General features: G+C 36.2%; 2 pseudogenes; both read left to right on the top strand.

Moving 5' to 3' along the window:
- The first annotated feature begins 13,932 nt into the window (after window positions 1-13,932).
- On the top strand, window positions 13,933-14,405 carry LOC150008243 (developmental pluripotency-associated protein 3-like; annotated as a pseudogene).
- A 52,546-nt stretch (window positions 14,406-66,951) lies between these two features.
- LOC150008242 (pre-mRNA-splicing factor SPF27 pseudogene) lies at window positions 66,952-135,638 on the top strand (annotated as a pseudogene).
- The last annotated feature ends 8,541 nt before the right edge of the window (window positions 135,639-144,179 follow it).

Raw genomic sequence — 144,179 nt, 5'->3', positions numbered from 1 at the left:
CTTGATTACCATCTAACATGAACTAGAGAGGTATAAAAGAATAAATTATTTCTTGTGAATTGCTTCAACTATATACAAAAAATTACAGAACATCGTCCTTTTCTGGGAACGTAAAACAACTTTTGAAAATGAGCTAAAATAAAGCTAGAACTAAAATGACATTTAAAACAAAGACATTCTAATTTTATGAATTTTGGGTCTCGACTCTCTCTTTCTCCCCCAACTCCCATACATATACTTCATTAATGGGCTAAATGATGAAAGTATTAACAATGTTCTCCTAACAGTAAGAGATGTACTTAAAGCTGCTTGGTGTTTTTTATTTTGCTCAACTAGTTAAATCAAAGTAATTTTAAGGATATGCAATCTTTGCAAATGTAACAACAACTCAGCTTCTTAAAGCACTTTATCAGACCTATGGATTTAGAGATATGAATGTATGAATAGAATCTAAGTTCACTCAATGCTAATCCCAGGCCTGTTGGTGATTAATGATGCGGAACTGGGCAAACTGCCTAACATCTCAGTCCTCTCATCTGCTAAAAGGAAACAACAAAAGCACTTCTCTTGAAGGAATTGGGTGTGGTTCAACTAATTACATATGTTTAAGTCTTGGGAAAATATATTTCCATAAATCATGTTCATGCAAGGGAACCTCCTCTCGTTCAGATTCAGAAATATTCAAGTAAGATCTTTTAAAGCTTGCCTTTAATAAATCAACATTTTTGTTTATTCTGGGTGTATTAAAAATGTACACTTAGAAAAACCAAAAGAAAAAGAAAAAAAAATGTACACTTAGTAAAGCCTTAAAACTTAAGCTGCTAAACCCACATATTTATGAAGTGGTTGTTGATAAGAGGGAGTGGCAAGAATACACAAAGAGGACAGTAGATATCCACATACAAAAGAATAAAATTGGACCTTTATCTTACACCATAGACAAAAATCAACCCAAAGTAGATTGAAGACTTAAATATATGGTCTTAAACTGAAAAACTCCTAGAAGAAAACATAAGGGGAAGGATTGTTGACATTGGTTTTGGCAATGATTTCCTGGATATGACACAAAGCACAGGCAACAAAAGCAAAAGTAGGCAGATGGGACTACATCAAATTAAAATGCTTCTACGCAGCAAAGGATACAATCAACAGAGTGAAAAAGGCTTAATATCTAAAGTGCATAAGAAACTGGTAGAACTGAATAGTAAAAAAGTGAATAATTCAATTTTAAAATGGGCAAAAGGACCTGAATAGACATTTCTTAAAAGACATAAAAATGGTCAACAATATATGAAAAGGTGTTCCATATTACTAGGCATCAGGGAAATGCAAATCAAAACCACAATAAAATATCACCTCACTCTCATTAGGATAGCTATTATAAAAAAACCCAAGAGATAAGTGCTGTTGAGGATGTGGAGAAAAGGAACACTTGTACAGTGTTGGTGGGAATTTAAATTGATTCAGCCACTATGGAACACTAGCAGAGAGAAGAGGTTTGAAGCTTCTCAAAATATTAAAAATAGAAATACCAAATAATCCAGCAATCTTATTTCTAGTATTTATAAGAAAGAATTGAAATAAGATCTCAAAAAGACATTAACAAACCCATGTTTATTGCAGCACTATTCACAATAGCCAAAATGTGGGGGGAAAAATTAATGTCTGTTGACAGGTGAATGTATAAAGAAAATATTTCATATACATAAGACAGAATATTATTCAGCTTTAAGAAAGAAGGGAAGTATGCTATTTGCTATAACTTGGTTGAACTTGGAGAACACTGTGCTCAGTGAAGTAAGACAAACAAAAAAACAAATATCGATGACCTCAGAGGAGGAAGGATCAGGAAATATTAATAAAAGTTAACACAGCTTTAGTTATGCATGTTAAGAAAGTCCCAGAGATCTACTGCACAGCATAGTGTATGTAGTTAACAATACTGTATACTTACTACACCTACAACTTTGTCAAGGGTATATCTTATGTTAAATGTTTTTGTCATAAAAAGAGAAAGAGGAGATGGTCAAGTTTATAGCATTGTTCATGGTGATGTTCTCATAAATGTATACTTATCTTCAAACTCATCAAGATTGATATATTAAATATGTACCACTTTTCTGTATGTCAATCATGCCCCAATAAAGAAAAGACATGAGCTGCACTCTTGTCCCCTGTAAGTCCATGTAAATGTATCCACAGACATATCTATGCTTGTTTATTGAATGCTGAGCTGAGAGCTGTTATTGACCCTGGAGGATTAAACTTCAGTGCAGGATGCCAAGTAATTAGATAAGTGACATTAGACTATCATTTATACTCCTGTGCAGTCATGAATGACAATGTCAGCTGAAACAAGGACAAATAAATGAAAGCCAGCAGTCCACAGAAGCCCCTGCAAAAGTTAACATAAATACCAGCCCAGCACAGGATTCCAACAGAATTTTGAAATAATTATCGCTTGCTTTTTCGAATAGCATTCAGTACTAATAAGACAATTCCTGAGCCAAGTCAATAAACTCACAGTAAATGTTATTTTCCCATATGTGCCCTTTCAAAGGAGAAAATTACAGTAATAGCTATTCTTACCGGAACAAAATAAACATGTCCTATTACAGAGAATATGCTATCATTTAGCAGTGGTTCAAACTGTTCAAGGTTATTTCATTCTAGGAACAAGCATAATTTTCTTAATCATTGTTGAGGGTAAATGATTTTCTCCTATTTTTATTTTCAACAAATGTTTTAAAGAAGTACATATGCTTATAAATTTAAAAAATAAATATTTTTAAAAAATATATTTTATTAGTTATGCTATTAAAGTTGTCCTGACTTTTCCCCCTTTGCTCCCCTTCCACACAACACCCCTCACTCCCTCAGGCAATCCCCCCACCATTGTTCATGTCCATGGGTCATGTGTCTAAGTTCTTTGGCTCCTCCATTTCCCACACTGTGATTTACATCCCCATGGCTATCCTGTAAGGGGCGAAGGTGGGGGTGTATCTTAAAACACTCTGCAATCTGGAAAAAAAATTTTTTTACTTGCCTTTCCTTCATATTTAAGTTAGAAATGTCTATATACTTATGATACATTAAATTAGCTTTCTTCAAATTTTTTAAAACATATTTCAAAAATTCTTCTCTTTAAAAATAATTTTATAATAATACTGTTTCACGCCCTGGCTGGTGTTGTTCAGTGAGTTGAGTGCCAGTCTATACATCAAAAGGTTGTCAGTTTAATTTCTCATCAGGCACATGCCTGGGTGATGGGCCAGGTCTCTAGTTAGGGGCACACAACAGGCAACCAATTGATGTTTCTCTCACACAGCAATGTTTTTCTTCCTCTCTATCCCTCCCTTTCTCTCTAAATAAATAAATAAGTAAATAAATACAGAAAATCTTTTTAAAATTAATGTTTCAAATTCAAAATTAATTTAGCAAAAAATGCCTATAAATACATGCAGAATAAATTTTAATGAGTGTTTTTGTTGAGTATGGTTTACATCAAAAGGTCAGTTAAATTAGGACTTAGATTAACTGAAATTTTATTATATATCAACTTAACTTATTTAGAAAATGCAATACAATTTATTAGAAAATGAGTGACAGCATTATTATATAAAATAATATTGGCCAAACATATGTGCTTTTTTAATATAAATAATGTTACTTAAGACTCACAATGGTACATGAAGTATTAAAAATGTATTATTTATAAAATACAGTTCATCACTCCAAAACATAGCAGCTTAAAATGAGAAGACTCATTATTGCCCATGAAACTACAGGTCCGCTGGGTGGTTTTGCTCAACTGCTCTGGGTGAGGCCGGCCTGGCTCATGCTTCAGCAATCAACCGCAGGTCAGATGCGGGCTGGCTGATGCAGCTTGGCCTACATGGGTGATTCGATGGTTCTGTTTCATGTGGTCTTTCTTTCTCCAGTGGACTTGGCCAGACTAGTTTTCACATAGAAGCAGGAGTCCAACAGAATGAGTAAAAGCACTATATCTTAAAGCCTAATCTCACACTTGGTACCCATCTCTTCTGCAATATTCTATTGGCCAAAATAAGTCACAGGTTAGTTCAGATTCAGAGTGGGAAAATAAACTCCACTCCTTGATGGAAGTATCTGTAAGTCAATTTGCAAAGACAATATATATATTGTAAGCAGAAGAATTGTGGCCACTTTTACCATTGATTGATTACAGTACCTGACTTTCAAGTAGAGGGAAAGTTAGAAATATGGAAAATGTCAATAGGAAAAACTCTAACTACAGCCCAAATATTTTGATTTAAAATCTAAATGTATTTTTGCATCTGTAAATCCACTAGTTGCTGAATACGTCCTCAATAAAACAACAAAACCATTAAACCTCACATCTGTTAGAATGGCTATTATCAACAAGGCAATTAGTAACAAGTATTGAAGAGGTTGTGGCAAAAAAGAAACCCTAATTCGCTGCTGGTGGGAATGTAGACTAGTACGACCACTATGGAAGACAGTGTGGAGTTTCCTCAAGAAGTTAAGAATATAGTCACCATGTGACCCAGCAACTCTTCTTCTGGGTACCTGCTCCCCCAAATTGAAAACATTATTCACAAAGATACATGCACACCATGTTTATTGTAGCACTATTCATGGTGGCCAAGACATGAAGGTGACCGAATTGTCCTTTGATAGACAATTGGATAAAGACAATGTGGTACATAGATAGAATGGAATACTGCTCAACCGTAAGAAAAGGTGAAATACTACCACTTCCAACATAGAGGAACCTTGAGAATATCATTCTAAGTGAAATGTCAGACAAAGTTAACAACCATGGGATTTAACTCATATGTGGGATATTAAACTGAAAGAAATAAATGAAGAAACAAGAAAAACCAACCTTTTAGACATAGACCACAGCATGGTGGTTACCAGAGAGAAGAAGATGGGGGTAGTAAAGGATAAAGAGGGTCAAATATGTCATGGTGGAAGGAATTATGATTTTTGGTAGTGGGTACACAAGGCAATATATAGATCATATATTATAGAAATGTATACTTCAAAGATATAACCTTATTAACCAATGTCATCCCAATAATTTTTAAAGCCTTTACAAAATTGCAGTATCAATTGCCAAAATATAATAAAATTGAATTGTGTATTAAATTATTATTAGCATTACTCTGTGAAATGACATATTTAAAAAAATTAAAAACTCAGACCAGGTTGCCAGGAAAGGGTGGAAAATTTATACAAAACAATGATTTTCATACAAACAACCTCAGCATTAGCAGTGTCCTGCTGCTAGAATACAATTATAATAAATTTTACTTCATTAACCTGAAAATCTAATTATTTTCACAAAATATCCCAGCAGTCTTAGCCTACATCTTGCAAATATTTACATCATAAAATAATAGATAGGATTTTTTCTTTGCAACTTCATTACTTCTATAAAGCATACATTAATTGAAAAATGTAGAATAAATTGAATAAAGCCTAATTGGCCTTAATCAAGTAAAAAACAAATTGTATCTTTAAGTAAATCTAGCTTTTAATACAGTCAAAATCCTCAGGGCCAAGGCATATTTCTAGTTAATTAGAAATTAAACATCCTATAGGAAACTCATGTGTATTTCAACTGGAAGTGGCAGGGAGTGATCCTGTAGAGCAAGGTAAACAAAAAGATATAGAACTTCATTTTGCAGAGTGTTGGCATTAACACATGTTTTCCAGAAGCAGTAAAGTCAAAGGTTGTCACAGAGTATATTGGTCAGCTATTGCTACATAACAAAGTGCTCAAGTATTTAGTTATTTAAAACAACTACATATTTAGCTCACATCCTGTGATTTGGGAATTTAAGCTAAGCTCAGCAGTGATGTTCTTCTGCTCAAGACTGGGATCCCTCCCTCATGCTTTTGTGATTAGTTGTGAGTTGCCTGTGAGTTGACTTTTGCTCTCTAGGCTGGTGTCTCTCAGGGATATATGGAACCTCACTTGGGACATTTGGGTAATTCATCTCTCATCCATGTCATCTGTTTTCCTGTCATCCTCTGACTTGGGCTCATTCAGATGAGAGGTAGGAGTGCAAAAGACTCAAGAGGAAATGTGCATGGCTTCACAAAGCCTGGTCTTGGAACTGGGACCCATAACTTCCAGCTCATTGTGTTGGCCAAAGAAAGTCACTAAACCAAGCCAGATTAAAGAGTTAGAAAAATAGAGTCCACATTAAAGGAGTTGAAAAGTCACATTACAAATGCATTGATACATATAGAGAAATGTTTGTGCCACTTTTCCAAAAAATTGTCTACACAATTATAGTTCACCTTCTATTGGTTGTAATAGTGGAGGATAAGAATGGGGGTGTAATGGCATCAAGTGGATAGAAACCAGGGTTGTTTCTAAACACCTTAAATACACAAGATGGTCCCCTCACAACAAAGAATTATCTAGTCCAAAATACCAGTAGTGCAGAGATTGAGAAACCCTGATTTGGGGATCATGACTCTAAATTATTCTATTCTGGATAGATGGTAGATTTTATAATACAGCTTAGGAGTGCATTACTTTCATTAATTTAATTAGGTATTCATAGACTTGAATAGCAGATAGTTAATAAATTAACTCCATTGCCTTTGATTTAGTTGTACTGCCACTCTATCATAGATCTATTTTTATTTCTTCCATATTCCTTGCTAGATTTTTCTCATAGGAACACATATTTTGATAAATTAACTTTATATTGTATTTGTCTTTTTTTGCTTAAAATTATATCAAGAAAAAGTTTCTAGGTGCTATGTAATTTTCGAAATTTAAATAGTTCCTAATAAAATTCATGTTTCATCAATTGGCCATTGTCCAATTTATTTAAATTGATTGTGAACATTTAAACTTTTTTTGTCATCCTAAATAATGTTATACATAAGTCAATTTGTACAGATACATAACTATGGTAAAGTTTATTTTGCATAGGATAAATTATTGCATGTGGCATTGTAAGTTAAAGCATAATAATCTTTTAGGATGCTTAAGAAACATTAAGCAGGTCAGCAGGGGCTGGGTGAAAGGTTGTAAAAGGGGGAAAATGCGAGACATCTGTGATAGTGTTAACAATAAAAATAAAAATAAACATTATCTTGATTTCTGTTCATATAAATACCTCACCTCCACCAATGTGTGGAATATATTTTATTCCAAGATTCACATCATTGACTATTAATATATTTTTACTTTTTTCAAACCAAATGAAAAACCTATTATGCCGTTGTTTAATTTGCAAGTGTTTAACCAGTAGTGAATTTGATATATTGCCTTATATCTCTTTATTGCTAAGGGACTGTGGCAAATTACTTCACCTTGATGAGCCCATCAAATACAGATAAAAGTAATATATACTTCAGAGTAAGTCAGAAAATATGATTATAGTGCTTAGCCCAGTACTTGAAAAAAATAGTTTCCAACAAATGTTTACGATTACTTTATAAATTAATAAAATTGTTAAATAATTTTCTCCTGTGTTATTTTCTTAATTTTTGTCCATGTTTCTACAGAGGATATGATGTTCTTTTATCAATCTGTTTAAATATTTCAATACATTTAAAATATTAACCCATTTTTTTCATAATAACTCTAAAAGGTTACAGGTCTTTTTATATTCTTTATTATACATAAAATCTTCTTGAAAGAATTATCATTTTTTATCAATGAATGCCAAACTTATGTAAAGCAAGTGTCATAGGGTCAAGTACAACACCATGATGAAATGGTCATTTTAAAATACTTATATTTTATAACAGAGTCTCCAGAATTTTACCTTAGTGCCTGGTCTTGTTCATTATTTCTGTCAATGCCATATGACACAATGCTTTGTGTTTCATGTGAAACTATGAAGTTAGAAATAATTTAGATGTCATGTCTTGAACACAAAATGATCTTGACAAGCTGAAATGCTATGCCAAACAAAATTCAATTCAACAAAGATTTAGTAAATGTTAGTAATGTGCAAGATATTATGTTCTGTATGGGATGCTATTTATATTGCACTCTAAATAAACCAGTAACACATTAGGAAACAAGAATGTTATTCATGTCTGCATGAGTACCAAAAATAATAATTAACTAAAGCCACACACTGTCATACTATATTATAAAAAAATATATTTACCCAGGACAAAATAATTTTGAGTCTCATTCTCTGTATCAGGGTTTCTCAAATTCAGCACTATTAACATTTGGGCTAGATAAGTCTTTGAGTGCGTTCACTGTGCATTGTAGAATTTTGGCTGCATACCTGTTGAGTAGACGCCAATAAACCCCCTGCTGGCATCTCCAAATGTCCCCTGATGAGCTAAGTGATTGAGAACTTGCTGGTCTGTGTTTGCAAGCCCACCTTCACACCACTCTTAAAAACAGACATTAACAGATGAGGAAAAAACAAAAATGACAGACAACCTCAAGCACGCATCGAAAGAGGAATGTTCCATTGTTGATGCTTTCTTAATAAGCTTGCCTACAGAAGAAGATCTCTGAGGCCACATACTGACAGCTTAAAATTTTGAAACACTTTATAAAAAAGCACTAACACAAAGTAGTTCATCTACAACCATCTTCTCTGTTCCTACTAAATATCAAGCACTGGGAGTACAAGGCCATACATAGCAGCCTCGATGAGAGATATTAATGGAGAAAATGTTTATTAAACAATAATTTTAAATAAATACAGTATTCCCTCACTTGTCGTGGGTATTACATTCTAGACCCCTCCGCAAAGTAGGAACCTTACATTTATTCTACACTTTTAAGCCTACATAACTAACAACATACATATACAGTACCACAAAATCCCATGATATAGCAAAAAGTCCACGATAAATAATTAAATATAATATTTTTAAAAATCCTGCAATACAGTGAGGCCACGATAAGTGAACCACGATATAGAGAGGGTCTACTGTATATTATTAACTTCAAGTAGTCAGAGTATTCTTTGGGAGTTCTATGAGAATGTGTAACAGAAGACTAGTCTAAAATGTGGGTTTAGGAGATTTCTTAGGAGAAAACAATGTTCAAACTGAGATATGAAAGATACAACTTCATGTCTGAAAGACGCAATTTTACGTCTGTCAGAACTGGAATCATGTTCCTGCCCATGACATGTACCTCATTTCCTTCTGGGTTTTGTTCAAGTGGTCGTCTTGGTACAGGCTCCCTGCTAACCCTGCTATAAGTTACAATGTGCACTAAAACTGGACATGGTAGTACAGTAGAGCGAGGAGCACTCCAAGCAGAGGGAACCACACATGTGACAGCCCCAAGATGGTCATGAGTATGTGGGACTTGAGGGCCTCACAAGAACCCAATTGGCTCAAAGAAAAATGAGTCACTTAATAAGTAGGGCAAGATGAACCAGAGGTTGTGCTAGAAATTTTGAGAGCATGTTGAGATTTGAGATGACAAAAAACAATTAAAAATTATGAAAAATATATTTTTAAGGAGAAAAGATCCATGAGCACATTTTCTTCTTCAGTCAGTGACTCATACAGTTAGGTTTTTAAAGTCCTGGAGGCTAAGAACTATAGTGGAAGAATGAAAAGTAACAAATTTCCAACTCTCTTCTAAGTCCCACTTCTTCTGCAACCCTGTGTTCGCTTGAGTGATCAATATACTGGAACCAAAATGCCCATGGACAGCAGTTATTGATTATGTAAGTGATTTTGAAAATGGTCTGTTTTAAGAAGTTTTTGTGTCCTCAGCAAAATTGTTCTGATTCTACACATTGACCCATGTTAAGTATTGCAATTGGTCATTCAGCACCACAAAGACATCTGACATCACTGTCTTAAAATGTCTTTGTTTTCTTAAATTATTCTTAGGCACAGGTCCAAAGGGACTTTGGTTTTGAGTCTATGGAATTTCATTTCTGTATACATGGCATTTGACTATGCTTTCGACAATACAAACTTGAGAGCAAATAAGTAACCACTCAACAATATTAGTGAATTTCCTTGCAATTTTCATCTTACTAATATGAATTTAAATAGAAAACTTGCACATACAAATTTATACATGTTTCTGTGTGTACATATATACATATCTGTTGCATGTATAGTACATATAGTAATTTTCACATATTGCATATAAAATATATCTTACACATTTCTGTATAGTATTTTTATGTAAAATTAACTTTAATAAATAAACCTTTTTCAAATAGTTATGTGCTGACATCTTTCATTTAAAAATGTTTCTACTTTTTAAGCTTCAGAATATAAAACCAAATGCAACCCGCTACAAAAATAATTACTATGACAGACATCACTGGTAGAGTTCACTCAACTTTAAATCTAATCATATTTTACCCTTGCATTTGGCAGTATCAAAGTTGCTGAGGTTACTCTCAATCATAAATATTTCTAATTAAAATACTGATAATTTGCCTAAAACTGAAAGTTTCAAGAACTATTATATTCTATTATTCACCCAAAAATACAGATATCCTATCTAAGTGGAGTCATATATACAAGCAGTGGACTATTCATTTCCTTTTGAACTTTAGTCTTCTTGTGGAGAGATCTAGGGTTTTGGCATGAAGAACAAAAATGATTAAATCCCTCAATCTCACCACCTATAAACCATAGAACAATGGGCAAATGGCCCTTAATTTATCACCTTTAAAACAACATTGTCTTGTTGTATAGAGCCCTCACGAGAAAAGCAATGTTAGCAAAGTGCATTTACTAGGCAATGAACATTCATTTTGTTCCTCATATAAAGGGAATTTTTATTTGTAGCAATAATTAACAGTTGGCTAGCCAACTATACCTTGTCATTTACAGAATAAAATGTAAGAAGATAAAAACATTTCATCATGGAGACTAATCAAAAGGTACCAATGTACCAACAATTATTTTATTATCCAACTTACTTTCATTTTTAGGTTTTCTTCAACTCATCAATAAAATACCATAGTAACATTAGAGATACTTAGAGGCAGACTCTACTGATACTGGGAAGCAATATACAGTAGTTATGAGGTCATATCCCATTCTGAGATTGGTGCATCAATCCAACCAGGTAATGCTCCAACCTCCAACTCCAGTCAATCCTGTTTGTTTTCTCATACATATCCTTCTATCACTGTTTTCTGTTCTGTCTCACATCTACAATGACAATGCCCACACCTCTGAGGTTGCTTTCAATCTCTTGACTGCTTCTTCCAATTGACATTCCACACTGCAGCCAGAGAAATATTTCATAAGGTAAGCCTAATGATGTCATTTATTTTGTTCAAAATTATTCATAGGCCCCAAACCAGGCACCCAAGTCCTTTCATGATCTAACCCTTGCCTTTTTTTAGCCTGACCTTTCATTTCATAATGTTTGAGTTGTGTGCTTTTGTGATGCTTAAGGGAGATAGGGCATCCCCCACATGGATCACAGCACTGTACCTATTGTTCCCAAATCCAGAGTGTCCTAAATTGTCTGCCTTATCGATCCTCAGGATGCTATTCATGTGCCAGCATCTCTCTAAAAGTTCCTTTGATCTGCACTCTCCTAGATTAATTCCCTAACTCCAAATTCTTCCTTTCCCTTAAACATAATGCATTTTTGTATTAGTTTGTTTACATGTCTAAAATCTAGTCTCTTGAAGAAAGAAACATTATTTTATTCAAAGCAGTACATTTGGACACAGCTGTATTTTATGTGGGAGTCACATGGATGGAGCCATTTTGCATCAGTCAGGCATTGAAATGTCTCTGCGAAAGTGCAATAAGTCCCTTATATGGGATTTTTATTTTCTATTTAATAAAATATAACATTCCCATACTATTTTAAAAATAAAATAATACTGTAAAGCACTAAACATATAAAGATGTAATTTCATGTCTGTCAGAACTGAGATCATATTCCTGCCCATGACATGCCCCTCATTTTCTTTCAGGTTTTGTTCAAGTGATTGTCTTGCTACAGGCTCCCTGCTAACCCTGTTATAAGTTGCAATGCACACTACAATTGCGCTTCCTCTTTTCTTCCACTGTCTTGATATTTTCTGTAGTACTTACAATGTTTGATATAACTCTGTATATATTATTATTCATTTATTTTTGCCCTCTCCCCATCAGAAAGTAAACACAATTAGGAAGAAATTTTCTTCTATTTTATTCATATAATAGATTATCCATCAATATTTTTGACATAATAAATAGATTGTTTACCCCAATATATAATCAGAAATGCAGACTCAAATACAAGAAGTTTATCTTGAGAGCCAATCTCAGGAAACATGGGTAGCATAAAGGGTAAGAGAGTAAAGATAATAATCAAAGGATGTATTTAATTGGGAATAGCAGCACTGAATTAACCTGAGCATACCACATGGACACATTATTGAACTGCTCACTTAACTGATCTAAAAAACTGAGTAAATATTCATTTCTGGTATCAGAGGTTGCAACTAAATTGTCCTGTGGGTGAACTAAAGGAAAGACTTTGTTAGCAAATGCGTTGGCCCTTTACAATGAGGAGCTGATTCTGTCAGATCATATCAAGAACCAAGACTTCAGGTCTATCAAATGATGCATCAAATTACAGCAATAACAAAAAACAATGCCTTCCCCCAAATTCTTAACTACTTTGCTTTTAAAATTTAAGTTTCAAATCATAATCTTGAATTTTATGAAGATTTCAAGGAAACCTCAGAAAATACAAAACAAAGAACTGTTAAGATGCCCAAATAAAAATTAGACTTTGTTCACCTACTTGTATATTTGGCAGACAATCCTAATGCAAATTTTAGCAAATTCTAATCAGTTTATAACCTTCTTACCAAAAATATTATATTTCCTTCTAAATATCATACTAATATTGTACAAAACACTGCTGAAATAATCATGGTTTTCCTTCATGTAACATTAAAGCTTTCATAACTTGTTGGTGATTTTCAGTTTCCTCAAAACACACATAAGCACTTTATGAGACTCTGACTTTACAGGAATTGAATAAGAAAGTCTCCATAAACACATACCAGTAAGGTGGCTATCATTGTTACCAGAAATATTTTGTAAGTTAAAATGTTCACCTGTTGTACTATTATATTATATTTTCAAAATGTGGAACAAGAAGAATGCCCTTCTCTAATTTGGAAATACATTGTGCAGAAGAATCATTAAAATGATCATAGTAAAGCAAAAACTTACAACTTGTTCTTCCAAAATTCTTTGGCATTATTTGAAGAGGCCATAGTAAGCTCAAAAAATGATGAAGTGACTGCATCGTAATTATTCAATGTTTTGTGAGGTTATGAAAAAAACTATATAGCAAAAAAAAAAACCCTCAATTTTTGAAAATAAGATTACTTCAGAACTGAAAAAAAAAGCTCACCAAAAACGATGCAGCTAATTAAAAAAGAACTGACTCAATTTTTTACTGAAAGCATAACTTTTTTGAAATCTATGTTCAGCTTTACAAGTTAAAATTACCTTTGTGTTCTAAACCTTTTTTTTTTTTAGAAAGAGATTTACCTTGTTTAGTTCTGAGTGTAGAAATGGGTAGCCTATATGATACATTTATGAGTGTGAAACACTTGATTAAAAAGTAGCTGTCTTCCAGAGGAAGTTTGTAGATGCACAGAGGTTAAATATATTTTTTAATTTAATCTTTATTGTATTGTTTCATTAAATTTAATTTGCTTATACTCTCCTCCCCACAGCAATCACCACACTGTTGTCCACACTCATGAGTCCTTTTTCCTTTAAACAGTTTTGAAGAGCTGAAAGCTAACGCCTACTAGTCTAAAAACCTGCAGTCACTAGTAAGTAAAATTCTATCTTCTGGGCTATAGGGTTCTTTCTGAGCTACTTTGTAGCAATTTGAGAATTTTGAATATCGCCTTCTACTGAACCCTTTGGAGAATCTAGGAGTTTCAGGCTGTGGCTAGACATCCAATGGACTCCCCAAAGAAGCTTAACCCAATCTGGACCCCCGAGTCTCTTCAGATTCCCGGTGAAGAATATTCGGCTGACAAGCTGTCTAAGAACTACTAGCAAAGAACCTTGGTAACTTGACACTCAACCCTAGTACCAAACTCCCTTCCCTTCTACCAGAATGTTCACCCCAACAGCAGGGCGGAGAAAAACCCTTACAGGGGCTGGGCCTGGGTCTGAGTCAAGGCATGCTCTACCAGAGGAGACGCGGAGCGAGGACATTGGCGACTGCTCAGAAAGAAAGGATGCGAAGGATGCTGCAAGTTATTAGGTACCGCACGCTGTCTCTGCTTCAAAAAGACCCACAAGAGAGGAAACCTGAGATTGAATCAAGATCCAAAAAATTTAGATGTGGCTGCCGTTATTGCCTATATCATGGAGATCCTTCTGATACTATTGACATGGAGAATAATTATGACTTGGAGTCAATTTAGCCATAAAACTTACCCTTGTACTTTTTGTTTCTTGCTGGTAATGTTAAGGCCATTATGCAGCATCTTGGGAAAGTGACTATTCTAGGATAGACTGTAGACCAATATTTTGATTACCTATGACAGAAGTTCTGTGATGTCTTTTTTTTTTTTTTTTTTTTGCATCTTTTTCTTGTCTACATTGATGCTAGTGACTTATAGGAAATCTATGTAGCCTGCATTTGAATGACTTCATTTCCTTCTTTATTTGACCCAAAGAAGTCCTAATAGGTCTTGAGTGTTATCATTGTATTATAGAAGCCTGGTTGGTAAGATGAAACTGAACATCAAGAATTAGAACCAACTAACTTGTGCAGAAAGAATGTAAAAAAAAACATTGGATGGTTTGGTGAGCATGATTAGTCCTGGGTGTATTAACTAGATTCTCTGGTTTTCAAAAATTTGAATTATAACAATTTTTTTCATGTGCTATTTCAATTTTCAGTATCTTATTAAAATTTGAGAGCTTTTAAAAATAAATAAAATAAAATAAAATTCTAAAACCCCTAGCTCACACCACACACAAAAAATTAAAACAAGATCTATCAAAGGCTTAAATATAAGAGGTAAAACTATAAAACTGTCTGAAGAAAACATAGTAGTATATGTTCATGATCTTGTATTGAGCAGTGGATGCAGCTATGACACCAAACATACAAGAAACAAATAAAAATAGATAAATTTGGCTTCATAAAATTAAAACTTGTATGCATTAAAAGACATTATCAAGAGATTAAGATGGTTTACAAGAATGAAAGAAAATATTTGCAAATCATATATCTAATAAACTCTACTTTCCAGAATATGTTAATAAGTATTATAACTTAACAACAAAAAGACAAACAATTCAATTCAGAAATGAGCAAAGAATTAAAATAAACATTTTTACAGAAGATTACAAATGGCCAATAAACATATGAAAAGATGTGCATATCATTAGTTATGGGAACATACAGATCAAAACCACAATGAGATACCACTTTACACCCACTAGCATGGTAACAAAATAATACTACTAATAATAATAATAGTAATAACTGAACATAACAAGTGGTGGCAAGGAAATGAAGGTACTAGACCCATTGTTCATTCTTGGTAGAAATGTAAGGTGATTCATCTACTGTGGAAACAGTTTATTAGTTCTTCAAAAAGTTAAACATGGAATTACCATATGATCTAGCAATTCTACTCTTAGGTACACATGCAAAAAAAAATTTTAAATAGATATCTAAACCAAAACATATGCACAACTCTGTATAGCAGCACTATTCACAATAGATAAAAACTGGAAACAAATCACATGTCCTCAAGTGGATGATTGAATAAACAAAATATGGTGCATCTATATAATAGAATATAATTTGGTCATAAAAAATTGGATGAAATATTAATACCTACTACAATATAGATGAACCCTGAAACATGTTTATACCATGAATGAGTATGTTAAGTGAGAGAAATAAAAGACAAAAATCACATATTACATAATTCCATTCATCTAATATATCCAGAATAAGTAAATCTATAGGGACAAAGAGCAGATTAGTGTTGCTAGGGCCTGGGAGTAGGTGAACGGAATGGTGAGGGACTACATAATGGCTACAGGGTCGACTTGGAGGGTGTAAGAAATGTTTTGGAACCAGATAAACATGATGTTGTATTACATCGTAAGTGAAAACTTTAAAATGATTAATTTTATTGGAATTTTACCTCAATAAAAATTGTTTTTGAAACACTTAACATCTTTTAAAAAATTCTAAGTATTCTATTGTCAATGTTTTTGTTAAAAGTATATTTAATTTGATGTCATCACACTGGACTGACAAGGGAACGAGTGGAATGTGGGCGTGGCAAAGCGGAGCTGCCAGTCAAATTGAATGACGTGCTTGATGGCACTCATGTTTACCACTACAGAGAAGAAAAAAGATATGTTCGCAAGGCTGTGGAAGTCCAAAGGTCTAAAATTAGAAAGGGAAACAGAAAGAGTAAAAATATCCCACTGTATTATGTGAAGGAAAAAGTGTGTCTTATTACTTTTTTAAAGTATAGATAATATCTATTTAATTAGCCTTATTGTTTTACATTCTCTTTTTAGAAAGATTTACATTTACATTTCTTAAGAATTCACAATAATATTGCCTACAAAAATGTAAATATAAAATACTTTTTAAGTTTAAGTAAATTTCTATAGCAGAAGAAATGTAAAATATTGTTATTTTTATTCATATTATTTTTTTAATTAGTAATATTAATTTTGACTTATTGCCACTGTTGACTAGTTCTTTAAACCTAGTGTTTATGTAATGGAAAAGTAAATACAGTAAATAGTAGCACCTATGCAACAAAAAAATATATAATTTTTCTTAAATCTCTTTTCTTATAGTTATGTTAAAATAAAAACGTGTGTGTGTATACTTATTAATTATATATATTAAAATTTTGAGCTTGTGTGGTTGTGTGTTGGGTTGGCCTTCTAAAATGTTGTTTTCCCTATTCAGAGAGTGGAATGGAGGTAATAAAAAACAAATCGTTGTTAAGGGGAAATTCACACTTGAAAATTTATGAATAAAGAAGTATTGTATCTACAGCTTGCTTTCAAGTAGCTGAGAGACAAAACATGATGGGTATAGATAGTTAAAGACATAGATGTAGATGATATAGGTAAATAGAGATATAAATACAAATCCATCCAACTGAACATTTTATTGGATATATATTATACCACAACTAAAAATCAATTGGAAAAAAAATGACCCTTAAGTCACTTTATTCATTAAACATTATATACTATCAAGATTATTTTAATTTTACAGCCTTTGTGTTCTTACACAAACAAACATATCTGAAGCTCTTTGAATTTTTATCCTTAAAAATAAATGACACTGTGCCCCTCAAAAACATTTGGTTAGAAAAATGCATCATTAGCTACTCTAGGGCAAAACAGGGTCACATCATATTTGGATTCAGCATCCCCACAGAGCCTGGTGCAGGGCCAATATGGTGAAGGCAGAGGGCCAAGATGCCGCTCTTGGACTGAAAAGAGTGGAGGGTTTGAGATGCAGAGGGGCAACTGTGAGTGCCGGAGCTGAGCTGCTTACCTGCTGTGTGCCATGCGTTACTTAAGGCACTGAATATTTCTGAGCCCCCATTTCTTGTCTTTAAACCAGGAAAATGAGAATCTCTGAATCCATCCCATTTTAAATAGTAATTTCTTTAATTCTGTAAACAACTAACACAAACACTATTATGTGACTCCATGAGGATGGTGCTGAAGTGAAACATAAGTAAAAGGGCGATATTTTCTTTATGATTTATATTGCCATATTCTCACAAAACAACAAAAGGACCGAGAATGTGAAGGAGAAACTACAGATGTTTGGATGTTCACATTGGCTCATAATCAAGATGCTGAGCCTGACTGCTTTGAAGTGAAAAGCAAAAACGGAAAACCTCTGGAGGATGAAGCTTCCTCTGAGATTTCGCGGATGTGTTTGGCTGGGGAAGGGCCACTCAGCCTTCCTGAGCATCCTTTTAGAGCCAAAATGATTGCTTACGTTTTGAGTAAAATTCTGAATCATTTTCTGTTCTGCTCATTTAAACAGCTCTACATTTTTAATGTAAATACTTTTTCATAAAACCAGCATCATGTCTTTAATTTTTGCTGAAAATTGTACTGATAAAAAGACAGCTTTAGATATAAATCTGCGTAGATACATAGTTTCTTAAAAAATAATATATATTTAGTTCTAAAGAATTTTGTACTCTTTAATTATTCACGAAGTATATATAACTTTGAAAAGATGCAATTTGGACAACTAAGACATATTTCAGCTTAGAGTTTATTTTAATTAGAACATAATTCAATCACCAATCAAACCTATTCTTAGTACCAACTTGATTTTTGTAAAACCGATTTAATTGATTCATAGTGCTATTCCACTTAAATTTGTTCACAAGAATGGGAAAAAAATGGAAAACTACTTTTATATTAGTACTAGAGATTTTATTTTAAATTGATATATATTTTCCTGTTAGTATTATTTAAATGTGGTTCGTGACTCAATAAGATGACCCAAGAAATAGCAAAATCTTCTCCAGTTTTAGGAGTATCAGGAGGCAGAAGAATTGTAGAAAAAATTTTTCTCAAGGGGCTATGAAGTTTGTAGGTTTGTATTTTAACAATTATGTCCCATAAAAGAATAACTAATTCTATAAAATATTAAAATGCATTCAAAACATAAAATAATGTTATGGTCAGATTTGGTAATACAGCCTCCTAGATTCTCTTCCTAAAGATTCACAATATTCACCTATATCTTAAAGCTTTGAGAAGTCTCTAAGTGAAATAAATCATAACAATAAAAATGACATGACTCAGCTTTTTAAGCTTGTCTGACTTCATCCTGCCTGCCCAGATCTGGACCAGTCTCTCTTGAACATCTCAGGGGGTTGTGGCTTACAGAGACTTTTCTGAAGACCCTCGTAGACTATGAACTCTAGGCTATGGGGCGCTTTCTTAAAGTAAGTATAAAAATTATTTAATTATTAAAACATTATCATTGATGTCTTATCCATTGATGGACTATAAAATAATTGTTAGTCTATTTTCGTACTCAGCCTTCCTCTATGGAAAGACGGACTAGTGGGTCTATCTTAAATGTCCCTGAATCTGATACCAAAAAATCACCAGTTGAAGGAAGGGAATATGCTTAAAATCTGAAAATTCTTCTTGAGTTTCAAGGCATTGTATCATTTGTATCAGGTTCAGTCTGATTAATGCCAGTAATGCCTTAAATTGAATTTAACGTCCCCGCCCCCATTTTTTTTTTTTTTTTCATATAAAACTGAAGTAAAGTCATGGAAGTGCTTCAAGCCGGGAAAGCCATAGACTCAGGAGGAAGTCTAGTGATGTCTCATTTGCATTTCTCCACATGCCTAGTAACAAGAAGTTACCTTCTATGACTTTAATAACACATCATATCATTTTTGTTTTCATTGTTGTTTTTGGTATGGTGTACATTTTGGGGAATAAAGTAAGTATTTAAAAAGATAACCTGTGATGCTTCAAGGATAGAGTGTAACAGTAGAAATGGCACCTGATATGTGTTTTCTCACTTAACACTCAGCAATCCTATGAGGTCGGTATTATAATCTCCATGTTGAAGATGAGGATTTAAGGTCAAGTAGATTTTCTTTTCCAAAAAAAGAAAGTCAGCAATTATGTTTTCTGAATTTCCCCACAATATCAATAAGCTACATTATGGTTTGATAAAACATAATATTTGGATATTAAATAAATTATACTAATAAAATCATCATTTATTTAGAGATAGCTCATTTGGTTAGTTTTTTAATATGATTCTGATTCTTCCTTTTGTCCTCCTGATATTACATTTACATGAGATTTCAAATCTTAAGTAACAATTGGTTATATCATCGCAATCATGATTTCTGTAACATTTACTTACTCAGGACTGATTAGCAATTTTGATAATCACTCCCTGAATTATCTGAGAGGACAACCTAATCATTTCCTCTAATTGTTCTATTCATATACATAGAGTGCATATATCATTCAAAACAGAGAAGCAAAATAATCCCAGGCCTCCATGCTCTGCTCACTGTGATGAATGCTCTAGCACTGAGCAGTGCTAGGTATGAGGCATTCCAGTAGGTTCACGCCAGTCACCCACGTGACTTGGTCGATATCTTTCAGTATGATATAATACAATTCCAAGTGAAAACACACAGCAAATAAATGGTTGTTGAAATCAAAGCCTGCCAAGTTCTTGCCAACCAGTTAATTGTATTTAAATGCTCAACGCTTAAACACTCACACAGATTTACAGGCTTACAGAATTAAATGTAAGCTCTCTAGTTCTAAATTCATTGATCAGGCAAGACACTGAAAAAAGTAAATTACCACTGACACCATCAATAAAGTCAAGTTCCAGACACCTTGTGCTATATGTCAAAGTGATGTCAAAATTAATAGTAATGATAACAACAAATATTTGCTGTGGTCTTTAACGGATTGTTTCAATAAAGCTCTAAGTCTTTTAATGTATTAGAATTTGTGCATTTCTTTGCTAAAATTTTAGTAATCTACTCTTCCATTTATCAAAATAACTAATTTAAAACTAATTATAGGCTGCATTTTGAGCAAAAGAAGTAAACAAAAATTTTCCACTTGTCTGAAATGTTTTCATTTTAAAAAGAACAATGAATGGGTTGTATCAGTTCTCCATATAGACTACAGATATGATAAACCCCCTTTCTGAAAAATGAAGATGGCAAACAATACAAACTGGCTTTACAAAGGAATTAAATGTGTTCCAATACCTCATAAATTTCTGATTTCTTCAGCACACACAACCAGATCGTATGCCAGATCTGAACCCTATTTAGATTTATGAAATACATCAATAGCATCTACTAATTATGGAGAGGTGATTATGTGACTGATACTGATAAATGCTTTACATATATTAAAAAAAGAAAACTTTAAACAATATAAAATGATGTCTGTGAGGGCACTCTTGCTAACCCCATTTTACAGATTTTGGAAATTAGATTCTAAATGTTTAGTAATTGCCCAAAACACTATTAAAAAATGACTGGCCCAAAGATAACCCGATATAACCACTGAGTGCTACTGCCTTTCTGATTCTCCTAAATAAGAAGCATAAATTATCAGCAAAACTGGTAGCACTTGTCTGCACACTGCTGCATCTGGAGACTCGGTGTCCAAAAGAAACCGTGTGAGTACTGCAGTATGTGGAGCAGGATGCTTCAGAAACACCCAGCCACCTGGAAAACCATAACAAATACGACTTGGTAATCACCTCTTTCCTAGAGCTGTGATGTCTCACATGTCAAAAGTGAGCACTTCCCTGAGTTCTGACAATATTACAGCTCAATGAAATTGCTTCCTCATCAGGGAAACGCCAGAACAATGAATTACACTGGTACGGCATTTACAAACCACAATCTTGAATGCATAGTAATTTTTTTCCCCCTCTCTAAACAACCATCAATGAACAAATCCATAGGCTTGCCTAAGGGGAGCAATGTGAATGCAATCCTTGCAGCAAATATTATGCTTGTGATAGTAATTACAGACAAAAATCTTCCTGATACGACTCAAGAAATCAGACAACAGACTAGCCTAAATCCTCAGGTGGAAACGGTGGCGCAGGTTTACGTGTGTGTGCAGAAATGACTTTCCTTCAGTTCCCCTTTGAGCTCAGCTATTGTTCTGTAGAGACTTCAGGGAGTGGAGAAATCACTTCCAAGCCCCCGGTCTGTCACGTCTTTGCATAGCTCTTGGACACACACCAAAGGATTGCGGATGTCAGCTGTGCCCAAGGCCACAAGATCAGCAGTCCTTTCCTCTCACTAAAGAATAAACCTGAATTGAGCAGATACTCAAGGAGGGAAGAAGGGAACTGTCACCACACCCTTGGGCTCTTAGCTGTGGTCATAAGCTTCAATAGCAAGAACATGAAAAAATAAAGCTGAATTATTGCAAAATCTATGTCGTTTTCACCTTGCACTTAACATAGTTAACTGGCTCAGCAAATGATAACACATCTTTCAACACAGTTGTCTGTCACTGCATGGCACATGAACTATGGTTAAATTAATTAGATTTGATCATGTAATTTCTTTTCTTAGAATATGTTCCTATATGTTGAAGTCCAGCTTATTCAGCAAGTCATTCTAGACCTTTTCTTTCCCAAATATTGTCACCGTCCTAACACTGTGTTTTATTCAGTTTCTCTGCATTGAATGTCCTCCCACACTATCTTCTCTGCCTTTCACTCCACAGAGATCAGTTTCTGTTGTCCTTTAAAACTTTTCTTACACATCCGCCTCCTCTACTCCCTCTCCATTTAAAAATGAATGGCTCTCTTAGCCCTGTTTATGTTCCCTAATACTGTGTTCCTATCTTTAACACAGCATCTAACTTTTTTGTTATTATTGGTTCCATTTGTCCTATGAGGACAGTAGCAGGACCCTGGTCAACTTTGTCAAGGTAAACAGCAAGTAAATAACACTTTTATGATGTCTATCTATTATATTCCATAATACATGAAACACAGTAAGGGTCCAATAAATATTTTTGTAATAAATTACTATTACTAACCATACACTTTATAATTTAAAGTAATACCTTTTTATGCCATAATTATTAGAATGTAACTGAAAATAAATACATATATTTGGTTTATGATCAGTCTTTTTGCTCAGACCTCCCTGATTCCTAAGAATACCACTAATATCAACCTGCTTTCTTCTTCCTGGGATTATAGAGGCACCAGATTAGAGATGGTGTGAGACCTCTCTTCCTCATTAAAATGACACACTCCACAGCAATGAGAAATAAATATTCGAATATAAACACTGAAGAAAAAAGGATATTGGCTATAATTAACTGTGAAATTACTGGGAAAGAAAAAATTTTGAGAACAAATAACTTTTTAACAAGTCAAAAATTTTATGAGACGTGTATATGAAAGCATATATTATTAATTCCTTTTGTAAAAAAAAAAAATACTTCACTAAATTTAGCCTAGTGATCTGATCAAAATGTCTAGATATTTTTTTCCTCTAAAGAAGTGTGAAGAAAGTTGGAGGGGACAGATTATTTACAACTGACAAAGTGTCAATAATTTTGTAATTCATAAGGGCCTATTGTACAATTTCTTACGTATACTAAGGGAGTCTTACAGAGAAACATAAACTCAGAATAGCTTATTCTCCCTCCAGGTAAATATGTTTCTTACCTTTCCTCTGATTTTTTACTACTTTTTACCTCTCATTCTTTATGTTTGTTTTATTTTAAAAATTCATATTGAACTTCTAGAAAGTATTAAATTGTGTTCAATTATGTTATTTGAAATAATATTAGAATACTAGTAGATTATAAATAACATTAATTTTAGTATACAAACAGAAAAAATGTTTCATTATAATGATGTTTGGGTTCACCTAAAGGTATTTCTTAATTATTTAGGGAAAAGGAGGAAACATTTGGTGTGATTTACACAAAACTACAGAAATTTGGCAGAATATAAAAGTTATAGAATAATTCAAGGCATTTATTAAAATGTATTCACAACACTATGTTGGTTACATTTGGAAATGGATAATTTAACTCTAGTATGAAATATGCAGTTGAGTATAAAACAGCAACGTTTCTAAAACAGAAACACAACTGGGACATAAAAGCGATCACTTTCATTGTTCCCTATCAGTTAAAAAAATACACTTAGACTAAGATAGATTTTAAAATAATTCACTCACCTATGTGATTTCAGAAAACAGCCTTAAACTAAAAGATACCTGATGGATAGGAACAAGATAAATATAATTTAAATTATCATTCAAAAAAAAGAAGAGATAATTAGTCATGAGTGAATAAAAATTCTGATGAGCTCTAGAATTACAAAACTCTTTTCCTGGAGTCGAAATGGTTCCTTATACAGACACTGCCTCAGCATTCTGGGAGCAACACATTTCTTGTACCTTCTGTTGCCCTCTTGGAGGTGATTTCTTTTTCTACATCTCTCCTGGCATGTATAAAATGGATGTTAGAGAGCAGATTCTCCCTAGGGGCTTCCCAACATTTCCTGCTTGCTCATTATTAGAAACGTGTGGACTTCATTGGGGATTGAAACAACTCGGGTTTTTCCATCCAGAATTGTGATTTCTTCAGCAGCACAATTGTCTCAAAATATATTAGGCATCTGGTCTGTTTGCTTGCTGTTGAGTCTGTGCACCAATAACTGAACCCAAACTTCTTTTTTGGACTTAACAATTAACTATATTTTAGTTACTAGCTTCCTTGCTTGGCCTTAACACCTGATTCTTAGGGCACAGAGGCAAGCATAAAATTTCCAATCCTGTGAAGCCCCAAATTTCTAGATCTTTCCAGATCTTTCTACCTCTGTCAATACACCTGAATATTCTTGCCTGTGACAAACCATCTGTTTTACATAATGTTTTGTTAAAAACAGCCAGAAGCAGGTAAGGTATACTAACATTATTGCTGTGGATAACCACTTCCCCCAAAGCTAGAGGCACTGTGAGCATTTTCCTCACAGATTACTATAGATGACAATTTTAGCAAATCTTTGGCCAGTGCCTCACAAGGCCCTGACCTGTAGCATCAGATTCTCCATACTTGTACCTGACCACTACTCCAAAGCCACATATTTTAAGGACCCGTTATGTTGCACTTATTCCTGGGATCAAACACTGGGTCAGGCAGGGGTCAGTGGAGGAACCACGAACTATTGCAATATTTTTAAACATCAAGAAGAAAACAACAGAATATCCTCTTACAAAATCCTATAAGAAATAAAGAAGCATTTTCTAGCCGGAGCCTCTTTAAAAAGTCTTCAAGAACAGAGAATTGGCTCACATGGGAAACCACCCTATCTGAGACCACCTCTGGGACTGGGACTGTTTCATTAAAGTCTACAGCTTCCACCACTGCCATAGCCACCTGGATAAGATGAGGCTGAAGACTAGGCAGCTGAAGCCATAATTCAGGGACTAGGGAGTAAAATCAAGAAGACAATACAACCCCCATTGTGTCTTGGCATCTATGAAGCTGGAAATAGGTACTGGATCCTGGGTCAGGAAAATTAGCTGGTGTGAAGGAGCTATAGAGGGCATGACCTTCATCTATCCTGTAATTTTCAAATCTCATTAATGATTTCCATTTCACAGTTTAAGTTACAGCAAGAATACTGACTCCAATGTGATGTGAAACACCAATTCAGAAAGGTACAAATGTGGTGAAAGCAAGGTAATAGGCTAACTGTGTGGTAGGCATAAGGCTAAAGATGTTATTTCATCAAATACCAACATAGGTACTTCTGAGAAGAAATTCTGCAGGTGTGATTAAGTTTATGGCCCTTAAAATAAAGAGATTATCTTGGATTATACAGGTGAGAAAATCTTAATCACATGAACCCTTGTCACAAGCATATGTTCACATTATATAGTATTTCTTATAAGTCATCCTGGCAGCTGCTCAGCTAGCTGGCTGCTCAGCAGCCCAGCACCAAGGAATAGACAAGAGTCACACACAATATGCTATTCACTCAGCTTCTATTGAATGCAGGCTCACTCAAAGTAGAACATCAACGTGCATTCATATCCCACTCACATTCTAACAATCTAAGAGAATTAAAACACACACACACACACACACACACACACACACACACACACACACACACAGCAATCAGTGGGGAATAATGAACCTGAGTCCCAGAGTCTCAGTATGCAGGTCTGGAAGACATCATGGTAGGCAAGGGAGTCATCATTATCTTGCAAGGGTAGATCTCCAGAGCCAGGTGGGCAGCAGGGAAGATGAAGTCCTCAGTCCAGCAGGGCAGAGCCTCCAGTGGCCAATGCCAAGGGAGATCAGTGTGGTGTGAGCTCAGCTGTCTCAGTAGTGGTCTGGACCCTGCCTCAGTTATACCTTGAAAGTGGTGTACTCCACTATTCTGGGTCTCTTGATAAGTGTCTTGATACCCTTGATGGCAAGTGTGGCACTTCCCCAGGAGCATCTATGGGTGGTCCTGCTTGGCAAACATGGTTCTTCTGATCACACGTGCAGATATATTGGGTGTGTCTCCTTGCTAGATGTGTCTGCTCTGATCATGTGGGTAAATATCTTAAGTGTGTTTCCTTGCCAGACATGTCTATTGTGACTTAGGTCATTTCCTTCTTGAACCAAAGTGTCATGGTTGACTGACAGCCATCTTGGTTGACATGAGTGACTCCATTTTGTTGTATATGCTTAATGCTATTTTGACTAGACCAATACCATTTATTGGTCCTGCTCTTCACAACCCTTAAAAGCAGAGAAAATTCTCTGTTTGGAGGAAGAACAGATACTGCTGCAAGAGGGGGGGTCAGAGAGATTCAGAGAATGAAGAGCCCCTACCTTATGGCGTAGCTTTGAAGATGGAGAAAGAAGACCACCTGCCAAGTAATTTAGAGTCCTCCAGAAACCGAGAAGGACCTCAGGCCAACAACCAGCAAGGAAACGAAAACCTTAATCCTATACCACCACACTGATCTGAACTACACGAACAACTTCAATGAACTTGGAAGCAAATGCAACTCCAGAGCCTCCAGCAAGGAATGTAGCCTTGCTGATACCTTAATATTGGCCTTGGGAGACTCTAAGTAGAGAACCAGAAGAGCAAGTCTGGGCTTGAACTTCTTCTATTTTTAAACCACTTTACTGAAATATGATTGACATGTAAGAAGCTGAATATATTGAATATATACAGCTTCATGATTTGGGGATAAGTGTATTCCTGAAAAACCACCATCACTATTATGTGCCTGAACTTCTGACCTACAGAATCAAGAGTTAACAAATTTGCATTTTGTAAGCTGCTAAATATATGGTAAGTTATTATGACAACAACAGAGAAATAATATACCAGCATGTCATCAAAACACCACACACACACACACACACACACACACACACACACACACACACACAAAAGGGAGAAGGGGATTGGAGAACAGATAAATCAATTCTGCCCAAAGTTCTTAAAAAAAAAAAAATTCCATGAAGGATATGCAATACTATCTGCATTTGTTTAGAGGGGTAGACAAAGGAGGGAATTTTATAGGTTAAGAAAATGGCCTGAGTAAGTTAGAGGTGATTCAAGAGACTGTGAATCAGATTTGTTATTATGATAAAAGATTGGCAGAGTAAATGTTGAAGGACAAAGTTGAAAGGAAAAACTAAGACCTGCATGTTGAAAGACTAACCTAAGAGCCCACACATATTTAGGAAATAGATTCACATCACAAAACAAATCACAAATGAGAAATGTGAGACATGTGAGTATATTTCTGTAAAATAAAGCACCACAAGAGTTTTTATCAAGATGTTTCTGCCTGTACAGCTGATCCCTCCAACTTGCCCCAGTGTCTCGCAATTTCCACCAAGTTGTTGAAACCCACATCCCAGACAACAAGCCTCTTAACTTTCCATACACAGATTTGCTGCCGATGTATACTCATCTATGTCTTATACTTGCCTAGTCTTATTTATGGCCAGGTCCACACAATAACAATAATGAACCAAAAGGAGTGAGCACTTCAAATGAGAAACTCACTATGTCTCTGTACGCCTGCCAGAGATGGGGAGAGGAAGACTACATTGTCCCTCATTTGCTTATTAACATTTTTAACATCTGAACACTCTCTTTCCATAAAAAATTGCTTGTTTATTACATAATCGGCTATTATATACCTGATTAATCTTTATTGTTTTAAAATCACGAGATTCCCCCACTTCACTTTCATCAACAGATAGTTTTTAATTTTCCAATAAAGTATGTCAATATGACTGGAACACTCGCACATTTAAAATACATTCATTTTCGCTTGCCAGTGTAGAAAACTGGTTCTGGATAAGCATCTGTAAACTGAGAAACACAATCATAACAATAAACAAACACATGCAGAGCCTTTTAACAGGTGGGTGGGTGCCAGTGGAGCTGCATCCTTAGATGATGCATCCAGCTCATTTTATGCCTCCAGTTGGAACAGCATTAAACAAAAATGCAAGGCAATTGGGTTCCAATTTTGGTACATGTTAGGAACGAAGTCTGTATGTTTTCTTCTTCCCTTCGCTGAAGGGCAGAATTTCATGCTAAAATAAGACATCAAATTTCTATTTGAAGTTAGGTCCTCAAACACCGTATCTCAACAGTTGACCTGTTATAACTTCAAATATATTTAAATTGATAGAGTCAGCTACATGCATGTGAATATGTACCCTTAGATTTTAAAGTAGATGTTTAGTAATTTTATTTTAATTTGGCTTGGATACCACAAATACCTCATATTTGGATTACTTGTAAAGTTCTTTTTATAAATTAAAACTTTTTGTAGGAGGAAATTTTCCATCACATTAAGTTTAATGCATCAAAGGTACACATAATAGATGTAACAGAAAAGCCAACAATAATGTTCATCCAAAGTTTCAAAAGTCACACATATTACTAGTTTTGGTAAACTTAGAGAGACATCATCAGATAATTCCTTTCTCCCCTAGAAAATGATCTAGTATTTGAGACTGTCACAGAGTGGGGAAGGTGAACAAAACAGCAGGTGTCATTACAAAACATCACCTCTTTTAAGATCTTGGATAAGAGAATTTGTATTTAATTTTCTAATCAGTCTCTCCTGCTCCTACTTGGAAACTCCCACCTCCTCTCACCAAAACCCCCAGCAATGTTTTGAACAAAGAGAAAAGAAAAAGAAAACAAAGTTTCATTTTGATTTGGCTTATGTTGTCATAGAGAAGTGATTAATTTTCTAGTAGTTACAGAAGAAGTTTATTTCCTAATCCAAGAAGAATAAGCTGATATTCAAAGTTATTGTGGATCCCTGGACGGATGACTTAAATCACGGGATGGCTAGTCATTATTTAGCAGCCCCTCCCACCCCCAAGTTACCTTCTTTACCATTATTTTGTGAGCATTTCTAAATACTGACCTATGTTTAAAACGTGTATGAAGGTAAAATTTACCTTTGTTTCCTTCTGTTACCTAGCAAAGTGGGGCTCATTCACATGGTGCCTTGGTATAAGACCCAGCAATTAGTGTTGAGGAACACAGGTCTTTATTTACAATATTCCAACCTGGGGAACGAGGGGGCTGGGAACACTCCTGTTCAGAGCCCTGTTCTCCCCCAAGACCCAGCACTTCCCTTGTTCCCAGAAAGGCTATAAGTCAACCCCAAATGCAACAGTTCCCCCCATTCCTTATCTGTCAGCTCTCTCCTTCAGAATCTGGGGTATGACATCATCAGCCTCCATATAATAGTCCGGGAAAGCATGCATCACACTACACAGGATCATGGTGAAGTCCAGGAAGGGCACAAGTCCCAAGAGAGTGTACTCTCCATATGTCCCGAGTTACAAGAGTCCAGATAGAGTCCAGGTCTACAAGGTGGAGTCCTCAGTGGTTTTGGAGTCAGCTAGAGCCAGAAGAATCAAAGCAGCAGCGTGCCTGCATTCTTACTAGCCCAGGCCACATGACTGGAACATCCCTACATACTGCACAGCTGCCTGCAGCTTCTTCCTTCTTTCTGCGGACCAGCCTCACTACAAGCTGCACGGCTGCTACATCATGGCTCTTTCTCATCCACCAGACTTCGTGGGGGTCCCTCTACATCCTTTCAAAAGACTCCCTTCCTCACATGGCTGCCGCCTTCATTTAAACCCTGACTGCAGCCTGTGACACAGTCAGTGTGGTGACCAGTCCTGCTCACTCGCAGACTCTCATGCAGACCCCAAGAGATTTTCATCACCATTCTATGGTCAAAGCCCCTCCCACCTCCTTGGTGCCGTGAAGGAGCCATAGTCATTTTTGTAACTAAGAAACTAGCTACCAGGGAGAGATATGCAAAGTACCCCAAAACCCACACTATCCCCTTCCCCTATCCCCAAAACCATGGGCTTGGGTGAATTTGGGGACCCTTGTTGCACTTCTAATATCTGAGAAATCAGTCAAATAGAATCTACAAACCAAATTAATACATCCATGGGGGGACTCACCAAAAAAAACTCAAAATAGCAAGAAGCAAATTTATGAAGTTGAAACCTGAAACAATTTGTCATATAACCAAAAGCTAGGGGCTTTCTCAAAAATTAGTGGATTTCTTCTGTTAGGTCCAACATAATCAAACCCTATAGAATTGCAGAAAGTATTAGCACAGTTGAAATTATAAATGAACTTTAGCTGAAAACTATTTCTTTATAATCTATGCAATTTAGCCCTGATGATTAAGTCATCTCAGGAATTTTTTATTATAATTGATTTAAAATATTTCTTCGTTCAAAAATTAAAAAGGAAACTTTTTCAAGAACTTACCTCACAATAGATATTATTTGTTTACTCACAATAGATACTACTTAAGGTTTGATGGTGGCAACATGTGCTCTAGTTTAGAAACTAAAAATTTTGGGGGATTTTCTGGGAAGTTTTTGTGTTCTCTATTCATTTATAATAACTTTATGCTAAATAGGTTATCAAAGTTAATTACCATGACATGGCTTCTGTTGTGAATTAGAAAGAGGATAAAATAGATAAGCTTTGGAGAACTTCAAATACTGAGAAGTATAATTTAAAAGAAATGGGGTCAATATGCATTAAGAAAGTAGATATGTTTAGAAACTGGGAATACTCAGGTGTATTGACTTAGAGAAGAATCTAGGTATGAAATCTACTTAATCACACAAGTCCCTGACCATTAATTACTGTTACATATACTTATTACAAAGAAGAGATTCTTACTTTTCCTAATACTTTTTAAATCTGCCAATAACAATATCTTTCTCCTGTAACGAGAAGACTTAGCATGTATTTTTTTTAAATCAAATCACAAAAAAAAAGGAAAACTAAAAATAGTTCTAATATAAGGAAAGATTACAAATGCTACTTCTTGGTGTGAAGATGGTTCTCTGAAATTTATAATTAAAGCCTATTAGAAGTCTTTCAGACACAGGTGAAGATTTTCCCAGTAAACATGAGGAGCAAGGTGCTCATTCCTTATCTCAGTCTTCATTATGCACAGAAATTTCTCAGTGGGCAGTTCAGACTCACAGGAAAGTCAAGACGTTATGGCAGAGAGGCTCAGCATGAGGTTCTCGGATGGTTATCTGAACTCCACTGCTCTGAGCCCCAGGTCTGAGAGGTGGGACATGTGCTCTTGCTTCTTTGAGCAGAATAGACCACCTGTCAGGTGGAAAATATATCCCAGTGGGAGGTCCACAATGACACCAAATATTATCATGAAACTCATCCTTTGTTCGCCTTCTTTCTATGTTCTATCAGCAGTGGGAATGTCGAAAGCTGATGAAAATGGAACTTACAAGTATTTTCTCTTTTTGAGCAAGGATTTTAGCATTTTGGAGTCCTAGATTCTTCTCAGAGACGTAACTATGGATTGTCAGGAACTAGCTTCAAGCACAGCAGAAAATGGAATAAACAGTGGAAGTAATATTTCTATATGCAACTATATATACTGAGAATAAAGGGAAGGTAATAGCAACTGAACACAGTTTAAAGTGGAACCTTTGAGTGTTTTCTTCTTCTGGAGGTGGTAACAATTTGTTACAGAAGAGGTACAAGCAAGCGTTGTTTTTATTCTGGTCTTATGAATTTGCGATAAGGTGCCAGTGTCTGAACATATGAAAAAGATGATAAATAGAAAGATTAATGTCCTGGGGAAAATGAAGTAGTAGGTGTTTAGGTGCCCATGAAAGCTTTTCAATAAATTTTTTGTATCTGAAACTTGTGATCTTTGATTGGATAAATAACAAAAGCAAGACACTGAATAACTTGATTAGACTTTGTAATATATTTACCTTATTAACAATAACCTACTGGAATTCAAAGCCTATCCAAAAGTTGAGACAGGAACAAAAAAGTGTTCAACTGGTGTTTATGGGATGGCAGTGGCTAAAGTTGGCTGAAAAAGCAGATGCCTGAAAGGAGGACACAGAGACTCTCTGTTTTCTATTTAAAATGCACTTCTTTGTCCTTCTAACATGACACTTCTGGTGCACTCATTCTCCCCTTACTCAACAAACTTGGAGGATCAAGGCTCCTTGCTCAGTATGACCTCTCAGCATCTCAATGGCTCTTTCGTCCTTCTTTGAAATCCCTGTTTCCTGTAGAATAAAACATTTGACTTTAGCTTAGGTGTGACTCCAGGAAGCAAACCCTGAGAACCAGACGTGTATGTAAGTGATCTATTAAGGACACACTTTTAGGAAAACTTAAGGGGTTGGGGAAGGACAGTAAAGGGAAAGAAGCCCAGTTAGAGCAATTTTTCAGAAAAAGAATCAACTTCAACATAAACAGACTTTCTCAACAGCAATACTTACTGCTAAAAAACAATAGAATAATGATCTCTGAGAGAAAATAATTTTGAAGAAAAAGTTCTTTGCTCAGTCAGTTATCAAGTTTAGTGGCCACTTCCATGCCCAGCAATAAATAACCTGAAAACACACCCAGTTAAAAGAAGAAATTACTGTGGTGAACACACCAGCTAACATTAGAACTGCTTTGTTTAGTTAAGGTCTTTTGTTGTAAAGGTCTCTGGTATAGACATCTGTAGTTGAAAAAATATATATATGTCTCTCCAGAAGGTATCCAGCCATAAAATATGAAAAATAGAGACTGTTTTTTGAAGAAGATACAAGATACAAAAAACATTGTGCATAGGACAATGATGCCTCAGACCCCTTCAAAGCAGGCACCTGAGGACCTCACACAGTTCTCCCCATTGCCATCAGCTGCCCCACTGTATTTTCCTGAATCTCATCGATGGACTGAAATCTCTTCCTTTTCAAAGGTGATTTTAGTTTTGGGAAAAGTGAGAAGTCGCAGGGTGCCAAATCTGGGCTGTAGGGGGGCTGAGTCACCTGGGTGATTTGATGTTTCTTAAAAACTCTGCTCAAGATGTGATGCATGAGCAGGCACTTGGGATGATGAAGCTGCCAATCACCAGTCGTCCATAACTGCGGTCTTCTTAGTCATCGGAATGGTTTCCACAGAGGGATGTTCAGGCCTAACACAAAATGTGATGCAGATTCATTGCTCTACTTAGTCATATTGAATGTGATGGCCACACATACACATGCTCACTCAATGGTGTCTACTGTCCCCAATGATGAGTACAGTGAAGTCATCATCATTCACGCATGTGCATCCCAGTCCACTCTCCTTGGCTGCCAGGTTACATCAATATCGTCCAAACCGTTCTTGTTGTATTAACAATGGTTGGACTTTTTCCAGACAGACCTCTGGATATGCCTCATGTAGCAATTTCCCAATATAGGTAAAGATGAATAATGCAAAGTTCACACATGATTTCTGTCACAATATGGTCCATATTTATTCTAGATTTATTTCGATTCTAGAGCACACCTACCCTCTATTTCCTACAACTGAAATCCTATGAGCCAACACAGAAAAATGTTGAGGAGTTTTTGAGGCCATATCTATTTAGCTCAGAAGTAAACACTATGTGAAAAATTCTCTCTCCAACTAAGAGTTCACATCTTGATTATAATGCCTGTTTTTAATTAAAAATTTCCCAGCATAATGAGATCTCTGGCTTTGGAAATAGCTACAGACATGATTGAGAATAAAGGAGAGAAAGAATATATATGAAACAAGTTTCTTAGTCTTCTAGAATTATCATAACAAAATGCCACAAACTGTGTGGCTTAAATAACAGAAATGTATTTTCCACAATACTGAAGGCTAGAGAGTCCAAGATCAAGGGCTTGGCCGGGATCAGCTTCTGGTGAGAACTCCTGGCTTACAGATGGCCTCTGTTCCCCACGTGGCTTTTGTTTGAGCATGCCCCAGTCCTACTGTACTAGGACCATACTCTTGTAACTTCATTTTACCTTCTAAAGTGCCTATTTCTAACCACAGTCACAACTGTGGTTAGGACTGCAACCAGCAGTAAGGAATGAGTAAGAAAGAAGAGTATTTATGGAAGACTCAGATTAGTGCTCTAGAATAAGTATGGGAATTTAGGAGAAGATGAGAAGCTGAGTCTAGAAGGTATACTCAAGAATGCAAAAAATGTTTGCAAACATAAATAATTCTCAATACAAGCATTATTTGAAAAGTAATATGCATAGTGAAAAGGTGCGAGAGACTAGCCCCAGTTTCTTGATATGCAGTAACACTGAAACAGGATACGGGGTAAATGGTCCCCAAAACAGACATATTCCCCCAAAGCCCATGGTTGGGGGATGGGAGAAGGGGAGGAGTTGACAATACTGCAATAAGGTATTTTGCATAACAAAAGGGCAAGCTGGTAGCTAGATAATAGATAATGTGCCACCCCCTTGGGGCAAAAGGTGTTCATGTGACTTTCAGGATGTATCCTGATCTGAGATATAGTCAGGGGAGGTGGAGGCCCTGGTATCAATGAGTCATTCTTGCCCTGAGTAAAAATGGCAGCAAAAAGAAACTGACAAATGTAGCTCATTGTAAGAGGAGTCAGAGATGGGGTCACATAGGAAGTTCTAGGTCAGGATTTAAAGGAAGGGCGGGCAGCCATGAGGAGGAAAGGGCCAAAATGTAGCAGCCACGTGGAAAGCTGCAAGCAGTTACGCAGCTCATAAGGATGATTCGATCATGCGGCCTGGGCTAGTAAGAAAGCAGGCCTGTGGCTGTGCTAGCTGACTCAGAAGCCACCAGGGACTCTGATTGCAGACCTGAACTCTATCTGGACTCTTAGGACTCGAGACATATGGAGAGGTCACTCCCTTAAGACTTGTGCCTTTCCTGGATTTCACCATGATCCAGGAAAGCACAGCACATGCTTTCCTGGACTATAACACAGAGGTTGATGACATCATACCCCAGATCCTGAAGGGGAGAGCTGCTGTGAGAGGATGGCGACCTTGAAACCCATGAGCACACCTTCCAGAGGGACTGGAGGACTGTTTGCACAGCTGACTTAAGCACAGATAAGGAGATGGGGAACTATTGCTGGATCTCACAGGAGAACAGGGCTCCAAGCTGAAGTGCTCCCAGCCCCCACCCCCCAAGGTTGGAATATTGTAAATAAATACCTGTTTCTCTCAACACTAATTGTTGGGTCATACACCCAGGTGTCACATGAATGGGCATCAGTTTGCTCGGTTACAACACTGCCAACCAAATAACCTCTCACTTCCATTGTTTCTTATTGAATGAAATGGAAATAAAATATATAATGATGTCAATACAATAATTTTTCATTCAGTACATGTGCACTCATCAAGCTGTCATAGTAAGGGTCTAAAAAGGAAACAATAAACTTAAAGAAGTGTTAAAGTGGAAAATGTTATGAAAATATTAATAATAATAATAATAATAATAATAATAATAATAATAAAGCTGTGTTTTGCATCCTGGCTGGGTAACTCAGTTGATTGAAATATCATCTCATATACCAATAAGTTGTAGGTTCGATTCCCAGTCAGGGCATATTGCTAGGTTAAGGGTTTGGTCCCGTGTCTGGGCACATACAGGAGGCAACTGACTTCTCTCTCTCTGTCTCTCTCTCTCTCTCTCTTCCTTTCTCTCTAATATCAATAAATATATCCTCAGTTGAAGATTTTTAAAAACTGTCTTTTGCAATCATGGTCTACAAAATGGTATTTTTTGTGGCCTTACTCTTTCCCTTTACTTTTTTATACTTTTTAAAAAAGGTTTATTTATTTATTTTTAGAGAGAGCAGAAGGGAGGGAGAAAAAGAGGGAGAGAAACATCAAAGTGCAAGAGATACATTGATCAGTTGGTTGCCGATCTCACGCCCCCAAGCGGGGACCTGGCCAACAACCCAGACATGTGCCCTGACTGAGAATTGAACCGAAGACCTTTCAGTCTGCACGCTGGCACTCAGTCCACTGAGTGTGCCAGCCAGGGTACTTTTTCATATTTTCTTTGGCACCAAAACATAAAATGAACTTATCTATTTTCTCACCTGGTAATTAGTCATTGAAATATATAGAGCTAGTTGAAAATAAGTAGTTAGTGATTCAGAATCCTATCCTCAATCCTACATAATATTTCCTTTATTTGGACGACCACTCACTTCATAAAATTTAAGCCAAATTTCATATTCAGTTCTCAGATTTTTAACAAAAGAATTAAATAGTAAAAGTACTTACACAAGGAGCTTTTCTCTAGGTCACTTCACCGTACGATCATCGCATCGTTATCTACACAAGGGCCATTTCACGTAAGAAATAAAATCCCAACTCTCGCTCTCTAACTGTCCCCGGTGACTAGTCGCTCCTGTGATGTCCTTCACATGTACACCTTCGTACTCACAGTCTGGTCACTGCTTGGGAGTCCGTAATGCCCCCAGGAAAGAATAAAAAGCCTGGCGCTCTTCCAGTTTACATAATTGCACTCTTCTAACTTAACAATCCCTTATACTTTCAATTAAATATAACCCTTCAGTCTATCAAATACTTACGTGCCAGCACAGTTTGCTATGCTCAGGTTTGCTCTTCACCTTCATGACAGGCAAAGTTTGCAAAGTCTGTGGATTTACAGCCTTAAAAATCCTATGTAAATGCAAACCTTTATCAGTCCTATCACGGATCTGACTTTGACTATTGATGAAGACCTTTGGTGCTTCTCCCACAATGTTGGTAGTTCACCCGAAATAGCATTTGGGTGTTGTCCAAAACTTTGTTGTCAAGTGAACTTTTCTGTTTAATGGAAAAGATAAAAAATTTTATATCAAAGAAACAGAATCTTGATTGATTGGTGGTAACAGAGAGTGATGAAAGCACACCACATAATATCAGAAGAGGCCACAAAGCCCCATAAAACCTCCTGCTTTCTCATCATTATACCAGATAACAAAAGTCGGACTAGCTCATGGGTGAATTTATTCTTATATGTTTTCAATTCAAAGGAAATAACTGTGGATGGAACGTAAAAATCTCAGCAATAGGTTTCTGGTTTCATAAAATAACATAGCAGCATTGAATCATATGGCTACAATATATGAGCTATTTTACACTTCATTTTGAACATCCGCACTTCAAAATGCACAGCAACCCTTTTTGTTAAAACTAATTCTCCCGACAACCTTTTGTAAGAGCACGTGGGTCATCACAGGCTACAATGGCCAACAATGATTGTGCTCTCTTTGCGGTGTCTTTATAATTCCCTCTCTGTAATCAAGTAAGTGTAACTCAAATGTACCACTTAATTTTGTCCTTTATGTCATGTCTGAAGATCTTCTCTTTCTAGTTAAATCATAAAGTCCTTAAGCTTTATATCTATATTTTATTGTTTAATGAAATTTAAGGCACAGGGTACACATTACATGAAGCTTACAGATGAAAAATATCTGGCCTTGAGAGTTAACCGATTTGAGCCATCACAGCTAGGTAGTGGAAACACCCAATCAAATTGTAAGTTTTCAGACTCAGTGTACAGTCAGTTTTTCTACTTGTTGCACAAACGATCCCTAGAGAGGACCTTTGTCCTGAGCATCTTCAGCTGATCTTTGCCTCTCCTTTCAGAATAGAATATATCAGGAAACGGAGCATAATTTCACCCCAAAATAGCTTTACTGACCTGAGAATGAACCAGATTGTTTGTGCATGTGTGTGTGTGTGTGTGTGTGTGTGTGTAAATCTGAGGTTAGAGGCAAATCCTATTAATACATAAATCCACAGTACCGGTGAGGGTTTACTCTGACTGGTTAGAAAATGCACTCAAAGGCAGGCATGGAACAAAAGCACACTTAGGTATTAAACAAAATAGAACCAGTAACACTGCATCCACCAGCTACATCTCAGTGCTGACCACTTACAGTCCCGTAATCATTAAGCCAATTGCTAGATGGCAAGCAATGTCTCCCCTTCTTCACCTACAACAGTGCCTGGCAAAGAGTAGGTGGTGAATACATACTCAGTGATTTGAATTACATTGTTTTGTAGGATCATAAGCTTTCTAATATGTTTACATATTTATTCAAGAGGATGTAGTGTGAAAATAGTAGCAAGGATATGGGTGCTGAGTAGTATCCATTAGGAAGACTATAGGAATAATGCAATTTCAGAGAAAAATCTGATTTGGGTAGCAGCTTGGACCATGAAGAAGCTACTGAGAACAAAAGCTCAGGATGGGGAAAGTTAGTTTACAAAGGGCCTATATTCCTGAGAATGTATGAGAATGCAGCAGATCAGATAGGGAAGTAGTGTTGAGGTGTAGAACCAAGAACTTCAAATGCTTTCCTTGTGTGGGCTTTGAAGCAAGTCCATGAAGTAAGCATTGCTATCTCTTCTATAAAGCAAGAGGGTATATTTCAGGAAGAAAAAAAAAACATAATTCACAAACAGGTCTTGCTTACCTCAATATTCTTGACTTTCCCCTTCATCTGGCTGGTAATGAAATACTCTAGGGCAATATGGAACTAAATGTCCAGGAGAATGTTGTCAAATGAAGGTGCTTACTATGCAATTTCCAAGGGAGATAGCTGAGAGAATTGTATTCAAAATTAAGTATCTCCTCAGTAAGGGGAAAACTCTGAAACATTTGTCCAGGATTTCTATTAATGCAGGGGATTGCTTTGCCCTTTCTTAATACACCCCTCCCCGGTGGATGGAAGTGGGGAACAACTAACTTAATGAAGTCCAAAGGGGTAGTAGCTGTTGGGGTGCTGAGAAGCTTTGGTTTTCACGTGTTGTACTGCAAAAAGCCTGGAAAGACCCAACATGCCTCATCAATGACACAGAAAGAGCTTTGGCTGCAATTTCCAAGTCAATGGTTTTAACCTTGGATGTGTTTTAACCCTCGAATCACCTAGAAATGTAAAAATAAACGCTGCTCTCTGGATTTCAGTATTAAAGATTCCAGTTTTAACGTATCTACAATCTGCTACTACTTGCCTGAAACTCAATTTTTGTTTTTCTTTTTTTGTTTTTGTTCTCTGCAATTCCCCTGGCGATTAGCATCTGAAAGTAACTTTAAGAACAGCTGAGAGTCCCTCCCCTCACCATGAAAGGAGGAAATAAATTCATATCTTCAGAGAGAGAAAAAGAACATGAATACAGTCATAGAAGTATAGAATCTAACACTTAATTAAAGATTCATGCTATTACCACACAGAAGTGGGGTTCAGCTGCCGTCCGTCACCCATAGGCAAATTCCGGAAGCAGAGGTTAGGTGAGACAAAGAAAAAGGTCTTTTACTCAAAAGCTGCACAAGCTGGGAGGGTGGCACAGAGAGCACCAGAGGAGCACCCAGCCACCCTCTCCCAGACTAGCCCAAGGCTGCACCCAGAGTGTTTCTCCTACTTAAAATTGCCACCCTTCAGGAACCACAGGCAGCTGCTGCACATGCATGCAGGTGGCTTAACTTGGTCCTGGTTGCAGTCCAGCTTCAGGCTCCTTCTTAGAGTCTGCATGTGTAGTTGAGGCTACCATTTAACACAGGCTTCCAGGACAAAAAAAAGAACGTGCAGGCCCCAGGCCCCTTGACCCTGCATGGGTCCGCGAGGAAGAGAGCGTGTTTCTCCCTTCCCTCAGTTTCAATCTCCAGACCCAACATTAGGCCTTCTCTAAGAGGGTCCAGCCCTCCCCACCAATCTCATCCTTTCCAGGAGGGTCCATCCCTCCCCACCAATCCCATACTTTCCCAGGCTAGACTGACAGGACAGCACCATCTCCTCTTGCCACGTTGACCTTCTTGGTCACATGAGGCTGCCTCCTTTGGTCTCATGCTCACCCTGGGACCAGAAAGGAGTAGGAGAGATTTTTCTTAGCCAATCACCTCACTAGTTTTGTATATACTCAGCACAATGACTCCCTCTTGCAGGCCTTTGCCCGGTGTGGGGAAATCTGTCATCAGGCACTGCGCTATCTTGGCTAACCAAACAGAGGGCTTGGCACACACTGATGGCTGCCTTGTTAAGGCACTAGTTAGGTTACCTCGGTATCAGTATTACAATAAAAATCTAGAAAGCCAGCTTTACATTGCAAAGAAGTACATGAGAAGAAGTATCACACTTCTTAAAAGAAAAAAAAGATCTATATGGCATGTTTGAGATGAAAATTCTAATTTAGGTAAAAAGATAAGCAGTTTTCTTAAGCTGTAAAGTCTAGAAGAATTAGACAAAGGTAGAATTGAAGGTACATAACCAAAGGGGGGAAATCTGTTCTATTAAAATATCACTTTTCTTCTTTTTGATTGTGTGTGTTCTTTTGATTTGGAAACTGTTCATCTTTTTATTAAGTATTATAATAGAAACGGACTCAATAGCTAAAGGAGTGCTTCATGCTAAAAGACAGAGAGGGACTTAACAACTGGTTTGATATAAGAAACAATTTCAAAAACATAGACTTATTCTTACAAGGACTAGGTATATCAAACCATTTCCTTATTAATGACATCAAAGGCACATTGTAGCCATTCTATGTCTAAATGTTTTGGCAATGTTTGTATGCTTCTTTTAACTTCCTTGCAAGGCAGAAATTATTTGAGCTTACATTCTGCTAAGATTATCACAATTTACCTATTTAGTTTTTGATGATTCAATTTTGGGAACTCACCAGATCACAAGAAACATGGTAACTTTGGTAATAAGTACTTATGCTTGCCTTTCAGTACATGCCCAAAGACCAGTACGCTCTGCTTGATGAGAGAAAGCTCAACTAAGATATGAGCAGACACTGGTTTCATCTGCTGTGAGAAGCTCTACTAACCAAGCATTTGCCAGCTTTATTAATTCTCCCTGACTGTGGCTCTTGCTGTTGTTTATTTGTTTGTTACCATTAGCAGATTTCTTCTATAAATTCTCTCACTGCTGCCATATGTTGCTGCCTACCATCAGTCAGGAATGGACTCCAGCAGCCAGCAGAGGAAAGTGAATTATGGCAGAATTGAGGAAGAATGTAACTATTTCTTTCTAACTGAAACACAATTTGTTTTTTTCAGTGGGCAATATGGAATTAGGGAGAGCTGCTCAGTAAAATAATTGTGGTACTATCCAATGCACAGAGTTTCAGTGCTAACTTTTTATAGAAGTTAAAGAATAAAACATCTCATAGTTTATATGCCAACATGATACCAGTTTTGTTGGGTAAATTTCTTTATATTTTAATTCCACATGGTAAATAATCAAAGCATATTTCCTTATTGAGGATATTTTTGAGTAATACTTTAGATAGTTAGATTGTTTTGTTGTTGCTAATTGCTTTAGTAAGAAACTAGTACAATTAAACTTTTCCCCTAAAATCAGGAGAAATCTATTCAGAGCTCTTCAATAACATCAATGTTATAAAGGGGATTGTTTTTCTAAATAAGAAAATTATTCAAATAGTGTTTGAAAATGAGTATGTTGCAAGGTAGAATTAATCAGAATATCAAAAAATAAACCCCGCATCTGTCTGAATACATAAAATCATTTCTACTGTAAAGATACATTCACTGTTTGAATTTTAAGGTCTAGATGTCTAGATAAAAAACATTGTGGACAAAAAGATTAGGTTTTAGTCCTCATTCTGCCCTGAAGTTGGTGTATTTTATTAGCCAAGGTACATAATCCATCTACCTCAGTTTCTTCCTTCAATTAGTCAATGTTTACTGTGTGCACAATAAGGTCATCAGAGAGAATGTCAGGTGGTCTGAGGCGAGAATGTGTTGATAAATATCAAGGGGGTGAGTTGGATAGAGAGAAGCAGTCAGAGGAAGAGACAGGAGAGAAGAACAAATACACCAAACTGGGCTTTTAATTGGAAGAAGGTGAGAAGACAGTGGACCAGCACAACAATAGGATGACTTCATTTTTAAGGTGCATTTCTGGTAGAAAATAGTGGCACAGGGGAGATAAGGCAAAATAGGCATAAAAACTCATTAGATTATATTTCAATAGAACAAGAGAAATTATGGAAGCTTGGTCAAGAGTAGGACACAACAGAAGCAGAAGGAGATAGATTTAGGGTATATTTGGAGGGTAGAACCATCGGAATTTGCTAATGAATTGGATGGTTTATGAGAAATGCAAGAGTCGAGGATACTTCCCAGGCTTTTGGTGTAAGGACTTAAAGGCATCAAAAAATAATTTGTGAGATAATAAGGTGAGAGGAGGAGGTTTTAGGAGGAACATAAAGATTCTTGTTTTAAATATATTAATTAAGAACTGTTTATTAAACATCCAAATGAATCTTTTGGATAATAAGTTTTATATAAGCCTGGAACTCACAGAGTGGTTTGGCTCTGAGACACAGTTTTGAAATCCATTAGCATGTAGATACAGTTTACATCCATGACATAAGATGGTTACAATTTAGAGAGGGAGTGCAGATAGAGAAGTTCAAAAACTAAGCCCTAGAGCATTTTAAGGATGAAAGGTTAAAGAAGAGAGGCAGGACAAGCAAAGGGTATCCAGTAAAAACAGACAGTGAGATAAGGGAAGAGCCTTTGAATAGAATAATGCTTTAGGGGCCTAGTGAAGGAAGTATTTCAAGAAAAAGAGGCTGATCCATGGCTCCAAATTCAGACTATTGGATGACTACCATAGGGGCAGGGTTTAGACTCAACTAGCCTGGATTAGATTTAGTGTGGCAATTTTCAAATTATTGGTGACTTGACAAAAGCAGTTTCAATGAGATGGTAAAGACAAAAGTCTGACCGAACTAAATCCAAAGGAAAATGAGAGGAGAATAAATAGGGAAGGATTGTATAGATAAACCTTTCCAGAGAGAAGCAGAGAAATGGGAGCAACTGATGGAGAGGGTTGGAGGCTGATGAGGTGACTGAGTTACTCTTTTTTTTTTTTTTTTTTAGTAGAAATTACTACAAGATATTGGGGGGGAAAAGAAACCATTGAATCAAGAGAAAATGTTAGAATTATTAAAGCCAAGTTTTGAGTAGGTGGGAGTAGATGATTCCTACACTTGTGCAGGCATCAATCATCATGAATAGCATAGACCATTCACCTAAACTAAGCTCATAATGTGGAAGACAATGTGCATGTGTTCAGATGCCTGACTGTAGATAAGTATGCTGATAAAGCTTAACAAAGTTGTCTTCCCATTGTTTTAACTTTTCTCAGTAATGTAGAAAACAAAGTCATCAGCTGTCAATGAAAACAAGAAAATGATAGGAGGAATGAAGAGAAAGGAATAAGTTGGAATGGTCACCTAAGACCAAAATACTCAAAGTGTAGAATTTATAGGACTGGGCACTGGAAAAGAGAAACTGTCAGGGAAAAGCCTCCATTCATATGCATAAGGGCCATCTAAAACTTTTTACTAATATCAAGCTGCACATATGTAAAGCAAAATTCTATGATGCTGGATGAAGAATAATTTCCAAGGAAAGAGCAGTCATAGTGGAGTTGTAAGCTGAATAATCAGAAAAGCACACTAAAAGTCAAAGCATCTTCAAATCCTCACTAATCATCATGAAGAAATCTTGTTAAATGCAAGATGGCTGCTGTTGAAGGGCATGCCTTTTTTGTGAGGCTAAATTAGCCCAAGTGTAAAGGTTATAATAGATCACCTTTCAGTTACCTCAAAATGTTAAAAGAATCAAACTTACTTGCAAACAACTTAATTAAGTGCATGAACAAATCTCAAGACTCTTTCAAGGAAAACAACGAACTACACACTCGGCAATGTAAAGTACACAATAGGTATAGACCAATTAAAAAAACAGATATGTAAAAGCAAACAAAAGTGCATGACCTGTATTCATCAGTGGAAAAAAAATACAAAGATCCAAAAATTATAGAGATAATGAACGAAGGCAGAGGAAGGAAGATATAAATAATGGATGAGACAAATAGAGAGCAAAGACTAAGATGGTATATTTAAATCCCAAAATATGAAGAAATACATTAAAAGTGAACAATCTGAATACATTAATTAAAAGGTATATCTTGCCCTGGCCAGCTGTTTCAGTTGGTTGGAGCATCATCCCTTACTCTGAAAAGTTGTGAGTTTGATTCCTGGTCAGGGCACATACCGAGGTTGCAGGTTCCATCGCCAGTCAGGATGTGGGATATGCACAGGAGGCAGCTAATTGATGTTTCTCACACACACATCTCTCTCTCTCTCTCTCTCTCTCTCTCTCTCTCTCTCTCTCTCTCTCTCTCTCTCTCTCTCTCTCTCTCTCTCTCTCTCTCTTTCTTTCTCCTTCCCTCCCTCCCCTTTCCTCTCTCTAAAATCAATAAACATATCCTAGAGTGAGGAACAAAAAGAGAAAAAAAAAGCAGGTCTTGTCAGATTGGAAAAAAGCAAGACAGAACTATTTGCTAGGAAAAAATATGTCATGAACACACTAATAAAAAAAAAAAAATGAGTGGTGAGATAAACATAAGGTAATGGACTTCAGGACCAGGAATAATAATGGGAATATGGAATAAAGAGGGACAGTTCAATCCGTTTAGGATTACATTGTCTCAATCAATTCTGGCAGAAGACAATGCGATCCTAAATGTTTGTTCAAAATGCATGATGTAAAAACTGACAGAACTGACTGGAGAAGTAGACAAATCTTCAATTGTAGTGGAAGATGTTAACACTCCTCTCAGCAGCTAATACTGATAGAACAAAAAGACAGAATTAAACAAGGAGAGAGAAAACATGAGCTACATATTCAGGCAACAGGATACAGCTGACCTTTAATGAAGCACCCAACCACTATAGTATGGGGCACAGTGTCCTCCACCCCCCACCCCCAAAATTCATGTCTACCTGGAACTTCCAAATGTGAATTTGTTAAGAATAAGGGTCTTTGCAGATTAAGGTAAGAATCTTCAGCTGAGATTATCCTGGATCATGGTAGACCCTAAATTCAATGACACTGTCCTCATAAGACTGAAAAGAACAAACCATAGTGATGAAGATGATGTTAAGACAGAGGCACAGAGTTAAAAGATGCCCCCACAGACCGAAGAATGCCAAGGATTGTTGGCAACCACCAAGAACTAGGAGAGAAGCATGGAATGGATTCTCTCCCAGAGACTCCAGAAGGAACCGACCCGCTAACACTTGATTTCAGACTTCTGGCCTCCTGAATGGTGAGAGGATGAATTTCTGTCGCTTTAAGCCACCCAGTTTGTGAAGATTTGTTACAACGGCCCTAAGAAATGAATACACTCAACCAGTTGCACCCTTCACCAAAACTGAAAGGTCTTGATAATTCCGAAGGCTTTGAAATCATATAGACAATCTGCCCATATCTCAGCAAAGTTCACAGAAACCAGCTACAGAGAAATATTTTGAAATTTTACAAATATTTTGAAATTAAACAAAGAACTTCTAAATAAATCATAGGTCAAAGAAGATATCACAAAGCAAATTAGAAAACCCCTTGAACCGAGTGAAAATAAAACCACAACATAATGTCTGTGGAAGCAATTAGAACAGGAATTAGAGTTACCTGTGTTGTTTTAAATGCTTCTATCAGAAAATAAGATCTGAAATCAATTACATAAGAGTCCATTATAAGAAGCTAGGAGACTATGAGCAAATTAAATTTGAATAAGTAGAAAGGAGAAAAAAAACCCAAGAGAAAATGAAGTAGAAAACACAAAGAGAAAATATAGATAAAATATTAATTAAACCAAAATGTAATGCTATAAAAAGTATAAAAACATTTACAGGGTGGATAAAAGTAGGTGTACAGTTGTGAGTGTGCAAAACACAGAGTTTATTTTTGTTATTATTTATTAATTATTGTATTATTTATTTGTATTACAATTGCAAACTTTTATACCTCCAGTGAGAATCACCAAGGAAAAAAAAACAAAACAAAAAGACCTAAATTACTAGCATTAAGAATAGAAGGAGATATTTACAGACCTTCCAGACATTACCAGGATAACAAGGGGGTATAATAAACAATTAATGTCAATAAGGTCAACAATTCCTCATGAAATTGACAAACTACTTGCAAGATACAAATTACCAAAACTACTTCCAGTAACATAGAAAATCAGAATAGCTGTTTAATTTATCAACAAAATTGATTTTGTAATGAAATATTGTATGTAAAGAAAACTCGAGACATGTATGAGCTTTACAAAATATTGTTAGAAAGAAATAATATAAATTTTACACAAACTCTTACATCAACACATAAATAAACATAACATTGTACAATCATAATACTACTCAGCAATAAAAAAAGAAAATGCTACTAATCATGCAAAACTGAGGGCCCATCTAAAAGCATTATGCAAATGAAAGAAGTTGGACTCAAAGAGAATTTACCGCAAGATTTCATATAGGAAACTATAAAAATAAGACAGAAGTAGAACTTGATAATCAGCAATTAACCTTAAATTGTAAAATTCTATGAATTGATGGAAATTTTATTAATTCTTCATCTATTTATATTTTTATTTACTAGGCTCTATTTCTTTAGATTAAAATATTCCTGCTATTCTTGTAACGCCATTCCAGTCTCAATTAGCGATTGTCTTTCTCCTATATAAATTTCTAACTATAGGAACTGACCTATTTTTAACAAATTAAATCGTTTTGCATACATGGGTAAAAGTATTGGTATTTTGGTATAATTATAGTTATTTGGTAATACTGAAAATTTTGGATTAAAAAATAAATGTGTTATTTGGCTTAATTAAATATAAACTTAGATTTTAATTGTATATCTTTATACTGTGTACAGGGTGGGCAAAAATAGGTTTAAAGTTGTTCATATGGAAAATAATACAATAATAAATAATACAAGAATAAACTGTTTTGCATACTCACAACTGTAAACCTACTTTTGCCCCATCCCTGTATGTATATTTAAGCATGTGTAATAAGCATATAATTAGTTTATTTTTAAAGATTTAGCTAAAGCTTTTTTCCTACATATTATTATGTCCATTTGCATATATTCTCATGTGACATGTTTGTTTATATGATACTCACATTTGAGAAAATTACATATGATTTCTATATTATAATAACCTATTTTTCCCTTAAACTTTTTTTTTTCCTAATAGTACCTAAGTAAGAATAGATGGGGATATTGAAATTGTGTTTAAGTTTGTTTAATGGACAAATAAATTTTAAGTATATAATTATTTTTCACAATTCTCCAATTTGTGTTTGAAAGTAAATGTTGGCACTAAGTTTTGAGCTGTTTAGGTTTCTTATCAAATATAGAAGAAATTAGGAAAACCTTATTTAACCCAAACATGAGTTCAGGTATATTCATTCCTACATCTAGAGAGACTGAAATTCTTCGGCAATAGGTTTCCTACTCATTTTTCACATCGATTGTCTCCAGACCCTGACAGAATTAAAAGTTATGGAGTTTCACCTGTACACACATTTTTAAAACAATGTATCCAAGTTTTGCTGAGCTTTGGAAAGTATGCTGCAGGTTTATTTTGTGTTCAGGGCAAAGGTTGAGTTCTTTCTTATTACAAACTATTTTTCTACCTCAATCTTTTCACAAAACAAGAGACAGAAAATCCCTTCAGAAAATCATAGCCTTGCAGGAATACAGAATTACAAGCCAAACAGGTAGGCCTTAGGAAAAATAAAAGCTAATGACAAGTGACCTTATTTGCATGCACATGCTATCAAACAACCCTTGTCTGGGTTTGATGACTTAGTGAGAATATGACTTTTTCTTTAAATCCCAAGAGCATATTCTTGATATTCTTATGGATGGGGACAGAGAGACTGACCGAGTCAGGTGGCCTCCTCCCTGACCTCGGTTCTTGTCTTGCCTGCAAGAGGATAATTCAAGCGAGAGACAGACACATATAGTGGAAATGAGATAGCAAGTTTATTTATGAAACACATATAAGCACAGAGCTGCCTGCGGGCAAGTCTAAATGCCCCACATATAGAGGAAAGAAAGTTATTAGTAAGTTTGTGAGTCTGTTCTATTCATTTGAGCCGAGGCTACAAGTGGGTACTTGGCTAGTCTAAGTACTCCAACTATTGGGGTTCAGGTGTTATATAGCTTAGTCGGCTTTTAGGTTCCTTCCCCTTCTTCCCTTTCTACATCTTGGGAACTAAGGCTTTCTTGCTCAGTTAGTGAGGGCTCTATGTCTTAAGTGAAATTGTTACAGGGGCCCCCTTTCCCAGCATAGGCCCCTCCTCTTTCTATTGTGTAATTCCCACTTGTAATGTTGATTACACCCTGCGATCTTAGTAAGATTGTTACAGAAGCCCTGCAGTCTCCAGGACTCTCCTCTCCTTTGGGGCTATTTAGCTTGCACTGTTCAGGACACCTGGCACTCTTAGCTAACTGAGCTCTGGACTGTTGAGTTCGTTGTTGAGATGGGCCTTTCTTTTGCTTCCAGCTTCCCGTATTAAGTTCTTTGCTACATTGTAATGGTGAGGTCCCTGCCTTTACTAACTCTCTGGTCACTCATTTCTAGCTGCTACCTAACACTTCTTTCTTAACCTCAGCTATCAGAAGGATTCTGAGGGGTAACAGGGTGCAAAACATGGGCTTCCTGATAATAGGGGGACACCCTCACAGGCAGAATTGGGGGGGCAGGGAAGAGTGGAAGGTACAGTGTTTTAAGATACCTTGCATAACAAAGGCAAATTTAATAACCATGCCTTCCTGAAGGGAAGAAGGCTGCTGCTGCCCAGGGTGAATTGCGTACTGACTATGAGAACATGCAGTGACTCATGACACAGTCGGTGGGAGGGGAAAGGGGGTGGATGCCCTCCATGGATGCCTGTGCATCACTGGAAACTATTGTCCTGGCTCAAGTGGCAGCTTAAAGAGGGTTAAACACACTGGGGAGCTAACAAAAATGGCGAACACTAATGCACCATAAGGAAGGGCCAGATATGAGATCACATAAGAAGTTCTGAGCTGAGCCTTTAAGTTGGGGCAGGCCAAAGGTCAGTAAGGGAGCCACAAGGTCAGAGGAGATCTGCAGAGAGGTCTGCCTGGAGAAGACAGAGCTACAGGGACCCACCAGGCCAAGCACAGACATTTGAGAGATGCTTGGAGCTGAACTGTGACCAGGAGTAATGAGTTGAAGACTTCTGCTTCTCTGACTTTTGATTTGGGACTTTAGAGCTTGGTGTAAGCTCTAGCCCTCTGGGTTTTTGGTATTTGGACATTATAGGCTTCTGATCCTGCTCCCTGCATAGATAAGAGCACTGGTGGGACCAGGAAATGCAGGGCTCACTAGGGGCTTAGACCCCCAGAGGATGGGAGCCCACTCTTGGAGGCAAGATCCCACACTGGGACAGTGTAACATGGTACATAGTTTCCTGAACTGCTACATGGACCCTGAGAACAGCACACCCCAGATCCTGAAGGAGGGAGCTGCTGAGAGAGGATGGCAACTCTGAAACCCACAAGTGCACATGCCAAAGAGGATGGAGATCTGTTTGTATGAATGGCTGGTGGACAAAGAAAGATATGGGGAACTTCTGGGCATGGTTTTCACTTGTAGCCCTTGGGGAAGCAAGGGAAGTGCTGGGTCTTGTGGAATAATAGGGCTCTGAGCAGGAATGCTCTCAGCCCCTCCAAGGTTGGAACCCTGTTAATAAAAACCTGTTTCCTTCAACACAAATTGTTGAGTCATGCAGATTGAAGTCACCAGGTGGCCAAGCCCAGTTTGCATGGTTATATGAACAAACACAGTATTTATATTAAATGAAAGAAGTAGCTATGATTATTCTTACATGTGCAAATGTGATTAAAATCATAATAAAGGATGGCTTAAAATCTATCAAACTCTGATCTCTACATTAGATAATAGAGAGACAATAGTCCAGGATAACTATGACCATAACTCTTCAGAATTCATAAGAAGATGTGTGATCAGGATTAATTGTGGGGACTTCCAGCCAAGATGGAGGCGTAGACAGACACGCTGCATCTCCCTCCACAACTAAGGAATGCAACTACCTCAAAACTAGAAACAACCAGAAGTTTCAGAAAATCAAACTGCATAGAAGTCCAGCAAACAAAGATATAAAGAAGAAATACTCATCCAGACAGGTAGGAGGTGTGGAGCCAGAGTGGGGAGGACATGGTGTGGTGGTGGCAGCAGTGGTGGCAGCAGCAGGCCTGCAGAAAGCGCAGTCACACATTTTTAAAAGTCAGGAGGGACACCTGGGGAGCATTCCCAGCTCCTCACCGGACCTCGAAGCTCACGGTCCCAGCACTGGTGAAAATCAAGCCTCATTGCTTCTGACTGTACAGACCAGTGGGGATTGGGATGGAGGCAGAAACTGCCAGTCTCAGCAGAGTCCACTTGTTTACAAGGCCTCATGGCCCTAGAACATCCTCAGACCCACCCACTCTGGGAATGACGACCAAGGCAACAACTAAAGGGGTGCCAGTCTGGTGCAGAAGTGGGAGAAGTGCTTGGAAAAGGGGCGAATGCTGGACAGACAGCATTGTTCCCTCTAGGACTCCTCCCCCACATACAGCACCAAGACGTGGTGAAACAGGTCACCCTGTATTGATGAATCCCTAAGGTTCTGTCCCTTACAATGTAACAGGAGTGACAACTCTACCTGGGCTAAGGAGGCAAACAAACACAGGAACCTGTCAGAATAAGGAGACAGAGAAGTATGGCCCAAAAGAGGGAATGGATCAAGGTTCCAGTGGGAGAACTAAGTGACAAGGAGATGGGCAACCTAACAGATGAGGAGATAGATAACCTAACAGACACCACATTCAAAACACTGGTGATAAAGATGCTCACAGGCTTGACAGATATGCTTGAGTATGGCAAAGACATAAAAGAAGAAGTGAAGGCTATGTTAAGTGAAATGAAGGAAAATCCACACAAAACCAATGGTGAAGGGAAGGAAACCAGGGTTCAAATCAATTATTTGGAACATAAGAATTAAAAAAAAATAGTCAACCAGTGCAGAATGAGGAAGCAAGAATTGAAAAAAAAATAAGGAAAACTTCCAAAATTTTGCAAAGGAGATGGACATACAGGTCCAGGAAGCACAGAGGGTCCTGGGAGAGCTAGACCCAAAGAGGACCACACCAAGACCCATCATCATTAAAATGCCAAAAGTTCAAGGTAAAGAGAAAATTCTATAAGCAGCAAGAGAAAAGCAGAGAGTTACCTACAAAGGGGTGCCTATAAGACTACCAGCTGATTTCTCAAAAGAAACTTTGCAGGCAAGAAGGGACAGGCAAGAAGTATTCAATGTGATGAAAAGCAAGGACCTACAACCAAGATTACTCTATCCAGCAAAGATATCATTTAAAATGGAAGGACAGATGAAGTGCTTCCCAGACAAGGTAAAGCTAAAAGAGTTCATTATCACCACACCATTATTATACGAAATGTTGAAGGGACTTATTTAAGAAAAAGAAGATCAAAACTATGAACACTAAAATGACAACAAACTCACAACTATCAACAACTGACTCTAAAAATAAAAACAAAATCCAACTAAGCAAGCCAGAATAGGAACAGAATCATTGGTATGGGGATCATTTGGAGGGTTATCAGCTGGGAGGGGGAAGGGGGAGAAATGGGGAAATGGTGTAGGGACTAAGAAGCATAATTGGTTGGCACAAAATAGACAGGGGGAAGTTAAGAATAATACAGGAAAGGGCAAAACCAAAAAGTTTATATGCACGACCCATGGCCATGAACTAAGGGGGGTGGGATTGCTGGAAGGAAGGGGGATACTGGGCAGAGGACAGCAAAGGGAAAAAAATTGGAACTACTGTAACAACATAATCAATAAAATATACTTAAAAAAAAAAATTCTCACCTTGGCTGATGTGGCCCAGTGGGTTAAGTGCCAGCCTGTGAACCAAAAGGTTGCTGGTTAAATTCCCAGTCAGGGCACATGCCTGGGTTTCAGGCCGGGTCCCCAATTGAGGGTGTGTGAGAGGCAACCAATTTATGTTTCCCTCACACATCAATGTTTCTCTTCCTCTCTTTCTCCCTCCCTTATCCTCTCTCTAAAAGTAAATAAAATAAATAAAATATTTTTAAAATGCCAAAAAAAAAAAGATTAATTGTGAATAATATAAGCCTCTCCAAAAATGATAGGACAAAATAAAAGAAATAAGCATGCAAGTTATGCTTATTTCAGCATGGAAAATATTAGCTTAGCATATTATTATTAATCATTCAAAAATAAATATAAGAACCAAATATTTTGAGAATCTGTCCTATATTTAAGATTTCTTGTTTGGAATCATTGTTGATACGTTCATTTCTTTTTACCTTGAGTAAGAAATTATTACTAATGACTAATGTAGATAAACTTCAAACAGTATATTTACTTTGCATGAATGATAGTTGATTAAACTGTAAATGTTTTTATAGAAAGCTCAATTACCTTCTTTTGAACTGAAAAAATATTAGCAATGATGATTTTAATACATAGGAAAATAACATATAAGATTTAAACCCATACCTATTCATAACACATACTTAAGCACGAATAAATACATGTACTGTGTACATGTCCATTTTGAAGGAAAGAACTTCCAAAAAATGAACATTGTACACACGTTGGTCATCTCTCTTCTATTTGTTTCATCATTAATTTGATAAATAGATTTTTTAAAAGAATCCTAATATGATTTCAATTAATCATACCTTCTCTATACATTATGAAGTTTTGAGTGCCTGCTGAATGGCAAGTACCGACCTTGGAGGACCTAGTCTACTAGAGGTTGGGGATAGAATGATAATTAGGGACTCTATCTACATTCAAAATTTATAATATAATGAGTCTTACTAAATTTAATTATTAGAAAAAATGGAATTATGTAATTCCAATCTCTAAGAGATAAAGATCTCAAGACTTGTTATATATCTTTCCAAAGTCTTTTGAGAAATGATTCATATTTTAATCTATTTGCTAAAAGTTATTTTGTTCATTTATTATTCTTAGTATAATAATGTACACACATAAGCCAATGGCTTTCTTCTTCGCTTTTCACTGTCTGCTACTCTCCTTTAAGGAAGCTCTACTCTTTACATGTTTTCATTTTTATGGTAGCTATTTTCAAACTTCTAAGCATTACTTACCATGGAAATCTATAATTAATGAAGAACCTATCTCAGAAAATTATTGGTCTTTACTTATTTTATATATAATGATTCTGTGAAATCTTAGGAAATGAATGTCTAGGTGAAAAAAAATCTTGAAATAAAAAGTGGAAAATCTTTACAGTATGTTTGATCAATCATTTAGAAATTCCTATAAAAACAACTGCAAAAATAATTGGTTTACAGAGCTATTAAAAAGGAAGGGCATCATGGAGGTAATTTATTTTTTGTTGACATTTGTAAACCATTAAAACGCTTTCTTACAAATATAAAGTTTAGGTCCTGCTTAAACATCCGTTATACAAATCTGTACCTACAATAAGAACAAACTTTATGAGTTAGCCAAATATCTCTAATGTTTATTGGAATGTAGGCATTCATAAGATTCAAAAAAAACACTGTAAGGATAGTTTAATAATAGAATACTGATTTTTGTTAGTATTTTCAACTTGTAATTTAATATGATGGTGACCACTAAAAATATTTTATATTCAGTTTTGAAATTTAATCCTGGGCTATAAACCCAAAATTAGAAACTTTTAAATAAAGACTAGCCCTTTATGTCTAAGAAACACAGAGTTAATTCTAGATTTCTCTCCTTATTTCAATATGGTCTCTACAGAGATTATGACTTGACTGAGGCCTATCTTGCCTCTAATCTTCTGTAAGCCTTCCTCAGCTTGCACATATTGACAAAGTTCACTCTTCTGAACTCACATAATATCTGTAACTTTTGATCCAAAATTTTGCAGTTGATTATAATGCTTTCATGTTGTTTAATCATTTATTGGTCAGTGTGCATTTTGTTATCCTCTCTACTTAAACTGTGATTTCTTAAAAGCATACATCTCTGATCTTATTCAACACCTACTTAATGAAGGATCTGTTATAATCACCCAACACTGCTGTTGATTTATTTGAGTGTTCTATTATGTTGAAATATTAATCATATAAAATAAAACCTGAGTTGTAATTATGGAACTTTAAAGAATATAGAAATTGGTCAATAATCTTGACCTTTTATAAAAATATCCAGTACCCATGTGACAAAAGCTCACAATTTTATACCTAATCAACTACACAAACACATTTAAAACTTAATTGAACATACGCTTTGACTGCATTCACAGAACTTTGAAATGTAACCATGTAATGCCCACTTTATAACCATGGCTATTTTAATGAAGAAAAATAAATAAAAATATAAATTCTTTACAGTTTTTCATACAATAAATAGAACCATAAATACCTAAAGAATCAATATATAGAGAAATGTAATGTTGTCATAAGTAGAATATATTTTAATGCTTTGAGAATTTGCTTTCATTACCTCATTCATGAACATCATATGAATGCATATTGGTACTTTCAGCCCATATACAGTTGACATTATTCTATATAGTATCTTTTAGTACAATTATGTTTAGGCCATACTTGTTTGTGTTACTGAAAGTATCTCTCTAGATTAAGTGGGAAAACTAATAAAGATAATTTAAGTACAATGGGAATGCTACAAAGTTTAACCTGATATATCAACAGTTGCGGATTACATCATGAACTAGATACTGTGTAGGATTTAAATGTAAAAGTAATATCTTACACTTGTCCTCAAAGATAATTAGAATAAAATAAATAAAAAGTATTATTTTAAATTTACAAGTAGCCTTTAGTATAAAAATAATTGGAGACAGCCAAAGATAAAGATAATACCTTATAAGGAGATAATAATTAAACTGGATACCGAGCTTTGAAAATGAATAAAGAACATGCAGTATATTCCTCATAATTTTTTTCATTTATTCAACATATATAGAATGCATGCCTACAGTGAGTTAGAGACATTTTTAATAGTAGCAAATCTACCTTTTTTTCAATTACAGTTCACATTTAATATTATTCTGTATTAGTTTAAGGTGAACAGCATAGTGGTTAGACAATCCTATGCTTTACAAAGTGGTCCCCCTGATATTTCAAGTACCCACCTGGCCCTGTACATAGTTATTACATTATTATTGACTCTATTACATTTGCTATAATTTACATGTTTCTATTTTGTTTATTTTGTTCTTTAGATACTACATATAAGTGAAATCATATGATATTTATCTTTCTCTGACTTATGCACATCTTCAACATTTAAGACCAAACCTTATATCAATGAGTTTAGGTAATATTATGTTTAATCTAAAAGTACAGAGAATTTAAATTTAATAAAAATAGAGTTTAATCATAGCTTATAAAATAACTCCAAACAAAATCTTAAAATTTGTTACAATTTGTTTTGATTGATTACAACAATTTTTAGAAGATAAAGGTATTTTGGAGGACAACTTATTGGAAAAATATGTTCTTAAATGAAAAGTAATTATTTTTTCATAAATTATAGTCATACCAAAGATCTACAGGCTGAAACAATACAATGAAAATATCACAGATAATTTAGACAGGCCTTGTTTCTTTTTTCTGTTGATTATTACCAATATTCTGAACCTCATTCATTTAGTATGAGGTTTAAGTAGATCAGACCTATTAATAATTTGTGATCTGAAGATAAACTTGCTCAGCTTAGTAAGTATGAAATACATATATTGCCTGGAATTAATTAGCCTGATTACTGTTTAATAAAGTATATTCTTAAGAATTCTAATCCAAAGAAATGTTCCTAAAGTCAAAATAAATTTCAAGCGACAGGCCTGGATGTGCAAGGACTGCAATTTTTTATACTTTTAATAAGCATAATTGTAATTTGAGTCTCCATTCCAGCTGACTATAGAAATAGTGATTTCAATCACTGAAGAATCCTGAGGTGCAGGAGGCATCTTGTTTGGGTTATCATTGTCTGCCCAAGGTGACACCTTCTGAAGTGTCCTTTTTCTTTCTAACATTTGGTGATCAGGCTTAGGTAGGCCACCCCCACACTGCCTCATCCTGTTCTGGTCAAGGCTATGGCTCTCAGTGCTGGGTCCCTGCTGGTCTCAGTCCTGTGAGAAACATTCTTCTGCAGACTTGCATGGAGCTAGGACATGTTCTCTTGGCTTTTACTTCTCAGCTCTCTATATTTCCCCTTTGATACTTCCTCTTCTCTATCCAGTTCTAAAAAACCAAATGTCAGTGAGTTTCCAAAGAGTAAGCATTATCATAGCAGCTGTCTTAAAATTAAGAATCCAACCCCTTTTTAAGTTGGTGTTCACCAAACTTATTACAGGACAGTTAAAAAGAAACAAGCCCTGGCCAGGTGGCTCAGGTGGTTGGATAGTTGTCTAGTGCACTGAAAGGTCACTGGTTCTATTCCCAGAGCATATACCCAGGTTGTGGGTTCAGTCATTAAGTCCCAGCATGTGCAGGAAGTGACCAATCAATGTTTCTCTTTGACATCAATGTATGGATCTCTCTCTTTCTTCTCTACTCTTTCTATAATTATAATAAAAAATTTAAAAATGCAAAATAAGAAAGGAACCACTTATTATCAGTAATCAGAACCAATGTTTCCTGGAACACAGCATGGGCACCAACTGCATTCATTCATCACTGAAATAATTTGGTAGTAGTAGAAGCACTAATAAACTTTGTGCAACTGTTTAAAAGTAAGGGAGAAAACTATATTATGTTATAAACAAAGTTACCTAATTATTCTATCATACGATAATATCCATTTTAAAATTCTGTTCAATATTATTTCATAGATGTTTTGTTTTTGAATGAAATATTTCAAATTGGTGCTCAGTGAACAGAATAGGACATTTTATTATAAATCCAAATTATGCAATTTTGAAACAAGCATTCTTGTTTCAGGAAAATATCTACAGTCTTCATCATAAAACTGATACCTTTAATAGGTAATAAATGTCCTTTGCAATGATTTCTAGAGAAAGAGTAGTTTGCCTGCCAAGTAATGTCATGCTTCAGAGTTTCATTAGACTTATAGAAAGACTTACTAGTTAGATCTCAAAAACCTAAGACCTTTTCAGAACTTCCTCTTTTGGGATCTAGTCCACAGTTATACAATCATCTTAATGTATACCTTTTAGCTATTAATGAAGTTTTAAAATTTCAAACAGGAAATTAAATAGTAGATAAGTATATATTTATTATCATTAAAAAGTATTAGTATGCATTCTAAAATCAGCATCTTATTTAATTTTATGCCAAAATCAATGTCCTCTGGGAAATTGTATTTAATTTATAATCGATGATATCACAATTATATTATGAATTTCACTTTGCATTTATAAGCAAAATAAGTTATGTACATTATAATTCCATTTCATCTATAAATTTGCAATTTTTCTGATTTATTTAAGGCTTTTCTTTACCAAAAAATATGATAAAAAGATTTTCATATTGGTAACTGTGATGAGTAAATCATGATAATGAGGTAAGGATGTCTTTCTTTGTGTTCAGAAGTAAATGATATTTGAATATGTTAATACTGGATTCATCAGAATAGAGACTCTTTTCAACAACTAAAAAACCTTAAGAATAATGCAAGTAATGTGAGAAACATGTGAACACTGGGATAATGTGGATCAAGACAAATTCCTAGATGATATGGCAGAAGAAGTATTCCTCATGTCATTAAAATTGTATAAACTTTTAAATTTTCACTTTTACACAATTGATGATGGCTACTGAAATCTTTGGCCTGTTATTATTGAACTATATGTTTTTAAAGATAGGATTTCAACACGAAAGTATTATTGTAGCATATTTTATTAAATGAATTGATTTAAAATACAGGAGAAACAGACTCATAGGTACAGGGAACGAACTGAGAGGTGCTAGATGGGAGAGAGGTTGGGGGATGGGTGAAAAGGTGAAGCGATGAAGATGGACAAATGACAGTTACAACATAGTCACAGGGATGTACAGTCCAGCACAGGGAATACAGTCTATAAAACTGTAATAACTATGAGTGGTACCAGGTGGGAACTAGGTTCATCAGAAAGGATCACTTTATAAATTGTAGAAATGTCTTACCACTCTGCTGTACACCTGAAACCAATATAAAATAATACTTTAATTTAAAAATTAAAATATTAGAAAAGATAAACTTCAGGAAAATTAGAGTCTGCAATCCCAGTAATTTTTTTTTGTTCCCAGATATAAGGCTAGTAAAATGTGAAATTTTAAGACTCACAGTTTCAAAGTCACTCTCACTGGTGACTTAGGAGAGCAGGTCAGAAATCAAGCTCTACCTCTGATTGGTTATCTGCCATTTGGCAAGAGATTTAATTATGTGTCTCAAATTATTCCAATTATAATAAATGTCTGTCTTCTAAAGAAACCTTATTATTCTATCAATATAAAACTCTTGTAACATGTTGCATTTAAAGTCCTCCTAGAGTATCAATTGCTATGCATTCAGCTGAAATTTTGTTCTATTATTAAACTGGTAGCCTGCTATGTGCTAATAGTGGTTGGAGGTGCTAAAAATTGAGGTTTATCTATGTTTGACAGATCTCTGTCTTCTAATAACAGCATGTTTTAGATAATGGTCTTGGGCAGTATTTGGTTTGCCATTAGTGAGAACCACCCCTGGCTGGTTTGGCTCAGTGGATTGAGCGTCGGCCTGCGAGCTAAGTGTCGCTGGTTCGATCTTCCAGTCAGGGCACATCAGAGAAGGAAAACTCTGACTCCAAAAAACCTCTGCTGCCTTGCGGCATACCTCTTCAGGGGAAAGGCTAAGGGAGTAAACCCCGACAGAAAATCCGGAGCCGGAGTCCCTAAGGCGGTTTGACGTTGTAGTCAACACCGGCAACTCCTGCGGCGCACCTGAAGCCAAGCTGTATTGACTCCGTCTTTCCCTTGGACCCTTCAGCTGCGAAGAGAGGGGGCGTCTGCTGCATGGGCAACAGCAGACCCTCCATATCACCCTGCCCAGGCTCTGTAGCTTCAGCTCCACTGGAGAGGACACTCCAGCGTCATCTCAAGATGTCGATTCAACACGGGAGGAGACAGATACCGTGTCACTCCCGAGTCGGACTGCACAACCATTCTCGGCGGTGCAGATAGACTCTTAAGAAGCTACACCATCGTCTCTCGAGATGGACGACTGCCGACGACGAGTGAGAACCACTGAATGCTTTTAGAAATAACATACAAAAGGCAGAAATAAACATAAATGCTATTATTCTCAAATGACAAAGTCAATATTAATTTGAGTGATTATGCCAAAATCTTTTTTGGGCCCCTGTCCATCTCTACATTGATGACCAAACAACAACTCAGAGTGGTGTAGGATATAATTCTCATACCACAAGTGCTCTCAGAATGCAAATTGAGTGCCTTAAACTCAATCAATGCTGGTAACAAACCTGCATATGCAGGTGCAAAGACAGAGTCCCAATATGCCAATGAATTTCAAGTCTCCAATGTCTCCCAGTCAATTTCATAAAAATCTTATTGGTGCAGTGTGGATTTCTCTCCACCTATATATATATATTTGTGCTGAAGATCTATCAGCATGGTGACAAACTCTAATGGTGCAAAAGGTAAAGTAAAGTAAAAGATGGTCTTTATCACTAAGAAAAAACTTGAGGGCTTAAAAATGGGAAATTCTTGTTATATGTAAGATTTATCACTTATTCACTGTACTTACAGTTACTATTATAAAATAAAAATTATTAAAGATGACACCATTATTTCCAGATTTTTTAGTTTCATTTTTTGAGGTAGAGCCTGAGTATTATTTATATAAAAATGTGGACACTTTTAATTAGATTTACACCAAATAGGCTTTTTCATGGATCGATTTGGTTTGCATAGGAGGGATATCTTTTGTGTAGCAAGACCGGAACACAAAATCACTGCACTTTTAATACTTAACCCAATGATCATATAGTACCAGAGATCATTTAAATGGGCTTAAATGCATATCACAGATTTAAGTACCTACAAGGATCCTAATCACAGATTAAGTAATTACAAAGATTCTAATCTCTACAATCTGCCTTGAACAAATGACAGCCAAGGTATAAGAAGAGAATTCTGAGATGGGAACATACAGTGTTTAAGTTATTTTGATGCACACATATTGCCACAAAATTAGAAAACTGAAACAATAATTCCATATAAATGCAAATCAAAAACTCTCCCTTTACCTGGTCATGATGTGTTGCATCTTTTCCCAACATTTATTGTATATTTTTAAATATAATTACAAAGTAACCCATGTTCAAACATGGTACAATTGGAAAACATAAGTTTTTTTAAATTAGACTCATAGTCCTGCCACCAGCGATGACTACTTTAAATTCCCGAGGTTACTATTCACCAGACTCATCAGAGGTGAGTAGCCACAAAGAAATGGGGGCGTTGGACGCACGGATCAATCTCTTCCACCCCGGGAAAGTTGGGAACTGCGTGTTTTCACCTACTCACTCTGCTGTGCTAGGGGAAGTCCCTGCGGCAGCTACCAGCCCAAGCTGCCGTCTCCTTTCTCCTCTGGGTGGCTAAGCTGCCTTTCCCATCAGAGCTCCAAGGCTGGCAAGGCAGAAACCAGTCTTCTGGAGAGCCCTCTCAGAAAAGTTGGGGTGCTGGATGTACAAATCAATGCTTTCTGTTTTACTTATAGACCGGATACAACAGAAAGGGTCAAATTGCTCATATCTTTCTTATTCTTGCCTGCTCTTTAGAGACAATTCTTCCTTTCAGAAACAGCACGTGATCCACCTCCATCCTGGGAAAGATAAAGGCTGTCCCTGACCAGCCTCCTCTATTCCTTCAGAGACAGATGTAATTAAGACTATTGATCCGCTAATGATTTTTACTGCCTCTCATGTCCTTAAGTATTGTCTCACCAACTCCTACACCTTTCTAGTAACTGGAAAACTTTAACCTTAACCAAGCTAGCTCATGCCAAGTAAATGTCTAGCCTCTTCATAGCACTGATTGACTAGGTTATGAGTATAGCAAAATCTTTTATATCTACCATTCTATAAAATTTTGGGGATTGCTTCCTAGAACATACAAATACTAGCAACTCTACCCACAGATTGTGACTCAGAAGATCTTAATGTAGCTAAGGAGTCAGGATTTCAGCAAAGTACCCAAGAATGTTTTGATGGATATTTTCCATATACCATGCTGAGATAGGCAATACCAAGGAAAATAAATAACTATAGATATCTGGCTGTTTCAGTTGGAATGGTAAATGCCAATATAAAAGTTTCCCTGGGTTATTTTTTTTTCCTAAAAAGACTCTAGGCCTACAAAATTTGTAATTAACACATTTTCTTAAAAACTCATTGGAGATTTTTTTTAAAGATAAGAACCTTACATTGCCTATGTCCTTTTGACACAGGAATTCAAGCATGCATTCTAGAGCAGGTCTAAAGATGACTAGATAGATAGGTAAATAGATAAATAGCTATAGACCTATATAATACTATATATATACTATACATAGTTATATGTATATAATACTTATCTGCTGAAAGTGAGATTCAATTCACATATAACTAATATAAAAAAACATAGTGAAAAAACATGAGTCTATGTATGTTCATTTTTATTTCTTTAAAGAAAAAAAATGTGGGCTCTGCATGCCCCACTCTGAAGTTTTTATGGGGTACATACCCAATAAGATTTCACTGAATCACATCGCTCAAGCTCACTAATCATAATATACTTTATTCCATTTCTTAAGCTATAATAAATCATTTGGAATGATAAAACACTCAATGACAAAGTAAATCAAAATTTACATTTTTTAGTGTTTGTCCTTTTCTTCAGTAATTATACACTGATTAGAAAATACTATTACATTAGGCATAATTTCATTGTCATCACTGTATAATATAAATAAGCTATGCAACAAGATTTAACAATAGTATACGAAGGAAGATTGCAGATTGGGCTGGCTGAGAGCTCAAGTTTTCTACTGCACAGGGAAAAGGCAGTGATTCCTCAAGTCATAGGAACAAAGATAAAGTAAATATTTTTAAGTACTAGCTTAGGACTAAACTTTTATTCCCAGGTCACCTGTTTAGAGAATACTTCTTCTTACAGATTTTGGGGCATCAGAAAGCAATGACACAACTGGGAGGGATATGATTGTGGGAGAAGGGGTGGGCTGGGTGGAGGGGAGCCATGGGGGAAAAATGGGACAACTGTAATTGAAAAACCAAAAAATAAAAGAGAAAAAAAAAGAAAGCAATGACAGTTTGAGAGCTTAATCTTTGGCAGAATGTCACAGCCATCATCACCTTAAAAATTGATAGAAATGGCATACTATATCTAAAAAAGATAGTTTTTACATATATATCTACATTTTTTCTTTGTTTTTAAAGTATTGTGTTCTTAGGAAATATGTACACATATTCCTATTTGTTATGCTAAGGAAATAAGGAATTGAGCTCAAGAAGGCTACTAAATAATGGACAAATAATGGTTTTTCTCTCATATTTCAGCTTTAGAAAAGAAACCATCTTGGCTTGACATGGTACAACCTGATCTGTACCACTGATGTCATCCTGTGTGACAAACGAACACTGAATAACCCAGAGTTCAATACATGCTAATCAATAAAGGAAGTACACTTTTATTACACAATTTACAAAGATTATATGTAAGAAAACAGCCCTCTTCTACCCACATGTAGCTCCTGTAAGGAAGTGGAGCTATTTTAATCTGAGCTGTTGTAATCTTGTCTGAGACAACAGGCAAACCACATCCACATGGACTGAATGTGAGGGAATCTTTTAGAAGAAATGCACAATCTCAGTGTCAATTATCTGGAGAAAAATGAGCTATAGGAAAAAGAAATCAAGAAATTTGAGTCATTGGAAAGTGGCCCAAGACTGTGGAGAGAGAGAACTTCCTCACCCTCCCTGAGTCTTGTTATCTTTGATGTATACTCTGAAGATTCTAGTATTAAACAGTGCTGTCAGGAGGGGGAGAAAAAAATAAGTCTCTGGCATTGGAAGTTAGGGAGAAAATCTCCAATCTGGTGCATGGTAAAAAAAAAATTGATGGAATGGTAGGCATCATATAGAGGACACATTGAAGATGGACTTTCTCAAAGGTACCTCTACTTTCAAATAAGTCATTATTCAATATTATTTCATACTATTAGTATATCTGGTTATATAGGATGAACTGATTCAGTCATCACTGTGAGATATAAATTATCATCTAGATATAATTATTTTACTTAACTCTCCAGGTATTTAGTAGAGGGGGATTAATTATTCAAATTTTTTTGCAAAAATCTTAATCATGAATTTTTTGCTGGACAACAGATTAAGCATGTGTTCCAGGAAAACACACACACACACAGAGGAAAAAATTAACATTGACCATTACCTCACACCATACAAAAAATTAACTTGAAATGCGCCATAGACTTAAATGTAAAAACTAAATCTATAAACATTGAGAAATAAAAAACTTTTTGAATTTAAAGTAGTTAAAAAAAACGTTGTAGGCCACACACAAACAGCAGAAACCATACAGGAAAAAATTTATAAATTAGATTTCATCTAAAGTAAAGTCTGCTGGTCTATAGGAAACACCACGAGGAAACAAAAATAAGCCACAGATTGAAAGAAAGCACTCAATAAGGAGTGTTAACCAAGATAAATAAAGCGCTACTATAAATCCATATTAAAGACAAGCAACCAATTGTTTAATGGGAAAAAATTGAAACAACAACTTATAAAAATGATATACAGATGTGCAATAATCACATGAAAATGTCAACGTGACTAAAAATAAAAAGAGATAATAGCAAATGATCAAATGTAGGCAAGGATGTGAAGCAACTGGAGCTCTCAGGCATTGTTGGTGGAAGTATAAAATGGTACAACCCTACTGGAAAAAGTTACGCAATTTCTTGTAAAACTAAATGTAAACTTATCTATAATCCAGCAAAGTCACTCCTGGGACTTTACTCAAGAGAAATGATAATGTGTTTATAAAAAGCATTGGACAAGAATATTTAGAGCACCTTTATTCCTAACAGACTCAAACAAACAAACAAAAATATTCATCAGCAGGAGACTGGATAGATAAATGCTGAGTGGAACATTATTTAGTAATAAAAAGGAGTTGCTATAACTCTATAATTGAAAAACAATATTCTGGAGCCAAAAAAAATATTCATCAAAAAGATGATTACCTGTCAGAGAGTTGGATTCAGCATTGACTGGGAAAAGGCATGAAGTAATATTCTGGTCTGAAGACAACCTTATTTCTATCGATATGAGTGTGTTGTACAAGTATAATGTATTTTTTCTTGCAAAAATCCTACGAAAGCTGTGAGCATATTAAAACCTAGTGAATTAATTTCATATTAAATTTATTTGGGAGAAAATATGCTCCTATCTGCAATTTACTCTGAAGCAAAACATAATACTGATGGATAGATAGAAAGATGGATAAATGAATACCGTTTTTTAAATCTCACAGTAGAATGATATGTATCCAGTGGTGCATAAATACATATTGACTATAAAATTCTTTAAAGTTTTCTCTGTGTTTGAAAACATTTACAGTAAAAGTCTTAAAAAATAATTAAACTTTGCAAGAGAAGTTAAAAATAAGCATATGTTAAGATTTTTACCATCATTAGCCATCAGAAAAATGTTAATTGAAATGCAGTGAGGTATCACTACACAGCTACAAGAATGGCTAAAATTATAAAGACTGGTGATTAAAAGTGTTGGTGAGGATGTAGAGTAACAAGACTTTTTATACTTTTATGGTAAAAACGTAAAACTATACAACCACTTTGGATAACAATTTGGAAGTTTCTTATACCATACAAATTTCAAATTCTATTTCAAACTGTTTAATTAAGATAAATTAAAACATATTTCTACATAAAGACCTGCATATGAATCTTAATAGCAACTTTATTTATAATAGCCCCAAACTAAAAATAAGTCAAATGTCTAACAACCAGTAAATGAGTAAACATATTGTAATATAGCCCTAAAATTGAATACTTCTGATCAATAATATGGAGTGAATTACTGATAGATGCAATATTATTAATGAATCCAAAATCAATATGCTAAAAAAAAGAAGGCATACCAAAAGAGTATATTTATATAAAAGTCTAGAGTAGTAAACGAATGTATGATTTTAGAAAGTAGGACCAGGTTATAAAGAAGATGAGAGAAGTTTTTGAGGTCCTTTCTTTGTAGAAGAGTGTGTGTGTGTGTGTATATATATATAGAGAGAGAGAGAGGAGTATATTCGTCAAGACTCACAGAATTACGAAGTTAAAATGAGAGTACTTCATTGTAAGTAAATTATACTTCAATATAGTTGATTAAATATAAAAATATAAATTACTGTTATTAACTCTGCTGTGAAAAATTTAAAGGATCCCATGCCTAGGGACAGAGTGATAGAGCAAAGGGCAGTGTCTCCTATAGTGTGAGGGAGATCCGCCAGCTGCTACGGTCCTAGCTCACTCTTCTCTACCTCTCCCACGAGAGGCTTGGAGGTGTACTTGACATAGAATGGCCTCTATCTTCACTGAGGGAAGGCAGTAAGAAGAATTACAAAAGGAGATAGAAAAGCCAGTATCTAATGGCTTGACATGGGAGTTATTTTGAGTGACCTTATGTCATATGGCCCAGCTTGCCCAGGTTCATTTCCTGCTTATTATTGACATCCTGGTGTAATTGCTAATACTGTCTCCTTTCACTCTAGAAGGGAATCTCGGTTTAGTCCATAAATATTATAGTTACCCATGCTTTGCCACATATTTAAAACTGATGGCTAGAATCATGATTAATGTAGGAAATCAGCTAGCTACCCCTTCCTAAGTTTGACTATTTCTTAAATTTTTAACATCTGTGCTCCACCTTCTTCTCCAAAATTGGAAACACTTTCATATACCATTTCTAGAATTTTCTAGACTGCCTGTAATTTTTTAAAAACCTATGTGTCAAGTGTAAACCTCAGAACCATACACCGAAAGCAGCTTGAACCTGTGTCATTGGTTTTGAGTTCTGACCTAGTACGTGCCACTCAACCTCATATCACACCTTCTTTCCACGTATCCTCATTGTGAACACATTTCACAGCAGTGAATGCCATCTACAATTTATTATATCTAAAACTTTTGTCAGTGTTTAGCAAGGACCTTGATTATAATACTAGAATTAATTTGAAAACAGTCCTTAAGATACTGACATGAATTCATCCCAAAAATGAGCTCATCTGTCCTTTCTAGATCTTAATAGTGTTACTGAGCAAAAAGGGGGACTCATTCACATGGCACTTGGGTGTAAGACCCAACATTTAGTATTGAGAAAAACAGGTCTTTATTTACAATATTCAACCGAAGGGAAAGAGGCTGGTAGCACTCCTTCTCAGAGCCCTGTTCTTGTCCAAGACCTAGCAATTCCTTTACTCCCCAAAAGGCTATAAGCCAACCCCAAATCCAATAGTTCCCTATTCCTTATCTGCCCACTCTCTCCTTCAGGATCTGGGGTACAATATTATCAGCCTCCATATAATAATCAAGAAAAGTGTCATGTTATACCAGATCATGGTGAAGTCCAGGAAAGGCACAAGTACTAAAAGTGTCCTCTCGGCATGTGCCAATATCCAAGATCCCAGATAGAGTCCAGGTCTACAAGGCAGAGTCCCTGGTGGCTTCAGACCCAGCTGGAGCGGGCACGATCAAAGCAGCAGCGTGCCTGCTTTCTTACCAGCCCAGGCCGCGTGGCCGAGTCATCCCTGCGAACTGCACAGCTACTTCTCACGTGGCTGCCACGCCTGCGGCTCCATTAGGCTCCTCTAACGTGCTTCTTCCATTGTACTTCTTCTCATGGAGGACGGGAGCCCTTCTTCCCTTCAGACTTCATGATGGACTGGTGGGGTCCCTCTGCAGTCCTTCAAACTGTGTGGCCCAGCACACCAAACGGCTGCCGCTTTTTGTTTAAATCCTACCATGGCCTGTGACGCAGCGGGTAGGGTGCCCAATCGTGAGCACCCTCAGGAATCTCGCACAGGCCCTGTGAGCTCTCCGCTGCCGCTCTGTGGGCTAAGTTCCTCCCATCTCCCCGGCACCAGGCAGAGGCCACAACTATCTGCATAACTAAGGAACTAGCTACCGGTCATAGATACTCAGGGTACTTTAAAAGCTGTGTTATCTCCTTCCCCCATCCCCAAAACTGGGGGCTGTGGGGAATTTGAGGGATGGGCCCCGGCTCTGTAACAATAGACCCATGTATTTCCCACCTATCAGGTTGTCTCCTCTTCCGATTGTCTGGTGGCTGTTTACATAATTTTCTCCACTGTTGTTAACAATTAGCCTCAGTATCCTACCCATGTCTGGCAGCAGCACAAATGTGCAAGAACGGCGTGCATGCTGGAATAAATTTTATGTATATCTGACTGCATAAAATGAAAGAGAGAGGGTCAGAGACAAAAAGATAGATTGCAAGAAACTTCAGTGCCTGAGGAAGAAGTACACAAAAGCAGGTATCTCCTACGGCATGCGGAGCACATTGAAGGCAAACTTCATCTAATAACGACACTAACTCAGGACAGCCCTGCTATGTGCTTTATGATTCTCATAGGAGGAATCACTGTTTTGCAGTTCAGTGCAGTTCCATAGCATAAAGGAAATCTAATTTATTAAGAGAAATACTTTACCTTAAAAAGCCATGAAAACAAAATGGCAATGCGCTCAGAGCTAAGTGGAGACCTAGGTATAGATGGATGTACCTTGTGACCCGTTCTCATAAAGTGGCAGAGCGCATTAACATTGCCTCACACTTCTGCCCGGGTACCGTTCTTCTTGTATTATTGAACAAAACTTCATGTGTACCTGCCCTTTAAACGTAAACAGGAATAATCACTGAAACTATCATCCTAGTTGACATTGTCTTATTGTTGCACCTAGTCACCAGTACCAGTTGCTAAGGGGTGTAGTGTCGGTGATTTGTTTGCAGTGCACTTCCATAAGTCACTTTTTAATTACAATATTAACTCCAACCTTAATATTAAATTGCTGGAGGAGAAGAGAAAGCTAGGAAGAAACCTGACCTAATCTGCAAAATACAATGATTAAGTGTCCTGTCTTCAGTAGGGTGCTGTAGAAAGTCAAACAATGAAATTTCCCATCATGAATCTGCCGTTCACAGGGGAGAAGCATCCAATGGCAGTACTCACAGCAACATGAGTGTCGGGCAGGAGCCAGGAGGAAATTGTAAAATGCTAGCTGCACTTTACCAGGGCTTCTTTCTTTGCTTGCTGACATAAGAAAAACATTGATTGGAATTGTTTTTCTTACAAGATGTGATATAATTCATGCATCGTTTAGAAGAAAAATCACCCTAAATTATCATCCTTATTTATAACTTCAGGGAATGTGTCAGGGTTAGTCTTATTGTTTGAGTAGCTGATTAAAAAAAATAATCAAAACAATAACACACAAACCTTTAAATTAAAACTTGATTGAAAATGAAAAATGATCCCATAACCCCAAAGTTTTTTTTCCCTATAATATGTTATTGCTTTAATAAAAATCTGTATCCTCCAACTGACCTGTTTTCCCTTTGGTAGAGATTGTAGCTACTACATAGGTAAAATAAAGACTAGAAAAGGACTTTCTCATAGTTAGTCCTGTTTTTTAAATATTTATTCTAAGACCATGATTTAATCATATAAACAATGACCAAAAAAAAAAAAAAAAGGAAGAAAGAAAATGATATGAAGAAATGACCACAAAATGTTGTGGACTTTTTTTTTTTAAACAAACATTCCCATATTGCTACACAATTGCATTTCAATATAGGCAGTATCATTCCCATTTCACAGATGAAGCAGCTGAGCAGTGGAGAATTTAAGTTAGTGTCTACAGTCACTAGCTAGTACAAAGCCAAGCCATTCAGCGCTGTTTTGCTCTCTCTAAGATTGCATGCTTGCTGTCATTGCTGTAATCCATCTCTTGCTTGGATCCAAACTCTCCAATGTCAGTGTGGAAGCCTAGGCAAGAGCGCAACCGATTGTACAAACCAGCCATGCTTCCAGCACAAGCCAAGCTTCTGATCAATATTTTCAGTGTCGCTGAAACTTATGGACATCTCACAGTTGTAAAACTTATTGTCCGTCTCTTTTTACTGGATAGCCCGCCATATCTGGAAAAGTAACTTAAAATTTTAGGCTTCTTGTTTGAAAACAATAAAACAACCTACTCAAGTTGAAAAGTGTTTATTGTTTTTCTGCTTTTAAATGTCACCACAGTGAAGAGTTCAATACCATGTTGTGCATACTTTGTTGTAGCCCATCATCTGTTCGTTTGTTTGCTTTTTCTATTAGGAAAGGTTAAAATGGGCATCTGAATTGCTAAGAACCTTCTTTGAAAGTGGTAATACCTCAGCAGGCTTCCAATGGCCTTTTAACATAGAAGCCATTTGGGAATAACTACTTTATAGTAATCATATTAATATATATTGAAGTTTGTCACCCTTCCCCCAAAATCCCTCACTTCATCACATCTATAAACATTTAGCTTACTGCATCTATATCTCTTGACTTCAATGATTATTCATTTTACTCCACTGATGTAGCTTTTTGCCCTCCATCCAGAAAATAATGGACAAAACATGTGATTCTTTGCTCATTTCTCTGACTAGTCTTTAGCTCACCTACCCCTGTATTCCACCTAACATTTTTTCTCGTTCTCTTATTTTGCTAAATTATTTGTCTCAAGAGAGAAGCACACAGCAATAGAAAAACATAATTCAAGCCTTGAGCCAGGCAGACATGTATTCAAATCTCCAGTTTGCCACCTACTAATTGTGTAAAATTTAACAAGTTATTTATGTTTTCTGAGCACCACTTACACCTCTGTAAATCGTGGAGAGATGTAAATGATAATACCTCCTTCAAAGAGTTGTTGTAAGAATTAATTTAAAAAAACGTAAAAAACACTAAGCAAAGTGGAACATAGAAATTTAATAAATGACAGTTAATTTTTATCATGAATGATGATGAAATCAACTCCCATTTCTTCCACTATTACTACTGTGGAAAGCATTTCATATCCCTATCTTCAGTAATGTCCAACTTTATCTTAAAGTTCTTTTTCTTTTTTCAACAAATCTGGTCAAATATTTTGAAATACTATTTCACTTTCTCCTCCCTCATTGGATTGATTTTAGGCTGTGGATATATTTATGTTTCTGAAGAACATTTCTCAATATGCTATTGCCTCCAGCATCCTACACCTATTCTTACTTTTCCCTTAATTAAATATTTTCAATGGTGTTGACTTTCTGTCAAATAAAGTTAAAATTCCCCATCAATCCATTCATCCATCCTTCTACTCATTTTCCATGATGACTTTGTATATTTTGTTCTTTGCCTAGACTTCTTTAGCGAGTATTTGTATTTGGCTAAGCGTTCTTCACTGTTAAGTTTTGATTCAAAAACTTTATTAACCTTACCTTCTTCAATTAATTATAAAGCGTCTTCTATTATCTACATTTTGTATTGTAGCCTAGGTATTCACATATTTGCATTTGTGTGAAATCTCCTCTTTTAGGTATTAGATCTCATTAAATTTATATTTATATTCTATTATTATCCTTCAGAATATAATGCTTGTACCTAAATAGCTTTAATATATATGAGATGATTGAATTTGTACATATGTAAATGTAGCCTACACTCATACTAAAATAAATATATGTGTTCAATCTCCTCATGATTCATACTTACAAAGGAAATGGTTTTTGATAAGTTTCTTAGATGATTAATAATGAGGTATTGAACTCTTTTCTTTGGTTTTTCTAAAACATATATTTTGCAGCTGGTTTATATTGGAAGTTTTCTTGTCTGTACGCCCAGACTATACATATTTTACTGGTTGCCAGTTAGAAGGGTAGAAACTACTAGGCCTTGGATGGGAAAAAAGTATTAAAATAGTACATAAAACTTTTTTAAAATTCATCTTCATGAATTCTATTTCTATTTTCAATTCTATTCCATTGGTATCATTAATGTAGGTTTCCTTACATTAGAAAAATGTGAAATCAGGCCATTTTGTAAATGTATTTGTGTGTGTAGAGCCATCCATGTTTGGGGAATTTACTCAGGGTTTTGGGTTGCTTTCAAAAGACCAAAACAATCTATTCACATTAAACAATGTTCAGTGGGAATATAAACATTTCTAGGCTTCTACTTTGGTAGATAGTTACATACCTAGATATGATTAAATATATTTAGAAATATGCTTAACTACTGCTGAGTTTGGTGCATGCCCAAACTTTAGGCATAAGTCTTCTTAAGGCACATTGGATCTCATGAGCACTAGTACATGTCTAGGAGTTCAGAGAAATTGGCAGAGAAAGTATGTTCTCTAGGCCTATTTTTATCTTCTAGTATTATCTCTGATGATTGATTTTGTCTCTTGAACCTGCTTAGTTGTTAAGAGAACTCAAGGGACAGCACATTTATGTCTTTATAGACTCTGAGTCAATTAGAAGCCATGTGTCATCTCCGCCTCCAAATTAGGTTTCATACACTCTCTTGTTTAGCTGAAGCAACTTCAGAAAAGTAGTTTGCTTAACACCACAAACTTTCTAGAGCACCTTTGGACTTCCCTTTGTAGTTTCACAAAGATTTCCATCACTGCCCTCTCTCCTTTGCATTTTTCTTCTACTTTGTAAGAAACTTCTCATTTTCTCTCTTACCTCAAATATTTCTAGCCGTTAATACAGATTAGGTAGCCTTTGGAATTTAATACACTAACACTTCTAATCACAGACTAATGTTCTTAAAATAAATGGACTCAATTGGAGAACTCATCAACATTCATAATCAACTTTTTAAAAACCTATTTTAGCAATAATAGAAAAAATATATCCAAGATTTTCTATAACTAGACTCAGCTGAGTTTCCTGATATTACCTACAGGGTCAGAATTTTACTAAAATATTTGAGTCTCTATTGATATGAATTTTTAGATTCAACTTTCTGTTTCTTGGTGTCATTTTGGTACATTTCAAGTTTTTGGAGTGGTTCTTCAGAAAGCATCTTTTTATTAATGTAACGAGAGGGGAAGCATTGTTGGATGAGGTAACATGCAGGAAGTACAGTTAAGAGATGAGAAGAGGACTGGCCACATAAAAAGTAGCATCAATATTAAGGATGAGACCGAAGAAACCAAAGACAAAGAAGAACTACACAGCCATGTAGACTGATAAGGAGAACAAAGGGTGGTGTCTTAAGAAGAAAGAAAATTGTACTAAGTCATATGCCTCCTTTTTCAAAATAACTTTCTTGAAATCTATTTCAGTGTCACATGAATTTGACTACATTTCTTGCCAAAGTAGGAAATTAGTGTCTAAAAGAAATAATAGAGTGAGTCATTCTGGGTGCTATGTGCTTTTGGGTGGGAATTGACAACACCCTGGCCAAAAAGACCAACGTAATTAATGGTCTAATTTCTAACAGGTGTGTTATAAATAGAAAATAAAAGTTTCATGAAAGTCTGTGTCTTATTAAAGATAGCATGACATAATCATTTAAGTCATGGTATAATCAAAATAGATATAAAAGTTTAGAAAAACTACTTTTTTAAATTATTAGGTGCATTTCCACAACTTTCTTTCCTTATTCCTTTATCTTTTCAAGTTCTAAAATAAGCTTTCCTCATTCTATGTACAATTTAATTCTTATTTTAATGCATCTTCTCACTCACACATATACTCAAACAAGTGCAGCTTCACCTGCATTTCCACTCCCTTGTCTCCAGAAAGTCCCAGTGTTACAGAAACAGGGGAGTCCAAAAATCCCCAGAGTTTGCTGCTGGGGGATGGGGAGAAGTAAGCAGCTTTTCAGAATGCCTCCACATGCCTGAGGCTGGTGACTACTGTCTTTCTTATGCAAATGGCTTTAATGCATCCAAAGCCTCAGGCAGATGGGAGGAGTCTTGAACCAGGGGACAGTATGGAGAAAGCACACAGAGCCTACGTAAGGACCTGTGAATGGTCAGAACTGTTTGCAACGCCCACTGCGTCAGATGACGCAGTCAGGGATATATAAGCAGCTGCAGACATTTTAGCTCAGACTCTCTCAAGCTCTCGTTCGGGCTCTGGCTCTCTGACTCGGGTTCTCACTCGCGCTCTGGCTCTGGCGCTCGGACTCTCTCTGGCTCTCTCTCGTGCTCTCACTCTGACACTCTGGCTCTCGCTCTGGCGCTCTGACTCAGACTCTCTCTGGATCTCACTCTGGGACTCTCGCTCTCTGGCTCGCGCTCTCGCTCTGGCGCTCTGACTCGGGCTCTCTAGCTCTCGGGCTCTCTCGCTCTCGCTCTCTTGTGTGCTCCCTCCACGTGGCTTGGTGAAGGGGCCTTCTCCATGTGGTTTGGAGAAGGGGTCTCCAGGCTGCTTTAAGAAGCTCTCGCCATGCAGTTTTGAGGAGGAGAGGAGATCCGCGCAGTTTGCAGGAAGAAGACAGTTTGCAAGGAGGCTGAGAATCCAGGTGGTTCTGCATTGAGAGCTGGAGGGCACCACAGCACAGAAAGGACCTCCCCAATCAGATTGAATGATTGGCAGCTGCTGGTAAAGCTGAACTGTGTTTGAAAAGCAGGGAAACAGTTTCTCTGACTTTCCTAAAACTAGCCTAGTTTGGAAGGGGGGGAGGCAAGGATATGTGTTTGTGGGTATTTTAAAGAGCATAAGACTTAACAACAGAAATCCGCAAGTAACTAAATCTATATAACTGTTAAATAAACAATTCTTTTTCTTTTCACCAAACTCTGGTATTGAGAGTTATAATTTTGGCGGCGGGCAATCGGGCCCCTAACTAAAGAGCCCGTGGGTTTGTTTTCAACTGGAGCAGCCCAGGGGTTCTGTAACACCAGGACTGAGATGCTTCCCACAAGTCTTGTATCTGATCTCCTTTTCTGAGAGATATTTAAATAGAGCATATGGCTGCTTTTTACCCTGTGCCTAATTGCTAGAGGAACTAAGGATAAAAATATGTGGTGAAAGGAGCTATAATTGCCAATCCACAAGTGAGAATATTTTCATCACAACTAAATGTGAAGAATGAAACTGGAACAGCGAGACTATGAGAGAAAACACAGAGAAAATAGGCTCAGACCCCATCACTAATACAATAGGAACTCACATGTATATAGTGCTTGGTATGTGCCAGACGCTTAAATGAACTCTTTGCATATTTATTTAATCAATCCTTCCACAAACCCTATGAAGTAGGAATCGAATATTTCCTATTTTTCAGGTGAGTAAACTGAGGGGCAGACTAATTAAGGAGCTTGACAAGATCACACCGATTATCAGATTGAAATCCAGGCATTCTAGTTTCAGAGATCATGCTCTTAACCATGACAGTGTACTGTTTCCCAGGAGAAGGGAAACACTTTGACCTTAGCAGGACAGTTGTAGGTTTTGGCTTTTACAAAGGAACTTGCTGGCTCCTCCTCCTACTAAAGTTTTCTGGCCTCTGAGATCCTTGAAAATGGCCTCTAAATGGACTAGATCTTGTTTGGGTGTGCAATCACATTGGCATATAAATGAATGATTTTATACTACTTTGTACTGATTATTATTTTAATTCAGCAAGTATAAAGCAGGCTGATGAGAAAGTACACAAAGATATTTTTACTCTGGGATTATAAGAAGAAAATGAAAGCAAATTACATGAGAATATTGTGGTCATATTGATGAATCTCCTCCACTTTCTCAGAAAGCCAGTTTTCAGCTCAGTCATGTTATTGACAAATTCAGAGAAGATTTACTAGCAATAAGATTGACATAGTTCTTCCAGTTAATTTGGGCACCATCCATTTTTCCTGTCCAGTGCCTATTCCATGCCAGTTAAAACTACTGTAGTTTTTCTACATACTCCTTACTGCTCACTTTCTACACCCTACACTTGTCGGTGGGGCAGCAGATTGCAGTCAGAAGCATAAGTGAAAGAATTGCAATATGCACTTGACTCCTTCACATTGATAAGACTTAATTGACTTGGCTTTCTAGGCAAATAAAAAAAAAAAGAGAGACACACACACAGAGGAGAAGAAGATGAAGGCACACTATGACTCTGCTTGATTTAATCTATTCGGGAATACCTCTGAAATCTTGTCTTTTATCCAAGGTACAGACTGAGTAGGAGCTCCTCTCTTGGACCCACTTGTAATTCCATAACATTGGAAAGCATAACTTGAAGATTTCAGTATGGCAATTATTTAAGGAGTCCATGTCACCTTCAAATTCTTCCAAAGATCATGCTTTAAAAGAGTAGGCCTAAATGGAGGAGAGGGAGATGTGATATCTTAGTTTCTTTTCATTTTCACGATTGATTTCGTATTTATATAGATTCCTTTCATTTGAACTTCTTTTCATTATGTTCTCAAAAATTATACATCTTTTTAACATTTGGCCTTTGTTTTTAAATCATATGACTAGAAAACTCTAAATTTCTGGCATTGATGAATAAAATAATCTCATCTTTTTTTTTAATGTTTGCATTGTCTTCTCATTTCTTTCTTATTTTCTTTGAGTTTACATTTTCTTTTAATTCTCAGTTGTTCTGTCTAATATAAATAATTCTAATTATTTCTCAAGGAAAGCTTTATTTTTATTTCACTTTATTTAGATGTTATGAACATGCCTTTACTTTGATATAGTATATCCTATTTAAGACCTAAAACCTTAACCAAATACATAAATTAAATGTAGATACATTGTAAACAATCAAAAGTACAAAGCAGTCAGTAAGAAGACATGGGGGCAACTCCATCCATCAAAGTATAAAATGCTTGCTCTGTACCCTAATGTCACCATCCTTGGCCACATTTTAAACACCTGCCTTAGGCAGTGTTATGTCTTTAGCTAATAGACAGTAATAAACTAGCTTGAAAAATTAGTACAAGCCATGAAGTGATTACATCAAAAGTCATAGAGATGGGGAGCGTTATTATTTATAAGGTAAAAGTTAAGTTTTGTTCCCACTAAGTGTATGATTACAGTGACATCAGTAGCTACAACAATGGAACACACACACAACCCACAAATTGTTAATGGTTTCCAATCTCCCAAAGTTCTCTTATGTAAATAAATAAAGATCATTACCTTTCATGTTGTAGGTCAAGTAGAGATCTATTCCAGATCCAGAATGAAGCATGCAGGCCAGGACATTGCCATTCCCATGACAGAGGGAAAGAAAGATGGAACCACCATTGGTGACCCTAAAACTCTTATCTTGCAAAGAGAAAATACCACTGCTCCTCACAACTCACTGGCTAAACCAAGTCCCACTGTACAGATGCAGTCAGTGGTTGAAGAAGAAAAGTCCTCTCTCATAATGAAGAGTGATAAAAATGACATGATCAAGCCTGATTATGGAAGAAGTGAGTGTTTTTTACAGGGAAGAGAAGAAAACTTTTGGGAATTGTAATTTAATCTATCACAAATACCTATGCAATTAGAAGTAAAACTAGCATTTTGCAAACAAAAAAAAAGTGTCAACACTTTTCATCTTTTAATGAACAAGTCAAAATTGAAACCTGTCAGGGAGTCAGCATTTTTTTTAATCATTGCTCTTATATTCACCATTAAAATTTGGGCTTTAAATATTTTTAAAAACATGGTGCTTGTGATTTTTTTCCTCCAGAATATTTACATTTTTCCAGCATCAAGAAGTGTTCTTGCCCTGACTGGTGTGCTCAGTGGGTTGGGGGTTATCTCGCAAACCGAAGGATCACCAGTTTGATTCCTGGTCAGGTCACATGCCTGGGTTGTGGGCCAGGTCCCCAACTGGGGACATATGAGAGGCAACCAATCAATGTTTCTTTTGCACACTGATATTTTTCTCTCTCCTTTCTCTCTCTCTTCCTCTCTCTCTAAAAATAAATAAAATCTTTTTTAAAAATTATTCTTTACATATGTTTAAAAGCAACCTCATGCCTTTCTATAAGAAATTCACTTTCAAAAAGGAATGTTTATTCTCCCCTGCTGCAGGCACCATAAGGTGAAAAGTGCTTCTCAGAAGTCATCTCACCCCTAATGGGGGTTTTTAATCAGGAAATGTTGTCATGCTAATCTAATAGACTTTCAGTTAAAACCTCAGTGTCACTGAAGCCTAAAATATCCCTGAAGTTGCAAATATAGAAATCTCTGAATAATGTAGTCCATCCCTAAAGAGGTATTATGCAAATGAATGCATTTCGTTAATATGTACTGTAAACAGATCACTACTTCTCCATTCCTTTCTAAATCATGGCAGAGATTAAAACTGTAATACCTAACAAAATAGCTAAGTATTTAAAGTAGATCTACCAAGAACTTCAAGCCCAATATTACACCCTCTTGGATTGGATAGGGTTTTTCTTCTGAAGGTTGTAACATCTTCTTACACATTTTGTTTCAACACCCCCCAGAAAACATTTCTCTTAGAAGTATACAATATCAAGTTTCACTAGCTTTCTCTAGCCATCGAGAGGTTATTGAATATTTTATGTTCTCCTATTACCAAATTCCAACCCAGTGTTCCCTGACAAATGAAAGAGTGACATTCATCCTGTAACACAGAAGTTGGAAAATCAGACTTAAAATAAATATGCTGTTGATTGCTTACTTCTGATTTAGTGGCCTCGCAGGGAGTTAATGTCAATCTCCATTAGGACTCATTCCTGTCACATTGACCAATTTTTCCACTGGCAATGATTTCAGATAAGAATGAAAAGTGACTAATGATCTTTTCATTTGCCTTTTAAACCTTTATTGAATACAGAAAGTGAAATAAGATGCTACAGCTTTGGCTATATAGTTTTAAAAGGCTGATTTTTATGAAAGTATCTTTTAAGCCAACATAAAAACTGAGTTGGACTGTCCAGAAAGCTTCTCCTCTCAATTAAACAGAAGCCAGTTGATCAAACAACACTGATTACATTAAACATGTCTAATATCCCCTTGGGATCTCCTATTTTCTGCCAGAAAACTTTCTTTTGCTTTTGAAAGACGTAAAACAGAACACGAATAAATGATGACTTATTCATGAGCAAATTTGCTTTTGCCGTTCTGTTTTTAATTTGCTATTGGATCAAGGTAGTATGCTTCTTTATTTCTTAATTGTCCAAGAAAAGTGGGAACATAAAGACTGAGCACAGTTTGGTAGCTGAAACAGAAGTTCTGCAGTCTTACTCAGGGGAAAGAAGAAAGAGATAAATCTACACAGCTCCCTCTCAGAGAAAGAGACTCAATCGAATGCAGTGCAGCCGCTTTAGAGAGGAGAATGGGCCTCCATGCAGCCCTGAAGGCACGTTTTAAGAGTGAGGGAAATGATCAGCTCAGAGCAGGGCAGGAGCCAGTAAGTAAATGTTGACAGAGGGTCTTCTGTATTATTACTAATGGAATTTTGACTAGCTATTGGCACCCAATACCTCACTGCCCTTGAGATGTGAAGCTGATAATGTCCACAGTGGCAAAAGTTTTCCAACACCCAGGCTTCTCTGAGGCAGCTAGGCCAGAAATATGACTGTCAAGAGAAAAGCAGAATAGATCAGAAACTCCAAGATACAGACCATATGCTCATCGGGTTTTCAAATACCTACTTCACTTGTGCCTTGTCCCTTTTCAAGGATATGTTTCTATTTTATTTCTGCTGTTTTCCTTAGGTGTTTCTTTTCTTAATCTTATTAACTTTTTTTCCCCTGTTTTCTTAACATCAATGCTTCAATTTTTCCAGTCTTTTTCCTTTTCTGTCTGTTGTGACAAAAAAGAAAAAAGGTATCACTCTGACCTTTTACTTCCTACTGGTATATTTTTAACATTTAATTTTATGCAGAACCACACGGTTGTCTAAGTAACGAATGGGATTCATGGCAGGAGCAAAAAAAATCAAGTCAATTACGTAAGATATGTTTCAGTTTTCATCAAAATTAACCATTTATTCCCCCCAAAAAATATATTTTTAAGGATTAGTCAATATCTTTAGTCTGTGTTTTACTTTCTAAAATATTTTATTGCATATATTAATAGGGCATAATAAAGACCAATGGCAAAGGTTTTAAGCTATAAGGGAAAAAAATCAAATCTCTTACAGTGGATTGAAGGGCAGCCCCCACACCCCAGAAAAAGTTTAAAAAGCTATATGTTCAGGTGTGAATCCCAGAATTTAGTAAAGTTAACTATTTTGGGAAAAGCATTTTTTCAGACATAATTTAATTAAGAATGTTGAGATGAGAAGATCTGTCTGGATTATCCAGGTAGGCGCTGAACACAAGAACAAGTGCCCTTACAAGAAACACAGACACGGAGGAGAAAACACAGGCACACAGAGGAAAGGTAATGTGAAGCCAGAGGCAGAGCTGCTGGAGCCATGTGATCACAAGTCGGGGAAGCCAAGAAGTATTGAAAGTCATGAATGAGCCATGACAAGCGGAAGAGACAGGACAGAGTTCTCCCACCAAGCCTCCAGAGAAAGTGAGGTCTCCCTGACCTCAAGAATTGGGAGATAATAAATTTTGTTGTTTTAAACCTCCCAGTTTCTGGTACTTTGTTAAGGCAGTCATAAGATAATAATACATCTTCTAAATATATATATATTTATATATATATATTTCCAAATATATATTTATATATATCTCAAGACCATCTGAATGAATATTTAAGAGATACTTATATAGGGTGATCCTTTTTATATATTGAAGTAAGCATTTCCATTTGATAGTTATTTATAGCTTTTTCTTGAAGTACATTTGCACCCACTTTATTTCCTTTGCTACCATACCCACATTTTCTTCAAGTTCAATTTGTGGCTATCTAGCTTTGTAGCAATGGGTTAAATAGGGAAGGAAGTCTCTGTGTGAGTGGGAAATTTCCCACAAGAAACTGTTACGATTATCTCTTCTCAGAATATAAGAATAAAATCGTATTGAAAATATTTGAGTTCATTTTGAGTTTACTACACTTTAAAATTTTTAGATGTCAGAAAGAAATTAATCTTTGATTTTCAGGGAGTATGTAATTCTGAATCACTAATTATTTTTAAGAAACTGATTCAATAAGTAAAATAAAGCATTTCAACTTTGTCCTTGAGGTCTAACCCAACCCCAGCAGTCCTGACTCTCCTTAGTGTTTAGGTTCATTTATGTTCTACTATTACTAATAGGCTTATGTTAACATTGCTAATTGTTATTTATTTTGTTCACTGTCTGCCAGCTTTGATAGAATTCAAGTTCCACAAAGGTAGTTAGAGATCTTGGTATGTTTTGTCCCCTCATGTGTCACCTGGAACAACTCACGGTCAGTGCTCATCCTGTTCTGAGTTTATCAACACACAATGAGCCCTCTTCTCCACTGCAAGGTTTAAGGAGAAATATGCCCCAACCAACTTGCTCAGAGAGATGGAAAAATGAGAACAAGTGTTTCTGAAAATCAAGAACACGTGAGAGGGCAGAGGAAAGAAACATTAAATTTTGAGACTTGTCACAGCCAGTGACAACCATGATGCCCACTTTAATAGCAATGATTCTATTACTATGATAGCCCCTTAATAATTAGAGTATTCCAATACTCTGAAGTAAATCATGAACCAAAAAGGGTGAGTAACTCTATTCAAAATCACCCACATCTATCCTGGAAGATTCTTGAAACCCAAACGTGGGACAGGGTACGGTGTACCTGCTGCTTTGTCTTTTGTTATTGTTCTCTTGCACAGCACACTCGCTCCCTGCAAGGTTTTCTCCATTTTTCAAGTGCTTGCTTGAGTTCAATGATGAGCGAACTATGAGGAAGATGGAGCTGGCCCTTATTCTCTCATTCTATTCTTAAAGCCATTCTGAAGTTTGTCCTTATGCAACTTCAACAGGAGGGACAGATATTATCCCCAGGTTACAGATAATGAAGCTTGGTGAGCAAGAAACAGAGGTTTATAACATACAACTAGGCAGTTTGCTTGTGGGTCTACAAATACTGATTTCTGACTTTTTAACTTTTTCTCTCCTGTATTCTTTTTTCAAGTCTGTCTTTTAACTTAATAATTCTGTGAAATCAGTTCTACCCTTCCATTCATTCTTTATTATTTTATTGAGAAAAGTAGTTGAACAAGGATTTAATCAGTACTACTAGGTTCAAATTTTAGGTCTGCCACTTAATAGTTATATGATATTGACAAAAATTACTCAAGTTCTTTGTCACTCCCTCCCACATTGTAAAATATTGATAATAATAGGTCACTGACATCATTGTTTCCCAAGTCATTTATTGTTTTAAAATATATTCATATACTTATCATTTTCTGTTCTTTTTATTTTTTCTTAAATATCAAATCTTCTGTCTGAGGCACGTGACTTAAAATTCATTTTATATTGAATGTGCTGATGGCAAAGTCTTAGTTTTTGTCTGCCCTTATTCGTGAAAAATATCTCACTGCTCATAGATTACTCGTTTGAGAAATATTTCCTTTCAGCACATTGAAGATATGTCAGCATCTTCCGGTTTCCGCTATCACATATGCGAAGACAGCTGCCGTCCATCCACTGCACCGTTGGAGCCAATCTGCTTCCCTCTGGCTGCTCTTCAGATCCCGTTTTGTTGGGCATTCTGTAGTTTCACTATTTGTACACAGGGGTGGGTATGTTTTGTGTGCTTATTTGGCTTAAGCTTTGTTCGGTTTCTTGAATTAGTTTCGTGACTCCATCAGTTCCAGATTTTGTTTTTTTTACATTATATCTTCAACTACTTTCTCTGTCATACTCTTTTCTGTATTCATAGAACTGAAATTACATGTCTGTGAAGTTTTTTTTAAGGCACCACCTCAGGCGGAAAGACACCATGTTACTGATGCACAAGATTCCATGTTATTAATGCTTTTCTGTGTTCATAATTCTATTCCTTTAACTACCTCACTTTCCACTTCTGTCTTTGTAAAATGCTCTTGAAACATACCCATTTTCCCTGTGTTTTATTCTGCATTGACTGCCACAACAAAATACCATGCAACATGGTAAACAATACAAATTTATTTTCTCACAGTTTGGAGACTGGAAATCAAAGATCAGAGTGCCAGCGTGGTCGGTTTCTAGGTGAGATCTCTTCCCGGCTTGTCCTAACATGACCATGGGTAGTGGGAAAGAGAGATCTTTCTCTCCTTATGAGATGATAGTCCTATCAAATTAGAGCCCTACATTATGACTTCATTTAACTTTACCACCTGAAGATTAAATCCAGGTACCATCACATTAGGGGTTAGGGCTTGTACACACAATTTTGGGAAAACAATTCTGTCCAAAGCACCCTGCTCCTTTCTGCACAAAGTATGAAGATTCTTGGAAATGTATAAGATGTTAGTAAGCATCATCGGATTTTACCTAATTTGATACAATACACTATTATAGATATTTAAACCACCAAGTTAATTATTCCACAATTTTTAGCTTACTGTTCCCCAACTCCTTTTCTGGACCTGTGTATCAGTGAGAAGTAGTTACATGAGTTCCTAAATGAAGCTTTAGGTAAAAGAACTAAAACTGAAAAATGTTGGTATAAAAAGTAAACCCTTCTTGAGAGATATAGAAAGTCAGTGGTATCAAGCAGAGGAATAAGTTTTTAGAAAAGATTAAATTAAATTATTTACAATGTGCAAACTATATAATAATGGCAAGATACTCATATAAGTGTGATTAATGCATATTCAGAATAGGATGGCTATTCGAGAAATATCTCATAAGCAAAGATATGTATAACAGAGTAATCGATTTTGAAACAAGGTGTTATAAAGGACTGAACATAAATTTTGGATTGGGAACCACCTGAATTTGTATCCTGTACAAACTATAAAATCTGTCTATAAAACATTGGATAGCTTACCCATTCAAGATCTTCCATCCGAAATACATACTGCGACTAACCACTAGTGATAATGACATCTCCAGCTCAGATTGCTGAATGAGTTGAATTAAGTAAGAAAACACAAAAGCAGGTATATAAAAGACGCTGTTAAAAATATAATTAAGTCATATTCAGTCTTAGTTTCTTTAACCTGTAAAATGTGGACAATAACCTGGTTTTGGTTTTTTCTGAATAAATAAAATTATTTATGTAAAGTATTTGGTCCAATGCTAGCAAGTAGTAAGTACACAAATGAAATATTTTTTCCTTCCTTATTTTTCCTCCAATTGAAGTAGTTAATTAAAAATTTTCACTAATAAAGAGATTACAGAATGAAAAGGAAATCCAAAGACAAAGCATTTAGGAAGATCTTACACTAAAATTTTAAAGTTAAAGAGAAGCCAGCAAGAGAATTGGATTCACAAAGAAAGGAGGAGGAAATTGAATGACCAACATGTATGGAAAGTTGAGGGTACACAGTGTTTATAAATGAGGGACATTCGACAACACTAAAGCCAAGAAAGGAATACAGATTTTAAGTGCTAATAAAAGAGTATTGACTTTGCAATTTGATATTTGCTGGGTTCTTTGAAGAATAGTTTTCAAAAAATGGCAGAAAAAAAATTATATCGTGTTGAATTGATGAAAAAATGGGAAGTAAGAAAATGGTGACTAAAAGCCATAAAAGGAGTGTATAATTGTCTGAGGGCTATAAAAACCAAAATAAAATGGATTTTTTTCTGGTAATACAAAAACATGTTTTACAGTTTATGGAGTGTAGTTACTGAAAGTGATTAATTTAAGAGTGAGAGAAGCAAGATAATAAAGAAGAGAGTGAGTAAGAACATAGGTGAAGGCATTTAGGAAAAAAGACTCACATCTTCCTTCAAAGCAGTCAGAAATGAAGGGGAAAAATGGCAGAATGTTAGAGTGGAGTTTTAAAGAGTCAAGGATGTGGTCACAGAAGAAACTTTCCCAGGAAAAGATAGGTTGTGGAAGTGTGTCCTTGGTGATGACTGTTTTCAGTAAAGTAGGAGGTGAGTTCATGGCAAACAACACCTAACTGATGTTGGTATTTTGGAGCATAGAAGCATGGTTGCAAACCTGGCATCCAGAAATAACTGCTGAGCTGAAAAGTGTATTTCTGTCTTGAGGAGAATGGAAATGGTTGGGAAGAGCCAAACTGAGAAAGCAATAAACAACAAAAAGAAAGATGAATTAAAGACCTACACACGAAACAGAAGAGTTTCGGTGACAGCTCAATTGAAGTTCGAGAACATAAATTTGAAGTGAACCCAGTCCTGGAAGATAAGTCCTATTTTAAAACCTAAGGGAAGCTTGGTAATGAACTCCATTAAGAATACACTGCCCAACTGAGAGTAAAAAAGATTAGGGCAGACAAATGTAATTACCCGTATTGTAATTTGGTCGAGACACCAAGGTTAATAACATTCCTCTTTTTTTTTTTAAGTTGCCATTAATTTTTTAATACTTTATAATGGCCAGTGTCACAATTTTTATTCTTTATACAAGAAATGAACTTTTTGACATGCAATTTTAAATGTTAAGCATGTGGATTAAGGATATGTATTCGCCATTACACACGCACATACATTTGCATCTTCACAAATATTAGAGAATCAACTTTTTTAAATTAGATAAAGGGCTTGGATAGAAAATAGAGTCCGCTTTCCCTTCCAAATCTGACAAAAGGTTGTGATGAAAACTGGGATTTGTCATGATAGTTAAAGGCGGAGACAATGTCTGGCGTACAATATTGTGTTTAAGAGTTACTATATGGTTATTAGAGAGAGCTTAGTGCAAGCCCGCTTCTGCCGCTGTCACGTCACCTGTTCTCTATAAACTCATCTTCTTTTATTTATTTATTTATTTATTTATTTATTTATTTATTTATTTATTTATTTATTTTTACTGTGTGGTTGCCTCTCACTTGCGCCCACAACTGGGGATCTGACGTGCAACCTAGCAATGTGCCCTAACTGGGAATCGAACCAGCGACACTTAGCTCGTAGGCCGACACTCAATCCACTGAGCCACAGCAGCCAGGGCTTAAACTCATCTTCTAACTATAAAGCAGAGACATATTATATCAGAGGGATTTCGGAGAATAAATAAGATATAGCATGTAGAACGCTTAACATGGTAAATTCTCGCTGAATTAAATTATTGTATTACCTATTAAGAGTTTTAATTTGATGCTTCTTTGATCCCAAGTATCGATATATGAATCAGCAATTATGGAAAACAAGGTTCAACATATATCCTCACCCTTTGGAAAGAAATAACCATCTATTTTATATTTATTATGTTAACCTTTTGTGGTGTACATGTATCTATTAATATAAATTTTGACCTATTAGCATTTGTACAATGATCCATTTTATAAAGGTATTCTCTCACTTGTTTAATTTAAGAGACAATTTTGAAATGCTAATAAACATTAAATCTACAGAGTAATACAGTCGGCGGCGGCGGCGGCAGCGGCGGCAACCGTCCGTCTCGAGAGACGATGGCGTAGCTTCTTAAGAGTCTATCTGCACCGCCGAGAATGGCTGTGCAGTCCGACTCAGGAGTGACACGGTATCTGTCTCCTCCCGTGTTGAATCGACATCTTGCGATGACGCTGGAGTGTCCTCTCCAGTGAAGCTGAAGCTACAGAGCCTGGGCAGGGTGATATGGAGGGTCTGCTGTTGCCCATGCAGCAGACCCCACCTCTCTTCGCAGCTGAAGGGTCCAAGGGAAAGACGGAGTCAATACAGCTTGGCTTCAGGTGCGCCGCAGGAGTTGCCGGTGTTGACTACAACGTCAAACCGCCTTAGGGACTCCGGCTCCGGATTTTCTGTCGGGGTTTACTCCCTTAGCCTTTCCCCTGAAGAGGTATGCCGCAAGGCAGCGGAGGTTTTTTGGAGTCAGAGTTTTCCTTCTCTGATGTGCCCTGACTGGAAGATCGAACCAGCGACACTTAGCTCGCAGGCCGACGCTCAATCCACTGAGCCAAACCAGCCAGGGTAATACAGTAACTCTTCAATATCTCTTCAGAAATTATCTCTTCTCTTTTGAGTAAAGTATACTTCTGTATGGCAAATACATAGTCCTAAAATATGATAAAGTTTAAAAAGCTAAAGTAATTACATAACTAAAATATATCATAATACTTGAATTTTCACTAATATATTTATTTACTGAACTATTCTTTATTATAATAATATGATAGTTTCTTCTCTAATCATATATTATACCTGGTTTTAACAGTAAATAAAATAACAAAACTAACTCTCTAACATTATTTTTTATAACTTATCAGATGAAATAGGTATAAATTATATTACACAATAAACTTAATAATGCCAACCTTTCCTTCTAAAGTAACTTTAAAAGAAAAGTGATAGGAAGTGTTTAAGAAATAAACAAAATGCATTATTTGACTTTATCATATTAAAGCTCATATCCAAATATTTAAGTCACAACTCCTTTATTTAAATAACTTTAAACAAAAATGCATTTCATTACACCATTAAATGGGAAATTCAGGGCATGGAGTTATCTTAGAAATTATTGAATGTGTATATATTTTTTTTTCTTTTAGTTTTTAGCCTTTCCTCCTTTTCAAAACTGTTTATCTGTGTGCTAATCGTATTTCCTTCTATTGAAGAATTGAAGAAAATGACAAAAAACAGCTTCAAACTTACACCAAATCAGTTTGAAAACTACTGAATACAGGGAGAAACTATAGTTCCTGGTGCCCTTATACAAAACCCTAATACTTGACATTTTTATACGAATATAGAAAATCAAAAAATCATCCTTCAACAAATTCCTGAGTTCAGTTGAGGGGATTAGTCAAAAGTGAAGTGTGTTTTTAAATAACTTTCAGCAACATTTATCTTGAGTTTTATGGCTATTTCTGAACTGATAACTATGATGAGAATGATGGAGTTTGATTGGTCAGGTATGAGTACATGTTTACCTGTATGTTGACAAGAACTGAAAAACCGTGATCAATAACCGCATAGTCCAGAACCCCACTGACAAATAAGACACAGTCTTCAAAGTAGAAAGAAGGCTATGTCCAGAAAAACGTAAAGAGAAACACTGTACAGATAAAATTAGCAGCTAAGTCAACTTTGTAATAATATCCCATTAAATTAATATAAAGAATAGAATTACAGAAAAACATTACCCAAAAATGTATGTGTTTTGCACAATATGTTCTGCACTGGAGTATAGGCCTTTCATTAATTTTGCATAGGACTTTGTTCAAATCATTGACATTCTCTATAACTTAGTTCAGTATCCTCGATTATAAAACTAGGACATTAACGGTATCTTTATGGTTATGTACGAAGAAGTAGTTTTTCCTTGTGTACAGTGGTGTACAGAAACCTCATCTACCTCATAAAAGTTATTGTGATGAATACATGAGATAACTACAGTGCCTACCATGGAAAGACCACTTGATAAATGTCATTTTATTTTTTTAATACTCCCATTATTATTTTTTTATAGCCCTCAGAAAAAGATTTTGCACCTTTCTTATTGTGTCTATATCTAAATACTTGACATTTTAATGTGAACATAGAAAATTTAAAAATCAGCCTTCAACAAACTCTTCAGTTCAGTTGGGGGATGAGCCAAAAGTGAAAATGAAGTGTGTTTTTAAACAACCTCCAGCAACATTAGGAATTTATAAAAAACCAAGGTTCTGTTTTATCTAGAGTCTTTGGTATCAAATGTGTTCTGACACTATTTATGGAGTCACAGAAAGCAAGTAGACTATTGCTTATTTGTCTCTGTTCCCCTGACCCAATAGATGGGGCCATAGGAAATGTGATATAGTCATTATAAACATTTCTCTCTAGAATGATGTCATTAATTTTTTTTCGTCAAAAATGACACTAAACTGACATAAAAAGTAAAATAGTGCTTTATGTTAAGTGGTCATCTCCAACATTTTGAAGAGCTAATTAAATTAAAGCACATTCTTTTTTAAAAAGCACTTGTTAAATACAATAAATTAAAATGATCTTTAAGGAACTGAACAAGGAGGAATGGGAATTGTCTACAATTTATATTATATCTCCTGAAGCAAGGTTCTCTTTTACTGGTGATCAGCCTGAGATAATGTGTATTCAAAAGAGAACCTACAGGTTTATATGAAATCCTCAATTTCTTCTTAAATGTGTTACATTATGAAAAATTTTATGCTCTGTCATTATTTTGAAAATTAGTATTCAGAAAGCATGAAATGTATTCTGGACCATCCTGTTACCTCTCAACTGCTGAAGAGATAAACAAAGAAATACTCCACATATGTGTAGCTAAATCTTTCTAGTGCTCATAGTCATATTCCCAAATACATCACATAGTGGTAAATGCTATTTACACTATTATTGTTGACTCTCTACTTTTTACCTTAATATAATGACAAGTAACCTTATCCCAACTTTAAATCTTAAGATCTAGGAAATATCAGATTTTATATTCTGAGGGGAAAAAAGCAAAATATTTTATAATTTTAAACTCACTATTTTCATGGTTATCAAAACAGACATATTAAGCTGTTTTAGGTATATATTACTGCCAAATCAACAACTCCCAATCTCACTACAATGCTTTGGGTATTTTACTAAATCATAACACTTCTCCATTATTATAAAAGTTTAGTAAAAACTGCTACCCATAGAGTCAGTTCATCAGGGTGATTGGGTGGTATGCAGCAGGGTGATTGGCTGTGGAAACAGAATAGCATGTGCTTTCGGTAACTAACATTCTGGATATCAGTTTAATGGGAAAAGGTATTAGAGCCAGAGAAGCTTAGGGGAAATTTAAGCCCCTACAAAAAAAAAAAAAAATCCCTGGATGCGCTGGCAGGTAAACTGAGCTTCCATCCTGGGAGAAATAGTATTTAGGACAATTCCAAGTAGAGTTTATAGGTTCTATCTACTCAAGCAGGTCAAGTACTTGGGGGACATCCCAGTGGCTCATGTCTCAGTTATATTTCGTACACTGAAAATGTCTTTATCTTAAAATCATAAGTACTTTTACATGCCTGCCGATACAGGAAAAACTTGCCCCAATTTTCACTATGTTACAATTAAACAGCAACTCTTTAGAAGGATATAACCAGCTGAAAAGCATAGGTGCTTTTTACCTGCATTGCCACATTGTCTTTTGTTACACGAACTCTCAGGAAAGCCGTGTCATATGGAGACAAAAAGACATTTTCCTATTGTGTTACTTGGAATCTTCCCAAAAAAAAAGTCCCCCTGGAGATATGCAATTTTTTTCCATCTAAGTGGCAAAGTGCTTAGGAATAAAGAGCTGTTTATTTCAGTTGATCGTAGTCCTCTCTAGGGAACCTAGGTTAAACTGCAAAAATCATAGGAAGAAAAAAGAAAAGGCACAAGAATGAAATAGTCAAATCATAGCCATAGCAATAAACACTTGGGCCATCAGGTAGACGAAGGCCACGTTCATGATATCACATGATGAGGAAATCCAGATAGGGATGATGTGTTCTAATGGTTTCTGTAAGTTCTCCTGTTCCATTGCCAATCTGGAGAAGATAAAATGAAAAGTGAATTAGAGTAAAACTGATAGTTACTCAGATGCAAAGACTAAGGCAACTCGAACAAATGCAAGAACGGATTACTGTGGACTTTGATAAGAAGGCAAAAAAATTAACTGGATTCCTTGGTTTGAAAAGTGAAAAGGGACCATATCAAACACTATGTAAATTGTTCTATTACTGTTTAAAGGAATGTTTTTCTTAACCAAACACCAAAAGAGAAGTAGGAGGCAGACTTCCCTTGAATTAGAATAAGGGAGAATTCAGATAAACAAAAGGATTTATTGCCATAGGAAAGAGGTGTTGTAGTCAGGAATAGAGATGAAAACCAAATAAATAAGGCAAGTTGATGAATGTTTGAATGATAAATTACAGTAAATATACAGATCCTTTGAGACAATTACAGGTTCCTCTGAGAATGCCAGGGTTGAGGGGTAATTTAGCAATCATTTTTGACAAGAAAACTATGGAGAAGGTTAGTATCAACACATATAACAATTCCCATGCCTCTATAGTCAACAAACTAAGATTCTTCCTTTTATGAAAAACTTAGCTTATGTATAAAAGGGAATCAAAATCTCACTATACTTTCTCATAGGCTATACTATATATCCTCAGTGATTCACAGCACTGCTAAAGCATTCAATATTTTCCAACATTCTAAATATTTACTGAGCATATGCAATGTATTAATTCTGTATCAGGTACAGTGAGCAACACACACTTGGTTTTTGTACTCACCGAGTTTACGGTGTGTGAGGAAGACAATCAAGAAGAAATTGCAATACTTATATTTATTATATTGCTCTAGTAACAATTCTGCTTTAAAGGAAAGACACATCATGCTAGAGGACTGAAGATCAGGAAAATATAGCACAGAGGAGGTGGGAACTGGGCAGCGTGGATCAGGGTTGGCTTCCTGAATTAAAAAATTAAACTGAAATATAAACGAAAATAATAATCCAACAGATAAAAATAATGTGTTTATGTTCCAAACTAAATATAAGATTTAAGTAGTGAACAAAATTCAGTATGACTGAAGCTTATTACTGTAATGAGTACTAGTAAAAATTAAACTAGGAGAGGTATGGTATAAATTGGGACCTTTTAAGTCATGCTAATAAATGTCTTTTTTTTTTTTTTAACCCTCCAGGGGCAGTAAATATGGACGGTATTTCACTAACGGTGTTAGCTTAGATTTTTTTAAGTAAATTCACCCAGCAGAAAAAAATAATACTGAATGAAAACCGGAGATTGGGAAAGCAGCTGGGTGTGTGGAAGAGTTCAAGTCTAAAAAAGCAACAGTTCCTTGATACACGGTGGTGGTGAAGATGGGAAGCAGGAGAGGATTAGAAAAACAGGACACTGTAGCCCTGACCAGTGTGACTCAGTTGGTTGGGCGTCATCCCACAAAGCAAAAGGTTGCTCATTCGATTCCCTGTTCAGGGCACATTCCTGGGTTGTCGCCCATCCCTGCTCAAGAGGCAACATATCAATGTTTCTCTCTTTCTCTTTCCTTTCCCTCGTTCTAAGAATAAATAAATGAAACATTTTTTTTAAAAGGAAAAAAGAAAGATAAGACCGTGTGGTTCATTAGAAAATAAATGGGGGAGAGAAAGGAGTTAAGAAGGACTCCCAGGGTATATATTTGGGCAACCAGGTGACCGGGGCACCATGATGTCCATTAGAAAGCACACTGAAGAAGCAGGTTCCACCTCTCAACCCCGAAAGGGGAAGATGGGGTGGGAGATGGGAGTAGTTTGAGACGATGATACATTTAGTTTAGGAAATTCTGAGTTCCAGGTAACAGGGAAACCTCCAACTTAAAATGTCCTCTAGAGCGATTTGGTACATGCGCTTAATGAACAGAATGAAGATGTGTCACTTGGCCAGGAAATAGGTTTTTACTGAAGGCTCCTATGTGGCAGGAACTGTGTAGTGCTATGCAGATACAACCAAAGATCTCATTCCCATGAATTTATAGTCTGGCTATAGGGACATATTTTGGGGTCATTAACTGAAACTAGAGAGGGAATACATTACATAGAGAGGAAGTCTCCAATCCAGAAAGAATCCAGAAAAGCCTACACATTTATTAAGAATGTGAAAAAATAATAAAGTAAGAAAGATATTTTTCCTTTACAAATACTAGCACCTGATAAAAGGAAGTCACATTAGGTAATGACTGGACGTTTACATCTGGTTTACTGTACATGGAAGTTGCTGGTGACTTTGGTGTGAGCCAAGCAGGAACAGGCAGTGACGAGGACAGATTACAGTGAATCGGAGGGAAGGTGAGAGGTCAGGACGTGCAGATAAGGCTTCCCTACTTATTCGAGAGTGACCTAAAGAACAGTAACCACTAGGGCAGGAACTGCAGGAAGATGATGATTCGAGGAAGATGTTCTTCCCTTTGCTTTCCTTTTTCTTTCTTTCTACTTTTTTTTATGATATGGACTGTTTAAATATTACTAGGAAGGAACCAGTGGAGAGAAGACCTATAAAAACTGGCATTTCTTTACTGTCTGAAATAAGATAGAAAGCACACTATTCCCTGAAACAAGACAGCGAGGGTCAGATCTCCTTAGCTGAAGTATGTGTGTGTGTGTATGTATATATATATATATATATATGTAAAGGAGAATGTCCCCATAATCCCCACTCAGTGCATAGCCTCTTAGATACCAAATATAATTTATGGAAGGCCGTTAAAGGCTAATAAAGTTCAGCCACTGTCAAGTGCAAACTGAACCTGTGAAAGGTCTTAACAATTGCTTAAATCACCCAGCATAACTTTTGTATTAGCACTGTCATTTTTTTGTCCTCTAAACGTCAGGCCTTTCTTATTTATACTTTATCACAATACCTTATCCCTCTAAAAATTATTTTCTCCTATTATATTAATTACTTGAATTTCAAATGAAGTCCAAAAAGCCTCGTCCTGGCACTTAACGACACTAAAGTGAAGAGAAAAAAGGAGAAGATAAACTGTTTTGGCATCATCTTTCTTTAAAGCCTGGCATCGGGCCTCCTTTTAAAACACATCTCCGAAGGTCTCACCGTATTTCTTTCTGTGTTCAATAAACTGTCATGCGTGCATTATGCCATAAGCTGCACACAGATGCAAATGGATACCATTTATAATATTTTACACTGTTTTGAAGTTCCAAGCCCATCTAGAATGATAAAGACCTGGAAATCGTTAACCACCTCAAAGTCTTTTTTTTTATTGCATTCTTTAATAGATCGGTGCAATTTCTTTGCATGCTATAAAAGTCAGGCAAGGATTTCCATGGCATTAAATGGAAACACATGGAGACCATTTCGTTTTTAAGAAGAATGTTCTCTACTTTGTGATTTGTGTTTTTTAATGCCATTTCCCTTCCTCTTGTTCTTTCAGGGACAGTTTGGTTCAGAGTAATGGAGCGGCGGAAATTAAATGAGTGCACATAAGTCCAACGAAGTCAGTATACTGCTTATCTTGTAACTATACTTAATCTAAATAACCTTTTTTATGCTCTGCTGGAATGGCATTTTCAAAAGGCTATATCGTGGTAAATGAGAGTGTATGTCAGTAAGGATTTGCTAGACAAATCAGATCTCACAGGGAAGTATATCTATCCATTACTATTTTATATGCACTTCAGTTTGAAGGACAATTTTAGTGTGTGTGATCAGACTGTAAAGTCATTTGGACTGTGTTTCCTAACTTTTCTGCTCTCCCGTTTTATTTTAATTTTATTTATTTGTTTTTTCCAATAGTGTCCTTCAGACCAAAATTGCCTCTAATAGAGAGAAGGAAGTGATTTATAAATGCACAAGACATTGACTCAGTTTTTCTTACCAGATATATATTTTCAGAAGTGAAAGATTTCTAAGGGATAATGGCAATACAAATGGTACTCTGTCTGGAAAGAGTTTAATCCACATGCATACAACACACAGCCAGCAAGTCCTTGATAACAGCGTTTACTTTCTTTTCATTGGTATTGCTTTCCTTTTCATTATGTTTGAAGAAATGATTTACCAAGCAAGATTTAGAAAGCGGCTTTTCCCTCTTAGCTACTGCCCCTCCCTTTGGATGTTTGTGGAAAGTGGGCAAGTTTGGGCTGAAGGCAGTGTGCAGAGGTAAGCTATCTCACAATGCTTTGTTTCTTCCAAAATCCTAAAGCAAACCTTGCCCCAGATTTGGGTATGAAGGCTTTTCTCTTAGTTCTGGTTACAAATCTCCCTGCCAGGTTCCTTACTATCAAGCAGCATTTTGTCTGAGACATGTTCGTGGATGAGGCCTTCCCAGAGCCTGCCTAATTTTTGTGAAGCTAACTTCCTCCCTCTGGCCTCTGCGCATGCCCACGTGCCCTGGTGGTCCAGGTTTGCTTCCACTGAGATCACTCTATAAATAAATAAATAAAGGTTAAATAATGAAACAAAAGGCTAACCTCCAGGTGATTCTGTTGTTCAGTAAAGGTTGAGAACCAACGGTTAATTTCCCATCCACTTGCTTCTTAGAAAATATCCACATGAATAAGTGGTTTTTTTCCCTCAAAATGGAAACTTCTAATTACATAAACTAAATCCTTTGCTCACAATTAGAGTGTATCAGAAAAAATAACAAATTAAAGAATTTAAATATCGAATCACTTGAAACTCAAGAGCACTATGTAAATTTTAAAGAGGAATACAAAGAAGTTATAATTATAGGCTCTTTTAAAAATATAAACTATTTATTATAATTTGTGAAATGCAGACAAAACCATACTTAAGTTAATAATTATACCTATCAACCTTATAGTTATTAGACTAGAAAGAAAATAATAATTTAGCTTTACTTTTAACTCAATAATTTAGGATAAGAGCAACAAAATAATTCAAAGAATATGATGAATTAAAAGTAAAATGAATGATTTAGAAAGTAATTAACAATTCAGTTATAGAAGAGACCAATGAAATAAAGCACTGTTTGAAAAAATCTAATTAAAAAAATGATATAAAAACAATAAGAAACTACACTAAACTAAGCTTTCTGTCTATAGCTGGAAATAAGAGCATACCACACCAATATATTTAGAAATTAACATGAAATGGCTATTTTCTGACAAAATATAAATAACCATATAGTAACTTAATAATGAGATGCAAATCTAAAATCCATTAAGAAATTTTTGACCAATGAATTTGTTCCAAAATTGTTTCTAGACACAAAAATTTTTATCAATGATTTCTTTCAAAATCTTAAAAGAATACTATTTCAAGAATTCTAGAAAAATTAGAGTGTAAAGTTTGTGCCCTGGCTGGTGTGGCTCACTGGATTGAATGCCAGCCTGCAAACCAAAGTGTTGCCAGTTCGATTCCCAGTCAGGGCACATGCCTGGGTTGTGGGCCAGGTCCCCAATTGGGGGTGTGCAAGAGGCAACCACACATTGATGTTTCTCTCCCTCTCTTTCCCCCTCCCTTCTCCTCTCTCTAAAAATAAATAAAATATATATTTTTTATAAAACTGTAAACTTTGTAATTCATTTTCCAAGTGTGAATTTTGATAATATTATATGACAAAATCTCAATGAGAGAACACTCCTGACCAATCTGTCCAACCAATACATTAAAATAATAAAACATCATGATTAGCTATATTTTATTTCAATGTTGTCTGTAATGTAAAGTATTCACTTTTACTAACTACCTCAGTAGGTAAGAAAAGAAAAGCATAATTATCTTGTTAATTGTCAAAAGTCATATAATGAAAGTAAATATCCTTTTTAAATTAAAAAATACATTCTAACATCTCAGAGTTTATTAAGGTATAGAGACTACCAAGTCGGCGGCAGCCGTCCGTCTCGAGAGACGATGGTGTAGCTTCTTAAGAGTCTATCTGCACCGCCGAGAATGGCTGTGCAGTCCGACTCGGGAGTGACACGGTATCTGTCTCCTCCCGTGTTGAATCGACATCTTGCGATGACGCTGGAGTGTTCTCTCCAGTGAAGCTGAAGCTACAGAGCCTGGGCAGGGTGATATGGAGGGTCTGCTGTTGCCCATGCAGCAGACCCCCCCTCTCTTCGCAGCTGAAGGGTCCAAGGGAAAGACGGAGTCAATACAGCTTGGCTTCAGGTGCGCCGCAGGAGTTGCCGGTGTTGACTACAACGTCAAACCGCCTTAGGGACTCCGGCTCCGGATTTTCTGTCGGGGTTTACTCCCTTAGCCTTTCCCCTGAAGAGGTATGCCGCAAGGCAGCGGAGGTTTTTTTGGAGTCAGAGTTTTCCTTCTCTGATGTGCCCTGACTGGAAGATCGAACCAGCGACACTTAGCTCGCAGGCCGACGTTCAATCCACTGAGCTAAACCAGCCAGGGCATAGACTACCAAGTATATCTCAAATTAAAAACCAACAGCAAGCATGCTTAATTTTGAAATATAAATAATCTCATAAAAAGAGTACATATTAATACTATTACTATTCAGTATAGTTTTAGAAATTCTAGCCATGTTAGTGTGACAAAAATGAATAGAGTGGTTTAGATTTTGCAAAGGAGATTAATTTACTGTTATGTAAAGAGGATATAATTTGCTGTCTTGAAAACTCAAGAAAATCAACTAGAATTTGTCATAATTACTATGAGAGTTTTGTAAGCTCACTACAGACAGTATAATACCTCAAAAAACCAATCGAGCTTTTTTATTTATGACTTAGAAATTGTAATAATTTTAAAAAGTAAGTGAATTTACAAACAGAATAGAAGGATAAATTATAAGAATGAGATGAAAAGTCTATAAATTAACCTTAGTCTAGAACATTCATTAATATATATCAGGAACAATATTTTAAATCAATGACTATCGATGAAGTGTTGAGACAATTTACTAACAACTTGAGCTAAATGTGAAGAGTATGTAGTACCTTTTTAAAGTTGATTGATTGATATCAGAGCATGACACCATAACATCACTCCCCGTTTTTAATTGAGATAATGAATTTAGGTGAGTATCTATCTCATTGTAATTACTATTTAGGCAACTCCTAGATACTCACAATTCCTATGACTCTGTTTGCTATCAGAAATATTTGTTTTCCAAGTATTAAGGAAAAGTCAGCTCTTTCCCCCTGTTATTCATCATTGTTTCTATCTCCATGATTAGAATGACCCCAATCAGAAAGCGATTTATCTGAGGTCCATCAGATTCTAAACTTTTCAATTACCCCACCATCAACACACCCAATGAAGGCCTTTCTTCTTTCAGGATGACAAATTTAAACCATGATCCCAGCTGGCCCTCTTAAATCTAGTTTTATCTTTTAAACTCCATCCAACTTATTTAAAAAGTATTTCAGCCTTTTAAAATTTTATTCTGCTAGTTATTTGCTGTCACCGCCTTTTGCCTCCAAATGAAATTCTGCAGCCTGAACTTAACAGGAAACTCAACTGAGCACATGTAAAATAATAGTATTCTTGTCATTCACCTGAAAGACTTATCTTTTCTTGTCAAAATGAGTCTTACCAAGCCCCTCAACATGTCTTGCTTTTTTATAAGTCAGTACCCTTGACTGCTTTCCTGCCATCACCCCAGTTCCCTTCTGCCAACTTAGAATGGCCAATTCCATTGGGCCATTACACATACATTTCATTTCTTAAGTTCCTGTACCCAAGCTGTACCTGTTTCAAAACTTCCCAGACTGCTCCATACCATAATGACCTCCTCTCTAAATGAAATTTTACCCTTACAACGTAGTAAAATCTCTTTATAAATATAATTTTGTTTGCTCAACCAGATTGTAAATTCTTTCCAAAATGTCCAAAGCAATGCTATGCAACTAATGCTTAATAAATATGTGCTCAATATTTAAGTAGTTGAAAGGACAAGTCCAATTCTATGCCCAGGAAAGCCAAACGTTTTCCTGGGGCAGGGGCGGAAGGAAGAAGTGTGAATATCTAACCATGAAAGTGCTAATGGAAAAAAAAGAATTTATTTCCTTTTCAAAGGATTAAGTTCTGGAAGGCCTCTTATAAAAGTCTACAATGACAAAAGGGGAAAGCATAACTGGAATATCCTTATTCTAAATGCAGGAACTTTTTTAATGGCACAATATCCAGAAATTATTTTAACTATAACATGTAACCAGAAACTCATTCATGAAACAGCCAATGCAAAAGTACATTTTCAGAATACTTAAATTAGTATTTCATAGGCATTTGAAATATAAATTCTACAAATATTCATTTCTACTTGCTGCCTGTTATTATCATTTCTTTTTTAGAAGATCTCTGGCTGATTTAGTTTATTCTTGACAGTGGCATTGAGTGAATTAGATCCCAAAACAACAACAGAGAATTCTAAGCCAAGGTACACCCTTTGTAAAAAGCAGAGAAAACCCCTGAATGACACAGCTCTGTGAAGAGAAAAACACAAAAGAAGAGACCCTGGAATGCATTCTCATCTATTTCATTGACCTGTGTAAAGATTCTCTTCTCTGACAACTTTTTAATTGGATTATGCATTACTTGTATAAAAATTTAAGTTAAAGGAAATACATTTTGAACAAGTACCATATCTAATTTATAGATTATTGTATAATGTAATTTAAAGTTGGCAGCCTGATTTTGCTTGATTGGCTGACTGGCTTCAATGTCACAATATGGTAAAAGTAAATTTAAATTTTTTCTCTTTCATCGTTCCCTGGAACACAAGCTCCTTCAGAGGACTACTTATGTAGGGAAATGAAAAAGTATAAGAAGTCTGTTTCTAAAAACCTATGTTTTATTACATTCAAGATTTAAATAGTTTAAAAATGTAATGGCTAGTTCATAAGCAAGCCTATATTTTTAGGTAAAGATGGAAAAGTGAATTTAAAACAAATAATTCTCCTTCCCCAATTGTTATAAAATGAATAGGAACAACAGAAGCAGTAGAGGAAAAAGAACCCATCATTCAGTATTAACAACCATACAACCATTTAACGTCATGCCAGAAACTTTAGAAATTGTTAGCCAAAGAAAAAAAAAGCAGTTTATATACTAACTCAAGTTCCATACCCAACAAGCAATAGTGAGGATTCAATGGGAAGTGAAAATAACCTGAGAATTTTTATTAATATCCCACCACCACTGCCACCACATAAATGCATACATATACAAACACACACAGCAAGCACAGAAGCAGTAGTCTAGTAGTGTCAAGGAAGGGGGCTATGTAAGCGATTCCTCTATTTTTAATGTAACATTAAATTGTAGAAACCAGGGAAAAGATGATATAGACAGGAATAATAGAAACCAACTTGTTATGAGTTTAAAGATGTATTAATACTTTTGTTTTAAATTGAAATTATCCATTTTTACTTATTGATATACAGAATGCACTTATTAAAAATATTTATAGTGCCCTAAATAAAACACTTGCTTTTGTAGAGGGAAATATCTGATAAAAAAATCAGATATTGATTTTTGTTCTTGAATTCCTGGCAATAATTTGTTTTTATGTGTTTACTCATAGCAGCTATCAAAGCGTTTGACGTATGCACAGGAGGACCCATGGACCTGGACAACAGTGTGCTGACTGCTGGGGGAAGGGGGTGTAAGAGGACTAAATGGTAATGAAAAATTACAATAAATATTTACAAAAACAAACAAAAAGCAACAGACAAACATTTGAGCAATAACTTCATCAAAAAAAATATGAATCACAAATAAGCATAAGAAAAGATGGCCAACATCATTTGTAAAATGCAAATTAAAACCACAATGAAATTACACTAGAGATCTACTAGACTGTCTAAAGTTAAAAAGCTAGACCATACCAAGCACTGGCAAAAATACAGAGGAAGAACGGTCAGACAATGCAGATGATAATGCACATAGATAAAACCACTTTGGAAAACAGTGCACAGTTTCTTAAAAAATCAAACATGCCTCTACCGTATTATCTTCTCATTGCACTTCTAAGTTTACCCAAGACAGAAGAAAATCTGTTCCCATAAAAAACATGTACATGAATCTTTATCACAGTTTTGTTTGCAATAGTCAAAAACTTGGAACAACCCAAATGTGCATTAATAGGGAAAGGGATAAACAAACTGATAAGTTTACAATGGACTACTACTCAGCAATAGAAAGCAATGGTCTATTCATACACATAACCGTATGAATAAATTTCAAAATAATTAGGCTAAAAAAGCAAATAAAGTATACATATTGTATGATTCTATTTATACAAGATTCTAGAACATGCAAATTAATCTACAGAGGCAGCCAATCAGTGATTGACCCAGTACTTAGGAAATGGGGTAGAAACTCTTTGGGGTGATGGATATATTCATTATTTTTATTAGGATGATAATATTGTGGATGTGTGCACATGTAAAAATTTGTTAAATTGTACACTATAAGTATATTTGATCTATTATATGTCATAATGTCTACAAAGCTTTTTTAAAAGTAACTAATTGGTTATGTATTAAACAGCATGTCAACTAGTGTTCACATCTGACAAAATATTTACTTATAACATCTATTTTCTTTCTTTTTTGTGTGTGTGTTACATCAGCATCTTTTTTTTTCAGATTTAATGTGTTTTATTGATTAAAATATTACATTTGTGCCAATTTCCCTTCCCTCTGCTCCCCTCCACCCGGTGACCCCCCTCCCTCCAGTTGTCCCCCCCTTTTAGATTATGTCCATTAGTTGTGCATACAGTTCCTCCCAACCTCTCTCCGTCTATTCCATTCCCTCCTACCTTGATCCCCAATTCCTATATCATCTCCCTCCCTTTCCCCATTCCCCCTCCCTGTTGACCTCCCCCCAATATGCTTCCCGTACCCACAGTTCCTTTTCCACTCTCGTTGCCTATTTAGTTTGCCTTTGTTTCATCTCCCTAGCTTCTGTTTTTTTTAAACCAGTCCCTTTAATATCTCATATAACAGTGGTTTGGATCTAATGAACTCTTTCAGTTTTATTTTGTCCTGGAAACACTTTCTCTGTCCTTCTATTCTGAATGACAATTTCGCTGGATAGAGTATTCGTGGTTGTAGGTTTTGGATTTTCATTACTTTGAATATTTCTTGCCAGTCTCTTCTTGCCTGTAGGGTTTCCCTTGAGAAGTCAGCTGATAGTCTAATTGGGACCCCTTTGTACATAATTCTTTTCTTCTCTCTTGCTGCTTTTAAGATTCTCTCTTTATCTTTAATTTTTGACATTTTGATTATAATGTGTCTTGGAGTGGTTCTCCCTGGGTCCAGTCTCTTGGGAACTCTCCTTGCTTCCTGGACCTGCAAGTCTATTCCCTTCCCCAAGTCTGGGAAGTTCTCCTTTATTATATTTTCACTCAATTTTTCAAGTTCTAGTTCATCTTCCTCATTCTCTGGCAAACCAATGATTCTTATGTTGGGCCTTTTATAGCTGTCCCAGAGGTTTCTGATCCTCTCATTGTTGCTTCCCATTTCCTCTCTCTGCATTGGTTGACTGCTTGTTCCTTCTCCATATTCCAGTTTGTTGAAATGAACTCTGGATTTTTTTTCCTCACCTTCTGTCTCGTATGCGGTTTTGTTCCTTTCGTTATGAAAGTTTTTCGCTTCTTTCTTATCTTTTTCCTGCTCTTTTGTGAATTCTGTAAGCCACCTGATAACAATGGCCCAGAACTGAGCCTCTGACAGGTTTCTTATCTGTTCATCTGTCAGGTTCTCTATCTGCTGCCTGGTGAGTTGTGTCACCGGGATTTCTATAGTTGTCTGCCTCATTTTGACAGATGCGTTTTGTTTTCTTGGGCCGGCTGTCGGGGGCAGTGCCTGTGTACGCATCACAAATCAGCGACCGGCGCCTGCCTGTCCGCGACCTATTTCGCAGCCCTGTGGTGCTTTCTTTGGGGGCGGGGGTCCAAGATGGATTCACACAGTTATTCAGCTAGGAGACCGGGATCCGTCCTCCCGCCCCCCTGGGCCTCACCGTTCAAGGCGATGCGGTGGCTGCTCTCCCCAGCGCCGGGGTCGCGCACCGCCAGGGGCTTGACCGCAGCCGGGATTCCTCGCCGCCCGCCGCTCCAGGTGCGACCGCAAACAGCGCTGCCCTCTTTAACTCTTACCTGCCCAAATGGCACCGCTGGTTTATAACTTCATATGTTGGGCTTCCGTGTAGTTTTATTTTCTGGAATTTCTAGTTATCCTTTGTTTTGAAGTAGTTGTATTCCTCTCTAGTTGTAGAGGGAGACCTAGCGTGTCCGTCTAAGCCTCCATCTTGGCCGGAAGTCTCATCTATTTTCTTTCTTTGCAAGTGGTATTTTCTCTGTACACAAAATTTACTCACCAAAATTAATTTACTGATAATTTACACATCACAACATGGTTAACCTAAGTATGTTTTCAGAATTCATATCAAAATTCCAATTTCTAATAAAAAATGAAAAGAAAAGAAATTAAAAGCTGAATTGGGTGAAATAACCCATTCCAGTGGAGTCATAAGTATCTGATACCTTTTCGTATTTGTTAACATTAGTTCCTTAATCTCAGCGTCTATACTTTGTGTTGACTAAAGTTTGCTGAGTTTCAAAACTGTTTTCAAATGAACTTTTTTACATCAGCTTCATTAACTCAGTCACCTAGTTACTTTGAGATGCATTTGCTCCTTGGTAGTTCTCTAACACCATGTGGTTTTTTCTAGGCCAAGTTCTGTTTCTCTGAAGTCCAGCAGTATGCCTACTGCTAAGTGATTCCTAATCATTAAGTGAGAAGGTGTTGGTATCAAATAGAACTGTATGAATCTTAGTTTTGTCTCTGTTAAATAATGAGCTTCAATTTCTCCATTTTGAAAGCTAGTATGAATACTGAACCCACAGAGTTTTTCTGGCCAGCGATTGTGATGACATATACAAAGCAATTCATAGAGCGTCTCAAACATGGTTTTTCTAGATGTTAATGTTAATAAAAGTCATTATTGCTATATTTGACCAACAATTAAAGACAAATATTAGAAGTTTTATCATAGTAATACAGAATCTCAGAACCAAAAAGACAGTAATGTCTATAATGCCATGGTTTTTACCAGATTGTTATGTTTTATTTTTAATGAAATAAGTATGAAATGAAAACATACACTGATGAAAGGTTATCTTTATATTTTATAACCTTAAAAAAGAAAGTAAAAATTACAAACTTTACAAACCATGAACTCAGCATTCCCCAACGTGTACTTGGTAAAAATATAATCCTGTAAAATACTCTGTGAAAAAAAAAAGAGTCTCATGATCAAATAAATTTCAAGAATATTGTACGCTATATGTTCCTTTGGGGGATTCACAGTACAAATGGTATAGCAAAGAGTCTAGAAAGTCATGCAGTTAAAAAAAAATGTGTTTCACTTTGTTGACCCAATATTTTCAAACTTTCCTGAATGCAGAACCTTTTTTAAAATATAGAATCTATGAATATGCCTCTTGGGAAAACTTGCCTTAACTATTATAACTGTTAATTCTTCTTTTCTGTTAAGAAGCATAAAGACTAAAAAATAGTACTTTCAACTGGCCCCAATCTCTGGTCTTTTCATCATATTTTTGGGGTCTGGTATTAAGTCCCTATGGCCTCCATCACAGTGGCAGCTGTCTACTACCTCATTTTCTTCCTTGCTTGGCTACCAAAGTAATTCCCCAGAGGTGTCTATCTCTGTTATATTCTTCACTTCCAAGTGACTTGACAGAATTCAGAATACAAAAATGAATTCAGTGCCACCTGCATCTAGACAACAAAAATGGGCATTCCAGGAACTGTATTTTTCTAATCAAAGGGGAGTAATTCTCTCTTTCAAAACTAATTGCTCTACTATTGAGCATCTCCATTAATGATCAATAACTTGAATTTTTCAATACTTGTTTTAAGTTCATTCACTGGCAATTACTATGGGAGATTGTGCATCAAGTCACCCTATAACTCAGAGCCTTGAACAATAAATATATACTACTACTCACAGATCTGGGGATCAGCTGGGTGGCTGTGAACTCTTCTAGGCTGACTCAGAGACCTACTATGAGCTGTACATTGGTAGATCATTTTTCTGGTATCAGTTGATGAAATGTTTTTCTGTAGCTGGGTATTAGCTGATCTAGATCTTTGTCACATATGTTTCACATCCACCCAACAAACTAGCCCAAGGTGTTCTCATGGAGAGAGAGAGAGGGCTAAGAGAGAGAAAGTAGATGTGTGCAAGGCCTCTTGAAGGCTAGGCTAAGAACTGGCTCACAGTTATTTACGCTGTATTTTATCTGCAAAACAAAGTTCAAGTTCTAGCAACTTTCAAACAGTGATGAAATAGACTCCATCTCTTGATGAGAGGGGCTCGAAGTCACATTCACACACAAATTACACTGTCCTCCTCTCATGGTGCCCAAATTCTCTTCCCATTATTGTATTGTTTCCAAGTCGGTATCTTATGATCTACATGAGGCTCTACAGATGTACATTTTAGTTCAGAGCCTTATAAAACAAAACTGCAAGTTATTTTTATTGCACCATTACCACCCAGTGTACAATAGCAACAAAGGAAAATTGCATTAAATAGAACTCTCATTTTAAAGGGCAATAAAGGGACCTTAAAAATTTAGAAATCTAACTGGGCAAATGTTGCCAGGTGCCCTGACGTTGGGAGGAGAGAATTTTCAGATTTGGCCTCCACTCTGCTCCCTCATTCATTGTCACAGCTCCAGCTTCCAGGACCATCTTTTTCTATCTTTCCCTTCACCCTTTCTGAAGAGGTCAGGGGAAGAGGTCAGGGGAAGCTCACTTTCAATTCCTGCAAGAATGGGGACCCAAAACCCAGTTTGAATTTTGAACAACTTCAACACTTTAGAGGCCAGATGATGAAGCCATTTTTGCCCGTACAAGTCCCTAAACACCTCTCTGGGCTTTCAAGGAATTTGATGTGCATCTATTCCAGTCAACAAACTATTTTTAATCACACTCCTTTGGACATGTCATACAGTTGTGGGAGACACCTTTCATTGTTAGAAGCTCTTTTGTCTACCTTAGAGAACTAGCTAAGCACTTTCTTAATTCTTTCAGAGGTCTTAACAAAGAGTCTTAAACAATACTGATGATTTGATCTGTACACCCATGCTACATTTTACTTTGATAATCTCTGTCTGACTAGAGTACAGATAAGAGGTTGTTTTATTTTGTAGCCTGTAATTCTGGCCCTATTTTATTTCCTCTAAATTCTGCTGAGGAGTTGGCTAGATTTTTGTTTAGTTTATCACTTTCTTGCTATACCATAGACAATTAAGAAAATCCAACTGATACTCTCTACATTCTGCCTGGAGAACTCCTTAGGCAAATTCCAAAGTTCATTGATACATTTTCCATCTTCCAAATTACTTCAGGCAACAGTTTTGCCAATTATTTAATGATGGCATTACATAGATCATCATTTTAACGGATTCCAATTACAATTTCCTAATCATGTTCCCAATCCTTGTTAACAGCTTGCTTATCATTTTCCAACACCTACCTGCAACCAGTAACAAAGCCAATACCACATATTTCAAGTTTCTCTTATGATAGCACCCTCTGTCAAGTATCAATTCTGTCTAGTTATCTATCACCACAATTAAATTCCATAATAAACTACTTTTAAACCCAATGCCTTAAAACCATAAGGATTTATTATTTTTCACAAAGCTATGAATATGCTGAGTGGCTCTTCTGGTCTTGACTCTGCTTATTAATAAGCCTGAAACGAGCTGTGGGTCAGGTCAGAGGCTCTGTTGATCTTGACTGAGCTCTCTCAAATCTACAGAGTTGGCTAATTGTTGGCTGCTCTTCTCCATGTGTCCCTCGCATCCCTCCAATGTGTCAGCCAAGGCATGTTCTCGTGGCAAAGTGAAGATCCAGAAAAAAAAAAAAAAAAAAGGAGAGCATTCAAGGTTTTGTTTTTGTTTTTGTTTTTGAGTCCCAGGCTTGAGACTCACTTCTGTGTGCCAAAATTAGTCAAAGTCCAGTCCAGATTCAAAGTGAGGAGACACCATATCTTGAGGAGAAGAATTTCAAGGTAGATTGTAAAGAACATTGATAAAAAAAAAAGGTATAAAAAAGTGGGTCAATTTTCACTATCGATCTACTACATAGGTAAACGGGACTTTGGTATCTTTTTCTGATTGTCCATGTTTGATTTAAAAAGTTAACAGTTGTAATTTTTCCTAATAAAAAAAGATAACCTAGCACTTAATCTGATCATGAATGTCAGATATCATATCACAGTAAATGTAAAAAAGAGCAGAGAATTATAAATCACCCAAACTCTAAGCAAAGAAAATTGCCATAGTAATCTATGCTGTTTTCTTTTAAATGTTTTATTCTCATTTGATATAAATATAGAACCATATACATTTGCATAGTTAAGATGATATTTATGTATATTTTATATTCTTTTTTCACTTATCATGAACACTAAACTATCATAAAAAAATATTATTAAAACAGGAAGCCCTGGCCAGGTAGCTTGCATATTTGGAGGATTGTTCTGATGTGCTAAGGTTGTGAGTTAAATCTTTAGTCAAGGCACATACAGGCATCAACCAATGAATGCATTAATATGCAGGACAACAAATTGATGCTTCTCTCTCTCTCTCTCTCTCTCTCTAAATCACTAAATAAAAAGAAATATTCAATGACTTGTGCATAACTTATGTTTATTTTAGATTTCATTGCTATTCTTCTATTAGTATATATCTATATGCTTTTGTCAACTGATTGTTAAGGCTTGAGAGGCAATTTCAAGTCTTTCAAATGTTTCAGATTATTTTATTATAATTTCAACAATTTTAAAATTTTATTTAAATTTCTAAATACATTTTTTCACTCACATTTTTAAAATTTCGATTCAACCATTTCTGATATTGGGAATAGTTTGTTGTTATCGTTGTTGTTGTTTTTAAACATGTTTCATCCCATCAGTCTGATCTTTATTCTAAGTTATTAGTCTCCCTCCTGGTACCCTGTTCTTTTCCTTTAGAAGCCCATTACCATTTTAACTATATTTTCTTTTGGCAAACTGCCTCACCTATAATATATTGTTATATCAGAAAGTAAACAGCAATAAACCATCTCTCTATCCCTGACCCATTCCAGACACAAGGCAATTAATGCCTCCCCTTCAGGACAGAATACAGGCTGCTGATAAAAAGAAGCAAGTTAAGACCCGAGCAGTTAGACACACAAGCACCTTCAGTCTCAGGTGATGGAGGGAGAAGTACTGGGGCTACAGTGGTCGGAGTGAAATGCAGTAAATTAGTAGTGTATGAAACATATGCAACAGAGTCCATGTCATGTTGTTATACGGTTTATAGAGAATATCACAACTCCCTTGTTACGCTTTCTTTTCATTTCTTAGATGGAGACTAAAACTATCCTTGTTCCCTTTCAGTTCTACATTTTCATTTTGCAATGAAATGCAATGAGCTCTATAAGCTTTGGCAACAATGAGCTCTTAACAATTGAAAGCATGAGTTAATAAAGAGTTAATTACTAAATTTCCATGTCCTATGAGATATCATTATGAACAAGTAACATGCACAAAATGCTTAATGACTTTTACCTTCTCTTTTTAAGACATACTGAGACAGTGATACAAAAATCAAAAGGCATAATTATGCTAAACAACTTCACTCTTATTTCAATAGATAACTATTTTACTTAAAAAGTCTGCGATGAAAAATAACAATTTAGCATGTTTAGTTTCAAAAGTGTTGACTTATTACTCTGCAAATCATAATATTTTATTTAGATTTAATGACTTTTTAAATTATTTTTTGATTTTCTATATGAAACTGTCTTGTATATATACTTAAAGTAAAGCTATACCCATTAATGAGTTGGTTTCATGAGCATAACAATTCTACAAAGTTGAAGCATATCAGATTGTTATTAAATACTTAGATGTTTAAAATAGAAAATTGGTTAATTTGCATAATAGATAGATGATTGATAGATAGATTTAGAAGTGCATTTGGTCAAAGGAAAAACATTTGATGTTATTATAAATGATATTGTAAATTTAGTTCAGAAGTTCAACGTTAATGTTAAAATTATATTTTGATGAAATGCTAAGAATCCAAATTTTGATGGAACCCATTGTCAAGATAAAGTTGTGTTCTTTCTAATTTAATAAGATTTTGTAGTAGGGATGTTCTTGGAATTTATTGTGGTTGATAGGATGTAGTCCATAATTTTTCCCCCAAAGCTATAATATCCTACCAATATTATGGGACCTATAATTGTCACTTCTCTCTCTCTCTCTTCCTCTCTTTCTCTCTTTCCCCTTTGCCTCCTCTTGCTCTCTCACTATTTTTAATTGGCTAATTTGATAATCAACATAAGAACTGAATGAAATAGCCAGATCTATGATTTTATAGCTATTTAATTTGATAATAGTTAAGAATCAGAAAAAAACTCCTTTAAAGAAATAATTTGTCTTACTTGTCAAAGGTAGTTTCTCTAAATAAAGAAAAAAAACAGTGCATATAAACTTCAGATGAAGTATTTACACATTTAAATTAAAATGTAATATTTATAATAATTTTATTTAACAGCATATATTCTGAATTTACCAGGAACTTTAGCAAATATTTTTAATTAAAATAGTATAATCCACATAGATAAATGAATAACTTTATTATTAATTTTAAATGTGCTACTCAAAACTCTTAAATTGGAAGATTCTTAATTTTACTTAAAAAATAAGACATTTGCAGATTATATTCTTTATCAAAAAGGATGATATCTTATTTAGAGACAGGTGTACTTTAAAAACTGAGAAAAAGGTATAAATGCGTACCAAGTAAAATTATTTTGCCTATGTTAATTTTTAACAGATGCACAATCTGAGTGGTGCTTTTTAATATACAAAGAAATTTTACCTTTAATTTTTTAAAAAGAACCTTTAAAAAAGATTTGAATAAATTATTTTGGGGGTTTTAGCAATACAATAAAAACAATTCATTGATTAAGAAAGACTTCAAGAATTGTATCATTTTAATTAATTTCAGCATCCCTTTTACTCTCATTAGTGTCCTGGTTTAAATGGTGAATTAAATGGCCTTCTAACCTATGAGTCACTAAAATAGGTCCTTCAGCCTCCACTTACTTATTCCAGTTAGGCTTAATCTACAAAGCAAACTTGATTTTTGTGGCCGGGTCCTGAGGAGAATTGTTAAGGCAAAAAGTCCACGTAAGAAACCTGGTCACTGATTGCTGGGCCTTTGTTGCTCTGGACGTGTAAGGGCGCTCCTTTGGGACCATCCCCACTCATCATGTCCTAAAGGGTCTCCTTCAAGGAAAGGAAAGTCTCCTTTATTCTTCAAAACGTCAAGATAAAATGGTCTCTCCTTTATGAAGACTTTCAATTGGAAGGTTTTATTTCATAATCCAGGCAGTCTTCACTCTGCACAGTAGTGTGAGGCCATAAAAATGAATATACAGACTAAAACCATGCAAAGCAACATTAAATAACTAATGGGAAAAATTTCAAATTTATGTGACCTATCAAACTTTTTTCAAAACCTTAAAAACTCTCTTATTGTAAGTTATAATTATACAAGGAAAGAAAAAAATTTATTTTGTGCACTATAGTTTACAAAATTGAGATTTAAAGCATTTCAGTCCTTTGTAAAAAAATATATGTATTTTTTAATCAAGAGTAGATTACAGAGTGCTTGCCTTTTTTATTTTATTTTATTTTTTCTTATAACTTAACATGAGGAGTGAGCACCTTTTCTATGCTTCGGTGAGTTTTCATAATCATTTCTATACTTGGATTGGCTTCCAACATTTTATTCTTCAATATTGTAAAATATCTGAGAAGCTTCCTTTACTGTGAAGATACTGCCAGTGTCAACTTCCTCTAGGACATCTTACTCTTTTTGTGACACTTCCGTCATTTATGACAGTGCGTTTGCCTTCACTCAGTTCTTCCAGATGCATGTCTAGAGTTTCTCCAACAAGGGCAGCGTCAACATTCTCTTAGACGGCTACTTCTTCTCTACCTCAATCCGCATTCAATTCATGTTTCACTGCTAGTATCTGTGGACCCAGAAAAAGAAGGTACCTACTAAAAAGAGCTTCCGGTGGCTAACTGGTTCAAATTAAAAAACAACAACAAAAACAACAAAGCCTAGCAGCTATTTCTACACAGGGATCTCTCATGTAAAGTGCACTTCAGGAAGAAGCCTGCGCTGATCTGCCTGCCTCTGCACTGAACTGTCTGTCTGTAATGTACTTCTGCCATCTGAGCCAAGCCACTTGAAGGAGTTCTTGGAATCCTATTCCAAACAAAAGGACTGAGCCTTTTCCCATTCAATCAGAGCTGCACAACCATACTATCCCCATCAGCTGTTTCAACAACCAATCAGAGAAGCTGCATTCTGACCAATCAAGACGGTGTGTAGGAGTTGGAGTCCTCATTTGCATGAGGACAGAATAATCAGGGACCAGAGGCAGGGACTTCTGTCTGTAAGTCAGCTTCTATCTGGCTATGAGGGGGCACTTTCTCTTTCCATTAAAGACTACATTTCCCCTACTGAACTGAAATATGAAAGCTGTCTTGCCAGAACAGACTGGAGCAGACCAGTGCAGTCCAGAACAGACTAACACAGACCTGAGCAGACCACAGCACAGTGGAGCAGGTCAGCACAGGGCACAGCAGACCAGCAAGGTACAGAGTAGAGCTCTGAAGCCAGAAAAAGGCCAGGTCCCAGGGCTGCCTCACAGCCACGCTTCTTCACAGCCATGCCAAATTGCACTTGAGCTCTTTTGCTCTGAATTAAGTTTCCTTCTTTACCACACCCCAAATCGGTGATTTCTCTTGGCACTGATTTGGTGCCAATGACCTTTGGTTGACATAACAAAACTTCTCCCCTTTTTTGCTGGACTTTCATCTTTGTTGTCCATACATAAAAGTCTTCAAGAAAAGAGTCAACTGTTCTGGCCAGTTAGGCTCAGTTGGTTGGAGCATTGTCCCATGACCAGAAGGTTGCGGATTTGATTCCCCGACAGGGCACATACCTGAGTTGCAGGTGCAATCCCCAGTTTGGGATCATATGAGAGTCAACCAACAGTTTTCAGTATTTTTATCTCTCCTTTCCTCTCTCTCCAAAAGCAGTGAAATAATTTCCTTGAGTGAGGACTTAAACAAAGAAAGAAAAAAGAGTCAACTATAGATTGGGAATAGTGTTTAACATTGCCTGGAGGAATGCAAGAGGTGTGTCTTATCAATTCCCTAAACTTCTTATTCAAAGAAGAAAGATTCAGAGACTTTTACGAAAAATGAGAATTTCTACATCAGAGAAAAGCAAAACAACGTGAAAAAGTTTGACAGAAGGAGGCCCCAGCAATGTAATGTCTCAGTCATTTGAATCAGGCATGCAGTCACACAGCAAATACTGGAAAGCATGCCCCCTCCAGTGTGAATTTTCACAAATCAAAAGTAGGTAAGGTAGAAACGCTAGAGGGAACTCAGCTATTGTTTAATTACAAAGAATGATTGTTTTCACTCCTGGTGATTTCAGGAGGCAAATTTGTATTCCAGGGTAGTCTGTCAATAAACTGGAGTTTTCATGTTTGTTTTTTCCTTCTTCTTTTTTTCCCCCAAAGAAGTAATGCAGTAACAGCTGAAGCAGCTGAACTCAGCAGTTAACATTTCAAAGAACATCCAGAGCTAGATTTTATATATTTCTAGGCTTTATAACCAGTCCCTAAAATAAGGGGAAAAAATGAAAGACGAGGAAACATAAAAAGAGCAAAAAAAGTAACATCTTCCAAGAAAAGTGCCAAGGACAGCATATCAAATTCATCTTCCTGGACATTTACTTCATTCTCTTTTATTCCACATGGGCCTCCCCTCCCCACATTCACGTGATAGGGAAAAGACAGACATGGAGATAAGAGAATTGTGATCTTATTCAAAGTCATTGTTCAGGTGAAGAAAGTACTGTGTACTTGAAAAAAGAACTTGAAATATATTTCCATAATCCACAAGGTTTAAATCATAGTCAATGCTTTTCCCCTCCTTAGCCACCTCTGACCTGTCTGCTTTTTTTTCCCTAGAAATAATCTTCAGCATCATATCTTTTGAAAATTTTTAATTCATTATTAATTTATAGTTAGATTTTTTTTTTATATCCAGCTCCAATAAAATGTTTCACAGTCCTTGGAAGTTTCTCTTTTACCACAGTCTTAGGCAATATTTATCAAATAAACCTAAATTTATAGTGGAAAATAGCCTTGTCTTAAATTCCTGGAGTTAAAGAAAATGTTTTAAAATATTTTAATGTTTCTACCCAGTTCAGAAACTTCTGGGTGCCAACACTGTGATTATGCTGCACACTCACTTCAGGTGGTGTTCCACTTACAATCATGTGACCGGAATTTGTATCTTCTACAAACCGAATTGCTATAAAGTAATCGTTTTTAAAAATAGATGAGGTGCGTCCATCTCTGTCAAGAATCTCAACTTTTTCTTATGCTGTGAATCCATTTTTTATCTTGTCTTCTGAAAGACTTCACTTCAGCAGTTGGCTCATCCTATGCTTTTTGAGAATATATACACATCTATGCATGCATACACATCACATGCACATACATACAAGCACACAGAGGTTTGTAGATACTTTATGTCTTATTGTTCTGCTAGTTCTAGTTTCTAATACAGATTTTAAATCTTTTAATAAGATTTTTGTGTGCATTTCTCCTTGCCTTCTATGAATTTTTGTTTTATGTATTTTGTAACTATGTGCATATTAAAGTTTATGACTCTCATTCATCTGGGTGTACTGTTATTTTTGCTAGTATGAAATATTTCCCTTTGCCCTATACAGTTCATTCATTTTGAATTCTATTTTGTCTGAAAATTACATTTCTTCATCTCCTTTCTTTTGATTAATATTATTGGCAATGCATTATTCTATCTTTTTGCATTCAATCTTATTTTATGTATTTTAATTTCAACTGTGGCTTTTGTATAGCAAATAAATTTTGTTTGGTAATTTTTAACACATTCTAAGAATATCTGTATATTAATAGTGTAACTTAATCAATTAATATTTTTATAATTAATGAAAGGTTATAGGTATTCCATCATTTTACTTTATGTATTTCTTTTGCTTTAAATTCTTTTTCTTTCTCACTCTTTATTTGCTTATCAAGTAATTTCTTATTCTTATGCTTTTATATTTTTCTATTATTTAGAAGTTACATATCCTTCTTCTTTTCTGTTCCTAGTAAACCTTAATACATATAATTAAATATCTTGAATACATCAGAAGCTGCATATCACACTGGAACATCTGATATTTCAGTTACTTTTTACATTATCATAAAAATTATTTAGTCTCAGTTATAAGTTTAGTTGTTTTTCCACATTGTTTTGTTATACAAAAGTATGTCCATTTTGTATTTTTTTAAATTAAAATTTATTTAAACATCTTCAAGTAAAATGTGTACAAAGGTCCATGTATACTAAACTTTCTGAGGCCCTTTTTGTTCCAAAATACACTTATTATTCTCCCACACCTGAATGTTAATAAAAAATTCTACATTCCAAGTTATTTGTCCTAAGATTATTGAAGATTTATAATTTGCTGATGCCAATTTCATTTCCTCCTTGATAATTATTTTTAGAATAAATTTATTTTTTTAAACAGTTTTAGATTAACACAAAAAGAAAGTGAAGGGAGTACAAAGATTTCTAACTATCTGGTTTTCTTGGGTTTCCCTTGTATAGTGTTACTTTCACAATTAATAAAGAGATATTGATATATTTTATTAACTAGCATCTATATTTTATTTAGATTTCTCTATTTTTTCACCTAATGTCCTTTTGTCTGTTCCCAACTCCTGTCCATATATCAGTTGTCATGTCTCCTTAGGCACCTCTTGGCTGTGACAGTATCCCAAACTTCCCTTGTCTTTGATTCCCTTGACAGTTTTGAGGAACACTGATTAGGTATTTTTTTAATGTTCTTCAGTTGATGTTTGTTTGCTATTTTTGTTCTGATCAGTCTTGGGATACGAATTTTGGGGAGGAAGACCCGAGAGATAAAGTGCCATTTTCATCACATCATAGTGAGACTATACAAGGAAGAACCCATGAAATTATCTTCTGGAGGGCAGGCCCCTTGTAGTGCAGGCTTCTCCCCCTAGGTGAGTGTTCCAGGAACCCCTCTGTGTTCTTGTACCAGCTGGTGTTGTTGTGAGAGGCTGCATTTGACTTCACAGAATTTTTTTTCAACCCATTTGCCTATTTCCACAATGGATGATTTACAAGTACACCTGCTCACACCACACTAAGTGTTCAGCAGTTTTTGAGCAAAAATGGCATGACCCCCAGTCTTCACATTCTCTATTCACCCAATTTCACCCCGAGAACTTTTTGTTGTTGTTGTTTCCCTGGATGAAAAAGGTCCTCAAAGGGAAATGTTTTGCCAGTGTGGAAGAGGTGAAACAAAAATGACTGCACTAAAAGGCATCAGAATCAAAGAGCTCAAAAACTGTTTTGAGCAGCAAAAAAAACATCTTGTTAGGTGTTTTGCATCATATGGAGCAAGCTTTAAAGGTGACTGAAGTTTAAACAGGTAAGAATCAATACACAACATTTTATAAATAAATTCCAGGGTTCTTTTGGTTTCTCCCTTGTATATAATCTACCAATATGACTTACCACTGCTGATATTGAGCTTAACACTTGGCTGAGTTAGTGTTTGTCAGATTTCTCTACTGTAAATTACTGCTATATTTTCCCACTTTTACTATACTCTTTGGAAGGAAATTGCTATTTTTAGCCCCCATTGAGAGAATGGGAAGCTATGCCCTGCCTCCTAGAGAGTGGAGCATCTACAGTCATTATTTGGAATTCTTCTAAGAAGGAGAGCTGTCCCTTCTTTCCCATTTGTTTTTTATTCAATTATTTATATCAATATGGACTTTTGAACATTTTTGTGCTTCTGATTATAATCTGAAAGATGTTTGTTCATTTTTTAACTCAAATTTTTCCTGCTTAGGCCATTGGGAGCTTTTTCAGTTAATATCTGTGTCCCTCTGTCATGTTTTTATCATTGTGGTTTGTTTGTTTGTTTTTACTTTCCCTTACTTTTTGGTACTACAAGATGTTTTATGTTCACCTTACATATTTCCTGCCTCGGTTATAGAATCAGCCATTTCTCCAAGGAGATTTGGTTGCTTTTTGATGGGGATTGGTATTAGAAACCACAGTCTGTATGCTAAATATACCTGTAATGCCTTAAGTGTGGTTGCTTCTAAATCTTTTCAGCTGACAGAGAAGAATATATGAGTGTATATTATATTATGTGCATATACACATATCTGTACATTTTCCATATATAGCTATTTGTTTCTATATTAAATTAAACATGAGTTCATATTGATATATTCAACTTTAATTCATACCACATACATCATTCTAGCCTCTTCTTCTTATCTGAAAACTTCTACAACAATAAGAAACCTGGCTTCCACCATCCACCATCCATTTACCTAATTGTTTAATTCAAATATTCATGTATAGCAGTATCAAAATTGTTAACCCAGACTCAGATGGCAAACCACTTTATCAACCAGAGCACAATCTTTTACACATTAAAATTTACTTTAATCTTATAAACACCACTCATTTTTTAAGTATATTTTATTGATTATATTGTTACAATAGTTCCAATTTTTTCCCCTTTGCTCCCCTCCGCCCAGCACCCCCCTTCCCTGACAATCCCCTCCCTAAGTCCATGCCCATGGCTCACCCTTTCATATATTCTTCTTTTTTTTTAAATAATTAATTAATTAGTTAAATATTTTAACAATAAAAAATAACAATCCCTCCCTCTCAGACTTAAGACCCTTTACAATCTTATAAAGGACAATGGACGAAGGTCTCGAGCTCCTCTAGCTGCTTCAAGCTGGACATGGTCGTCATCCTACCTATCCTTGGGTCAAGAAATCCCTAATAAGAGTGGGGATGTGGAGGGGAGGGTGGCCTTCCTACAAGGGGAAGGGTCGTGCAGACTCCAGGTTGGTTGGCTGTCTCTGGACAACGGCATGCTTGGTTTAACAGGCTGGCATCCTTGTTGTATTCTGGGGGCAACAGGGTTAAAGGACATCATTCAATCCATAACCACTAGATGACAAAAGACAGGTATTAATTTTCAATGTCCCACATTAGGGAAAAGAAGGGCTTCTTTGGAGGAAGGTATGCCAGGTACATCTCACCTGTCCAAAACCCTTTTGCCCATTATACTTAGTTTGGACTGAGGGAAATATTTCAGGTTTCCCCCCTCTCAGGCCTCTGGGCTCTTTCTGTCCAAGCCATTAGGACAGAAAAGAGAAACCAGTTTTAAAGTGAAGCCCACAGACCACCCCATTCTTCACCAACCCAGCCACTTAGTTCAGCCAAACCATTGAGTCTCAGGAGGCAGCGCTGCAGAAGGATTAAGTGAGGCCTATACCTACAGACAATCACTCAGGCAATGAGATCGTAGGCTTATGCCCTTTGAAAACAGAAAACACATGTTAATTTATGTAACATAACCCACACACAAGTTTATAGATCTGTAGGACTGTCTTATAGGAAAGACATCCAGTTGCAAGGCATTTGACATTCTTCTTGCCTGTAAATTAAACATCTTTGATAATGCCACAGACATAGTTTAACTTTCAAATGAAAACAAATTTTAAATGAAAAGAAACTTTAAAGATGGTTAGCTGCACTACTTTATAGTTTACCACTGGGCATTGTGATCTTCCTTGAATCTTGATTTTTCTCCCTAAGATTACCCTCCTTGTCATTAAAGGGACTGCATTAAGTTCATTTTTAATTTATCCTGTTCATTTGCATAAACACAACAAGAGCAGCAAATGATCACTTATGATCTTTAGTTCTGCTTTGCTGGAACTTACGCAAGGAACATTTAGGGTGATCTTCAGTCTGCCCTTCAGGGCACAGAAGCAGATCCATATACCTGGCATTCAGCCTTGCCTGTAAACACCTGTCTTTTCCAGGTCCTCCTGGTTTTCCATTGTGCCTTAAGGTCCCTTCTAGCCATCTTTCAGGAAAACAACCTTCGCTCCTTCCCTGGAAAGATTGCTATGGACCGCTCATCCATCCAAGTTACCAGGCCTTTTATCTCGTGGACTTTTATTACCTTTGAAAGTCAGTCCCAGTTGCTCAGGGCTTTTTGGTAACAACCAAAGCCCAAGCATGTCTCCTTTAGGCATGACATTCCAGTCAAAGTCTTAGTCAAAAAAATCATTATTAACAACTGGTCTTATTAGTTTTATGCAAAGAAACTTGGTCATTACTTACTTCTTTAGAATGCCAAATTCTGGAGGGATCAGATAGGGAGAAAATATATACAGTGTGAAGGAAAAACCTTGTCCTTCTAATATTCACTGAACTTGCATTTCTATCCTTTATATTTTTATTTTTCCCCCCACTAAAAATTTTTCTGTTTGTTTGTTTTTCCATTACAGTCTCACTTTTTTCCCCCTCTTGCTTCTCTGCACCCTGTCCCTCCCTTCTCCCACATTCAGTCCCCACCCAGTTGTCCATGTCCATGGGTCATTTATACATGCTCTTTGACTAGACCCTTCCCCTTCTTACCACTTCTCTCCCTCCCATCTCCCCCTTTGTTACTGTTAGTTTATTCCTCGTTTACATACCTCTGGTTCAATTTTGCTCATTTGTTTGTGTTGTTCATTAGTTTCCTGTAACAGGTGATAGCATAAGGTAATTTTCTTTTGTTGCCTGGCTTATTTCGCTAAGCATAATTCTCTCTAGTTCCAGTCATGTTGTTGCAAATGGTAGAAGTTCCTTCTTTCTTTCAGTACTTATTCATTGTCATTTTCCCCCTTTGTACTCGTGTTCCTCTCTGTCTCTCTCTGTTTCTTCATCTTCTTAAAGCAGACCCTTTAGCATCTCTTGCAATACTGGTTTGGTGGAGACGTATTCTTTTAACCTTCTTTTGTCTTGGAAACTCCTTATTTCACCTTCCATTTTGAATGAGAGCCTTGCTGGGTAGAGTATTCTTGGTTGTAGGCCATTGTTTTTCATTACTTGGAATATATTTTGCCATTCCCTTCTGGCTTGTAGTGTTTCTGCTGAGAAATCTGATGATAGCTTTATTGGAGCTCCCTTGTATGTTATTAGTTGTTTCTCTCTTGCTGCTTTTAGGATTCTCTCTTTGTCTTTGGATGTTGCCATTTTAATTATGATGTGTCTTGAGGTGGGCCTGTTGGGGTTCATCTTCATTGGGACCCTCTGTGCTTCCTGGACTTGCATGATTCTTTCTCTCTTCATGTTAGGGAAGTTTTCTGTCATTAGTTTTTCAAAGAGGTTTTCTATCCCTTGCTCTTCTTCTTCTCTTTCTGGAATTCCTATGATACGGATATTATTACGTTTCATGTTGTCCTGCAGCTGTCTTAGAGCCTCTTCAGTCTTGTTCAGCCTTTTTTCATTTTGTTGCACTGTCTGTGAGTTTTTGTCTACGTTGTCCTTCAGCTCGCTGATCCGATTTTCTGCTTCCTCTAGCCTGTTTTTAATTCCTTCTACTGTGTTCTTCAATTCAGAGATCGTATTCTTCATTTCCTCCTGGCTCTTATTGATAGCTTCCATGTCCTTTTTGATGCTGGTATAATTCTCAGTAAGTTCCTTATAGTTCTTCTGGAGTTCACTGTAGTTTTTCTGGAGTTCTTTGTAGTTTCCGCTGAGCTCATTGAACTTCTCCATAATCCGTGCTTTCAATTCCATATCTGATAGTTGGCTCCCCTCTATTTCATTTAGCACTCTTTCTGGGGACTCTACCTTTCCTTTCGATGGGGGGTTGTTTCTCTGTCTCCCCATTTTTGTGACTCCTATTGTTTGTTGGTGCTTCTTAGAATGATCTGCACTTCCTGGACCTGCCCCTGGTGGCGTCAGATCCTGTACCAGTCTGGGCCTAGGCAGCCTGTTGGAGACTTCCAGGGATCTACTGCCTTTGTCTGGCTTCTTAGTTGTTAATCTATTCAATCTGTGATTAGCCGTCAGGCTTAAGGACCGTGGGTGTGGCAGCTTAATTCCTGTAGGCAGGGCCTTTGCTTCCCCTCAGGCTGACGCCACTTGGCCGGGAATGGTCTGCCTGCAGTGTGGGGATGAGTCAGCACTGGGACCCGGCTGGCCACTTCCCCAGCTCTCCCCTCAAAGCCACCACACCAAACTCTCCCCAAGCATCTCCCAGTCCTCTCTGCCTTTTCCTCCGCTTGAGCCCAGGGTAAGTGGGGGCCAAAATATTTTTGTATGTGATCTGCTTCAGAGCTCTTTTTCTCCAGCTGTTTCTCTCTGGCTAGAAAGAAACCCTGTGGCTTTTCGCTTTTCACAGCTGGATACTATTTTACTTTCCACTCTGTTGCTGTGGGCTGGGAAGCCCAGCTGGGGGTTTAGACCCTGCCCTTCTCAGGGGGAACCCCCGGCTGCTGAGCTGTTTCTCAGTCCCTTCAGCTGCCACCCATGTGAGCCCAGCCAGCCCTTCCGCGTCTCCGACTCCCTACCGGTCACGTTGTGATGTAGCGGCCTTTTTTGTCTCTCCGTGGTTATAAGACTTCTCTCCAGCTGGTGTTCGGTTGGTTATTCCAGATGATTTCTCCAAAATTAAGTTGTAGATCCAGACTAGTTCTGGGAGGAAGTTAGTGTAGCTTCCACTTACTCCTCCACCATCTTGTTTCTCAACACCACTCATTTTTAAAGTGCATTATGAGGTAAACCTTTTCTCCAATCACTTTCATGAGTCTTTTTTATACATTATGTTAGAGGTAGATTATTTTGTCACATTCCACATAATACACTAGAAATCCCCAACATCAGATTTGTTTTTAATTTGCAAACATCACATTCACTTGTGTTGTAAAAGCTCTGTAGATTTTGACAAATGAAAAGTGTCATATATCTACCATGGGAATATGATAAACAATTGTTTTACTTCTCTCCAGTTACCTTGGACTTCACTTATCCAAGCAACCTCCGAGCCCAGGTGAACCACTACTCTATATACAGTTGCTATAGTTTTGCTTTTCCAAAATCATGTAGTAGGGTCATAAATTTTGTAGCATTCAGCGAATGTCTTTTCTTCACTTGGCAATAGTGCTTTTAAGGTTTATCCACTTATTTTAATGGACTGAGAGCTCATTTCTTTTCATCACTGAATAATATTCCATTATACGGTTATACACAATTTGCTTACCCATTCACATATGGAAAGACATCTTGATTGATTCCATTTTTAGTGATTATGAATAAAGCTGCTATAAACACTCATATGCAGGCTTTTGTATGGACATGTTTTCAAATGAGTTGGGTAAATATCTACTAGTAAAATTGCTGGATTGAATGTTAAGACTGTGTTTAGATTTATAAGCTGCCGGACTGCCTTCTAATGAGGCTGTTCAGTTTTGTAAAGAAACTGTCAAATTATTTTCAAAAGTGGTTTTCCAATTTTACATTCCAACAAGCAAGGAATGAGAGATCCTGTTGCCCTGCATCATGGCCAGTAGTTGTTTTTGCACTTTAGCCATTTTAATAAGTGTGTAGTAGTATCTAATTATTGATTTAATTTGCTATTACCTAAAGATGAATGCAGTTGAGTATCTTTTTATAGATTTGTGATCTGTATAACTTCTTTGGTGTAATGTCTGTTCAGATCTTTTCTTCAATTTTTTTTTTTATTTGAGTTGCTTTCATCAAATGTTCTTTTGTGGATTATGCCTAAGAAGCAGAAACGTTGATGGTATCAATATTAATCTGAGTCCAAGTCTGAAGGTTGGAGACGACCAATACCCCAGCTCAAAGCCCATCAAACAAAGAAAGTGAATTTTCTCTTACTCCCCTTTTTGTTCTGTTTAGGCCTTCAGTAGGTTAGGTGATGCCAATCCACATTTTAAAATGAGGGGAGAACAATTTACTTTACTCAGTTTACCATTTTAAGTGTTAACTTTATCTAGAAAGACTTTCACAGTTACCCAGAATAATGGTGAACCAAATATATGGGTTTCCCTAGGCTCAGTTAAGTTGACACATGATATTAACATCACAGCCACATGGAGTTTTCAATATTTACAGCAATAAAGCATTTTAACCAATATACCAGATTCATTATATCTTAAGGATGAATAATTTCTTAACCAGTTGATGTTTTAAACCCAGCGATTTTTAGTGATTTTAGTTAGCTGTAATTAACTTTATCTTTGCTAATCTGTTATATTTTATCCTGCATGTGATAATCATTAAAATTCCTTCTTTAATAATCAATGATTACTACAGAATTTTAATAAGAATTAAAATGTTTTTTTGTAAAAATATTTAAGAGAAGCAAGAAGAAGAGTGAACCAAACTTTTCTGATAATCCTAGGAAAATATGAAAATTTAAGTGCAATGGAAAAACTCAAGATCAAGTTACTTATCCCTTTTTCATTTGTCTGCGTGGTGATGATAATGGTGATGGTGATAGTGGTGTTAGTGGTGGTAGTGCATTAAACTTATCTGTGTGTGTTTTTGTGTGCTCATGTGCATGCACATACTCCTTTGTATAAGTCAATCATTCCAAATTTCTAGTTTAATCATTGCTAAAAGTCACATCAATTAGTGTTTTGTACAACCAGACTTCTATATAAATTTTCTAACATTATGGATAAATATAATGCTTATATACAGGACTTTGGAATATTAAAATGATGGTATAATCACAGTTAATTTTGCAAGCTTATCATATATTGTTCTTCCAGTGTTTTGTTCCTTTATGAAAGCGTAAGCTATGTCCTATTGAGGCTTCACATAGAGAAACAAGTTGATTCAAAGGGTAGTTATCTACTTACTAAAATGAGACAGAAGCATATTTTATTATGTTTTCTTACATTAGGTTACAGCCACTGTACTAACCAAGTCCCCCCTACTAGTAGATAGAATACAAGTATAGTTAGAGGTATGATTTCAGCAGTTTTGAAAAGTAACTCACCCTGAAATGACTTATTAGCTCATTAACACTTCAAGGTGGAATAGTTTTCAGATTAACTAGCTTCAGCCAACACAGAATGGTGAAAGCAGAAATGTATCTGTTCTAAAAAAAAATTCCTCTTTATTGCAAAGCTGACACATGTTCATTTGACAATATTTGGAAACTATATAAAAATTATAGAAAGAAATAGAAGTCATCCACAAACTCACTACCTAAGATTACTATTCTTAACATTTGGGGGACATACTTACTTTCTGTTTATTTATGGATATGTAAAAATATACGTAGTTTAAAATTTAATGTTACTATTTGAAGGTAGAGACACTGACTTTATTTTTGTATAACTGAACTCATTCACAATTCTCCCTCTTCACATTTGTAGTGGAAAATAAACTTGAGCTTTCCATTTTAAGATGATCAAAGCATTTCTCATTTAACTCAATCACTTTGGCATTAGCTCACTATCATTATTCCAAACTTTCAATCTCTTCTTCTTTTTCTTTTCTTTTCTCCATGATATGATGCTATGGTTTGAATGCATCACCCCACCAAATTCATAGGTTGAAATCTAATTCTCAATGTGATGGAATTAGGAGGCGGCACCTTGGGAGGTAATTAGATCATGAGGGCGGAACCCCTGAAAAAGGTATCCCATATAGTTGTTCCCTGGCCCCTATCAGCAGGTGAGAATACAACTAGAGTCTGCAACCTGGAAGATGGCCCTCACTGCACCATACCAGAACCTGATTGAGAGTTCAGGGCACCAGAACTATGAGATTTAGTTTCTGTTGTTTCTAAGCCACTCATTCTGTAGTATTTCATAGAGCATCCTCTGAGAGCTAAGACAGATGGAGTGGTAGGAAGGCCCCAGCTTGCACACAGGCTTGGCCCTTGGTTAAGATCTCGCAACAGACATGGTATTTGGGTGTGAGTGTCCATTACTGTTCTGCTGCTGATGTCCCCTTGGGCACAGACAATATATGGTAGTTGCTCCTGCTGCTGCTCTTTCTACACCCTACTCTACCCTTGATGGAGGAGGGTACTCTGTGGGTCAGCTTCTTGTTGAAATTCCACGTGGTAACTGATGTCATTTATTCTCTAAGCTGGGATGCTTCTGTGAATGAAAAAGAATGCTACTGATATTTATATTAGTATAATAATAGGTGAAAAACAGAACTGTCCAGGGAAATGGAGATATATGGTCTTATAGGTATAAGTGTTTTTATTCCTTGGATTTCCTTCTAGAATTTCACCAGTAGAAAAGGAGATTTATATGCCCCACTACACCCCTGCCCTTAGGGTTTGTCCTATTCATTCTGGACTACTAAAGCAAGTTACAATAGACTGGATGGCTTAGACAACATAAATTGAGTTCTCAGGGTTCTGGAGTCTAAGAGCTCAAAGGTCAACATGTTCAGGTTCTGGTGAAAAATCATTCTAGTTTGCAGAGGTTATCATCTTGCTGTACCTTCAAGTGGCAGAACAGAGAAATGGGAAGCAAACTTTCTCTGGTCTCTTCTTTTAAAATCATTGATCATATCATAAAGGCTTTATCCTCATGATCTAATTACCTCCCAAAGGTCCCATCTCCAACACCATGACTTCTGTGTTAGGACTTCAAAATATGGGTTTTCAGGAGACACAAATATTTATTCTATAGCATGATTCAAACCCAGGAGGAGGCAGAATCAGAATTCAATCATTTATTTGCATCTACATTGTCTATCTTGATCTCCTTTCAAATTCTGATTTCTTTCCTCCTCCTAGTCTTCAACTGGCTAAATAATTTTGATTGATTTTTTTTTTTTTCAGGAAGAGAGAGAGCGAGAGAAAGAGGTTTGATATTTCACTTCTTCATGCATTCATTGGTTGCTTCTTTTATGTGTCCTGATCAGAGATCAAACCTGAAACCTTGGTATATTGGGATGATGCTCTAATCAACTGAGTACCTAGTCAGGGTGCTAAGTTATTTTTACTGCAGGAGAAATATGATTGTATCTTGGAGAAGCCATATTGCATAGAGGTGAATAGCATCTTCTCTGTAACCAAACTATATGAATTAAAATAAAAGCTCCACAACTTACTAGTTTTGTATAATTTTGTTCAAATTACCTAACCTCCAGTGCCTCAGTTTATTCATCTATAAAATAGCAATAATAACACAGCACCTACATGAAACAGTTGATTTCACCCATTGTGGAGCATTATAATTTTAATTATATGCTACTTTGCATCCATCCCTACCTAGTCTGTGGTTTTCTCAGGTCTGAGTCCTTAAGGCTCTGGCTCGAGATCTTCCAATCCAAAGACTAATGGGAAAACTCACAGGAAAATGTCCTGCCTTAATCCTCTAGTTTTTACATACAAATATGCTTTGGTTTGTAGATTACTGCTTTGTCGACTAAATATTAAGACTCTTTATTTTGAAAGTTAAGGGCAGCATTGATCACTTTTGTACTATGCTTCCATACTTCTTCCCTGAGAGCAACAAGTATCCACCTTGTAACTTGGCCTTAATGGTGGATGTGGTATAGAAATTAAAATATAGTTATCAAGAATAGAAAAAGATAAATTATATTTATATTTCAAAATATTCTACTATATATAAATATATTTTTAATGTGATTACCCTTTACATTGTATATACTGATGGTAAACTATTCTTTCATTTCACTCAATATATAATTTATAAAAATTACAATATAATGGTAGTAGAACTAATTTACCAGTCTGGGAACACTTAGAATTGTGTTTATTTATTTGATATAAATTTAATATGCATATACCCTTATAGAAAAATTGTGCATAAATGCCTTAAGCATAAATTTTTAGAAATGAATTTGCTATAACAAAAGGTATTTTATATATATTGCCATCATATACATATATTAGATATCTGGTTAGTCTTTGTTAAGATGATCTTGTGTGAACAGTTATTAAGTTAGAGTCAGAGCATTCACTATGAGAAAATGAGTTTTCTAGGTGGCTGCACATCTGGAACACTTGGTCCATCCTCGACAGGGATGGGGCTTTGTTAATGCTAAGTCAGACTTCAACACCAGAAGTGCTTCAATTACCTATGAATACTCTTTGTAAGGGTGTATGTTATTTGTGACTATAAAGTCTTCATGAATTTTAATGCAAGCCAATAACATAAAACAGAATAGAATTTTTTTTTCTTTAGAGGGTCATATAATAAATATTTTAGAAAGGCCATATGGCCTCTGTTGCAGTTTTTCAACTTTGGAAAGCAGCCATAGACGATATGTAAATGAATGAGAGTGGATTTGTTCCAATAAAACTTTATTTATAATACAGACAGTGGTCCAGATTTAGCTTCTGCAGCTGCAATTTGCCTACACCTTTTGTGAAACAGATATGCATGTTTTTAAAATGGACTATCCCAACCAGGAAGGGCCCAGTTCTTCATGTGTCACAGTATGAGTAGCTGTGTACTCTTGTTAGGAACCTGGGAAACAAGAACAGCTAAGTTACATTATATTTTTCCTGCATCATTTGGCTACTTTCTTAGAACAGATACAGGACTTAAGCTAATGCACAATGGTCTTTCTGTGTATATGTGTATATGACTGCGTGTTTGTGTTTAGCAGAGAGAATTCCGGTCATTTGTAGCAATGAATAATCTTAAACAATAGAATATATTTTTATAAAAGTTAAACTAGCTGACATGAACATTAGCATTAAAGGAAAATTGACCCTTCTTATATAACAAAAACATGGTATAGTATATTAATCTGTTTTATTTTAACAAATTTTATAGATTTTTAGAAGACGATTTTATTTTTTTTGCTTTAATTTATATTTTATAGATTTTTCAATATGGTTGAAGCTTTTCTTTCCTATAATTTAATAGTTTACAGTAAGAACTAGGACCCAGGCAACTTTATCATCCTCCTGGGTTGACTGGACCAGTTTTGACTCGATGTTATTGACAGTGCCACCTTTCGCTCACAGTTAAGACTAAGTGACATCTGTCCCATTTTTGTAGGCCATGGGGGAGACGGTTAAGACTTTGGTGAAGGGAAGTTTATTGAGCTCTCTCAGCATCCTGTGGGCACATTTATCTTATGCTCCATCTGCATAGTATGGCAAATATATGATAGTAGGTGATTCTAATTCCTCATCAGACATCTCCTCACTCCCTAGTGTTACCATTGGTAATTAGTAACGGGGAAAGGAGACAAAGGAAATTAGACATTGAGCTTAATAAACTGGGTGGCATGAGCCCGCTTGCTTCTCCAGGAAGTTGCAGCTTCACACCCAGGAGATTATAGCATTGCTCCACCAAGTCGATTAACACTACTCTTTTCCCTTCTCTGATACTGGGATGTCGGAGGGTACAGTGGAGAAGCATGACCAAAGACAACAGCTGTTACTCTAGCTAAGTAGTAGGTCCATCAAAAAGCCCACGAAAGCTTGGGAAGTTGATTAGTTCTTTTGAATGAGCACTTAGTCCATCCCAAACCCAAGCTAATATAATCCCAGGGGAACAAAGAAACTCTCTCTCCTCTCTCTCTCTCTCTCTCTCTCTCTCTCTCTCTCTCTCTCTCTCACCCAAATTTGCCCCCATATGTTTACACATTCTCTCTCTCTCGCTCAAGGACATACACCACCACGTGGGTCTAGCAGCTACTGGGGCCAGCAGCACATCGTGTGGGCTCAAAGGGACTGAGCTTTAAAATGAAACAGAAACTGTGGGCCCTGACCTTTGCTTTGGCCTTGCTGAAGAGAAGGTTAGACTTATTCCACGGTGAAATGGAGGGAGATAGGCCATTGGAAACCTGGGGTGCAGCTTCTATTTCCACCCAAATAAATCATCTTTCCAAGCCACAATCTCCCATACACGGGTCCTTGGAATGCTTTTGTTATGATCCTCCCATGGAAGAGCCTAATTTCCACCAATAACACTCAGACACAACTCTAGCCTCCTGCCTCAGGGTTTTCCTCTTGCCACAGAAAGATGAGAGCCATTGCATCTACCTGCACCCAGACAAGCTGACTGGATTACCTGGTGGTCGGTTTAGTAATGCACTCCTTACTTCCCTAATAATATTAGGACTCCACCCTCCATCCCAGAATTACGGAATTAGGGATTTCCCTCTCTGATAAAATGTTAGCACATAAGCTTTTGCCTCTCAATCTGTTTTCTAGGTCATCTGTACTAAAAAAGGATACATTTATTTGTGTGCAAGTATGTGTAGACAGACTAATTCAACATTATTTTTTTGAGTTTCAAGAAAATATTTATTTTATGTATTCACATATTTTAAACACAATTTGTTTTAATTCATTTAAGAGAGGCATGTTGAAAATTTATTTTTCTCTTCCAATATTATTCTTTAACTTTCAAGTGCACAGTGTTATTTTGGACAGTAGATTTAGCCTCCGACAATAATTTGCATATATTTTCAGATTAATTTTATTACATTGCACTCACATGACCTTATACAAAATAAATACTTTGTATTTCACGTATTAATAATTTTGTTTGCATGCCAAAGAAATGGAGAGATAGAGTAAATTAACTTTAAAAATTTCATTCCAAATATAAAAACATGGGGTGAGAAAAAATTTTTCAATACCAAATCACTGAGTACTCACTAAAATATTTTTAAGTGACACACATGGGTTTGATTGAGTAATGAAACATCATTCATTCAAAAATGAATATTTTTAAACCAGTATCTCATAGCCCTCACTGACTGCTTTGCATTATTTCCTTCAAGTTTTCCTTTAGGTAACTCATATTTAAAGCATCTTATTTACCCTATTTTACTTTATAGCACTTATAACCAACTGATTTTATAATTTTTTCTATTATTGTTATTTGAATTCACTAATGCTTAAAATCTATAGAGGCAAGAATTACCATTTGTTTTGTCTACTCCTCTATTTCTACTACCTAAAACAGTATATATTTGAAATACAAGAGATACATATTAATTATTGAAAAATGAATAAATGCTGAATTAGGAAAAAAGCTAGGATCAATATTTAGATTGTTACTAATAAAGCCTTCTACTTTTAAAACATCTAAGATTTTCCAAGGGCTTTTAGCTATATCAATTTAATTATCCCTGGTAAGAATCTTTCAGGAAAAAACACATCTCACTTATAAAGGATCTACAACTTTTAGAGTTTGTGTGACTTCTCCAAGTCCATCATCTTAGTTAGAGGAGGAACCATGATCTTTTCTCCTTTGTTTCAGACTTTAAAACTGGTTTTGGTGTTATTCCTCTTTTAAGACTAAGTCATATCTGGTTATAATAATATGGTAACTAGCCCACTATATAATGACTACATAATTCTCATACCTTGAGATCATTAACACTATAAAGTGATGAATTTCTTTTGATACTGAAACAGAGATTGGCACATAAAGAAATAAGGGAAGAATGAAATGAGTCAATTGTTGAATGTGTCTGTTGGATATAACACATATGCATACCCTACATATGCACATAGTAGAGGCTGCATCATTAGAATTTTAAGGGGAACACCTCACTAGATAATAATTCATTATCAGCTATTCTGCCATCGATTCTGGTGAAAGCCCACTGATAACCCTGGGTTTTTCATCATCGTAAAGTCTAATTTCTTCTTTTCACCTCAATTTATCACTTCTTATCTTACACTGAAAGAGCTTTTCTATTTGTACGATTCAAGAACTGATCTCCTGACCCCCTATTCCTGCCAACCAAATTTATCTGAACTCATTAGCATGAAAGCAAATGTGATCATCTAAGAAGATTTTTGTTTCCTGCCTTTACTGGAAAACAAAGACTGGTGGTTGGATTACTTCAGTAAGTAGCAAAATAGGTAACTTCCCTTTCAAAAGTTGCTTAAAAGCCCAAGGTGGTTACAATTACTCGCCAAATATGTATATCTTATGTGTTAACCAGTGACAGTACAAAACAACAAAAGAATAACGGAATTTTTCATTCAACTCGGCTCTATTATGTAAAATGCAGAGTTGTGCGTTTCACTCTAAAACAGACAATGAATATACATTGTCTAACTCTCAGTCTTAAAAATAGAGATGTGTCACTAGCTGCTGTGACAAAGATCTGATCTTCTAATCATCTGCAACACATTTGGGTCCCCTGACTGCTACCCCAATCTTTTTACAATTCACCAGAGGGTGATTTTGGCAGGTTGTCAGCAGGCAAACAGGGAAATGAGTTAGAAAACATTAATAAAGGTTGAAAACAACAGCTTTCATGCTTTGAGCTCATCTTTCAAATATAATAAAAACTGTTAAGATGAGGAACAGGGACAATAGGCAAAGAAGGCAAGAAAGGAAAAAGCAAACACTTAAAAAGGCTGTAAAGTTTCATTTGTGAACCTCTTGTCAAATATATCTGTTAAGCTTTTCTTTTTTTTTCTTAAAGTTGTCTTATATTTTTTCCTCTTTTGGAAAATGAACTAGTGAAATTGCATGCTCCATAATGGGGTAACATTTCTGTTTCTGTTCTAAATACAGCAAAATCTTTGCCCCTTTTAACAAAAAAATAACAACATACTATTAAGTTTACAAAAAGTGGGACAAAATTATAATAGTTATAATGATACCCAGAAAAAGAAAATGAGACCATAACATGGAAAACAGCTTTTCTATGATTAACAAGAATAATTCCAATAACAAGAGGGAATTCGTAATATTACTTATTTTCCTTCATTTACTAATGTGTATTTCTGGAATGTTTTGCACTTATATACAAAATATGTGAATGCTGTGTTCAGTATATTTAAGCTATATATGAACTCTGTGGAACACCAACTTTAAGGAACTATGAAAGTTATGCAGTCTTTTCTGCTTAAAGATGCATGTCAGTCATAGTGTAATAGAAAGAACAGGAAAAAGTAAAACAGCGGAGTTTCAACTTTTATCTCTTCTGTTTACCAGCAATGCGACTTTGGGTGCTTTAAATTCCAGGAACATCAAATTCCTTGTTTGTAAACTAAGACAGTGCTTTCTTTAGAAAGCTGTTGTCTGAAGTGATATCAATGTGACAGTGCCTAACCCAACTAAGCACGCATTTCATAGTTTGCTAAGTAAAATTTAAGTGTAAATTTAAAAAATGTTAAAAGGAATTCAATGATTTCTCTACTGTTAAGAAAATAATGTGGTATTAAAATACACAATTTATTGAAATAAGACATTGTCTATGATAAAAAATGAAAATAATTGACTTTAACCATAGTAAGAGTCATAAAGTTAATAAAATAGTAATGTAGAAAATAATACAACACACTTTTTAAAACCCTGTTACATGTATATTTTATATAATTTTATATAAAACATTACCTTGCAGGTTTATATGTAGCTCATTACTAGTCTTGGTTCCTTCCCCATTTCAATTATTAACCAGAACTGCACCCTTCCTGTCTACTTTTAGCATTTTTACATACCTGTGCTTCCACAAAAGGTAAATTATTTCAAGTATAAATTTGAGATCTACTTTTTTTGGCATTTAGCATTCTACACTGGTGATCTTTTCATAAGCATGTAGATCAGGATCTTTTTTAGAAAAAGTTGAATAGCATTCTGTCATATAACTATAGTTTGTCTGTTTGTTTTGGTAGATAGTTAAGTTCCTTTAAATTTCCTGTTTTAAACAGTATTTTTCATGAGGGTCCATATACATATCTCTTTGTACACACGTACAAGAAAATTATCATGCTATGTACCCAGAAGCACAATTTTGGGGGAGTTGTTAAATTTTTAAACTAATAGGTATCTTAGAGTGTTCTGCTACTATGAAATCATTTTTCTGAGGTGCAATTAAACAGATAAGTGGGAAGGCTAAAAGTTAATTTCCAGCCTTCTGGATCTTATTTCTGTGCTCTTGACAGCGCATCCCTAGTTTTCATCTATGCGTGTCTTTTTATTTGCTGCAGAGGTGCTTGGACATTTATTCTCACCATAACCCCTGAAAGTACCCTCCCCCTTACACCTAAGTGAATGACACCGTAATGTCATTGACTAGGCATTTGCATGAGGTCACAGGGACATGGGCTTGGGAATCTGGAGACTTTAGCTGCACAGTTAGTGTTCAATACTCTGAAGTCACTGTGCAGTTTACATAATTTCCATTTCTCTGCCTCCTCCTTAGTCTTCCATTGGCCCAACAGACCTTCTAGTTAACATTTCTAGTTGGCTATCTCAAAGGCATATCAGCTTATCCAGAATCAAATACTTATTCTATTCTACCCCTTTTGCCATTTCCCATCATTTTCTACCTCCGTAAATAACATCTCAATGAGCACCCAGTAGCTCAAGACAAAAACCTGACAGATTCTCTCTCTCAATATGAAACATTTTCTCAAATCATATGTATTTTGCTTCCACAAGCTTATTCTAAGCATGAATACCTAATCCAATGCTGTCATTTTCTAAATATGTTTCCCACTTCCCTTTCTATACCATTCTACGCATAGCATTTAGAATTTACTTAAAAATGTAAACTGGACTATATCACCTCTTGATTTAAGCCCATGAAAGTCACCTTATTGGCCTCAGACCAAAATTCAAATTCCTTCCCAAGGTCCAACTAGTCTCGTCTTGTGCCTCTCTCACTTTCATTGGCTATGCTCCTGATACATTGGTCTTTTTCATTTCCTTACTTATGCCAAGTTCTTTCTTATTTTAGGGCCTTTGCACATACTCTTTCTTCCCAGATCACTCTTCCTCCAACAACACCCATGGCTGGCTCATTCTCATCCTACAGGTATCTGACAAAATGAAAGTCCCTCAAAGAGGTCTCTATAATCAATCCAATCCAAAATAAGTCTCCATACACTCAGGTATTCTCAGTGTCGCCGGTAAGTCTCCTTCATAGCAAGCACTCCATTATTTCGGTAGGGCCGCCACAACAAAATACCACAAAATGGGTAACTTACACAATATAAACTTATTGTCCCACAGCACTGAAGGCTAGAAGTCTGAGTTCAAGGTGTCAGCAGAGTTGGATCCTTCTGAGATTTGTGAGGAAGAATCTGTTTCATGCCTTTCTTCTAGCTTCTGGTAGTTTTCTAGGAATCTTTGGTATTTCTGGCTTATTGAAGCGTCATCCTGATGTCTGCCTTCATCCTCAAATGTTGTTTTCCCTGTGCTCATGCTTATATCCATATTTCCCCTTTATAAAGACAGCAGTTACACTGGATTAGAAGTTCACCCTACTCCGTCATGCCCTCATCTTACATTAGCTAATTACATATTCAACAAACTTATTTCCAAATAAGATCCCATTATGAGGTATTGGGAGTTAAGACTTGAACGTATCAATTTGGGGAAGACATCATTCAGTTCATAGTAATCACTTTCAAAATGTATAAATGTATATATTTGTTCATTTTTTAAATGACTATAGAGGACAGTTTTTCTTTCTTTCTTTCTTTCTTTCCTTCTTTCTTTCTTCTTTCTTTCTAATTTATTTATTTTGTTTACATACGTGTACCCAGTACCCTCAATAGGCTTAGAACCTGATAATCCATAAACATTTATTGTTTTTCTACACATGTAATTACATGAATTATAAAGTCTATTGCTGCTCTGAATTTTGAGATTTTGTTTTTGCTATGACCCATTTTATCATAATCCGATGCCATCCTAAGGCAGAATTTTCAAAATGTAAACCATATGTCAAAATAAGGCAAATATAAATCCAGTTTGGTTTTATAACTTCCTAAATAATTCAAATCAAAATATGTACACTTTTAGAAGGGTGATGGAAGAATCACCAGAGCTCACTTAGTAATTTTTCAACTAACTTTCAATTTAATTTAACTCCGAGGAATGAGATCTAAGAATAATATAAAATGTAATCCCCCCTATATTTTATGCTGGAAAAGAGAAATCTAAAAGAACTCACTTCTACAGTTCAAGATATTATGGCTTTATGCCACATTGTTGGCCAAAAAAAATGGTCTTTCCTTCTTTTTCTGCCCACCCCACTCCACAACCAGAGTCCTGAATCCTGTTAGAGCCTAGTTTTTGAACAGTGTTAATCCTTCACTGACTCTCTTTGTGCTCAGCCTTCTTTCACTTGCCCTTTTCCACCAGTTTCATCCCCTGTGCTGTCAAGAAAGCATGAGTCTCCCATTTTAAAGAGCTTGTTTTAAACCTTCAGTTCTATTCTTGAATCTGGTCACTCAACTCAACCTCCTTGATATTTCCCTTCAGCCTCTTTATATCGCTTCTGTCACTTCTTGATGAATCTTCCAAAAATGCCATTTTCATTATTCTACTTCCTTGATTTAAAATTATATAGGTACCATATCACTTATTGGATCAAACTTAAGATTCTAAGTCCCCATTAATTAACCTTAGATTGCTCATCCTTGTTTTTAACTGTGATTTCTCTGACTGAAGCCATCTGTTTTATTCTCCCAACTACTCTTGTCAATTTCAACTCTATTTATGTTGCTTTTTATAGTGAGAAAGACCTGCCTTTTTCCTGGGGAAAAAAAAGAAGTTCTATCCAGTCATTAAGTTCCAGCTAAGGAAAGTTCTCATGGAGTGGACTCTTCTAGTCCATACAATCTTCTCTGCCTAAAGTTCTATGGCAATTTTAGTTAGGTAGCAACATGAGAAAAGGTTTTTAGTTAAATGAGTGATCATTAAACTTTTGGTTCATGTGTGCTTTTTGTCATTCTTCAAAATTCAGTAAATATCTAACTATCTTTAGCACCATTAACAATTAAGCCTGAACTACATGAAACATGAAATCAATTAAGATAAATCTTTAAACGACTTTGAGTTTAAACTATTCTCTTTATATTTTTAATTGTTTTATACTATTACTATTTTAATGTTTAATGTTTAAGTACTTTCTTCATACAAGCTTTCATGTAGAAATGAGATATAATTGCAAGATTTCAAAAGAAATAAACTACTTTTAATAAACCTATAGATCTGTAGACCTTGGTAGAAAGCTTTTAAAAACACATATCAGCAGAAACCACAGAAATTGTAAAGTTATAGAAAGGGCATGGAAAAATATTGAATTTTCTCTCATTCTAAATAAAGTTTTCTCTGATAATTTTTTTTATTTTTTACCTAGCTACTTTATTTTATTTTTTAACAATATATAAAGGCATTAAGGATTATTATGCTCTTGCTTCATGAGTTTTTGACTTCAAACTTACAGTGTAATAATGATATGGGGAAAATGGAAAACACAAACATAAAAGAATATTAACAGACTACAAAGGAGAGTTTATTTTGAATGCATTTCTTTAAAAAAAAAAAAAGGCAAGAATTGTTTCACCCATATGTAAACACATCAATCTGTAACATATGTAAACTGGAAATACATTAAATGCTAAGCCTGTGTTCAACAATATTAATTTTATTGATGCTTTTCACAACTGTAAGAAGTGTTCAATTTTACAATTTCAGTGATTGTTCAAGTCTGTGTTCCATGCTAGACTATAAAGTCTCTGAAGTTAGGGGCCATGCCTGTGTTATTTATTATTGTACCCTGCCATCCAGACCCAGGCTGCCAATACTGCAGTCACTAGCCACATGTGGCTGTCATACGCTTAAAACATGACTGGTCCAAATTGATTTGTACCATAAGTAAAATATACACTGAATTTTTAAGGCTTAGTAAAATATATATACAGTCTCAAATTTTATGTTCAAAATATTATACAGATAGATAAATAGATAGATAGAGTTAAATAAAATTTACAAAAATGAAATTTACTTGTGTCTTTTCTACTTTCCTTAGTGTGGACACTGTTACCTAACAGCAATTTGGGATTCCTCTGCCTGCTGTCACCCTCTAGGGAAAATCCCAGAGGCAAGGGTTTGGTGACAAAGGAAAGGAGTCTTTATTCAAAAACAGTCACTAGAGCCTATCAGGTCACATTTTTAATTACTTAAGCCTATCAATTAAGGCTAAACTCTAAACCTGGGTTCTCCCATCTTTTCCCTTGTTAGTTTCCATAGGGTTAGTTTACAAACTAAAATAACTTAATACACAAATGCTACACAATTTTGGAAGAATGACAGGCTTCTGCCTCAGAGGTTGTCCCCGCTAGAACACCCAAAGAATAAACCTACCACCCTCTGCCAGGCCATGCTGATCTTAGGCTGTGCCCAGAGCTTTTTCCCATCCCAAATGCCATTCGTTGGGAAGTGCAGGCAGATGCAGCACAATCATCCAGGCATTCTCGAGGAAGAAGAGAGAGCCCAGGAGCCAGAGAGCCCTAGTCAGAGCCAGCACCTGAGAGAGAGCCAGCTCAGGACCCAGAAAAGCTCTTGAGCCAAAGAGCTAGCCCTCTTTATTTCCACTGGCTCTGGAGGCATTGAGCTTCTCAGCCAATCCTGTTCTAGACTGCTTTCCATTGTCTCAGTAAACTCCTTCTGTGGCCCCTTCTACCTCTCCCCAGTGATCTTAATCAAATCTCTTCATATCAAAGCTACGAAATTTAAAATGTCACAAGCAAGTGTAATGAAACAGGCCTGAGCCTGTGCAGACTCAGAAAACCCCAGTGAACTTGGCTACAGAGGCTGTGCGTGCGTGGCAGTATTTCCACCAACCTTATGGAGCGCTTGGTGTGCAGGAAGCAGACTGCATGCTGGTGGAGAAGGAAACTCAAGAGACCAACCTACAAGAATTACCTGAGCTACCTGACAGCCCTGGATTATTCTGCTTTCGAAACCAACATATAAGAATTGACTTCGAAAGACTGGCTGCTGGACAACCAATTGAATTGCTCAGCATGAAACGATATGAACTTCAGCCCCTTCCTCAGGTCATGAAATTGACATCACTGCATGAAAAAAACATGTAAAACAATTCTATGGTCCAGTTAGAGCATCAAGCAGATCCAGTTAAGAATCTGGAACTAATGTCACAGCATGGATGCAATGCCTCGGGAAGCATATGACAATCTAGTTCATATGATTGAACATGCACAGAAAGAGCTCCAGAAGTTAAGGAAACAAAATTCAAGATTTAAACTAGTAGTGAAAGGACATGCAACTCACAGCTGGATCTAAATGAGAAATGGGATCAAATTGGTTATCCTTGATCAGCAAGAATTATGAGATTGAAAGGACTATTGTACAATTAACCCACAAAGTCTTTCAAATGAAGCAGCAACATGGAGAGGCCAACACGACAAACAGCAGAGAAGACTTCTGAAAAGACCAGCTCATTTGGCGGGTAGAAGGAAGGGAAGCTGGGCTTTCAAAGATCAGGCACCCGAACTATGGAGAACAGAATCTTAGAGATATCATCAGTGGTTAAGTGTTTAGAGACCATTAAAGTTGACTGTTATATTCTATTTGTGCATTGTGGGGAACTGCTCCTGTGGTTTCGGGAATTGTAGCCCCAGCCATGAGCCAGGCTTCTCCCCCATCGAGAAGTCTTTAAGTCTCAACAGAACACTGGAAAGCTGTGAGGGAGACAGGACCAAAGGCCATTCAGAGGTTTTCCATGGGAATTGGATTTAAAGAATGCTTATTATGCTCCAGCGCTTGCTCTGTTTTTTGTTTTTTTTTTTTAATCTCTTAGTTAACGATAAACAATCTCAGCAAGGAATGTATGAAACCTTGCACCTAATGCCAGTGTGGCATCAAGATGTTTAATAGACCCTGACACAGACTGGTCACTGTGTCCTCTATATTGGCACTTGTAATCTGTAATTGTCAACTATAATCCAAGCACTTAAAAGCTATTGATGATTTATGAATTTTGATCTTATATCTCCCATGCGTATCCTTCTTAATAAAAAGCATGAGGCACAGAGGTCTTGTGCTTTCTCCACTAGAGGGAACAGCCACCTCCCTTATTCCCCAGACAAAATAGAGTGTCCTGGATAGATTTTTTCCACCGTGGTCATGAAACCTCTGCTGGACAGAGTACTTTCCAACCAAGCCTGGGCATTAGAGGCAGATCAGCCTCAGTACATTAGCAAAATAAAATATTTCAACTTGACTGATATAAATAAGTGGACATACTCCATAATATGTTAAAATAGATGGATTTTAACATAATTATTTATTGTCAGTTTATAATATTAGCAATTTAAAACCATATTTTTTTTAATTCTAGAAAATTTCTTAGAGAAGTCATGTTTCTCTATGCTCAACAAAACTAACTTTTTCCCCCTAATATCATTTACAAAATTTATACAATGTAGCACAAATAAATTTTAGTTTTTCACGGGCTGTCTACATGACACATTGAAAATACCTTTTAAAAAATCAAAATTTCCAAATTTTCACATAAACCAAATGGCATATTTCATACTTTATTTAAAACTATATTACTATTTCATTTGAATTGACTGAATGTTTTGACATTGTTAACCTTTTTGATGACATCTTCTGTCATATTTACAAAAACCATTTTACCAATATGATCTGAAATAAGGGTATATGCTAATAATTCCCCCAGCAAGGATACCCTGCCTCCACTCTGATACACAAGCCTTGTTCACTGATACAAAAGATCTATTACCGAGAAGCAGCCTATGCATCTAAGTTAGTACTTACAGGCAAGACCAAAGCTCTCTTGAATTAACTATAAAAAGTTAATAAAGTCTGGGAACGTCCAGTGGAAGTACAATTAAATTAAGAATTACAGTTAGAGCATGTTTTTGAAAGCACCATATTACCATCTGCTTCTCCTCTACCTGCAGCATCTGTGGTCTATAAAATTGAGATATTAATCTTAATGACAAGGAATGATCATGAATCCTGACAGAATACAAAAGCAAATGAGGTTTCCAGCAGCACAAGGAAATAGAGATCTGTTAAGCAGCATTTTTCCTTCCAGAAAATTTTAGAACTGGCCTATGAAACTCAGCCCAGCCCAACAGATGCCTTGAGAGGTTAAGTGACTGTTCATCGCTCAGAGTGAGATCACTGTGATCCTCATCCAATTCTTTTCCCATTATAACACATGATCCTTCTTTCACTCTGAATTAATTTCATAAGACACAGCCATATTGACTGGCAGAACTGGATTTCAAACAGCCATCAGAATTTCTTACACTTGGCATATAAGAAAAATAATCAGTAGGACAGAGGAAAACTGCTTAAATTCAATAAGAACAGTGAAATAAATTGTTGCAGCTAAAGATATTAAAGAACCTTTTTTTAGCATGGTAACTGCCAAGAATATCATTTTATTTTTTTATACTTCTGTGTGTACATTTTTCTTCTGTATTTGTGAATGTACTTGTCCTAATTAGAAACTGAAATCAAATGAAAAGGAGACATCCCCAAATCCTTATACTTTTACTCCTCTAAATGCCTTAGTCATTATTCATATCAATCATTTGACTTATGGTTATTTTAAAATATTTTTAGTAATTCAGACATTCACCTTTAACTAGAGCATGATGACTAGTGTTTTTGAGAACAGGGATTAGGCTTTATAAATCATTATGTACTAATAGATTTCATCAGAGGTCTAATACTCAGTGGGATGCATCCTACATATTAGATAATCAATAGATGCAAGACTGGTTGTTATGGGTTGTCTCCCTTCACCGAGTTTTTGAGAGGGAGATTAATATATTCAGGCTATTGTAGGAAAGATGTGTGTTGAGGGACTTAGTGATTGGCAGTACTTATTGTTAATTATGTGTTATAGGGACCCTTAAGCAAATGCAGAAGTCAGGGCGCAGGTTATACAGGTCTCCACACCTGGATTCCATAAAGTTTATTTACACAAACTGTGGCCTCACATCTCTGCACTGTTTGGGGGGATTGTAGGTTATAGCACTTTACAGACAGTGTCACATTTACCTGTATGGAGTCCTCTTATTGTTGAGCAGGGGCTAATGCTTAGCCCATTTCTCTTTATTGCCACAGGGAAAAATATAAGCAAAGCGAGTCTGAATCATTTATACAGAGCTGCACCATAAGGCAATGAAAGAGGCAGGTGCAGGTCTCAGATGGTTGTCTAAGTCCAAATTCCATGCTCTATCTGCTAGATAATCCTGCCTTCCCTCTCAATAGAATATTTCCCTAGATAGTTCCTGAAACATTTATAGCAAAAGCCTGCAGAGCGACTGTTATAGAAGTTTGTGGAAAACTTCCAAGCATCTAAAAATGTAAGAAACAGCCACATTTCACTTTGGGTATTCACATTTGAGAAGTGATGTGTGTGTTTTTCCCCTCCCCTCAAATATTCAAAAGTTTGATCTAAGGCAAAAGTTTTACTCTTCCTCCCTAAACCAGAGAAATGAAAATATCCATGAATTTTCATCAGTTTGCTGTAGGCAGAAATTTGCCAGTTTGCAGGAAAATGGCTTAAAAAATCAAGCTGAGATGAAATACTTGAATTTCTTGTGTGAACCTATGAAAGTAATATTTTTCTTTATCAGCTGATATGAAAGTTTGCACCACCCTACGTTACTTTGGTATAAAAATTACTTTTTCTGTCTAAAAACCTGTTTTGATTATTTCATACACACTTGTAAAAGAATTTTCATCCCCTTAATTTTGGCATATGCCATCATTTCCTTTTTATTCTTTATTCTCATATCTAACAGAAATTCCCTGAAACTAACTTCCTTTAACCTCCACTGTGAAGTACATTTACAGGAGCCATGGAAAATAGGTTAAAACTCAAGAACTTCCTTTCTCAGGGTATAAAAAACCTACAAAGGACAGATGCTTGCCTCCTACCTAGTTAGAAACTGTGATCACATGAAATTCAGTAGAGCCCTCTGACCGAGTTTCACCCTGAAACATACAGACAGTTTGCATTTCCCCAGATCATCACCGTGTAACTATAACAGTGCTCATTCAGGCCACTTGGGTGTCCACTATACTCATCATAGGCAAAGCCACTTATGCAGTGATGTGCCTCTCCCACTCATGGCACCAGACAGATTCACTTGATGATACCTCACCTTACTTATTTCTTTGTCACACCCAACTGGTGAGTCAGTTTTACCTTTATGATCTGCATCTAATCATACCCACTTTTCAAATATATCTTTCATTTCAGATCCCCAAGTATTTCTGCAGGCACCAATTACCTGAAAGCTGCTATAATAGATGCTATAAAATATTTATACTGATAATTACATTAGTAATCTAAATGTGATTTTATAAGCCTATCCAATCACCAGTATCTATTTGTTCAATAAATTATTTAGTATTGTATGTGCTTCCTGTTTGACAAACTTTGAAAAATAAGTTAATACTCTCACTAATATTCTCCTGCAAACCATTTTGTGAACTTCCTTAATTATTAGAATTTGAAGCCAATGAAAAGACTAAACAAACTGGATATATCATAATGTTGGAGCAAGTGGAGGTCTTGAATTTCATTATTTTTATCTCATACATATCTCTACTTCACTTTCTAATATAGATAGGTACTTCTTTACAAGTAGTCTGTTGTCAAAAAGGCATATGTTTTGAACTGCTTTTTTAGTAATTGTAGGGAGATTGTACATATTCACTTTTTCTTGTCTAATCCTTCCTGTTTATATTAAACAAAAATGAATTAAAGGTTTTCTGGATGGGTAAAGCATGCAGGTTATTATTAGTGAATAAAAGAAAGTCAATTGGTATGTAGGGGAAAAAGAAATACTAATGGCCTTAGTAGTATTACAAATCAGTCTAGATTTAGGACACAGTTCAGTTAAACTTCCCAAATTGACTTGCATGTTCGTTCAACACCAATTTGTACTGCAGGTTCTCTTAGAAGTAGATGCCAAGGCAGCCTTAAATGGGCAAGAGATTTATTAGGGGAAATGCCTAGGAGGGAAAATTGGGAGGAAACCAGGAGAGTCTTAGAGAACCTTCAGATCAAGATGACTCCTGAAAAGTAGAAAAGAAGTAAAGATTGATTGTGAGAAGGTAGGTGTAGGACATTTTGGTGAGGTCAATAGCCAGTGGGAAGGATTGAGCAGGAGTGGACCATCAGAGGAATTCCCCATCTTCCAGGAAGGACTGGTCCTGCTGCTGCACTTGGCACTGGCTGGGAAAAGCTCCGTGGAAGGGCAGCCTTAGCATGATAGTGGTGACGGGTTTCAGGGAACAGCCACTGGAGACTTGCTCCCCTCTGTTGGAACTCTGAGTAACACAGTTTAATGGTTTAATGCTGCCAAGACCACCACCGGCATCTCAGAAATCTCCTTTTTTTCACAGGTCAGAGAGCCTCTTATCCATAGTCCCTATGGGCGTCTCTTCCTAACAAGAAATTTTGAAGAGATAGTTCTCGTGCAGCTGATCTCAAGACCACAAATGAATGTTGTTGGTGCAATCCAAACCTTCCTTCCTGGGAGGCCTGTTCCCTTGGAAATCACACCCTCCTCAGGTGGAAAGGCTGTTGTATATGTCCACCCACAGTTACAGTGGGACAAGTGTGTACTAAGTGGTGCTCACCTGAATCACCTGGGACCCACACATACTACTCCCCACTCCTGCTCTATGAAAAGTAGTGCTCTTGCTATTGAGGTCAATTGCTATTGCCAGTGTGATGACTCCTCATCTACACTGGTGGTCTCTCAGCACAGGGGGTACAAAGTACCAAGGCAGCAGCTGTAACGTGCACTTTAATGGAACTTCTTATCTGGCTCTTCACCAGAGCATGCCCCCTTTGCTTACCAGGACTTTACACTGCAAACTGCAGAATATGGAGTTTAGAGAAGACAGTCTCCCAGCTGGTCCCTGAGTGAAGTGAGGATATTCATGCTTCTACTCATGGTTCCCATATCCATCTGTTTTCCCCTGTGGAGACAGAGCAGTATGTAGGGGTCTCTGATTAAATGCACACACTACACCTCAAGAATGACACCCCATAACTACAGAATGTTGACCTCTGAACTTGCACTTAGGCTGGATTTTTAGAGGCTATTCCAGGGTTCTGAGGCTACCTGGTTCGGGATGATGCACTTTGTGGCATAGTGGATTTTGTGGTCGCCTGCCCTTTATCTCTTTCATTGTGAGTTGCACCCACTTTTTGGATGTTATGGCTACCATGTCTGGAAATCGGGCTCAGGTGTGAGAACTGAGCAAGAGAGTGTTACTTTTCATTGAAGCAGTTGTCCTCAGCTTCCTGCTGCTCCATGTTTTACTTTAATTGTTGATGTTGTTTTAGTTGTTGACAACACTGTCGCTCCTGGGGATACCATGTTCCATTACCATCTTCACGGCTTCCTATGAGTCAAAGTCATTTGGTTGCCCCTTTGACCTTACCAAGATTTAGAGTAATTGTGGCCTCTTAGCTTCTGAAAACCATATCTGCCTCTCTTATCATCAGCCCTGGCCTGCAAAGGAGGCCACCATTGAACTTCTGATGCTGGTACCTTTCTCACCAATACATTGATGATCACCTTGGGAAATAATGTGACCACTGGGTCCTTTTGCAGAACACAGCGAGCTGATGAATCTTCTGGTCTCACATAATATATCCATTTCAGCATGACAGCTTCCCTCGGTGACTTTATTCCTGCCTTTAACATTTGACAAGGCAACTCATGCACTTCTACTTCATCTAGTGTTGACCATCACTTTTTCAAGGCCTCCAAGAGCCACCACAGCAGTGAGTTTACTACATCTCGTAAGAGTCTTGCGAGGATATGTCTTGTACCACGAAAGTTAATTAATTGTTCCACAGCAAGAATGCCTGCTTACATAGTTTTATATCTGACCTCTTTGATGAAGCACTTTCAAAATTCTATCACAAAGTTATTCTCCAGGCTCAAGCCAGTGTATGTTTGCTACTTCCTTCAAGTCATTCAGTATATAGTCTCTTTCCTTCCCAGAAGCCAAAGTGAGCCTGAGGCAGCCAGGGCAATACCCACTGACAGCACTGCAGCCAGCAGCCAGACAGGGGACGTGGCCAGCCCAGTCGGCATCAGGCCAGTGGCCAGAAGCACGAGGCCACAAGGAGCACCGTGAGGGCACTGGCAGCTCCACTGCTGTCAGCTGGGCCACATGACGGGGCTGGCATATGCCGCTCATGTCCTTCTCAGCTGAGCTCATCCGCTGCTTCTCCAGAATCAACAAGGCCAGCAGGCAGATCGTGGTGCCCACTGACAGCCACCACTTGCTCAGGCAGTTGCTGGTGGAGGGAGCAGTGCCACGCCACCACCCAGAGCTCACCAGCCATGAGAGTGATGGCTCTTTCTCAGGAGGGTGGTCCATCTCTGAAGCCCAGAAGGTTCATGGGCATATGCAGAGTCAATATCCTCAGGGGTCTCTATCAGAATATCTGTTTCAGGGCCCCAGGTTTTCCCAACCAACACTCTGGTCTTCACATAACAAAGCAGAACGTTGGGGGAGCATTGAAAAATCTCTGCAGCCCTCTTCAGCCTATTGCACATCTCTGTTTTTACCACAGGGCATAAGGGCCTCTTTGTAAGACACCAAAGTTTGTTAACAGTCGTTAACCCTCTTAAGGGCATCAATACAACTTAGAAGGAACCAGCCAGCTCCACTGTCCTAGTAGGCGTTGTTGACTCAAGATGTTCAGAAGCCTGATACCTTATCTTCTACCTCATTCTTTTTGACCCAGGTGTTTTCCTGTCACTGCCATAAAATCCTTAGGATCTGCTCTTTTACCCAATCATCCCACTTCTGTGAATATATCCAAAGGAAACCAAAACACCGACCCAAAAAAATATAAGCATTCTTACGTTTATTGCAACATCATTTACAATCGCCAAGATATGGAAGCAGCTCAAGTGTCCATCAGTAAATGAGTGGATAAAACAACTATGCAACATTTACACAATAGATTACTACTTGGTCATAAAAAAGAAAAAAAGTTTACGCTTTTCAACAGTATGAATGGACCTGGAGAGCATTCTGTAAATTACTTTATGATTAAATTATTATCTCTAAATTGTTATGTTGAGAATTTTAGATGAAGTGGTCCATAGGAGGGGTAGGAGTGATGACAACAGATTTTTTTAAAGAATATATACTCTCAGTTACATATGAAGCATAATTAAAGCACTAAACTGTTGTGGTAAAAATTCATCATTCTTCATATGGCATCACATCACTGCAGATGATCATTACTGTAGATACATAGCAGGCATCAGTGTTTTCTTCAGTTGTCTGTACCAGCTCCTCTTTTTTTTATTATCATATTTATCTGTGCATAAAGGCTTGATGTAGGTGATTTTAGCTGCATCTCTACTTTTCATGGAGTCTCAACAGGCTGTTTTAATTTCTATGAAGTGAAATGTCCACACAATTCAGCATTAAATGTCTAGAGAAAAGAGGTGCTTAATTATTCAAACTTGTCTCTAACTTATTTGAGATTATCATTGCATATGTTTGTTTTCCTTTTTGCTGCTTTTATTATTTCAAATCTTTTCATTTTTATCTGAGTTTCTCCAGTGAATATAACACCTTATACACATTATAAATATAATATGTTCCTAATGGTTCTGGAGGGAGACTCACAGGGCATAAGGACTTTTGTAACCAAAGTCAGTTTTCCCCTGAGTGAAATTCACATATCTGTCTTTTAAAATTATTTCAGAGAAAACAATAAACCTTGTCCATACAGTACAACTGATTTCATTTGTCTGTTATTATTTTATAAGAATGGCACATCTCCCAAGAAATTATCAAATCAATCACAAAGAAACCTACACTGAGATTAATACAGGATGGGGCTAAAACAGGTTTACAGTTGTGATTATACAAAACAGAGTTTATAGTTATATTATTATTTATTAATTATTATATTATTTTT

The sequence above is a fragment of the Furipterus horrens genome, unplaced genomic scaffold (genome assembly GCF_987537825.1).
Source record: "Furipterus horrens unplaced genomic scaffold, mFurHor1.1.pri manual_scaffold_5, whole genome shotgun sequence".
Classification (NCBI taxonomy): domain Eukaryota; kingdom Metazoa; phylum Chordata; class Mammalia; order Chiroptera; family Furipteridae; genus Furipterus; species Furipterus horrens.
The sequence above is the reverse complement of the archived record's forward strand: the minus strand, read 5'-3'. Positions and strand labels throughout refer to the sequence as shown.